The 108,286-nt window shown below is 43.8% G+C and overlaps 6 protein-coding genes and 1 pseudogene across 8 annotated transcripts; 1 reads left to right on the top strand and 6 right to left on the bottom strand.

Moving 5' to 3' along the window:
* Positions 1-2,289: 2,289 nt before the first annotated feature.
* On the bottom strand, positions 2,290-17,005 carry serbp1b (SERPINE1 mRNA binding protein 1b). Its single transcript, XM_083659659.1, has 9 exons — positions 16,651-17,005; positions 15,407-15,593; positions 14,877-15,017; positions 12,102-12,170; positions 11,510-11,584; positions 6,973-7,150; positions 5,635-5,703; positions 4,403-4,663; positions 2,290-2,607 (listed from the first exon to the last, which is right to left on the bottom strand). Exons 1-9 carry the CDS (start codon positions 16,904-16,906, stop codon positions 2,548-2,550), a joined length of 1,296 nt encoding a protein of 431 aa, XP_083515785.1. The 5' UTR covers positions 16,907-17,005; the 3' UTR covers positions 2,290-2,547.
* Positions 17,006-20,752: 3,747 nt separating this feature from the next.
* LOC310796768 (3-keto-steroid reductase/17-beta-hydroxysteroid dehydrogenase 7-like) lies at positions 20,753-26,350 on the bottom strand (the record flags this gene model as incomplete). Its single annotated transcript, XM_083659004.1, has 9 exons — positions 26,013-26,350; positions 24,141-24,344; positions 23,582-23,674; positions 23,335-23,449; positions 22,712-22,906; positions 21,800-21,904; positions 21,622-21,678; positions 21,436-21,534; positions 20,753-20,863 (listed from the first exon to the last, which is right to left on the bottom strand). The coding sequence occupies exons 1-9, from the start codon at positions 26,045-26,047 to the stop codon at positions 20,753-20,755; spliced, it is 1,014 nt and encodes a 337-aa protein (XP_083515130.1). The 5' UTR covers positions 26,048-26,350.
* Positions 26,351-26,852: 502 nt separating this feature from the next.
* Positions 26,853-41,679, bottom strand: ddr2b (discoidin domain receptor tyrosine kinase 2b). 2 transcript variants are annotated; one of them, XM_083659591.1, is made up of 16 exons: positions 41,568-41,679; positions 38,517-38,619; positions 37,268-37,505; positions 36,394-36,541; positions 36,127-36,229; positions 35,341-35,524; positions 34,672-34,912; positions 34,072-34,137; positions 33,293-33,429; positions 32,574-32,784; positions 31,878-32,104; positions 30,648-30,775; positions 29,927-30,169; positions 29,007-29,241; positions 28,363-28,512; positions 26,853-27,588 (listed from the first exon to the last, which is right to left on the bottom strand). In XM_083659591.1, the coding sequence occupies exons 1-16, from the start codon at positions 41,650-41,652 to the stop codon at positions 27,454-27,456; spliced, it is 2,634 nt and encodes an 877-aa protein (XP_083515717.1). In that variant the 5' UTR covers positions 41,653-41,679; the 3' UTR covers positions 26,853-27,453. The 2 variants fall into 2 exon arrangements, with proteins under 2 accessions (XP_083515717.1, XP_083515718.1); XM_083659592.1 differs by having other exon boundaries at positions 31,878-32,101.
* An 8,743-nt stretch (positions 41,680-50,422) lies between these two features.
* On the bottom strand, positions 50,423-69,984 carry LOC310797114 (carboxyl-terminal PDZ ligand of neuronal nitric oxide synthase protein-like; the record flags this gene model as incomplete). Its single annotated transcript, XM_083659413.1, has 10 exons — positions 50,423-50,961; positions 54,442-54,610; positions 56,833-56,997; positions 59,617-59,738; positions 60,044-60,173; positions 62,533-62,641; positions 62,933-62,991; positions 63,081-63,173; positions 69,384-69,455; positions 69,880-69,984. The coding sequence occupies 10 exons, from the start codon at positions 69,982-69,984 to the stop codon at positions 50,423-50,425; spliced, it is 1,563 nt and encodes a 520-aa protein (XP_083515539.1).
* Positions 69,985-82,986: 13,002 nt separating this feature from the next.
* rgs5b (regulator of G protein signaling 5b) lies at positions 82,987-84,452 on the bottom strand. Its single transcript, XM_083658826.1, has 5 exons — positions 84,336-84,452; positions 84,094-84,186; positions 83,905-83,966; positions 83,633-83,796; positions 82,987-83,511 (listed from the first exon to the last, which is right to left on the bottom strand). Exons 1-5 carry the CDS (start codon positions 84,395-84,397, stop codon positions 83,335-83,337), a joined length of 558 nt encoding a protein of 185 aa, XP_083514952.1. The 5' UTR covers positions 84,398-84,452; the 3' UTR covers positions 82,987-83,334.
* Positions 84,453-90,022: 5,570 nt separating this feature from the next.
* On the top strand, positions 90,023-92,727 carry LOC310796767 (CD9 antigen-like; the record flags this gene model as incomplete). Its single annotated transcript, XM_083659003.1, has 2 exons — positions 90,023-90,742; positions 92,686-92,727. 2 exons carry the CDS (start codon positions 90,023-90,025, stop codon positions 92,725-92,727), a joined length of 762 nt encoding a protein of 253 aa, XP_083515129.1.
* A 4,550-nt stretch (positions 92,728-97,277) lies between these two features.
* LOC310797209 (glycerol-3-phosphate phosphatase pseudogene) lies at positions 97,278-98,198 on the bottom strand (annotated as a pseudogene). The gene has a single exon. The product of its transcript is annotated as a glycerol-3-phosphate phosphatase pseudogene (transcript).
* Between the last annotated feature and the right edge of the window lie 10,088 nt (positions 98,199-108,286).

Raw genomic sequence — 108,286 nt, 5'->3', positions numbered from 1 at the left:
CACATCTGAAACTATCCAAGACCAAAAGCTAACATCCAACTCGAAGACCTTTCAAAACCTTGCATTTAATTTAGGATGTTTTAATCACAGTCCAAACCCTTCTGGACCCAAGTTAATATCCCCACCCCAATCTAAATTGGATTCAGAGGGAAATGGAGTGGTTAAGGCCTCCCCATAGGGTTTCACAAAATGCAATAAAGAGTCCACAGCACATTTGTTTACACCTTTAAAATCACAGTATTGATTTCACACAACCCAACAGTCGTGGGCAGAATACATTAACACCTCTAAAGCAATTTATTAGAACAGGGATGTTTGCAGAGAAGTTTTACCGTCATGTGGCTCAAACAGTCCTACAAGAAAACTGCTCCGGCCGTCTGTATATCAGTGCATCACCAGCAAGTGTTTCCAGAGCACAGCATATAAAGCTTTCAATTCACTTGAGTCCCATCTAGTCACCTTCCCCCCCAATGAGAAATGCACCCATTTTATTAAAATAAAATGCTGGCTGGAAACGCACAAACAGGGGGCTAAAAGCACCATTAGCTTACATTACATTCTGTAGCTCTTGATTGGTCCACAATGACCGGCAACATTTCTTTCAGACAAATGATGCAGTGGTGCTGCTGTACACTGGAGAAGGGGAAAAAAGCAAATATGATTACAATAGGGAATAAAAACATAAAAACAATCTGCAGAGTACTGGTGCTGATAAAAAAAAAAAAGCCCAAGTGCTTCTGAGATCTAAAAGACATTACCAATACTCTAAGTGCAAGATATGTCCGTGGTCTACCTATCATCATTCTCGCCTAGATTGAAACAATCACTTCTTAAAATACAATGTGAACTACTTCAGGCAAGAACCTGCCGCCGTTCGAGAGAAGGGCAAATTCATAGCAGAGGAATACGTAAACTCTAAGTCACTACCTGTCAATTCATACATTCGCCCTCTCACACTTTGTTGCACTCACACACACGCAGACACACATACCCTTAACAAAATAAAAATACAATATTTGCTTAGTGGTCCTGAAGTTACTAGTAGTACAGTCTGTATGACCTAAGAGGACCAGCCTAAAGAGATATATTGGGCCCTGGGACACCCTGAAAGCACAGGTAGCACATCCGGATCAGGGGATACAAAGCATTACTAACCACTGGTCCACCGAAAAGAGGCAAGCTATCAAAAAGGGAAAGAGGCCTTTACTTTCACTGCACAACAAGCAGAAAAATACCAAGCTTTAGTTGGAAGAGCCCAGCAGATTATGTGCAATATTTGATGGAATCATAGCTTTGTCGATAAAAGCATGAGCTTTGGCACACTGTTAGAGCATGCCCTAAAGATGATTTTTGGCTATACGAGGGATCAGCGTGACGTCACAACAACAAATCACCGCAGAACACCCGGAACCCGCAGCAGTTAACTAGTATGAGTTGTGCCAAACAAACGTTAATATCTCAAAAACTATACATGACATCGCTTATATTTTGACATTCTGAGTGAGAGCAGACGTAGCTCAAGAGTTTTATGTATAATATATGCACGTCGTGTTAAAGTTGTGTGAACTGTCGCAGTTTTGAAATTTTACACCACACTGCTGGGGCTAGAGTGAGCACTCAAAAGGCTCGCTCCATAGGGTTCCATTGCCGTTTCCACCCGGAAACGCGGTTTGCTTACAAAAATGCTGCTCGGCTGATCTTGTTGTTGATGTCAGAATACATCCGTGTGTTCTAAACGGAATAAAGATATTGTTGTAAAAAAAAAAAAAAATGCAGCTGCCATTTGGGGGGGGGGGGGGGGGGTCACCTATGCGATGTCCCTATAGCCAAAAATCATCTTTAGGGCATGCTCTGACAGCGTGTCAAACCTCATGCTTTTATCATAAAAGCCACAATTCGTTGACATATCTGGTGGACTACAAGTCCCTTTGCCTGGCTACCCGTCCTGAATTTGTGCCTCGCAAAAGAAGGGTAGTCAGGAGAAGAGTCGCGACACTTCAGATCCATGTTCAACCATACTTCACATACATCACTGTGTATTACTGGGGGGGAAATATGACCCCATAATACTGAGTTGAAGTCATGATGAGGAGAGTGAACACAAAAGCTTCGGGAGGGGGGGGGGGGACGTGCACACTTCAACCTAACCTGCGGAAATGCATATATTCAAGCAGCACAAAAAATATCAATGAAGTATGCATAACCTCAAACAAGAAAAAGAAAAAGGAAAACAAAAACTGTATGAAAACATCCCTGCTTTCACGTCCCTAAATACAAAACTTCTACCAATAATTTGCTTCAGTGTAACAAGGTCCTTTTCCGCCTTTTTTTTTTTGTTGTCTTTTGTTCTCCTTTAAAACGGGTAAAATGTCAGTCCTCTGGTGGTGCGAGATGGGATGACAGTCTTTTTTCCTCATTGAAATCTTTCTTCTTCTTTTTTTTTTATGGGTTTTCTTATATACTTGAAGATGTGGTAAGCATGCAAGCCTCGTAGAGGAGGGGCCCGGAAGGGCTGACGGGTGGGCTGGTGGAGGAGGAGGAGCAGCCTCAGGCCAGAGCCGGGAAGGCCTCAGGATCATCCACGTTGGGCACGGACACTCCGCTGGGCGGCTGAGAAGCACACGGGGGGAAAAAGGACAAACGTTCTCATATTCAACTTCAAGTAGAGACACAAAGAGCCAGAGAGGTGTGTTTTGGTAGAACTCTAGTAGAGCGGCACATAAATGATCATTACGATTAATCTATTGATTCTTGTTTTGGTTAATCACTTAAGCCCCTTTTAGATTGGCCCCCAAAACCCACAAATATCCACAAACTACAAGCTTTTCTCTTCAGTCTAAAAAGGTACAATTGAACGGTACTTCCAATTGGAAAGTGTCAATGGCCTATTTTTAGCATCCAACACACGTGCATTAAAAAAAAATCTGATTACCCTGGTTAAATAAAGGATAAATAAAATAAAAATATAAGTGCGCTTTTTGGTCTAAAAGTGCTATTAGTCTAACAACGTACAAAATAATGATAAATGAACATCACAAGTTACCAGAGCCCCAAATGACGTCTTAAAATTGCTTACTTAGACTATTTTTACTTGATACTACAACTAGCCTAATAAATCCATTATTAAAAGTATAATAAATACTTTTTTAGTCAACAGACTAATTATTTAACCAACTAATTGTTTCAGAACTACACATTAGACATCAGAGACTATGCTGGATGGTGAAGAAAGCAGTTTGGAGCCTCCTTAAAGGAGAATTTCGTTTTTTTTTAACCTGGACCCCTCTCCTCACATTAATTATGATCTGACGACTCACCCAGCGATCTCTGCAGCGTTTCTGGCCGTCCTAGCGTTGTTTTGAGATCAATAGCGTCCAAGCCAGTCCTAAAATGGAGCTCGGAGGGGGCCAAGTGGCAGCCTGTCTTTCCTGCATCTAAATAGCCAGTGTTATTCCCGCTTTCGCCACATATCGTCATAATCTCATCCCTCAACAAGCACCAGACTGATATTTCCTCCCGGGCTGTTCCCTGGAGTCTCCCAGGGATCAAATTACCTCATTCGTGATCTCGGTCACCAAGTCTCGTCAAGTCCCGCGATACTTTCCTGCAGGCTGGCCAGTGTATCGTTCCAATTTTAGTATAGCCTACTAAATTGGAACGATACAGAGAAGACTGGCGTGCACGATACACTGGCCAGCCTGCAGGAAAGTATCGCGGGACTTGACGAGACTTGGTGACCGAGATCACGAATGAGGTAATTTGATCCCTGGGAGACTCCAGGGAACAGCCTGGGAGGAAATATCAGTCTGGTGCTTGTTGAGGGATGAGATGATGACGATATGTGGCGAAAACGGGAATAAAACTGGCTATTTAGATGCAGGGAAGACAGGCTGCCACTTGGCCCCCTCGGAGCTCCATTTTAGGACTGGCTTGGACGCTATTGATCTCAAAACAACGCTAGGACGGCCAGAAACGCTGCGGAGATCGCTGGGTGAGTCGTCAGATCATAATTAATGTGAGGAGAGGCGTCCAGGTTAAAAAAAAACGAAATTCTCCTTTAATAGCCCCCTGGCTACCAGTCCAATGGACAATCAAAGACCACACAACTCAGCAGCAGCATCACTAGAGAAAAGCACCTCAGTGACATATCTTCAGTCTGTGTGAAACCTTTGTGTGAAAGCCTACAGCAGCACGTAGCCACTGGTCAGTCAGCACAGGGCTTTAGTGGTCCACACAGCTGCTTTTCTGGGTCAGTGGCTTTGGGCTTATGGCCACGCACCGCTTTTGTGCTCAATCAACGACATCAACATTCTTTCGTGGTTTTCCTTCAACTCCATCTTTTGTGAGGGACCTCTGCTAAACCGTTGGCGTCGGCAGTGACGACAGCTTTCATTGTCGTTACCTTTTCGGAGCGTCCTCCTCCTCCTCCTCCTCCTCCTCCTCCTCCTCCTCCTCCTCCGCCTCCTCCGCCTCCTGCTCCTCCCCCGCCGCCACGTGGTGGCCTGCTGCCTCCCCCGCCGCCACCGCGCCCTCCCCTGCCTCCGCGAGCTCCGCCGCGCCCGCGCCCGGGCCGGCCCAGGTCTCCGAAGTTGATCTCCAGCTGAGAGGTGATGTCGTTGGCCGGCTTGCGGAAGTGGTGGTCTCCGGCGTCCTCAGCGGTGCCCTGACGACAAGCATGTTAGATGTTAACTGCACTCCCATTTCCACCCAGAAGGAAAAAAGGTACACACTATTCTCAGTTATATTACGATGTGTTAAAAGCGCCCACCATTATGTAGTAAATCAGTGGTTCCCAACCTTAGGGTCGTGACCCTAAAGGTCCTTACACACCGAGCACGTTTTTTTCGTGCGATTAATTCGCACGTCAATAATATTTTCCGAACCTATATCAGTCAATGCAACCGTGCATACCAACGGCGAAGTTTCGCTGAGCGTTATTGCGGTGTTTATGTTTTCGAACCGCGGTCGATTTTTCAGAAATTCGCTTCCAACGTGTACACATCTGTGGCTGTGATTGACAGGTGGGTCAAAACTCGCATCGCAATTTTGTGCCGTATATTCGCATCGCTCTTGATGTGTAAGGACCTTAAGTGGGGTCGCCTGGAATTCAAATAGGGTCGCCTGCAATTTCTTTTTTTTTTTTTTTACACCAGAACCAATTTAATATATATATACTGCAAAGGCTTCCATCAATGGACCATAGCCTCAATCAACATTGTGAGTGACTCTTATTTTTCTTTATTTTTTTTTTAGATGGAAATCTTTGAGATTATAACTTTAAATCAGGATTCTGAGAATAAAGTCAGAATTCTGAGATTAAAGCCAGAATTCTGATTTACTGTCAGAATTTTGGGGAAATAGAGTTTTGAGATTAAAGTCAGAATTCTCCGATTAAAGTCAGAATTCTGCGGGGGAAAAGATGCATACTATGTGACATCACTGATGATGTCACTGATGACATTATCAATGGTGTACCGGAATTTGAATACCGCGGGTCCCTAGATTTTTGCCACGTCAAAATAGGGTCACGAGCCAAAAAAGGTTGGGAACCCCTAAATGCTTTCAAAACAGACCACGAACACAGATTGTCGTTAGTGGGACTGTGTGGCTAAAGATGAATGTAAGAACAGGCACCTTCGGGTACAGAGTGGTGGGTGGTTCTGCTTCCGTCTCTGCGGCGTCGATCAAAGCACCAACAGGCCTCTGAAAGTGAAAGAGACCAAAAGAAATGTGAGCAGTCATGTCAAGGTGGCTTATGTGTGCCTAGCAGCACTAAATGAAGGCATGCTCCACAGAGGCACTGTGGCAACACAGAACATCTAAGCTGCTCGTTTCAATTTCAACACCTCAATTAAGAACAAAAAAAAAAACATGGCCAGCTCTCTATGCTGTCAACTTCTGAACCGAGCTTCTTCATAGTACATGAATGAAACAAACTTGAACCCAAGAGAAATTAAAATCATTTTAGAACAATTTCCAGACTCTCTTTTGATCTAAAGTTGCAGAGAAACGACAACCTGCATCAGACTCCGTATATTAGCTTCCAATGTGAAACATGTATGGAAGAACTTGCGGATGTTCTTTAACTCTAACTTTTGACACAGGTTAAAAGGCTTGTGTTCTGCAGCTGAGAAGCATTACAAAAAGTACTACTATTACACTCAGCTGACTCAGAGGGAGTCATTCATGTATTTATTCCCTCTTGCTTAGATTACTGCAACTCTCTTGACTCCTGTCCAACCCAAAATTCTATCTCATGCTAAGTTGCTGCAATCGGAAATCTTGTGTTGTTATCCAAGTCCCAGGCCGTTTGTTTGGACTCGCATTACTACTTTACCAGGGGGGTATAATCCATCAAGGCGGATAAAGGAAAAGCCTGCCTTATCAAACTGGACTGTGTAGTGGAACGGGTTGAGCCTTAAGTGAGAGTTTCTTAGGGGACATTCACACCAAAAGCGTTTTTTTTTCAGTCAGAACGCTATGAAAATCATGTTGAGAGCGCTTCCATTGTGCACAAAACACAGCGCACGGAGCGTGTTTTGCGCTCTGTTTGTTTTCCCCTGTAGTTGCGTGCAGTACAGATCAGAACACAACGATCACATGGACGGTAGCCAGCTAGTTTTGTCTGTTGGATGTTGTTCACTGTCAACACGAAAGCCAGATTATTGCCAATTCTGGCAGCAGCCGAGGTTGAAAATCCCTCGGGAGGAGAGAAGGTAGGAGGAGTGAAAAAGACGATCAGGGCACTTTTCCTCTAATGTTAAACTTTTTTCAGCTTTAAAACGCCCACAGCGCTCCTCCAAAAACAACAGACACCACCAGCGCTGAAACGCCAGGTGCGTTCATTAAAAGAGGAGCACGTCTAGCGCGTCCTTACATAGAGAATGAATTGCAGAAAGACGCTGGCAGCTCCAAAACGCTTTTGGTGTGAATGTCCCCTTAAGTGAGAGTTTCTTACATGACAATACTTACATCTTCACTCTTGGACTTGTGCAGCACGTATCCTTTCTTCCACTGGCTGTCGGCTCCCTCGTTGGGCTTACGGATGTTGAACTCCACCTTGGCGCGTTCCTTGTCCTGCATGGCCTTCCACTCATCCAAGGTCATCTCTTTGGGGCCCTCTTCCTTCACTTCTTCAACCTCATTCTCCCTGCAAAGCCCAAGCAGAACACAATGTCAGAAATGAATGACACCATGTGGAGGAGCAGTGGTGGCCCTCATGCCTGGGACACAGCAGAAACGTCTCCGACGCAGCGCGTCACAGAAGCGTCGACCAGGAGCCTGGCCGTTCACACCAGAAGCGCTCCGTTTCGCTCCGCAGCGGTCACAACTTGTACTGACTTCATGCCTGGCTGCACACGGCTGCTCGCGTCCCGCGCCAAAAAATAGACCAGGCGCCGAAACTCTCGCTGCAGGATGAGAGACGGACGCGACGGTGTTAATAAAGACGCCGAAATTAAATTGCTTCCACGACGTGACGCTTCCGCATCGGAGACGCTTCTGGTGTGTGCGACAGGTTAGTTTCACATCGTCCATCGGCGATGCCCGGCAGCCATCGACCACTACATTGCAACATTGTGACGGCACCACATCGTGTGCAATCGCTATTCACATGCTTTTTCCCTCTCTCTCTCCACGGTGCAGTCGAGGGCAGGTCACGTATGGGTCATGCACCGTCAAGTAAGTAACTTGAAGGCGTGGCTTCGTGAGATGGCCTTCGGTTTCGCTGAGGGGCGGTGCTCGGACCTTCGGGCCAATCACGGTTGCTTAAAACACATTGGTGGCTGTCAACGGAAATGGAACTGACAGCCATACATGCCCTTTGGGGGCAACAGAGAAGTGCAAATGGCTCTCCGGTGTCTAGCTGAAGTGGTGATGGCACAGAGTAAACACCAACAAGCTGCAGAGAAGATATAGTATGTTTTACTGGCAAACCTCACTCTGGAACAAACATCACTCTGGAACAAACCTCACTCTGGAACAAACATCACTCTGGAACAAACATCACTCTGGAACAACCTCACTCTGGAACAAACCTCACTCTGGAACAAACATCACTCTGGAACAAACATCACTCTGGAACAACCTCACTCTGGAACAAACCTCACTCTGGAACAACCTCACTCTGGAACAAACCTCACTCTGGAACAAACATCACTCTGGAACAAACATCACTCCGGAACAAACATCACTCTGGAACAACCTCACTCTGGAACAAACATCACTCTGGAACAAACATCACTCTGGAACAACCTCACTCTGGAACAAACATCACTCTGGAACAAACATCACTCTGGAACAACCTCACTCTGGAACAAACCTCACTCTGGAACAACATCACTCTGGAACAAACATCACTCTGGAACAACCTCACTCTGGAACAAACATCACTCTGGAATAGAGCTGTCACGATTCCTCGAGTACCTCGAATAACTCGAATAATTAAATTGATCGAGGCCAAAATGATTCGCCTCGACACGCATCTGAGTAATAGAAGAGAGTGGGTAAAATAGAAATTCCGACGGAACCTTAAGGCAACACGCGAGAGCGCGTTACGTCAGTACATCACTCTACCTGAAAACATCAACAAACGGGTCCACCCGAAAATGTGGCTACACTTTCCCAAGATAGACTCAGACAACACTGGTTGCAACATTTGTGATGTGAATTGCAAAGCTGGCGAGGGAAACACCTCAAACTTGAGGAAGCATGGTCAAACACAAGATATATTTACAGTAGCTAAATGCTGAAGACTGTAACGTATTACTAGATAGGCTGAGGGTGAATGAAGCAGGCAGCGCACCGCAGGTAACGTTAGCAGCACCTCCTCAGCTGTAACGTTGAGAGAGGCATCGACTACAACATCAGGTAACGTTATTTAATTAGCTAGCGTTAGCTGGATAAGTTGTTTCACTGCCGTTGTAGTTGTTAGATAACGGGGCTTTTCACTGTCTTCACAACGACTGCAAAACAGAGATCGTTAACGTTAGCGTTAACGCTAACGTTACTGCAGTAATTGTCAAGGGTTTAACAGAACGTATTTCCTCAGCCTGTATAGTAGCTATCAACATGAAATAAAAAGCATTTGACAGCTTAAACCCGTGGCTTTTTATTTGGAAGGGTTACATTTGCCGTAATCTTTATTAACATTTCTTAAAATGCATTAGAATCTTTTTATTTTTATTTTTTTGGGTTAAAGATCTTTTTTTTTTAATTAACATTAGAGCAAATATAATACGAAAAGCCAAAGGGTTAAGCTCTCAAATGCTTTTTATTTTATGTTTCTATGTACTACAGAGCCTGAGATATGAAGGCTTTAGTGAATACCGACCGCTCTCTCTGAGAAGTTTGGACCGTTTTCTGTGAGAAATACAAAGCTCAACCTATTAACGTTAGCGGCTAATTTAACAGCGTTTTGTGTGTGTGTGTGTGTGTGTGTGTGTGATCACACTAGCCTGTTGGTGTGTGAGAGAGTGAGTGTGTGTGAGAGAGAAAGAGTGTGTGTGTCATGCAGCTGTAAGGTAAATGAAGGATGTAAACTAGCTAGTAAGCCATTCATTCATATTATTTAACGGTTGCTGTACACTGGAAGAACTCAAACGTCAGGTTGAAAAGATGAATGGTGCCACTGCCAGTTCTATGCAATTTAAAAATAAAAATGTTGTTTTTTCTAAGAAAGAAACTAATGTAGTTGTTTATTTGAAGAGATTTATCTTATTTTTTGGTGTATATTTACGATAAGCCTTTGAAAACACAAAAAAGGGTTCTTATCCGATTACTCGATTAATCGATGGATTATTCGGTAGAATACTCGATTACTAAAAGAATCGATAGTTGCAGCTCTACTCTGGAACAAACATCACTCTGGAACAAACATCACTCTGGAACAACCTCACTCTGGAACAAACATCACTCTGGAACAAACATCACTCTGGAACAACCTCACTCTGGAACAAACATCACTCTGGAACAAACATCACTCTGGAACAAACATCACTCTGGAACAAACATCACTCTGTAACAACCTCACTCTGGAACAAACCTCACTCTGGAACAAACCTCACTCTGGAACAAACCTCACTCTGGAACAACCTCACTCTGGAACAACCTCACTCTGGAACAAACATCACTCTGGAACAACCTCACTCTGGAACAAACATCACTCTGGAACAACCTCACTCTGGAACAACCTCACTCTGGAACAAACATCACTCTGGAACAAACATCACTCTGGAACAAACATCACTCTGGAACAAACATCACTCTGGAACAAACATCACTCTGGAACAACCTCACTCTGGAACAACCTCACTCTGGAACAAACATCACTCTGGAACAAACATCACTCTGGAACAAACATCACTCTGGAACAACCTCACTCTGGAACAAACATCACTCTGGAACAAACATCACTCTGGATGAACAACCTCACTCTGGAACAAACATCACTCTGGAACAAACATCACTCTGGAACAACCTCACTCTGGAACAAACATCACTCTGGAACAACCTCACTCTGGAACAAACATCACTCTGGAACAAACATCACTCTGGAACAAACATCACTCTGGAACAACCTCACTCTGGAACAACCTCACTCTGGAACAACCTCACTCTGGAACAAACCTCACTCTGGAACAAACATCACTCTGGAACAAACATCACTCTGGAACCAAAGTGAATGCAGTCGGGGCAGACGGGCACCAAGCGAGATCGATCGATTGATTCACCTGACGACGTCAATTTAGCGAAGGCAAAAAGTGCTTGTATGATATGAGAAGGTGAATCAAAATGCTATATAAAGCCTATATAAAGCCAAATAGGAGCCTTAACAGCCTTGGAGGAGTGAGTGCAGGAGAGCCTGGCTGGGGAGAGCCAGGTGTGGGAGAGAGGTGAAAGTATGGTTGCATTATAAATCTGTAGAATCAAGCTGCGCACACACCTCTCCACTGTGGTGACAGTTATTCGTATTACCACTTTTGTTTTCTTTTCTTTTTGCTGTGTTGCGTTTTCATCAAAGCAATGTTGCAGAGATATTGGGTCAAAGCAGACTAATTGTCAGCAAATGCATAGAGGAGTGTGCAGACCAATTAAACATCTCTGCTACAAAGTCGGGCCCTTAATGACAACACGGGAATAAAGATCGACTATAGAGGCTATAAAGAATAGACTACTAGAGGAATAAATGCATTTGAAGATGTTTACTTAGGAACCAGTTATTTTATAACATCAGATTTTTATGGGTTTGGATGGCTTCCCTAATTTGTTCGCGAAGGGAAAAAATCAATCATCGAGGCGGCTCCAATGTGCGCTGACACTTTTCAGATACTCGCCAAACTTTCTCAGCAAAACCAAGAGGAAAACGTCACAGTGGCTCAAACAGTTCCAGACGATGCAAACGGAGCAAATAACCTGCTGCTGAAACTTCTGTCCAGGTGAAGTTTCCTAATGCTGAGTATGTAAACAGCAGCTGAAAGAGGAGCAGCTCTGACAGGAAAAGAGCACTCACTTGTTCTCAGAGTCGGCGGGCGGGTGCTCCTCTCCTTCTGGAGTCGCCTCAGGAGCAGCAGGCGGTTCAGCCTCACTGGGAACAAAGACACACAACTAGATTTTCAACAGCACTTATATAGACCCTTTCACGGTGGACGTCACAGGGTTTGTTGCGCACGCATCGTGGTATGCAAACCTCTGCGGAACTCAAGCCGAAACCAGAGAGATCCCCGGAATAAAGGGAAAATACGTCTTGTGCCGTATGCGTATAGACGCTGGACATTCCCACTAGGAATATGACGATGTCCGGCACTGCAACTTTGGCGATGTTTGGATCCTAGACCCGTCCTGACAGTGACTACAGGTCAAGAAACCTCAGCCGACAGCATTGGTGCAGGTTTCAACATATCAGCGGGATTGACTTATTTGGCCAGTGATTTAGGCCCTAAATAGGGGAGGGGAAAAGACAAAGTTGCACCACTTGCTGTCTATCAGCCAGTTCAATTGTCATGTTAAATGCATATTAGCCATTGGATACAACTGAAAAATCCTATTTCCGCCAGCTACATGGTGCTTGCATTTATGGAGCATGTATCAGTCTGAAGACTCACCTCACTTCCTCCTTCACATTGCCCCAGTTGTGCGAGCCACTGCCACTGCGCTTCTCCTCATTCTTCTGACTGAAATGGAAAGAGAGAGAAACACAACACATCACAACACATGTCAACAGAGAAACACAACACATCACAACACATGTCAACAGAGAAACACAACACATCACATGTCAACAGAGAAACACAACACATCACATGTCAACAGAGAAACACAACACATCACATGTCAACAGAGAAACACAACACAACACACAAACAACACATCACAACACGTCAACAGAGAAACACAACACATCACAACACATGTCAACAGAGAAACACAACACAACACAACACACAACACAACACATGTCAACAGAGAAACACAACACAACACAACACACAACACATCACAACACATGTCAACAGAGAAACAACACATCACAACACATGTCAACAGAGAAACACAACACATGTCAACAGAGAAACAACACATCACAACACATGTCAACAGAGAAACACAACACATGTCAACAGAGAAACACAACACATCACAACACATGTCAACAGAGAAACACAACACATGTCAACAGAGAAACACAACACATCATGCCACATGTCAACAGAGAAACAACACATCACAACACATGTCAACAGAGAAACAACACATCACAACACATGTCAACAGAGAAACACAACACATGTCAACAGAGAAACAACACATCATACCACATGTCAACAGAGAAACAACACATCATACCACATGTCAACAGAGAAACACAACACATCACAACACATGTCAACAGAGAAACACAACACATGTCAACAGAGAAACACAACACATGTCAACAGAGAAACACAACACATGTCAACAGAGAAACACAACACATGTCAACAGAGAAACAACACATCATACCACATGTCAACAGAGAAACAACACATCATACCACATGTCAACAGAGAAACAACACATCACAACACATGTCAACAGAGAAACAACACATCATACCACATGTCAACAGAGAAACAACACATCACAACACATGTCAACAGAGAAACACAACACATGTCAACAGAGAAACACAACACATCATGCCACATGTCAACAGAGAAACACAACACATGTCAACAGAGAAACAACACATCATGCCACATGTCAACAGAGAAACACAACACATCACAACACATGTCAACAGAGAAACACAACACATGTCAACAGAGAAACAACACATCATGCCACATGTCAACAGAGAAACAACACATCACAACACATGTCAACAGAGAAACACAACACATGTCAACAGAGAAACACAACACATCACAACACATGTCAACAGAGAAACACAACACATCATGCCACATGTCAACAGAGAAACACAACACATGTCAACAGAGAAACACAACACATCATGCCACATGTCAACAGAGAAACACAACACATGTCAACAGAGAAACACAACACATGTCAACAGAGAAACAACACATCACAACACATGTCAACAGAGAAACAACACATCATGCCACATGTCAACAGAGAAACAACACATCATACCAGATGTCAACAGAGAAACACAACACATCATGCCACATGTCAACAGAGAAACACAACACATGTCAACAGAGAAACAACACATCACAACACATGTCAACAGAGAAACACAACACATGTCAACAGAGAAAAAACACATCATACCACATGTCAACAGAGAAACAACACATCACAACACATGTCAACAGAGAAACACAACACATGTCAACAGAGAAAAAACACATCATACCACATGTCAACAGAGAAACAACACATCACAACACATGTCAACAGAGAAACAACACATCATGCCACATGTCAACAGAGAAACAACACATCATGCCACATGTCAACAGTCAAGAATTGTTTTTTTAAGAAGAACAACACTTGCACCCAAGGTTCATGATATTATGCAGTCAAAACTAGAAATAGAGCCACGTTTAATCTGCAAGGTCATTCTGACTGATTCTAGAGATACTGTGTTGGCTTCAGCAGGAGCATGAGTGTGTTTTGGGGAATATCGCTACCTATTCTGCTTCAGAGCACAACTGTTAAAGCTCATTTAGCTGTTGAAACTGAGATGACCTTTTAGCTAGCTAATAAAAGAAATGGCCATTGATTAGCCCAACTTCTACCACCCAGGGTTGAGTCATTATTGTAATTCCACTTTCCCTCCAAAAAAATAAATGTGCGACTACTTTCACATCCTGTTGCCAAAATGCCAACGGAAGTGATTTGTCAGTCATGCTTTAGGGTGTTTCCCATTTTCACATCTGAGCTTTCAGTCCGGTTCAATCCCACTCTCCTTTGGGCAGGTGTGAACACAGTAATCGCACTATGGTGTGGACCAACACAACCGCACGAGAACATTTAGAGGAGGCGGTCTCGGTTCCGGTCCCAAACGAACGCTAGAGCGGTTCGTTTGTGGTGGGAACGTGATCCGACCTTGATCCGACCCAACGACCGCAGTATAGTACTACTAGTATTACAACTACAGCAGTATCGTCTTTTCAAGATGTTTCCTTGAGGTGCATTGGGCATTCTGCTGGTACAGTTTAGCTTGGTATATTGTCCAGATAATTAGATCATTATGAGCAAGTGCCTAGGAAGCCCCTAAAGTCGTGAAAGGTGAAAGAGCTCAGGGAAGCATGCCTTGATGATAACACTCATACTCTAGTGCTTGGGTGGATTGTAGCTTCGGGACGTAGCCGTTCCTATTCACAGATCAACTGGTCTGCTACGGACCCAGTTCAGGACTGACTCACGTTTTGTCGTTGCCGCTGTGTCTGTCAAAGTCTCGTTTCCCGCGGGAGTCAAAGCCGTCTCCTCGGCCCATGCCCCGCCCCCTTCCACCACGCCCACCCCGGCCGCCACCACGCCCTCTCGGGGGCCTGTCTCCAGAAGGCCTGCCGGACAGAAACAAGACACACTCACTTAGTACAAAGCACATAAACATAACCTTATCGGCACGATGATCAGCAGTTACTTCTCTATTCAAGTGCACAGTGAGTGACAGACATGTCTGTTTCTCAGTGTGGTCTTGATGTCAGAGATAGTAACGTGAATGCCAAGGAGAGCAGTTTTAGCTTTCCAACACTGGCGGGTTACAGCTGGCTGAGCTGCAATGTTAAAGTAAGTGGGCTGAGGTCACATAAGAAAATCGATGTTTGAAAGCAACACTAATTCCAGCGTACGCCCCAAAACTGATGCTATGATCACACAGCACAGCCTTGGGCTTATCAGTACACTTAAACATGAACCCTAAAGATAAACCGTATTCATCACATCCGCTCACTTGTCTACGGAGAACTCGCCACCTCCCTCGGGCTTGTCCTCGGTGGGCTTGTCGAAGCGGCGCTCGCGAGGAGGTCTCCGGTCCGGCCTCCTGTCTCTGTCCCCGGGCCGCCCCTCGCCCTGCCCGCCCTGATGCTGGGAGCCAGGCTGGCCCTGCTGGTCTGGCCTTCGACCCACCCGCCTGATACCTGCCATCACACACACACACACACACACACACACACAAAAACTATTGAGATGAATCCAGAACATTAATTTCATCAATCATGAATGCTGTTTTGAATTCTCGACACCTGCAGAGTAACATGAGCTGTTCCGCTGGTTTGCGAAGAATAGGCTTACACAGGCCAATTAGTCAACTCCATTGGAGTGTGTTCAATCCACAACATAGTCATCTGTGCATGTTACATTTTCAACTGCTTATTTTCTTTACACCATAAACAACACACACAGAATTATGCTCAATTTCAAGTGCAGGAGCTATTAAGCTAGTGATGTTATCAAAAATGTATCCGTCTTGGCCTGCTGCTACTAACGGTTCTCTCCCCTGTCAGAAGCTCGAAAACACAACAACAACACCACCAAGCATGCAGCACGGAGCTACATTACAACATCGTTACTGGCTAGTAACACACACTGGGCCCCTCTGTTGTCACAACTCGGCTCGGCTATTGATGACTTCAGCTCGTCCTTACACGAGAAAGAACATTAAATGTGGAACATGTAATTTCACACGACTAGACAACATCCATCCAATCAATGGATCCGCTGTTTCGTTTTCACGCCGCGCACACGTAAATATATCCTCTCTTCTCATATTTGGTTTTAAAGATACAAGCAACCTGCGCCGCAGCAAGTGCATTGATGGGGCATCATCTACCAGGCAGGCAGGCAGGCAGGCAGCGACCCAACGTTAACACAGCATCCTGGCTGATGCTAGTGGAAAGTATTTCTGCGACACAGGCTAGCCTGTGCACAGGGCAGGCAGTACTTTGTTATGAGCATTGTAGCTATCCTCTCGGACCAAGACATCACGTCTCATCTGTGCAAGGAGCACGAAGTGTCTGTCCTCTAAAAATGACAGGACAGCTAGGGTCCGTGTTGACCTCATGCTGGGCTTCGCAGAGACCTGCAGGCATCAGGCTAGCAGCAGCAGAGCTAGCAAAGGAGCTGCACATGACAGTTCACCACAAAAAAAATAAAAAATAAAGACGCAGCTCACATAAGAGAGCATAGATAGATCACCTTCTTTCTTCAAGGGGACTGGAGGCTGGGACTCCTCCTTCTTGTCCAGGAGCGGGTTCTTTCTGTCCTTCTGTGACTCTTTCTTCGGCTGCTTGGCGGCTTGAGCTGCGGACTTGCTGGAGCCAGAGGCGGCCCCCTCCTTCTTCTTGTTTTCCGCGGCTTTCAGTATCTCGAACGGATCGGATTCATCGTCCAATAACTGGTCGAACCGGTTGGTCACGACGCAGCCGAAGCCTTCTTGCAGGTGTCCGGGCATGATGGCGCCCCTTCAACGGGATTCACCTCCGATTCTACGAGGCTTGATGCGAACGACTCGCTGGATGCTGCCACAAGATGGCTGGGAGAGCTACCCCTTCTCTTCTCTCCTCTTCTCTTCCGGCGTGAGGCAGGCGAGCTGCAGCATCCGGGACATTCTGCAGCGCGCACCATCTGAACACGCTGTCAGCAATGTTGTTATTTACATTTTAAAAGCGTGTTTTCATGTGCTCCTAGAATAGGCTAACGCTACTCCACTTTCTCATTTAGACATCAGATGGGAGGCATGTTGTAATTGTGTTCAATAAAGGCGACGAGTTGAAGTATTAAATAGCTATGTAGTATTATATCTGTGTAATAACACACACACGCGCACACACACACACACACACACGCACACACACACACACACACACACACACACACACACACACACACACCCTGTATGTATGTACGGTATGTATGTATGTATGTATGTATGTATGTATGTATGCATGCATCGTAAACTCCCCATCATTTGATTACATTGACAAATTGTTGTGACAGGTGTATACACACACACACAGGGCCGTAGCTAGCTATGAGCACGGGGAGGTCCGGACCTCCCCTAATATTTCAGCCTGCCAAAAAAAAAAAAAAAAATTTTTTTTTTTTTTTGCAGGCCAGGCCAGGCCACTCACTGAACAGCAGGCCAGGCGCCGCCTACTGGTTTACTAGTGGTTTTATTACTTTATTCAGGTTTAAAGTGGGTGCATCTCATTGTAAAATTGGACTTGGCCCAAATTGGGCTTCAAACGGCCCAAATCAGGCTTCAAACGGCCCAAATCTGGCTTTAAACGACCCAAATAGGGCTTCAAACGGCCCAAATCTGGCTTCAAACGGCCCAAATTGGGCTTCAAACGGCCCAAATTGAGCTTCAAACGCTGAATAATGACATCACAACAGTATAATCCTAATGTTGATTTAAAATGATATATTACTCTAAATATGGCTTAAAAAGGGGGGAAAAAAACCTCAATTTTTTTTCGGCGGCGCCCTAACGGGCGCCGCCGAATCCGCCTCCCCTTGCTGGACCTCCCCTATTTCGGAACCCTGGCTACGGCCCTGCACACACACACACACACACACACACACACACACACACACACACACACTCGCACTCGCACTCGCACACGCACACGCACACACACACACACAGTGTGTGTGTGTGTGTGTGTGTGTGTGTGTGTGTGTGTGTGTGTGTGTGTGTGTGTGTGTGTATAGTGTAAATGGGGTGTTGGTGTTGTGGTTAGTGGATGCAGTGGAAGCGGGAGAGCACAGGTTCGAGTCCCGCCTCCACCCCTGGGCAAGCCCTCAACATGGGTCACATGAGTACACTGTGTGTGCAGCTGTGATCCTAAGCTGATCCTACAGAAATGCATATCTAGAAGATTAAGTGGGATTTGTCAAGTTTATAAAAAGCAGTGGGCGGGGCAGGCTGAGAAACAGCTGGTGGTAACATATCTGCTACATGTCAGTCTGCCTTCTGCAGTACTCCAACACACCATAAAGGAAGCTTTACAGCTGTCATCACACTCCTGTAGGATTGAGCTTTTTTTAATTAGTTATTCAAGTCTTTCACAGTTAAAAGTAAGCAAATAAGTTGCAAATCAGTATGACAGCCGTTGTAAGCCGTCTGCCACAAACCATATGACTCATGTGACAAGCAATTTAGCGAGCATATCCCTTCCCTGATGTTGTCCTGCAGCAGTTTTGAAATTTGAGCAACAGAGGCTATCAGTAACATAAAGCTTATAAGTGCATAAGGGATCTTGACACAAGGCAGTGTTGTGTTGCAGTACGGTATGCTATTTTGAACAACACCCTCCTCAATCAGTTGAAACCGGATTCATTTGTACACTTTGTTTTGTCCCGACAGCCTATTACAAACCTTGATAGTCATTTCATTTATTTAAACTATAGCTATTCATCTCAGCTAATTGTGCATCATGATTGATGGATTATGGTGAGCAGAAAGCTGCAGATGAAGTGTTGGTGCTGGGGTCGGAGGAGGAGGTGCAAGGCCTCAGGAAGCCACAGCATAAACAAACTGCTCGTTAAGCTTGGTAAGGTTACCCTGTCTGGCGTGAGGGAAACATGATATCACTATCAGGTTAGGCCACAGCAGGCGGCACTATCTGTATTACACCAGAAAAACGACAACAGACGAGAGCAACTGCTACTTTTTCAGATCTCAAGCATTTGTTGAACCCTAATGAGAGTGTGAAGAGACCGCTGCTTTTGATTCAATGATGAAAAATGTAGCATGTCCGCCCATGTGACAGTGTTATAATGTATATGAGGGATCAGCGTGACATCACAACCACCCAGAAATGCGGAACCCCGCAGCAGTTAACTTAGTATGAGTTGTGCCAAACAAACGTTAATATACATCACATTGCTTATATTTTGACATTCTGAGTGAGAGCAGAAGTAGCTCAAGAGTCTGATGTATAATATATGCATGTCGTGTTAAAGTTGTGTGAACTGTCGCAGTTTATAAAATGAAGTGAATTTTGTAAACAGCACAGCCGGCTAGAGGACATGTTGCGAGACACTCAAGGCTGGCTCCATATAGGGACCCATTATAAATTTCCCCGTTTCCACCCAGTGATCCACAGCTGATCCCTTGTATTCCCTTGATTAATTACATTTTATTGGCCATTGGTTTGCAAACTAGGGCAAGCAAGCAAAACATTTAAAAACAGCTTGTGAAAGTTAAAACATCAAATGAGCTATAATTGACACAGCAAACAAAGAGAGCAGTACAGTAGACTCCTCTCCCCTTACCTCTATACACACGTCAGTTATAGGGCTGTGACGATAACCGCATCACCACAATACTGCAGTCATTACCGTCATCACCGCAGTTATTATATTATTATTTACGTTTTATTATAAAATTGTATTATATTCATTACAGTCACACTGCCAATAAGTTCAGTAGGCTATAGCCAGTCTTAAGACTGACTGCCACTTTGAACCCCCCCCCCCCCCCCCCCTTCTCTTTTTGGCAACTGTCATGATATTTAACTAGTGCTTAATGAAATACACTGTACCTTATTTAACATCTCTGTGAATTAACTTTGTAAGCCAGAATACTAGACAATACTCTGTAAAGACTTAACACATTGATTATGGGCTTTTGATATAAACATTAACTATCAACATTTCAGACAACTTGCCACATTTACCATTACATACAGAATTTCAAAATAAGTTTATTGAAAAAACAACAACAATATTCAATTAAATGTGTTCAATGCAGTTTGAAATTTCTCCAAAAACATTACATATTCCTGCTATTATTATTATTATTATTGATATTATTATTATTGTCTGCCACTTCACCATTTTGCTGTTGTGCCGTTTAAACTTTAAAGGTGAGGGGGAAAATCTTCCAGAAAAAAATCAGAATAGTTGTGTACACCTAGTCCTGAACTGCTGAGTGGGATGTCACAAGCCAGCAGTATCAGTGGTCCCGGTAGCATTGACAGAAAAACTGAAAATCTTTGGATTTGTGGAGAAGCTGTTGAACCAGCTGACTGACCCAGATTTAACTAAAGTGATACAAAATGGAAATTAACAGTGAAATGGTGAAGACATTTGCCATTGAGGTTCATATTCTATATGACTCACAAATATTATATATTCATATATTTATATAATAATAATAACTATTATAATAATAATAATAATAATAATAATAATAATAATTATAACATGTGTTGCATTTCCAGAGAGCAACACTTTTCCTACATCACACTGAAATTAGGCCACACCTCTACTCAGTGTAATTGAGATACTGTTAATGGACTTCCATGTCGGCATTTTCCTCGCTCAGTTTCTGTCTAATTACTTTCTCAAGTTCAACCAGTTTCACAAAAAGGACCTCAGACATTCCATCTTCAACGTCCATCTGAAACATTAACACAAAGACACACGAGATCTAAATGAATTGCATCTTTTGGAGACGTCGGCAGTATTACGTCTGTAGTAGCCAGTGTTGGACAAGTTACTGAGGAAATGTAACTAGTTACTTGTTACTCCTTTAAAACATAATACAAATACTTATTACTTGGTATCAAAAGGAATTATTTATTATACTTGTTACATTACTATATTTTTGCTACCCCCGTCCTCCGAAAAAGTGACGTACAACCTGTTTAGCCAGCTCCTTTTAGAACTGAATCCACTTTATTTGAACAATTAATCTTACAGGAGGAGTCAACAATCAGCCAAACTGCATACTTTTTATATACACATTCTGGCAACGCAGTAGTCTCGCATAGCCAGACCTATCTCCTGCGATGGAGAAAGTAATGCAGTAACTTGGAAGTTACTTGAATTATGGTAACTGTAATATAATTACTTTTTGGAAATTGTAATCCCTACATTACTAGTTACTGGGGAAAGTAACACAATTACCGTAACGCGTTACTTTACTGCCCAACAGTGGTGGTAGCACATGCCTACTACAGTCACACTTACCTGTTGAGGCTGTGTGTAGTTCGTTCCCAGGCCCGATGTTAAACTATGATACTTTGCTCTTGGGTCCAGGGACTCTGGCTTTTGAAGAAACAGCCAGTGCTGTGAAAGCCAAAAGCACAATGTGACATTCATAGAAAATGAGTTGTTTATGATAAGCAGTTTAACAAAGACACACTACATACATACCAAGGCCTCGGCTCCATTGTACGGTGTTAGCGTGTACGTGTTGGTGAAGATCCTAATCTGTTTCAGCACAACAAGAATCATAATATAAGAACATGAGATTGTTCATACTGTACCTCCTATCAAGTCAGAAACAGAACATTCGTGTTTTGTGAGAGATGGAGGAGAAAAGACAACTCACAAGCCACATCATAGGCATCATGAGGGTCCAGAAGAAGGAGGGTAGGATGCCATAGGTAAGATTGGTCATCACCAGTCCTGGGCATATCACAGAGGAGGACAGGCCCTGCCAATCAGAGGGGGGGGGGGGGGACCCACAACAAATGGTTTTAACCAACCAGTTTTATTTATCAGATTTCTGGGTAAGCCTACAAAAATAAGTCATCCCTGCAGTACTCTATTGTATTCATGTGTGACGATGTTAGTACTAGCTCGCTACTGTATGATTACAGCATAGGAGACAACTGTAGCACTTGTCATAAGTATACATTAGTGAGGCTTTGCGAAAAACACAGCACATCAAGGTATTTTTACAGTGTATCACTGTAACTAGCATTCACCAGTGCACAACACGAGCAAGAGCTTGACAGTGGTAAACTGTGGAGGACGTAACATCCAGAGGCGCAGCTTGTGAACAGGCAATGCAGGCAATTGCTTGGGGCCCCCGATGGCTGAGAAACTTTACTCTACACAGCAGTGACCGCAACTCCCTCCCCATAAACAACCAATGGACATTTGCAATGACATTGAAACCTCCCTAAAGAGGCCCCATGTCATTCCCGTCATACTCGTATGATTCATGTACCGTACATTCTCTTGAATTGAAAGTGAAACATACATTCAAGAGAATGTATGTGAATCATGCATCTTTGACGGCAATGATTCACAGTCATTCACTTTTACTTTAAATTCAAGAGAACACATGTGAATCCTTCCTGTCAAACTTGCATGATTCATGTACTTTCTCTTGAATTGAAAGTGAAAGAACGCTGGTTGGAAGGGGCCCCTTGGAATCTTTGCCTAGGACCCCAACAGACTCTAGAATCACCACTGGTAACATGACACACACACACACACACACACACACACACACCTGGCTGTTCTTGTGTCTGTTGAGCGCAAGGCTGAGCAGGTCCGAAGCGTACTTGGAGGAGCTGTACGGCTCTGAGCCGTGTCTGTGCTGGATGTCATCCAGGCTGAAGGCAGAGCGCCGGGCGTTGCTGGAGGACGTCCACACCACCCTGGAGCTGTGGTCCGCCTGACACAGGAGAGGCTCCAGCTCCCTGATCTACACCACACACAGCACAGATGTTAGCTAGGGCCATAGAAAAACAATAGTGCCCCAGGAGTGAGTCCTAAAACCAGGAAGTTAGCATCGCCTGGTTCCCTCGTCTGGTCTGTGGTTAACAAACGCTTATGAAACCGGGACCTTTGTGTTCAGCAATCACATCATCTTCACAAATGAACACCACTTTTATGATTTTGAAGCATTTTCTGAGAATCACGTATTTGGCGATCGCATTTATGCTTCAAAAAACTGAAAAGTGGTGTTGATTCTTGAAGATGATCTTGCTGAACACAAAGGTCGAAGAGTATGGTAATCGGGTTGTTAAAGGTGTTGTATGCATACTACCGGTATGTTTCTATATACTATATGTCACATTATGGCATTTGAAGTCACAATTTGGGTTTCTAATTCATTGCATGTGTGCTTACTAGAAGGAAGTGACCAAATAGGTTCGTGGCAAAGACCTCCTGCATGCCATCTGAGTTGAGGCGGTCCTGTTGCGTTAGGAGACCCTCCCCTGTTGCAAACATGTTGATGACGTGGCTGCAGAGAGAGGATAACATCAGTACATCCGAGTGTGAGAAAAATGTTGTCACTGGTATAAAACCATTTGGCTTTAGGCTTATTTCACTTTGGGGATTCAAGACAACATAAAAAGTAACTGAGCAAGTTTACCTAGAAAATAGACCTTTGAAAAAAGCTTTGATGTCCACTTGTGGATTGGGCATAATTCCTGCATTGAGGTACAAATAGTCAAGTCTGCTGTACCTGTGGAAAAACACAAATGCACATTAAGGATAATAATTATCATAAGGATAAGGCTAATAATTATCATAATTCAATATTATCGTCCATTGTTTTTCATTGGAGTCATATTGTGATGATATGGTGATTTTGGGATATTAGGACACACAATTATGCTGTCTAAATTGAGAACAAGCCAATTTTACTCACTTTACTTGACAAAATGAAGTATGAAACATTTTTAAGTAATATTATTTGAATATTTCGATTTTGTTTGACATCACACCTAACATTACCATTCAGTTTAAGTGGATTTAACAAGATTTTGCATACGTGAGCCATAACGTGATCGATACCCAGGGGGAAAAAACTTTGTGATTATCGTGGTATTGATTTCAACCATATCGCCAGTCCTATTCATACTTTATATTTCAGGGCAGATGAAACCAGAATGAGGCCAGTGAGTGACACCCCCCCAACCCACACGTACCTGGCCTTGAGCACCTGAGCGGCGGCGAGCACTGATTGGGCGGAGCCGACGTCGAGGTGCAGCAGGTCCACCTGGGCGTCGGGGTGAGAGGTGAGCAGGACGGAGCGGGCGGCCTCAGCACGCTGCATGTTCCTGCAGGCCAGACACACACGCAGCGGGCCGCCCTCACTGAGCAGCCTCTCACACAGCGCCAGGCCAATGCCACTGTGGACCACAGAGACACACTATTTAATGGTACTTGTATGGGTAAGGGCAGTAGAGGTACCAAAAGTGGAGGAGTTTAGATACTTGGGGTCAACCGTGCAGAGTAGTGGGGACTGTGGCAAGGAGGTAAAGAAGAGAGTGCAGAGGCGGGGTGGTGCGGGTGGAGAAGGATGACTGGGGTGATCTGTGACAGAAGGGTACCAGCGAGAGTGAAGGGAAAGGTCTACAGCAGGGTAGTGAGACCAGCCATGCTGTACGGTCTAGAGACGGTGGCACTGACAAACAGGCAGGTGGCAGAGCTGGAGGTGGCAGAGATGAAGATGTTACGCTTCTCTCTGGGAGTGACGAGGCTGGACAAGATAAAGAATGATTACATCCGAGGAACCGCCCATGTTGAGCAGTTTGGACAGAAAGTGAGAGAGGCAAGACTGAGATGGTATGGACATGTGCGGAGGAGGGAGGTGGGGTACATTGGGAGGAGGATGCTGGAGATGGAGCTGCCAGGAAAGAGGAGGAGGGGAAGGCCCAAGAGGAGGTTCATGGACGCAGTGAAAGAGGACATGCAGGCAGTGGGCGTGACGGAGGATGATGCAGAGGACAGAAACCGATGGAAACAGATGATCCGCTGTGGCGACCCCGGACGGGAATAGCCGAAAGAAGAAGAAGAAGAAGAAGAAGTATGGGTAAGGGTAAGATATCCAATAGAGCAGTGGTTCACAACCATTTTCATATCAAGGACTGCTTATTTAGTCCACATTATGGCCACAGACCCCCATTTGATGAGAGTGTGTCTGGACCCAAATCTGAGAACATGTTTTTATTGTGACATGATTTCCTCCGGAATTCTAGGGAAATAACACTGCAACTATGATCAAATAATTCTTCTACATTCATGTTAATTTCTTGTAAATGAAATAATTGATCAATTTGCTGGGGACCCCCTGTAACCCCCTCAAGGACCCCTGGTGGTCCCCAGACCCCACGTTGAGAACCACTGCATTATAAACAACCTGATCCCTCCTATTGTATCTGTTATTAAGCTAAATATGTTAAAGAGGAATTCCACAAAGTGTGAATGTGGATGTAGAAAGTATAGCCTACTACATCTGTATATTTACTATAAAAAAACATGAAAAAGAATGAATGAATAAATAAATAAATAAATAAATAAATAAATAAATAAATAAATAAACAAACAAACAAACAAATAGGTTATATGTAAGATTTTTTTAAAGAGACAATCCCAATGGTTAAGGGCCAGCGTGCTCTCATATAGCCAGGTTGAAGTAGTCACACTATAGGCTACCTGCAATCTATCCCATGGCTGTAGGAGGGGATCGAACCCGGGTATTATCATTCAGGAATTTTCGAGTCGAACACGCTAACCAGTCTGCTAAGGAGACTGTCCCGTAAGCACTGACTGAACTGATTTGAATGGCTTTGAATGACAGTCCAGTTTGAAAGAATCAGGACATCATGTCCGCTTAGTTATTATAAGCATCAAACAGCAGTTAATTCTTAGTCAGGAAGGATTCTCCTTCAGCGAAGCTACAACAGACAGGTCAGGTGTTACACGATGTTTATAAACGAGCTGATGGAGTCACATTTGCAACAATATCAGCGAGTGTCCATTGATCGTTCTGTTAGCGCGAGTGAAAATGAACTTACCTGTTCGCACCGGTCACGACCACAACTTTCTCCATGAGTGAGTGCCTGTAGTTTACAGCAGGTTCAGGTGAAACAGGCGAGGTGATCAATATGATCAGACTTCCAGCAGTTATCTGACAGACACTACACTGCTGTAGCAGCAGTAGCAAATAGCAATGTATGGACAGGTAGGTAGACCTATCGGGACCTATCGGTCAGTGCGGCATGCGAGTGTGGCGAGCCTGAACAGACTGCCGAGCACATATAATCACCGGCCTCTTCGATTTAGGACCGGAGACGAGGGCGTGGCTGCACGACATGGAGTTGGCCATCTGATGATACACGAAAGAAGACAGGTAGGCTACAGCCTCATGGTCCGATTGAGAGAAACGGAGAGCACCAGCCTATTATGCACAAAGCAGTACGTGGTGTGATTGGATGTCACCAGACTGCTGGCCAATCAGCTTCAACTACGGAGAGCAAAGGGACCCAAGCTTGATAAAAAAGCGCAATGCTTGAAAATGTCGCAAAGGTAAGTCCTCTTTATGTGGCAACTGGCAAGAGTGCATTTTATGGACTGAACTGATAACAGACCAAAATAGTCATAGCCTACATTCTGTTATTTATGGATGGAATCATAGTAAAAATAATAAATGATGATTCCCCTTTTTGCTGGAGACCCCCTGGAACCCCCTAAAGGACCCCTGGGGGTCCCCGGACGGCACTTTGAGAACCACAAAAACCAAAGACTTACTCACACACTTAATTAATATTAATTGTTCTTTTTATACAGGAAGTTTAGAGCTTGACAACTACACAAATTTTAATTCTTTAATAAACGTCAACAATGTAGCCTACAGTCATTCACCTACAGTATTAATCAAACTGTAGCCTACACAAAAGGACACATTTTCAAATCATAAAGTGAACTGGTACAGAGTAAGACAGTTGCTTCCTCCTGAAGGCAACCATCAACATGTCTTTATTTTCCTATAAAATAATATAAAAAAACAAACAAACAAACAAACAAACAAAAAACAGCAACAGTGATGACAATATTAACAGATCTACATTCACTTTCTAATAAATATGCAATAGAATTTCGTAGAACTATAGAAATATAGAAGGGTGGAGATGTGATCGGCAAATATTTACAAATGTGACTGACAACACAAGGATAGGTTGGGGAAATCTAAAAGATAGAAACAAACAAAACTTAAAGTAAATTGGATCATGTGAATAGTGTTCATCTGCATATCATATATTAGTGATTTATTAGTATCTACAACATCAGGCCTTGTTCAGCTATATGCCTTGTCCTCCTATAATATTTACAGTACAGCACTAGGAAATGGAAATGATTCTCTGAAACGGTTTGTGACTCAGTTCCAAATTACTCCAGACTGTGAAGTGAACACACATGTCATGGATGTGTCAGAGAGGAGCCGTATGAGCCCATGTGCTAAGCCTGGCTCTCCATCAGCTGAGTGTGTATTTCCTGGAAGCTGGGCCTCTGCTTGGCATTCCTCCTCCAGCAGCTCAGCATCAGGTCACTGTAGACCGCTTCAGGACAGCAGGGGGGCTTTGGCAGGTACACCTGGGAGCACAAAGGGAAGTGTTGGCTTGAGGGTAAACTATAACTTGATGCTGCCAGATGGGGGCGGTATTGTTTTGTGGGTTAGGGTAAGAGTGAGGGTGAGGTTAGGTAAACTAAGCTGAACCAAGGAGTGGTTTTAAAGGTAGCATTCTGTGTTTCACAAAAATGAAGACCACATTTGACTATAAACTGTCACAAATAGGATGTGCCATAAAGAGATTATACAGTCAATCTCCTGCCAAATCTGACCCAGTGTCACACAATGTAGTGTCTCCCCACACTCAAATATTATGTTGCATCACTGTGCTCCGCATACTACATAAATGAGTCTGTGCCACGCTGCTGTTTTGAGGGCCGGTCTAGGGGTCAAAATGTTATTAATTGACAGGTCATAGCACCAATGAAAGTGGTTCATTTTCAAAAGCCAACAGAGTCAGGTTGGGTGGGCGCCCCTCATCGCTAAAGTCGTTACCGATTGGTGCCGCCAGCATTTCGGGGGAACCAATCACTGGCCAGGATTCCGATACCAGTTTGGAGCTAGAAGTGTCCCAGACCCAGAGAGAGATCTGCAGCATGCAGTAATGTCGTGTATCAGCGTAAGAACTCTCATGGGTCTGGCGCAATGGTCTTGTTAGTTTACGGTTATTATACTAACATCTTGAATGAGGTAATAATGAATTATTGATGTAAAAAAAATGAAATGCAACATGTATCACAATTAACAATGATGTAAATGATTATATTAATATTAGGTGGAGCACTTGTGGTCCTCACCTGCTTGCCCTGGTCCCTGAAGAACTCGCCGGTGTTCTCGATGACCTGCTCGTCAGACAGCTGGGAGTACGGCTGCTCCTTACACAGAGTCACAATCTCCCACAGAGTCACGCCGAACGCCCACACATCACTGGCCATGGTGAACTTGCCCTGGGAGAGGAGACACATTATATTATAACATCACTGGCCATGGTGAACTTGCCAGCCCTGGGACTGCTGGGAGAGGTGACACGTTATATCCAATCGCTAGCATTGACTTCAATTGGTTGCTGGGATGTACTAGTTTAGTGGGATTACAGTAGGCTATAACTACTATAGCCTACTATAGCTACAATATCATCAAGTCAAGTAAGTTACAATTAGTACACAGTATAGTGCTACAATTAGTACATGGTCGTCAAGTACATAGTATTATGAATGCACAATTGCAGCATTTAATCTCTTACCTACTCATTTCTTTATACATTTACTGGGTAGGTTACATTAAGTAGACAATAAAAGATGTCTTCTTATATACAGTATGAATGATGTGATTGAACCACGACAAACCAGAGCTATTTGACTGTCAATGGAAAAATCAGATGGCCTAAATGGGCTACTTTACATTTCCATCCACATTAGTCCCCATTCCTAAGAGCCCTCACCAGCAGGATGCTCTCCCAGGACATCCAGCGAATGGGCAGGACGGCTCGGCCCTGGATCCGGTAGTAGTCGCCCCGATACAGGTTCCGACTCATGCCGAAATCAGCGATCTTTATGGTGAAGTTCTTACCCACCAGGCAGTTACGGGTGGCCAGATCACGGTGGACAAAGTTGAGAGAGGACAAGTACTTCATACCAGATGCAATCTGTACCGCCATGCCAATCAGTTTACTGTAGCTAAGAGAACACAAGAGAAAGAGAGAACAGGTTCTTTAAGCTTTAAACATTACATAGTTGTAGTGTTATCAGTGTTGGTAATTGTTTGGGTAACTAATGTAAGGGATTACAATTTCTATTATATTGCAGTTACTAATCTAAGTAACTTCAAGTTACTGCATTACTTTCTCCAGCACTAGCACAGTGCTAAAACGAAGTCTGGAGAATTAGGTCTGGCTATGTGACTACTGTGTTGCCAGAACACATTTGTTTGTTTGTTTGTTTGTTTGTTTGTTTGTTTGTCCTAGGTAGTCAAATAAATAACTAAATAAAAAAGTATGCAGTTTGGTTGATTGTTGACTCCTCCTGCAAGGTTAATTATTTTTCCAATAAAGTGGATTCAGTCCTAAATGGAACTGGTTAACAGGTTGTACGTCACTGTACGGAAGGGGGGGGGGGGGTAGCTAAAGTAATATAGTAAATTAACGAGTAATGTAACTAATTAATTTTGAAACCAAGTAATAAGTGAAGTAATCTTATTATGTTTTAAAGGAGTAATCAATAAGTAACTAATTACACTTCCTGAGTAACTTTCCCAACATTATATAGTTGGCTCAATAACATTTCCAATGTATTATACCCTGAAAATCATTAAAAGTACAGAATTTAATGTCATGATATATAGACAGCTCCAGTGTTGGCCTACCTGACCATAGCCATGTTGTTGAACTTCTTGTCTAGTTTCCCCTCTTTTCCCTCCTTCTCTTTCTTGTCTTCCTCAGCCCCCTCCTTCAGCCGCAGGCCACAGAGGAACTGGTTGAGGTCTCCGTTCTCCATGTACTCAGTGATCATGCACAGAGGGTCCGTGTCCACACACACCGCCAGCAGACGCACGATGTTGGGGTCCCTCAGACGAGACATGATCCGGATCTCCTTCAGGAAATCATTCCTGTAGCACAGCAGGGATGGCAATAATTGTGAGTCATGATTGATTGATTGATTGCCTGCTTGCCTGAGTGAATAATTAAATGAATCATACAACCAGATGGAGATTAGTTAACATATCTGTGCTAGGGATGCCACCTGTAAATAAATAATAAATTATATATATATATATATATATATATATATATATATATATATATATATATATATATATATATATATATATATATATATATATATATATATATATAATAATAAATCCTTAAGAAAATATATTTTTGGATCCACTTGTTAGAGATGACAGCTTACACACAAATATGCCACCCATAATCCATTCTAACACACACACAATATACAGTTGAACACAATAACACACACACACACACACACACACACACACACACACACACACACACACACACACACACACACACACACACACACACAGGAATTATTGAGGTCACCAATTGTTAGTACGGTACCTTGCATTCTTGTTGGCATCTTCCCGCAGTGTTTTGACAGCCACAAGCAAAGGTGACTCACTGCTCCCTTCTATAGACAGATCCTCATCCAGAAAGTCCTGCATGCCCTCCGCCTCACACAGGTGCACCTGTGTTTAAACAAGACACTGACTCAGTCCATCATCCACTTGGTAGCACTTATAACCATCTATTGTATTTAGCTTCGTATAATGCTACCCATTAATTACTCATTGCACTTCACACACTCATGTCAGTAGTTTTAGAGCGCGACCGAATCGACCGATACTTTTGGGGCAGATGCCGATACCGATATTAAGGAGTAAAAAAATTCCGATCGTATTATATCGCTCAATATTCTTTATACAGTGTGTTCTTTTTACAGTGTATATATACATTTACGTACATAAATATATATATATATATATATATATATATATATATATATATATCATGAGAGGCCAGTTGGCAGGATTTAACAAACTTTATTTAGCAATCGGCATGCATGGCAAATACTTTGGCGCATGACTCCATTGGACGGTGGCGCTCCTCTTGAGGCGAGAGGAGGGCATCTGCATAGGCTAGGATAGGGGATCCCCACGCCGTGGGGGATCCTACAGGAGTCAAGACTCGTTGGTGGCGGACTGGGGAGGTGGGTGGGGCAAAACAACGCTTCAGAGGACAGCTTCAGGGGAGATGGACTGCCGTGAAGCCAGCTGCTGCTATGATCGGCCAGAGAGAGAGAGGTGACGTAGAACCCTTGCTATATATACTAGAATGAACTGATGTCATATCTGACGTCATGGCAGGCGTCATACTTGGACTTGACTGACAACAACATAGCTGACGTCATACTTGAACTTGACTGACATCGCGGGGTGATCAGGTTATGCACGTGTGGCCTGTGGATCAAATATACATAAAATGCTGCCTATATAACTTAAAAAAATATATATATCAGCGCATATCATAACATATGCCGATACCAGTTTACTTTCTGTGATAGGCCAATACCGGCCAATAATATTGGTCGACCGATACATCGGTCGGGCTCCAGCTCTACCACACAGTGAAATACATCATCCACCATTCAGACTGAGAGTATAAAGCCACATTAACACAACATTGGAAAAGAAAGAATAACCCCTTATTCGAAATAAGTTTTGTATTTCAGATTTTAAAACCCCAGAACAAAAAACACCAATTGAAGCGATGCCACAAAGTTAAGTTTACCTCTCCAAACTGGCCCTCTCCCAGTTTCTCCTTGAAGGTGAGCTTGTGTCTGGGGAACTCTCTCATGGCCGAGTCTCTCCCAGCAAACAGGTTCATATTGATGGCTGTGATGGAGTACGTGTTGCTGCCTGAAGACTCCTGCAGGCTGATGATGTCTGCCTCCGCGTAGTGGGGAGCGCCCTCCGAACCACTGGCCGCGACGGGTCTGGAGGAGCTGCTGGGCCCTGCTGTGGACACACACACACGCACGCACACACACACACACACACACACACACACACACACACACACACACACACACACACTGCAGCAGCTGTAGCCAACCTCCAAGATATCATGGCATTATGTATGCACCGATGGTGAAATTCTGGGCCGATACGGAGAGCCTACCGATGTTTAAAATAACAATTTGGCCAACAGGCGATACTGATTATTTCTTTCAATTTAAACTTTTGTCTTTTGTGACAGGGAAACAAAAAAAATCTTGATTATAAAAAAACACATTTCTAAAACAACTTTTAATAGAACCTTTAATATTAACCTAACCTAAGTAACCTAACAGGTAAACATTGTCCACTGTCATTGGTGAATGTCATCTTATTTGCCGATAGGCCGATGGCAGTCAACAAGACGAATAAATCAGATCAATCAGCGATAAATCAGCATCCCTAATTATGGAAGGCTTTGCCAGCTCACCGAGGCTTTCGGTGGACTGGGCGAACTCGGGCAGTTTCCGGATGAGGCGGGACGGCTCCTGGTAGTCGGAGCAGAGGGGGAAGATCCTCTCGTAGGTGGAGTTGGAGTTGGAGCCGCCCTCGCTGGACAGAGAGGAGTGCAGGGAGGAGAAGGCCTGCGTCTGGACCGCAAGACGGGCGCTTAGTTCGTCGTCCAGTATGCGACGGGACGCCTAGAAGAAGGACATGAGTTACAGACAGCTGCTGTTAACTGTTATGTGTCAAGTCACGTTTATTTGTATAGCCCTAATTCACAAACATGTCTCAGGGGGCTTTACAGAGAATGTGTACGGTCTAGCTAAGTCTAGCTAAGCACTATCAATAAACAGGATTGAACAATCTTATATTAGAGACAGAGAGCGAGAGAGAGAAGGGAAGGGGAGAGAGAGAAGGGAGAGAATGGGGGAGAAGGGAGAGAGCGAGAAGAGAGAGAGAACAGAACAGAACAGAACAGAACAATAATGTGTCTGTAATAATACTGTGGTGCTTTGGATGCTCTTAATGTAACTTGTTTCACTTTTCTAGAAGGATGAAATAATTGGCAAATTAACAAAGTCACCACTGATATTGTAAAGAACCCCTGATTACCAGAAAACAAAATAGTCTTCTTTGTAGTTATAATATCCACACTAAAGATCTTTTTTTTTATACTAAATACAAAGTCAAAAAACCCTCTCACACCTTTTCAAGCATCTTTTGCCAGACCTGCCTCCACAGGATGATGACAATAATAGCCATTAGGATAGCAATGATAGCCACCAAGCAGCCAATCAGGATCCTGGTGTTGCTGTCATCCAATTTGTGTGTAGGGTCATCCCCTAACGAGTCAGGTGAGAGACAGGGCATCAGATGGTTTTGAGTTAATGAATAATAGCCATCATACTTCAGGTCATAATTATAACACAGTATCATTACACTCCCATTGCGTAATCCCCTTCATGTTTCACTGCAGCAAAGACACCTCAAATGCATCATCATCATAATCAGTAATGCTCCATACTGACAGCAGGGGGCACTGTTTAATTAGAAAAGCAGTTTAGGTTAAACTCAGTTGACCCACCTTTTATTTGTGGAATAGAGATTACACCCACCCTTTTTAGGCAGAAATCAGTCTGTGAAGTTCACAGTATTCATCATAGTAAGAGGTATTAAACAAATGTAAGCTATATGAGGGTAGGGTCTTTTAAGGAAAATGTTTCTATGAATGTATAATAATAATAATAATAATAATAATAATAATAATTATTATTATTATTATTATTATTATTATTATTATTAGCATTATTAGCATTACTGCTGCTGTAATGCTAGAATTTCCCTCTGTGGTAAAGTAGTCTGCCTCTCTCCTCTCTCTCTCTCTCTCTCTATGTACTGTATGCATCTATCTATAATTATTATTACCAGTCCTTAATTTTTTTAAAATAAAGGTTTAGGTTTGTGTTTGTGTTTGCGTTGCTGACCTGGTAGTGCGTTTGTAGGGTGTCCACGTTTGCGAGGGGTCAGAGATGTGTTGTACACCGCTGAGCCTGGCAGTGAAAAAGAAAGAGAGAAGACGGGTGTGGATAAATCAGTGACTTCTCAGGATGTAGACTCAGACAAAAGGGAGCGATTCGCCCAGTCAGCTCTAAAGTAACCATGTGCTTCATGCAGCACTGCTTGGGGAAAGTCAATGAAAACATCAACAGCTAAAAATTTCCATGTGTGGGAGAGCCTTCTGTCTCAGTCACTGTCTGGAAAATCAGATGAGAGAGATTATGGGTTCTCCTGAGGCTGGAGGAACTTTAAGGAGAACTTCACCGAAAAACAATGCTGATTCATTTTGCACATGATCTCAAAACTGTAAACCGTTTTGCAGGCATTCATTTACTTTGAGTTATTGAGAGTTGATTTGAGTTAAGTTATGGACCAGTATATGTCATTTGTGTATGAATGACATCACTGGTCCACAAATGTGCAAAATAAATCAGCATTGTTTTTCAGTGAAGTTCTCCTTGAAAGGTTCTTATGAGGCACTGACTGGAGATCTGGAGGACAACACACAGACATGTAGTCAAATGTACCTGACTGGAAGGCCACCTCACTGAACAGCATCCAAACGTCATTGAAGTAGAAGCGACATCTGATGGCGCTGGCTGTGCGGTCCCCAAGGGGCACGGTGACAAAACGGGCGCTTTGGCTCACACGGTCAGCGGAGAGCCTGAAGGACACCGGGTCGGCCTCCCAGTCTGGTCCAGACCGGAAGTAACAGGCGGCCTGTCTGAATATCTTCACCCTCCGACTGAACATGTTACTGCAGTGGACCTGTAGGGGGGAGGGGGTATATAACATGATGCATGATGGCAGATCGCAAATAGTGAAATACCTCTACCCAGGCTGGTGCAAAATGGAATCTATTGTATCTATATAGTATTTGTGGAACTCAAATTTTTGTGACTGTGTCCATTCTTTAGTATAAGGTGCAATCCTTTCAATGTTTGATTTTGAAGTAATCCAAAAGTAATCCAAAAGTATTTGGATTACATTACAATTGTTTTGGAATCCAAGGGATTATGTTACTTATAACTTGTTGCAAAGAAATGTCATGTAATTTGTAATCAGTAACTGACTACATTTCAAAGTAATCTGACCCAACTCTGATGATGGCTCAGCAGTTTGAACAATCCTCTTCCAGTATGAAGCTGTTAATGGAAGATTCCCAACTCTCCCCCTGCCTTGACCTCTGCTCTGACCTTCATGGTGGTGAAGTTTCGGACGTGGTCAAACTCAAAGGCCATCTCCACGTAACCCTTGGGGAAGCTCTTGTTGGTCCAGCCCACATAATCGTATCCCGGCCACATGCCATAGATGTTGCTGTGGAGGAAATCATCCAGACCCCAGGTGCCATCTGTCAGCTGGCCTAGACCCTTGGTCAGCCTAGTGGATGGACGGATAGATGGATGGAAATAATTAGATAATAATTTTGATTATGTAGGCTACTTCATTGAGAAGTGTACACATTTGTAAATTGATGACATACTAATTCAGCTCAAACAAAAACTTTTATGGCATAATTTACATTCATCCATGGTGGTAGGACTGGGTAATACCGATATTGTATTGATAGGAGGCTATCTCTAGTCTTAGATTTTGGATATCGTAATATCATGATATGGCGTAAATGTCTTTTCCTGGTTTTAAAGGCTGCATTACAGTAAAGTGGTGTACTTTAGTTTGAATTTACCAGAGTTCTATTATTTGCCTTTACCCACTTATCCATGTTACTGATGATTATCAAAAATTGAATTGTGTATATACTTTGTGAAAGCACCAAAAGCCATCCCTACAATATTGTCGCAACATCGATATTGAGGTATTTGGTCAGAAATATCATATTTGATTTTGTTCATATCGCCCAGCCCTATCATGTTGTTGATCAACTTCACTGCACTCACACAAAGTAATTAAAACAATAGAACAGCGATGAAAGTTAGTGCTGCTTGTGGCCTACTTTATAGAAGTCGTGGTAAAACTCAGACCTTTCAGCCGAGGCTCCGTCATACACAGAGTCATTAAGGTAAACGTCCAGGCCTCTGTAGACCATTTGCAGCCCATCTGGAATGCTGTAAGACATCAGGCCATCTGAAACGGGGTCAAAGGTCAAAGATTGCACTCAATGTCCAGATTGCATGTCTTCATTAACAAAATCACAAAACATGTTAAAAGCATGAATGAATTCACACAAAACAAAGATCCCGTTACAAAATGACTAAAGTTGCAGTGTTAGTTACAAAGCTACGACTAACCCAGCCATTCACAGCCGTAGAGCTCCACTCTCATGCACACGATCATGGAATGGTCCGTCACAGGCATAAAGCGGACAAAGCGAGCGATTATGGGCGGCTCCAGATCCTTCAACACCACATCATAGGCATTCCTGTTCCCCTCGATGACCTGGCATGAGAGGAAGATGACAACAGCCAGACTGTGTAAATATACATATAGCTTTAATGCAGGGAGGGGATCAGGGTTGCGGAGTGAAACATTTTTCTTTTCTTAAAGGTAGCCATTTTTAAACATCAATAATGTCATTCTCAAATGAATTGTGAAATTTTGGCATAAATGAGATCGTGGTTGAGATGATTGGTAGCCTCTGTCTCAGTGGTATTATCAGTATTATCAGTGCCAGTGTTTCTCGAAATTAGGACCACATTTCCCGTAAACTGTTGCGTAACGTGTTGTTGCAAAGAGGATGTTGCTGCTCGTCGCTCCTCCCCCTTCCTGGCGTCCATCGGCCTTTTACTCGTCCCAGCATCTGTCATTACGACAAACTCTGAAAGCTTGAGTTCTGTTTGCACTGCAGAGCAGCGGCCTTCTCGCTGTGTTGTGGTCTAAAGCAATCCAGCAGATTTCCCACAAAACCCAGTGGCACACGAGGTAGCCTCAAACGCAGTACTGTGGAGGCCAGCAGAGGCTACCAATATTCTTGGTGATGGATCTTGTTCAATTATGCTAATGTCTCAAAATGAATATGGTCATTATTTATTGATGTTAAAGTGGTCCATGTCGCACCTTTAAATGCCTTATTTGTAGTTATGCTGTAGAGATACAAGATGAGCCAATGACCACCTAATGTGCTTTACATGCACTAATATGCGGTTATTATGTTGACCCGCTCACCTGCCTACCCTTCCTGTCATGCCAGCCCACCCAGCTGCTGCCGTCGCGGCTGTACTTGATCCTGTATCGCTGAGCAAACTCATTGCCCATTCCGTCGGCGTGGCGCCCCTGGGTGCCCACCAGGGTGATGAAGTGCAGCGAGCGCAGGTCCACCTGCAGGTACTCTTTGAGGCCGTCCGGCTCTGACATGATGTCAGGGCACCAAGCCCCGTCCCCGTCCACGTTATCAAAGTCCAGTCTGGGGAGAGGGAGAAGACGAGAGGAGACGAGTGAGTGAAAGAAGGGAAGAGAATGGGGGGGGGGGGAGAGGTAGAGAAGGGGGATGGGTTTAAAGAGGAAGGGATGGAAAGGAAGGACAGAGAGTAGAACAATGTTTTTATAGGATGAAGAGATGTACTCACAGAAAAAAGCTATATGCATACAAGCTAAAACAAACAAGGACAGTGAGTTGACAAGAGGTACATTGAAACAAATGAACGGCTATTTACAATATTTACAATAATAATTGTGATATAATGGACACTTTACATCACACACGTATTATTATAAATATTGTAAATAGCAGTTAATTTGTTTCAATGTACCTCTGTCAACTCACTGTCCTTGTTTGTTTTAGCTTGTATGCATACCTTTTTCTTCTGTCTGAGTAGGCCTACATTGAGAGCAACGTAAACTGGAGTCAAATTCCTTGTATGTCTACATACTTAGCCAATAAAACTGATTCTGATTTTTCTAGTGGGGAAAATTGGCATTGCAGCGCCTCAATAAAAGACACTATAGACATGAGACATAAAACATAAACACTGCACGCACATGACTGAGATGGAGCACAAAGAGAAGGGCAGAGAAGGGAGAGGGGATAAGAAAGGAGGTGACAGTTAATTTATCTACTCACTAATAAATTGGAATTTCTTTAAAGTTATAATCTGCAACCTTTTAATATAAATAGTTTCTTTCCTGGGAAAAAAGCATTTGCCACACATACTATAACAGGGAGGGATGTGTTTTACTTGCGGATTGCTGTTTTAACAAGCATCATAAACAAACCATTGACTTACAAGGCGCAACAGTCCATAACCACATTCACCGAGTACAGGAATGAAGCGTGCAGATATTTTAACATGCATATTGATGTTGCTCCAACTATAATGCAATGAAATAACTTTTTGAAATGATGAAGATCAAGAAGCCATAGACATTTGCATGAAGTGATCGGACGAACAGGCCTTTAAAACTACACATACCGTACCTGCCAAAACGTGCAGCCGTGGACTCGGACCACTGACTGGAGGCGGAGATGTCCTCATCCTGAATCTGCCCACCGGTCATACCAAGAGGATAGCGACACATTTCTACAAACACAGGTACAATAATATACACTCATCACCTCAAAATCACAAAGATATAGTTGTGGACATGATATCAAGTCTGGTTAATTTGTGTAGGCTATGTTGTGTGTATGAAATGAAATGCAGCTTACCTTTGTGCATTACAGCACTGATTCTCAACCTGTTTCATTAAGGACCCCTAATTTAGTCCATATTAAGACCACGGACCTCCGGGCGTCTGGGTAGTGTAGCGGTAGATTCGCTGCCTACCAACAAACGGGTCGCAGGTTCGCGCCCCTGTGTTAGCTCCGGCTTGGTCGGGCGTCCATACAGGCACGATTGACTGTGTCTGCGGGTGGGAAGTCGGATGGGGGTATGTGTGCTGGTCGCTGCACTAGCGCCTCCTCTGGTCGTTCGGGGCTCCTGGTCGGGGCGGACGGGAACTGGTTGGAATAGCATGATCCTCCCATGTGCTACATCCTGCCGGTGAAGCTCCCCGCTGTCAGGTGAAAAGAAGCGGCTGGCAACTGCGCATGTGTCGGGGGAAGCATGGAACTCTCCCCAGATCGGCAGAGGATGGAGCAGCGACCGGGACAGCAGGGGGAAATTGACCAAGTACAATTGGGGAGAAAATGGGGGGGAGACCATAAAAAAACAGAAGAAGAAAAAGGCCACGGACCTCCATTTGATAAGATTTTGGCTCTTTGACCCAAATCGGAGAATATTCTTTTCTACTGATGACTATCTGTATTCAATTGTAGGTAGAGAACAGTGAAACTATGATCATAACAGTCATTCTTCTACCCTCTATAATTGTGTTAACTTCTTTGCTGGGGACCCCACTGGAACCTCCTCAAGGACCCCTGGTAGTACCTGGACCCCCGTTGAGAACCACTGCATTACAACAGGACTATATAGGACACACTATCTTTGTGTATGTGAGTGTGATACCTGTATGGTCCCACGTGCATGATGCACACACGTGTGGCTGTATGAGTGGAGGTATTTTGGGTGTTTGCAGCAGGACACGAGGAGCCGAGTGTTAAGTGGACAGCTCTTCCCTTCCCCCAGTCCCCTTCCTGCCGCCCTGCGAGGCCTCTGAGCTCAAACAGAGGCGTCACTGTGTAGGTGCCAGTCTAAGCAGAATGAGACGGGAGTGGCCTCAGAGCTTGCCTACTCTTTCGTTTTCGTCCCCATCTTTCATCGTTTTCGGGCCAGAACCAAAACGAGAGGACATTGCGGAACTTTTTTCAAAGTGCGGCGCCTGTTGGACACTAACTCCGAGTCGTCGTTTGGGCTTGAAAAATACAAAATAAAATAAAATAAATAGATCAATGTAAACTTTGAAAACAATAGAAGTCGTGATTTTAATGTGATTCAAGGACCAAACTGCTACTCACTGCATCTACCAGCGTGCCATTGTTTATTCTCACCTTCCCTACCTGATAATTAAAGGAACACTCCGCCCATTTTCAACCAGCTTTGTATCAAATCAACTCTCAATAACTGTCAAACTATTCATCATTCATCTAGTTTGACAGTTATTGAGAGTTGATTTGAGTTAATGAGTTATTAATTTGAGTTAGTGTGGACCAGTGATGTCACTGGTCCACACTTTAACACTCAATAACTGTCAAATTAAATGACAGACTTCAAAACAGTTGACAGTTTTCTGATATACTACTGATGTTCTAATGATACAAAGCTGGTTGAAAATGGGCAGAGTGTTCCTTTAAGTTCAGTCTGTTTCCCATTCACCTTCCTACACACTATGAGCGAGAGAGCAGCAGAACAAATAAGCTATTTACTTTTTGCTCACTCTGCCTCTAGCTGCGTTTCCCTCATCACTGCTCTCCTCTACACCTACAACTTGACAAACTTTTTCTGTGTGTTTTTTAATGCCCCCCGCCTGTGAAAGGTCTGCCTGTTCTGGGGATATTTGCTGTCTGACCATTAGGTAAACCACACACACACACACACACACACACACACACACACACACACACACACACACACACACACACACACACACACACACACACACACACACAAAGCCCCCCCCCCCACACACACACACACACAAAGCCCACCCACCTGAAGCTGCTTTCCATCACGATCATGTCAACATTCCTGCATATCCCTCGGGAATATAGAAACGTTATTTTAAGCTTATCTGCCGTATATCCGCACTGACCGGCTCATACCTCTCGCTTTGATCATACACTTATGAAAGTAAACTCACTGTATCATTGAGCGACTGATTGGCTTGCACAGTAAGCAGAGTGGCCTGGCGCTTCGGGGGAGCGTGCCAGAATCAAATTGTCATTGGTTGCAGGCCCGGCAACAGCCAATAATGTCCTGTCCTAAGGTGAGATATTGAACCTGGTCCTGCTTACTCAAGCCACTCTGGGTAAGAGTCGGGGGGTCGGAAAAAAAAATCGATTCACGTAAGAATCGATTCTTACATGAATCGATCCTGAATCAATTCATAACTTTCAAAAATTGATTTTTTTTTTTTGGTAAATGTAAGAGCATTTTTTTGTTGTTGTATTACTTTAACTTTTTTTTCTTGTAGTCACTAAGAATTGTGCAAGTTTAGCATGAATAAATGTTACCTTTTGTCTTAGGTATGCCTTTGTGTGTACTGTTTACATTATGGAAATCAGTTGATAATTATAATTTTTTTCAAATATAAAAACTACATAATCTTATACACTACACTGTATTCTGCTTTCATGCTATAATTTGCTACACCACCTTTCTTAGAAAGTGGACTGGAATAGATCCTGAAATCCCCCGATGTACTGAATCGAGAATTGATTTTGAATCGGGAATCGTTTTTGAATCGAGAATCGATTTTGGATCGAATCGTGACCCGCAGGAATTGAAATCGAATCAAATCTTGAGGTACCCAAACATTCGCACCCCTAGGTAAGAGCGTTAGCTTAATGTCAAAAGATATAAATATATACCTGGGTTGACTTGAGATCGCACTGTGGCAGCCAGCAGGACAAACAGGACATGGTGTCTGATCTGTTGAACCTCCATCACCTTCATCTCATCTCATCTCAAGGAGCTGCACACCTGAGCATCAAGGTCACATTAGTTGATCAGTGGTTAGTGGTACAGCCGACCTTCATACTCATCATCATATTCATATCAATCAACAAAGTCCTGCTCCAGTCCCAAGTCAGTCTCAAGTCTTGAGGTACGTTAAGTCAAGTCCCAAGTCTAAATGTAGATTACCAAGTCACGTCCAGTCCATGCCATTAATGTGAAGTCTCAAGTCTAAATGTAAATCATCACATCACAACAAATCAAGAGTCCAGTATCAATTTAATATCTTAAAGAAAATGAAATATCTAGCACTTCTCAATGCAAGAAGAGCATAATGAATTTGATTTCAACTTCAATCTGGTCAAGTCTGGTGGAAATCATTCACACAACACAAGATCTTTTGTCAAGACTTTACAAACTTTTCAAACAAATTCAACGTGAAGTCCTACAGTAAGTCACCGGAACCCAAGTCAAGTCTCAAGCAATTAAAACTATGACTCGAGTCCAAGTCATGTGACTCAAGTCCCCACCTCTGATTCATATACTGTACATTCATAGTCATATGAATGTACAGTCATAGAAACTCACAGTATGCTATCAGCTATCGAACATAATTTAAGTTTTTCAATTTAACATCAACATTTCTTTCGTTATATTATCTGATATATGATTTTTGGTTGTCAGTAATGGTTCTGTATGGTGCTGAACTGGTCTTAAAGCCCTGTTGAGATCGGCAGTGGTAAACTCACACACACAGTCCTCCTTGTAACCTTGTCGGAGTGACTCCTGCTCTCCCACCACAGTACCTGCAGTATGAGCTGTGGTTTTATTTACCTTGTAAAATGCCTGTAAAGGTCTGAGTGAATGATGCCTGTAGCACACTCGGCTTTGCTCTGCACAACTTACACTACTGTTCAGCTCCTGTACCTACAGTCATTCATCTGGTCAGTTCACCAAAAATGTGAGTTGGGGGAGAAAGGTCCTGACAGTGTGTTTCTGTGTTAGTGTTGTCCCACAAAAACCTGCCTCTGGGGGTTTTGTGTGGTCCTGCCTTCCTCAAAATAAATCTGCAAAATTACAGTACTATATACATTTTGTCTTTCAAACATGAAGGTAATATTACAAGAAATTAAAAAAGATGGCCATATGTAGAATTTAATGCATCACGAGAATCAAGAAATAACATATCCGGATTACGGTACTTTTCATTACTGTAGAGATAATCATCAAATGTTTTTCCTTTTAAAAACATCAACATGATGATCAGCGACCCTAATAATTTGGGTTAAATAACGTTTTCTCTATGTTTGTTAAATAAATTACTCATACAAGGGGAATAATAACAAAGCAAGAATATGTCACTTTTAATTACGGTATGTCTATATTCCATGCCGTCTAACTTATTTCAACCTGTATGATATTTCATGTGATATGATGTTATATAATAGCGTTGAACTGACAAAGTTTCCACATTAGGCTCAGGATTATCAGTCACAGATGAGAACAATAAGACTTACTTTCACAAGTTCTCTCCTCTTTATTGGAAACCATCGGGCGCGGGGAATATTCCACATCTACTGTGAGTTGATGCATTCAGCATTGAGAGTCACTGACCTCTTCCTAGGAAGGTCCTTCTGGGAAAGAGAGAGAGGGAGAGAGAGAGAGAGAGAGAGAGAGAGAGAGAGAGAGAGAGAGAGAGAGAGAGAGAGAGAGAGGAAACGGAGGCTGATGTAAGAGTCTTCTGGCTAGAGGAGAGAAAGTAAGAAAAAAGAGAGAGAGAAAATAACACGCTTTGGGATTTTGAGGTGAGGCCAAAAGCCCAGAATTCCACCTGATCCACATAAGGTTTCAATTATGGCCCAGAGGGGCAGCTGAGAGCAGCAGTCTCTGGCGGCTACCAGGGGCTACTGAAAAAAAGACCGGAGTTTACATTCCTGCTGAGGAAAACCTGCTAATTACTGGATGATGTTTTATAGAAACTATGGAACTATGACAGGATGTGGGCACCATGGCTGGGCATGAAAGGAAATTGTATGGGCACAGTAGCCAGCAGAAATTTGTTTTGACAATAATAGGAAGTTGAGAGACTACTGCATGAATCAGAATGGTCTGGGTATGGAAAACTATAAGGTACTGTAGGTAGGTACAGTAGGTATGCATGTATGTATGTATGTATGTATGTATGTGTGTATGTATGTATGTATGTACTGAGCATTTAAATCAGGCAAACCAACAGCTCAACTGGCAGTATAAGAAAGACCACTTATTGCCATGAAATATACAATTAGAATCAATGCATTGCGATAAAAAAAAGTCAAAATAATTACTATTATCGCTGATATGGCGCAGGAGAATAATTCCATTCATTCTTCCTACAGAAGCAATACTGTACGTCACCTCTATGCTGAGGTCAATTAGCCTTTACCAGTGAGATTTTTTGTTTTTTTATATTTTTTTTTTATCTTTTATTTTATTTTATTTTATTGAGCATCACAGCCATCCATGTCATCCATCGATGGATAATGGATGGATGACTGTATCCAGCCAAAGGCGTCTTGGCAGTTATCTGCGTTCCACCTGCAGCCTCTCATTTGAATGATGTAGTGTGCATTTTGAAAGTGTTGCGCAATTACACACACCTCAACCAGTGTACCTTGATATTGCGCAATCAGCATCAGGCTCCTGCTAAATCCTGTAGGTACACAAACATCTGTGTTTTTGTGCACATAAGGAGACACCGACATGGCAGGAAGATGAGACTGCTGGGACTGGCCCGGTTTAAATGTGCAAAATATAAATAAATAAATAAATAATTTGTCCATGTGTGTTATTGTATGTGTTGGACTTGCAAAATGACTTAAAGTTGTTATTGTCCATTTACTTCTGAAGGGAATGGGAGAGGGGAGGAGTTGGTAGTGTAGCAGCCAGTCGGGTTTGTGCAGTGGGCTGGATTAGACAAATTATTACAATTATTGTAGTGCGAAAAATTATTGCTGTTATTAAAAAAATGTGAATGACAATCTGTTGAATTGTGACATGGCAAACAATCAAATCACATACTGTATACAGTACCTTTATGTATCTTTTTTCCTGGCAGCTCCATTGTGGCTTTAACCCTTGGCCATCTAAATTGCATAAACATTATTAATCTGCTGTTTCCCCCAGTAACATTTGGATGGTCTTTTGTTTGATATTTCCTTTTATACTGCATTTATGTTACACCTCATTATAGATGGTTGACCCTTGCAGAATTATTTGTATTTTCAACAATATACACTTAAAGGGATAGTTCGGATTTTTTAAATGTGGGGTTGTATGAGGTACTTGCCGACAGTCAGTCTACTACATGCAGTAGAATGCAGCCGGCGCGGTCCCAGTTTGGAGAAATGGAGACTGGCCACATCAGGCAAGTACAGCTGGCTGTCGGTCTTTTTGGGTTCGGCACGGCTTTTTGGACCCATGAAGACGTCTAGTGTACGCATAAACTGCCAAAACTCAGTCGCCTTTCACATCTCGATCTCATCCAGGCTACAATAGAGAAGATTGCCTTTTTCAGCTGAAGGAGCCTGTTGCACCAGATCTGGAGAAGTTTCTTCATCATCACTCCCAGACAGGCCTGGTGCATATAATCTATGGAGGAAGCAGCTTCTCACCATGTCTACTGACAGGTCAGAGGAGTGATTTAACCTTTATTTAACCAGATAAAAAGCATTGAGATAGAAATCTCTTTTACAATGCTGACTTGGCCAAGAAGGCAGTAAAAATCACACGTCAAGGCATGACAAAGACAATATTTACAACATGGAAATTAAAACGGAATAAAAAAGAAAATCATGCACAAAAGCATATTACAGAAGACATAGCATTCTGCTACACATTTAGACAGGAGCAGCTAACGGCGAGGACCTCTGTGATCTTATGTTTGAAACTAGGCAAAGAAATAGCCTAATAAAAAAAATCAAGGCCATCCATTAATTTTCAAAATTGTTAGGCCTCATTTTATTTTTCTCAAATCCGCAAAGCTTTCAAAGATCTACAGAATATTAAAGAAAAAGAATGCAAGCAACTTTCAACTTATACTGCAAAACAGCCTTGATTTGTTCGAAGGGAGTTGATTGGATCTCTTATTCTGTGATCGTGCGGCACTGCGGCTGTCTCCTCTTAGTAATACAGTTGGCTATGTTAGGGGCAGCAGAAGTAAATCTGCATCAACTATTCTTCAGGAAGAGAGGCATGAAATGATCCATGACTCATAAGAAATGTTCTTATAAGCCTCAGATTCTCATGGATACACTCATCTGTTGTTTTAAGGAAGGTGACATCTGGGCGTGCGTCAACATCATCCATGTAAACTTGAATTGATATTTGACTAGTGACTAATGTATGGGAAGGCAGGAGCAGTTAGCGGTTATAAAAAGATAAAAAGAAACCAGGGTAAACATTTACATCATACAGTCAAGCGACTGTTTTATCAGATTCTATCAATTCATTTTACTTTACTGGATTTATAGAGAAACATACTGGCACACACAGTATTCAAGGAGGAGTGAAGCTAGAGTCTGTTTTCCTCCATAATCAAGTCAATGAAAGCAGAGGCAGTCTCAGAGGGCGCCCACTATCTGTGTCAGACGACCTGGTGTCGTGCCTGGAGCCGGAGGCGGGTGGCTAATGGCTATTGGCCCTTTTCACAGCGACCGTTTCGAGGTGGTAAAGCGGGAAGTAAAGCAGGTGTAACCAATAACATTAATGAGGGCCCCTGGCACTGGAACAGCTAAATGGAATGGAATATCATAAATGGTATTGGTTCCACCTGCTTTACCGCCTCAAACCGGTTGCTGTGAAAAGGGTCTATTGCCTGGTTATCTGTGGCCTTACAGCATCAAGTTACCGCTGACCACACACTGAGCCTAATGATGGCAGCACAGCGCTGTCATCCCTCTAACTACAACACACACACACACACACACACACACACACACACACACACACACACACACACACACACACACACACACACACACACACACACACACACACACACACACCAATTTGTAAACCAGTTATAAATACCAACGAGGACAACATTTTGAAAAGGTCAGCCTGTGCCACTGCCTGGAAACGGGTGGAAGAACTGCTGCCTATTGTTTACGATAGCGACATTCAGTTTTAATCATCGATGATGACGATTCCATTTCAACAACTGCTTTTCAACAACGATGTTTCATTCAGCACGACTGCGAGAAGCTGCAGCGGACACAACACGACGACACAGCATTTAAAAAAGGGACATTTAATTCCACACGGAGAAACACTGAACTAAGTGCACTTCCAATTTCAGCACACTTCACAAGAACAGAACAGAACAGGCATCACCTTGAGAAGGAAAGTCAAAGACGGACACAGATAGATGGAGGCAGCAGACAGTCAGTGCAGGAGAGGAGCAAGAAAGAGAAGGTGGGAGCTTGATAAAAAGGCCAAAAAGAGGGAAAGACAGAGTGAGGTAAAAAGGAGGGAAAAGATAAGGAGAGAGAGAGAGGGAGAGGGGCGAGGAAGCCACTTATCGATTTTGGACAGAGTTCAAAGCCATCTTAGCCATGTCCCCAATACAGTGATTCAAAGAGTTGGCCCGCGGTCAGGTCTCGGTGGAGCTGCTGGCACAGCTGGCCATTAGAATATGAAGGAAGCAGCACTGACACACTACAGCGGTAACCTTCCTCTGCACTGGCACTGCAGGACTTTCCAAACAATTCCTCTTAAGGGTGGAGGAGCAACGGTGGAGCAGCTGCATCCCACTGCAGCAGCACCACAGCATCATTAACATGTCTATGAGTATACATATATATATATATTTTGGATCGACTTTGTTCTCCGCAATTGTACTCCGCCTGCTGTCCCGGGCGTTGCTCCAATCTCTCTGCTGATCTGGGGAGAGCTGTAGTGTAGAATAGCACATGCTTCCTCCGATACATGTGCAGTCGCCAGCTGCTTCTTTCCACCTACTGTAAGCCAGGTGTTTCACTGGCAGGACGAACGCTATTCCCCCCCAGTTCTCCTCCCCTCCAAACAGGTGCCCTGACTGAACAGAGGAGGCACTAGTGTAGCCAACCAAGATTCATACGTATGTATGATGGTACCTCGCCAGCTTCCCACCCGCAGACACGGCCAATTGTGACACGGCCAATTGTGTCTGTAAGAACGGCTGACCAAGCTGGAAGTGGCGCTGCCGGGAATTGAACCCAGGTCTCGGCGGCGGTGGTAGGCGCGTGCTTTTACCTCGACACTACCCAGGCGCCCCCTAATGGCTACATTTGTAAGGGGCAGAGACAAGCTAAAAGCAGCCCCTGCACACAGTATGATATTCTATTCTGAAACACAGCATTGCCCATAAGAGAATGTTCTTTCATGATGGCTATAACACAGGATGGAGAATCGTCTGACTAAAATACATGCGTCATAGTTTATGCTTTGCTTATGTTCAGTTGGTTCAAACCAAACTATTTACATTGTGTTGGACATAAAAAAAGGGCAAGATAATAACATGCTAATTTTTAAACCCATTTATAATTACAGATTAAGTGTCAACAAGCACAGCAAAGTTTTCATTTCCAAGCGTCTGAGGAAGGGCCGGTGTGTGCCCGAAACGTCACGCTGTGTTGCAAATAAAAATAACCTAAACGGGAGCTCCTCGGTGTGCGGATTGTTTCTTTTTTCACTGCAAGTTTTCATTTCCACACTCAAAATGTACAATGAGCATAACGATTTGGCAAATGATTCCCCTCACAGTCCTTCATTATAAAATGACAAAGACGAGTGTCCATGTTGAATCAGTACAGACACAGACACAGTGGAACAAGCCCAGCAAGTGGGAGTGGCACCAAGTCAACTCTGAGAAAACAGAGAAAACCAAACTACAACAATCATCGACACACACACATAGTGTATAACGCACAACAGATTCAGCTGAGATGCAGACAGGAGAGATTTTCAGAGGGGGCAGAGCTGAGTGAGAAACACCAGTCTTCATACTGTCTGGCAGTCTGTGGTTTGTTTGAGCTAGATTTTGCCTCGTGCAGCTAAACTTTAGCGGCATTATGCAAAATCTATATGTGAAAATAGTCATAATATACTGTATAAGAGGAAGAGAAACAAAGAGATGCCATCGATTTGTCCCGTTTGTTCAAATTCATTTCTGGAGTCAAGTACGGTCACTGTCCGAAAGTGCACAGAAAGTGACAAAATGAACCTTAAGGGTGGAATACAAACTGCCTGCTAAACAGAAAGTGCCTCCAAACCACCAGAAGAAGAAATCTAGGTCCAAGGTGTGGGGTTTCGTGATGTCACAATACATGATTTCTGGGTAAAGATGAAGTCCTTCAAACTTTCATCTTCCCCTGTCACTTGGAGTCGCCAAAGTGCAAAGTTGCCTCGTGCAGCTTAAAAAAATGAAATTGTATATTTACTTCCTGGATTTGATGCATTTCCTGTTGAAGCAGCATGTTGGGGCAGGACACAATAGGTTGAGTCGATGTCTCGTCATAGACGCTGGGGTAGCTGGCTGGGGGCGTGGTCAGGGTGGGGTAAATCCTCTCGTTCTCCACATTCAGCATAGTTAGCATTTAGCTGCTATCCCAGCCCAGGCAGACAGCATCGGGGATTCAACCACTGCAGTAAACGCACATCTGAACAGACATCTATGTACTCTAGAATCCCCAATCCTGAAGTGTAGAGCCACAGCACCGTCCTTTGGTGAGTCAGCCCATTGAGAAATATGGGGGGTTTTAACCCACTCGTAGTAACATTTTGTGGGCGTTCCCACACAGACCGACTGTATCTATGGTGAAATGGGCTGGGTTCAGTGGTATAATTATTCACAGGCGTGGTCATGGCATAAGATCTACACAACCAATCAGTTTCCCCCTCTCTCATCCCCTTTAATAGAATTTGCGTCATGAGAGCGTGCTGGTATTCTCCGTGCGTAATTGGACATCAGCTCATTATAGACATCTACCAATAAGACTTTTAAAAAACATCTAGAAAGTCAGTTGCAGCTTTTAATTGTACAAACGGGTGACTAACGTTTCGACATTATTGTCATCAGTCAAAATCACACACACAGCCTTGTTTATTTAGCTAGGGTCAGAATCATCAGCAGTTTATCGATTTGTTTATTTATTTATTTGAAGAGTTAATTTGCAAAAACGGGTATCTCTGTGTGTATTTCTCATCCTTTTATATTATATATTGATGTATTTATATTGTAATTATTATTATTGTAATTATTATGTATTATTATATACTTTTATTATTTTACCATTTTAGAGTAGTACTCTTCATTATTTATTTATTTATATACAGTACTTACTTTATTTATTTATTTCTGATATAGGCTTGACTGACATAACATGCAGCGCATTGCCCAAGACAGAGAGAGAGAGAGAGAGAGGGAGAGAGAGGGAGCGAGATGGCAAACTACCATTGCGCGGGTGTAAATTGCAGTAAGAGATCTTCAGAGCTAGTCTAAACGCAATTATATGCGCTCCTCATCCGTACGATGGGAGTGCACAAGGATTTTCCTTTGCTATCTTCCCAGCAGCGGGCACATGGCCTGAAATTGCCAGGTGTGCAGGTGGACGATAGGAAAGAGAGCCAGCGCAGACGCAGAGGCTACCGCAAATGTCTTCTGCGCCGGTGTACGCTAGGACACACTGTCTTTTCCAGGAAGCAAAAATAACGGGACTTCATTTCATAGGGACTTTAATGGCATCACTCACTACACAGCCATCTCATCCCCTAAGCTGTCCGCTGGGCTCTCTGCATTCAGCACGTTTAAGAGACGAGCACCCCCCTCGCTCCCCCCGCCCTCACCCTGTCCCCAGCTGTCCCGGTCATCGCTCTCATCTGTGTTCGATTCATACTCTGACCCGATCCCCGACTCCCTGAACCGGAGCAGCTCCAGCGCGCCCAGGATCTGCTCCCCCAGCAGCGAGCTCTCGTCCTGGCCTCCGTCGCTGGCCGTCTCCCCGGGGTCCTGGCCCCGCTCCTGGCAGTCCGGCCCCGGCCGGGATGGGAAGCGGAAGCACTCCAGCCGAACGCTGCTGCCGCCGAGCCCCAGGGGGCTGCTGTCAGTGCCCACGGTCCCAGGAGAGCAGGGTCCTCCGGGGAGGCCGGACATCCAGGCGCCGTCACTCATCTGGGCCTGGAGCTGAGCTGGCAGGGGGGCTGAGGGTGACGAGGGGGTGAGGGTGTTACGGGGCACGCTGGGGGGCTTGGCACGGAAGGTGATCTCCAGAAGACTGTCCTGGGAGCCCACTGCAATATATATATATATATATAAATTATATATATATATATATATACAGTATATGAGAGATGTATAGGAAGACAAAAGAAACAAAGACATAAAGGACAGAGAAGATTAGCAGTTACTGTATAGAGCACATACTGTATAGATATAGGGATATAAGCAGAGGGGGCGGCCCTATACTGCCCTACAAATCATAACCGCAGTAACTACGCCAACACTGAAACTGAGAAAAATGGCTTTAAAGTTTTTTGACTGTCCAGCCAAATTAGATATAGGTTGAAAAGTGACAATGCGCTTATTAAATATGTATACGTTAAAGTATTTTTTGGGCGCAAAACAATTATCAATTACTTGACCTATGACCCCAGAAATGCAGATACTGCACTCTGTCTGTGTATTACCTTAAACAGATGTGTAGGTAGTACAAGGGAAAAGCGCAGTAACTACAATCTAATGTGCTTCTCCTGTCTTGTTTTTCATGAGACAATTGTAATCGGTTTTGATTTCGATACCACATCATATGTGTATTTAATTGTTTTCTTGTTTACATGTTTAAAACATTTAAATGGATGAGTAACAGATAAATTCAGGGAATCCTGAAGTCAGTTGATGTAATCTTCACCACTGGTGTTGCTTTTTGGTCATCATTCTGACACAATTAATTAATGAGCACAGTTGTTTTATTATCTTAATTTAGAACAGGTTTTCTCACATTCTTTACAAATCAGATTAGCTTTTCAGATTGATAATTCATACAAGAGCATATACAGTATATTACATAGCATATTACAACTATTTTGAATAAAATGAACTGCTGATCATTTATGCAGCAATTAAAAAGATTGTCCTGATGAGCTAGGTAGTGATACCAAACAATTATCACTATATACAGCCAGATTAACACTTCCCAGTGGAGAACACAATTCCCTTCTTTAGTGGATGATCTCTTATGGATTATTAACTAGGAATACAGCATTTACGATTTTAAAGACACTGAAGACTAATTCATTAACAATTTGGACAGCTGTCAGTGCGCTCTCATATTGGGAATTGACTGGATTAACTAAACAGATTGTGCCATTATGAGTGATTGATATGTTGGGCTTTGTTATGGAAAGAGCGGGAAAATTGCAGTAACTACAAAATCCAACCAAAAACCAGTGTGAACTGCAGTAACTACACCTCAAAGTGTAGTTACTGCGTTTATCTCTGTTTAAGTCCAGCTGAAGCTCTGTGAAAGCAAATCAAACTGCAGTAAGTGTAGTTACTGCAGTTTTGTCTGGTTTTTGGTTGGATTTCGTAGTTACTGCAACTTTTATACTGTGTTTTTTCAAATATAGAGCAAGACTGAACTTAGAAAATTTGTCACATGATAAAACAGATATCTAAAAGTTCAATTTCAATAATAACTCAATTTTGACCAAAATTGTAGTTACTGCGGTTTTGATTTGGAGGGCAGTATAGAGCTCAACAGTCATGTGACAGTTCTGTGACATCACGGTTCCGGAACAGTATTTCCCCGTTCATATTCTGCAATGAGATTTTGATTATTAACTATAATGTCGTAACCATGGTAGACTTACCATGGCGAGCTAATTGTGAAATTATGATATACGTTCTGTAGAAGCCACAAATGTGTATGATATCATCCTTGTTTATTCTTAAAAAAAAAATTATTCGAGTTCATGGAGAAGTACTACACTAACCACAATTCGACAATGTAATATTGAGATATTTGATTGGTGGAGCTTGCTGTATGGTCGTCTGTGATTGGTGGCCTGCACTCATTTCTCTCTCTGGCTGTTATGTCTGTGGCTAGGCTACTACAAACATAGGTCACAGCTTGCTGAATAAAAGGGCTAAAACCGCCACTGAGTGACTGAAACTATATTGTGTCAACCATTACGAGTCCCGCTGAACTATCCATCTGGTCATGAAAAGAGGGGGGGAACACACAATAGTGAATTGCAGAAACAGCAATCAGATAAACTGGTGTTCTCTCTTCTCCAAGTTTGTTGTCAGCAACGGTCTGGCTGTGTCTTGCTTGTTTGCCAGCTACTTCCAGGGCTGTTTTGTTTGTTTGTTTGGTTGTTGCTCCACCCCTCTGCTGATCTGGGGAGAGTTGTAGATTAGCACATGCTTCCTCCGATACATGTGCAGTCGCCAGCTGCTTCTTTTCACCTGACAGAGAGGAGTTTAACCGGCAGGGTGTAGCGCGTGGGAGGACCACACTATCCCCCCAGTTCCCTTCCCCCCCGAACAGGCGCTCCAACCGACCAGAGGAGGCACTAACTAGTGCAGCGAGATACGGCCATTGTGTCTCTATGGATGCCTGACCAAGCCAGAGGCAACACAGGGCACGAACCATTGACTCTGCACTACCCAGACGCCCCACAGGGTGTGTTCTGTGACTTTTTTTGCCTGACAAAAGTGAGAGTAAAATATAACTATTTATTACGTTTGTTAAACGTCAACGGGCAACAGTGTTTATAGACTGCAGCTCGGGTTGGTCGGTACCATCTGGGGGGATTCATTGTCATAGTGATTTTTGGCAAGGTAGAGCTAGAAAATTATGTGATAGCATTGCAGCAGTGCTAAATGTGTGTTATCACTCAAAATAACTCTATGCAAAACACACTTTTCAAACCTATTAGTTGAGGGATATGAGGCTAGGTTTGTGCACATCAAGTCTAAAAGCTCAGAATTTAGCCCAGATGTAGCCCAGGGCATGCTCTAATGATTTAGCGAGAGCACCCGAGCTGGTGACCCCCCGTTCACCATGGCAGCCAGATCCAATATGGCCACCGCCCGAAAAAGCTTTGGGCTATAAGGTTTGAACCAGATGAGTTAGAAATGCTATCTAGGTGTCTATAAAATGTTTTTCTTTTGGCCATTAGAAACACGTTGGAAATGCTTATCTTTACGATTGAATGTGTCTGGACCATGGTCTGGACCCCTATTTTGCACATTTCCAAGATGATGGCTAGCTACCTGAAAATGAGTTTTACTACAACATTTGACTCGTTTGGCAAACTAACTTGGTGTCTCTGTTCTATGCTTTTTGAGCATTAGACTAACTAATGCAAGATGGAAAGCAATGGCTTGACATTGAAAGAAGATGACATTATAAAAGGAACAGGATGACATCTCTGCTGACCGGTAATCAGGCTTTGACGATTCATGCCCACATGGCAGCACATTACCACCGGCGGCTACATGCAGTGAAGGGAGACAGGAGAGCAGCACCGAAGCCTCAGAGGTCGATCACGGGATTAATTAATAATATGCAAAAATCGGATAAGGAAGAGAGCGATGGAGAGAGAGGGAAGACACGGATAAGACAAGAAAGTGATAGAGAAAGAGAGGAAGGGATGATTACAGGGAAAAATGTGTCTGAAATAAGTACAGGAGTATGATCTAAAAGATTCAAGGCAGGTGGAGAAAACACAAAACAACAGAGAAGACAAAAGTAGATTTGTGCTCACTTGAGGTTAGCGTCCCCGCGGCTTTGAGCTCCAGCTCCTGGATCTGTTTGACCAGCAGGGAGATGTGCTGCAGCAGGTCCGTGTTCTGCTGCAGCAGCCTCTGCACTCTGGCCTGGGCCTCGCTCCGCCCACACACCTCCACCGACAGCTGCTCCTGGAGCACACGCACCTGGGCAGGGAACACACACACAAACACACACATGGCATGCTGCTTTAACATCTAATGACTGACATCATCGGTGATATATCACTATAGTAGTAGACTCGCACTGGCCAGCCGTAGATATAGTAGATATCTACAGTACGTCTCGTGCACGACTGTTGAAAAGTGGTTTAGGACTGCCCCCTAAGGCCAAAACAAAATGTGTGACAGACATGACCAAACAAACAAAAACTCGTGGGGTGGCACATTTTGAACGATGCACCAATGCACGCAGACAGACGGAATAGTGCCATGATACTATTGGATTGTATAACAGAGTTTTATTCAGGGCCAGGATCAGGATAAACAGAATCAGGTAACAGATAAACTTGCAAACAAGAGTAATTGACTAGACATAAACTGAGTGTTGCTGGTACTACAGGAAGTTACTACAGTTTGTGAACGACACGTGGGCACACACTGACATCACTGATGACATCATCACTGATGACATCACTGATGAAATCACTCACTGATAACATCATCACCGATGACGTCACAATAGCTCGAGTGACATCACTGATGACATCACTCACCGATGACATCACAATTGCTCAAGTGACATCACTATATGACTGCTTGCCGCACTGGGGCGGGGAGAGAGGAGACGTGATTATTCGAGCGTTTGGTAACTCATACAAACAGGTAGAATGGAACTTGCAGCATTGGTGGCTTTGTGCTCCTGGATAACTCCTGCATTGGCGGGAGCCATTGATACATCAGCAGCAGATGACAAGGCTTTTCATTATGATTATGACTCTTTGAGAATCGGTGGCCTGATCTTTGCAGGGGTGCTGTTCTTCATGGGCATCGCCCTCATGGTCGGCCATAAGTGTTCAAAACGGTACAAAGTCCACAAAGAAGCCAAGGCCCAGAGGCAGTGTTCGAATTTAGCCAGCGGCAACGGCAAAAATGCCCCCAAGAACTCTCAGAATGCCCCTAAAAACCATTATCCAGGGGCAAAAATTGCCCCAATATTTTGATTGAAGGCTTTGAAGGCGGAGCGGAGCCTCAGTGGATGCTGCAGACTCTGAAGGCGGAGTCTCAGTGGATGTTGCAGACTCGGAAGGCGGAGCCTCAGTAGATGTTGTAGACTCTGAAGGCGGAGCCTCAGTGGATGTTGCAGACTCTGAAGGCGGAGCCTCAGTGGATGTTGCAGACTCTGAAGGCGGAGCCTCAGTGGATGTTGCAGACTCTGAAGGCGGGGGCTCAGTGGATGTTGCAGACTCTGAAGGCGGAGCCTCAGTGGATGTGGCAGACTCTGAAGGCGGAGCCTCAGTGGATGTGGCAGACTCTGAAGGCGGAGCCTCAGTGGATGTGGCAGACTCTGAAGGCGGGGCATCAGTGGATGTTGCAGACTTTGAAGGCGGAGCCTCAGTGGATGTTGCAGACTTTGAAGGCAGAGCCTCAGTGGATGTTGCAGACTTTGAGGGCGGAGTCTCAGTGGATGCTGCAGACTCTGAAGGCGGAGTCTCAGTGGATGCTGCAGACTCTGAAGGCAGGGCCAAAGGGGATGCAGCAGACAACACAGGGTCAGCAGCACAAGTGTTCATGTCTTTAAGACTAGGCACAGATTCCAGAAGCCACGGATTGGAAAATCAAGCACGGATCACCAGAGAAAAGGATGCGTTCTTCTGCTCGATACTGGAGTCTCTTGGCGGTAGGCAGACTGCTACATGCATGTTCGGCCAGTTCATACCATCATCTGCATATGAGGTGACTGGGGCTGGGCCGGAGGACAGACGGACAGGCTAGCAGGGGAAAGGGACTGAAACCCACCAGAGCATTCTTTCCCTGGTGGACAGGCAGACAGGGGCTGAATCCTGCCAGAGCTTTTAACGCGTGTGTGAACGAACACATGCAGCTGATGACATCACTCACTGATGACATCATCACTATAGAGCTCAACAGTCACGTGACATCATGATGTAGCATCATCAGTGATTTATGACATCATTGGTGATATATGACATCAGTAGTGACCTGGGCCATCAGGGTGAGCTGTCTAGATCTGTATGACATCATCGCGACCTGGCCACTCGGCCCCGAGTGGCCACATATGACATCCTGACGTCCTGGCCACTTTCTTTCTTTCTTTCTGGGGGACATACGGGCAGAAGGCCCTCTTACAGACGCCTCGGCCCCTAATGGGCACGGCGTAAAAAAAGAGAAATCTGTGCCTGCAGTACCTGTGCTGAGGCCGCCTGCGCCTGCTGCTCCTGCTGCTCCAGTTGTCTCTGAAAGAGCTGGACCTGGTGGTCTGCAGAGCAGGGGGGCTCTACCGCCAACCGTCCCACCGTCACAGAGGCACCGAGAATGGGGGAGTTCAGCAAGAGGGATGGGTTGTTGGATATCTAGGGCGGAGGTGACAGCAAATCAGTAGCTACAACTACTAGAAGTAGCTTAAAAGTAATCATAATATCTTCGCTAATTGATATGACATAATTGTGATTCAGCCTATACCCAGTTATTGAAAGCTTTTATATTTGCTGCTAGTCTGACAGGTCTTTCCATAGAACAATGCTCTGGTGCATACAGGAAGTGTGTCTCAAAGGAAACATCCACATGGCTTGGGCCAGTCCTGTGTGCCTACAAGATTGATGCCACTTTTTTTACAATCTTATTTTCATCAACTGTCTACAGACAGGATTTGATTTCTCCCTGTATGTAACAATTGTACATTTTGTGATAAAAGCATATCATTTGGTGGGTAAATAAAGGTTAAATAAAAAAAAAAATTGGTACACTTATAGACTGTTTCAACTTGACAACATAAATTGGCCCTCTACTTACTTCCTGTTGCAGTGTTATACAGTTATATAACAGCTGACAGGAAATAAACGTAGTCCAAACTGTTCCTTAGCAACAGAATTCCGGTGAACCGTCTATGGCCAAAGGCATTCCAAAAAGAATTGGATATGGAGCCACCATGATTATATATATATTATTTTTATTTTTTATTTTTTTGGGGGGGGGATGTTTTTTTTTGCGACCACAGACCTGCAGCCTATGGAAATTGTAACTGCAATAAAGTTGTGTAGACTAGTCTGATGATCTTGTCAAATGATACATTTCTTATGACGAGGGATTCAAAATTGGAACTTTAGAATTGCTCAGAAGCTTAATTCTATCTCACAAGTCAAGAGGTTAGCTTTTGGCAGTTATTTCAATAACTTATTTTTTGTCTCGAATTGGGAGATAGAAGGGAAGCTGATCCATAAACCAGCATCATGGCGGGGGAACGCCACATGAGCCAGTTAGTAACATCAGCCACACTGTACATGCTTAGTATTGCATACATACAAATCCCAAGTGCATTGTAAAATGCAAGGAACCATCACTCAATCTAGTTTCATAGACAGGACAGCTACAGGCAGGATGAGAGGGCATTTTAATGCAGACCCGATCGATGGAGCGTATAAATAGGTCTATAGATGGAAGCGTATAAATAGGTCTATAGATGGAAGCGTATAAATAGGTCTATAGATGGAAGCGTATAAATAGGTCTATAGATGGAAGCGGACAGGCTGCCATCAGATGCTTCATCTTTACTCATGGCTCGTGTGATTATGCCTGAGTGCTGTGGGGCAGAGAGTAAAGGACAGGGCTTGTATCTGTCATATCCAAGACAGGAGATCAATTGGCTTGTCATTAGTACTGTTTGCCGACTGTGAAGGGCAGATCATTCATCTGACCTTCAAGCTGTCAACATGTGAGAGGGAGAAATTGTACTTGACTGCCAGTGGGATTTCTGCATGTAAAATACATTAGATTGAATGGGAGAAATACAGTAAACATACTAGTATGAGAATATACCAGTCACAGTGTTTTTCATTCTTAAGGCTTATGTTTAAAATACTTGAAATGTGTTTCTTAGGCAAATATAAATAGTGAAGTATTAATTTCTTGCCACAGCCTTTCCCTCAAGACAAAGGACGGCTTCAAGAATCTAAAATATAAAAACGTTTTGATTTGTTCAACACTTCATTTGGTCACTGCATCCATTTGTGTGATTTAATCGTTTTGATGTCTTTTATCTAAAATGTATGAAAATAGTAAAAACAAAGAAAAACGTGTTGTGTCCAAACCTATGACTGACTGGTAGTGTAAATAAAACAATCTGCCCGTTTTCTTCTCCTCTGGCGACTGTCTAATTCGATTGAATATCCATGAACTGAAAGCGAGCAACTCTTCTTCTAATAAAGCCGACGGTACCAGAGAGACTCCATCGAGAAAGAGAACCTTGCTGTGTTTTCATCAATAAACCATATGATCCCATCAATATTGAACAGGCCCCATGGAATACTCCTCCTCCCCACACGGCCCTTAAACAAGCAGTCTCCCGCTGTGGCCCTCAGTGGCGTCTATGAGGCCAGACTTTCATCATGCGTCTCTGTGAGCCACCAGACTGGTTTATTTATAGCAATTTTTTTCTGGAATATTTCAATACACGTGGTCTAAAACTTTAGGAAATGTGAGGAAATATAGTGTAGATGGCAAAAGACGGGCATTGAAGCTGCTCTCAGTTGTTGCTACTGTATAGGTAATATGTAGGTAATGTAGCCTAGCATTTTGCACCGGGAAACATTTTTATTAATCTTATAAATTATTTGTGCGATGTCTGTGTGCAACAGGGCGTCGGCTATTGCATTATTCAACGTGCGTTGTATACTGTACACTGAAAAAAGAAGAGGAAAAGCACCGTCAAGCTACAGTAAAACCCAGGCTGTTTATCTTGTGTGACATTTTGGAGATAGGCTATAAGGTTTTCACCCTGACAGCAGCGATAAGTTACACTGCACAGTGTAACGTATAGACTTATAGGGCTAGCTTAATTTCCCTGGTGTTTCTAACACCTTCCTAAAGGAGAGAAGCACAGGGCAGGAGAGTGGAGCTTTGTAGGAGGAGTGAGTGACACTGCGGTGAGCCAAGAGTGTATCGATCGACGAGTGGACTATACATACACACACTACCTTCCCATCGTCACCGAGGCCCTCGTCCCTTTTGCCCCTCTCCGCCGGGTCCGACGAGGACACGCTCTCCTCGGTCGTGGCCTCAAGGTCGGTCTCCTCCGACAACGCCAATCTCTTGTTAGCTGCGGAGAGAGAGAGAGAGAGAGACAGATCGGAGATTTACACGCAACTCTCGTCACCTTGAGGCTTATGGACTGAGGGAGGCAGGCAGGCGAGAACAGAGCTGGCACAAGCCCACACACAAGCTCTTTGATCGATGGCTCGCGTGGCGTGACACAGATTTGCCGCAGCGCCGTGGCAAGCTGCTCCAAACCATAATAGCACCGTTTCGTTTGGGAGACGTGCACCCGTGTCACTGTGCGTCCTGGCAGGTGTTCATGGTGTGTGTGCGCGTGTGTGCGTGTGTGCGCGCGCGCACGCGAGTCACCTGGTGCGGCCTCGGACTCCTCTGTGTTCCCCTCCCCGTCCTCCTGGTCGTCGGGTCTCTGCTGCAGGGTCAGCTGGTGACACACGTCGAACGCCTGGCCCACTGTCCGCACGATCCGCATCGCCTGAGACTAGCAGAGAGAGAGAGAGAGAGAGAGAGAGAGAGAGGGAGGGAGGGAGAGAGAGAGCAGGGCGGTTTGAGGAGAACAGCAGGTGCACAGTAAAGGAGGATCATAAACCGTTCAAAAAATATCAACGGATTCATTAATTGATACAGTTGATCTGAAAATAGGTGAGTAAACCCTCTGCTTCATTTCGAAGAGGTGGATAGACTGCGTTTACTTGCATTTACCCCCCCCCCCCCCCCGCTCCCACTATGCCCCTGACCGTGACGTCACCCATTGGTTTGAAGCCCAAGTGTGGCCGTCGCCATCTTGGCTCTCACAGAGCTCACGCGAGACCACGCGAGACCCGGGGTTTCCGCACAGAGTCGCAGCTCCGCCTGCTATTGGTCCGTGATCGGCGAGCTGCGCGATCACTGGACGGGCGACCTGTCAATCACACCTAAAACATAGTCCTTTTAATAGTCTATTTGACTCTAAACAGGTGAGTTATATAAAAATTCACCCCCGTACAGTTGTCATGAAAGGTGAAATTAGCTAAATTGACTCGCTTTTGGAGCCAGCCTCAAGGGGCCATCTGAGGAACTACAGCTTTTAGTATCACTTCCACGGCCTCATCTGTCCAAGCCTGAGCTTGCAAAAAAATGAAGGGAAAGCAGCAGGGAAGGAGGAGGAGTGCCGGATAGAGGGAGTGTGTGTTTGTGTGTGTGTGTGTGTGTGTGTGTGTGTGTGTGTGTGTGTGTGTGTGTGTGTGTGTGTGTGTGTGTGTGTGTGTGTGTGTGTGTGTGTGTGTGTGTGTGTGTGTCTGTGTGCCTGTGCGTGTGTGTGCGTGTAACATATGAAAGACAGAAGATGAAAAATGGAGTCAGAGAAATGGGAAGGCCCTGGAGGATGTAGGCAGAGAGGAGGGGAGACAGGAGGAGGAAAGGAGTGAACACTGAACAGGAGGGCAGGCAGGTAGAGAGCAAATGGAAGCGAGTACATATTGATAGCACAGTATTTCAGCTGCTTGGCCTTGCCCATCTACTCTACATAGATGCTGCTGTCATCATGATGGATTGGGCTATTTCAGAGGCGGCCAACTTTGATGGTATATGAGCGTGGGGTGGGGGGGGGATCTGGTGGGGGCGAATGTGTGTGTGTGTGTCTTTACAATATCCTGCATGTGTTAAGCTGATTAATTAAGACAATACTAAAAATTCATTTTAAGATCTCAAAAGACACATTTAGATGCATTGTAATGTATTTGTGCTATTGTTTGATTTGGGATAGCTAGCTCTGGGTTGAACATACAGTGTGAACATGGAGGCAAAAAGGATTGATTTGGCCTATATGAGATGCATGACTTACCATCCATGTTACATTTCAAGGTTTATTTTTTTCACAACGAGCCAGTTTAGTGTCAGCATCATGAATCTACTTGAACTAAACCGTATCCACCATGTCCTTGACCAATCACACAGAGGTGAATTGCTTTGCTTCCTGTATAGACTCGCCGCAGAAGGCTGTTAAAATAATATATTTGGTGCTGTCCGACTCATTACTCTCTCTGACAGTCATTACGTTGGTGAAAGCCGGCCAAGCTTAAAACAGCCTTGTGCGACAACGGTTCATTGCGGAATAGGGAAAAAATAGCACAGATATAATCGACATGATATTACAACGTCGTCAATGCGCAAAATAGAGCAATATATTTAATTTAGCCGATGAAAGAATGTAAAATCTGTGTGAGTTGAACTGTAAGCTCTCCCTGCTGTCCTGATTCAACGCAGTGCGCGAGGCCACGCTGGAGATGCATTGAGTTGACATCTCAGCCCTCCACCAGGCTATGGTGACAATAAATCCAATGATGTGTATCAGCTGGTCCATCTCCGCCTACTCAGCCACATGTTTGGTCTGGAATCCCAAGATAAGGCTCTCCGGCCTGGGGGAGGCACCGCGTCCCGCGTCCCGGGCAGTGTGGTGGGTGGCGGTAGCATTAGTGAAAATGTCAGCCAGCAAGGGTTTAAACCCCCCCCCCCCCTCTTCATTTCTGCAGAATGATTAGTATTCAGCCTCACTGTGTCTGGTATCCATGGTGAAGGGATGGGAGTGAAACCTCACTGGTGCACTGTCTTTGTTACGGCAGAAAACTGCCTCTGCTTTGAGATGGAGATAATGTGGGAGACGAACATTCATTTTCACAAGCATTTCACCATAAAGCGCATGAGCAGTGTCTTTCAAGGCCAACAACAGTTGATATGACAACGGGTGTCACATCAAGCTATGTGCTGAATGTACTGCACGGAGCTGTACATGACATGCATGAATGACTGCTTAATATGGGTTTGTGTGGTTGGTGCATCTTCACTGGGATGTCAGCCTATACCTTCCTCTTGGACTTGAACACATTGCAGCGGAAACTGTTGCTCTGTCCGTCTCTCGCGATGTAGCTGAAGATCTTCAAGTCTTGGGCGTCATGTGAGACATAGAAGATCCTGAGGAGACAAGACAACATCAGATCAGGTCATGGGGGTCAATGAGGTTTTACAGAGCTGCTTGTTTGGCTATTGTCTTACAATTATATTGCTTTAATATTATCCATGTCACAAACAAATGTTCGATACATGTGCAGTTGCCAGCCGCTGCTTTTCACCTGACAGCGAGGACTTTCACCGGCAGGATGTAGCATGTGGGAGGATCACGCTATTCCGCCCAGTTCCCCTCCCCCCTACCTCTACACAACCCAGACTATTTCACTATTTGAGTTAAAGAGGTAGAGGCCCTACCTGTAGATGGGGTCCTGTGTCACCAAGACTGTACTGTCGTCCCAGGACCACTCTTTTCTCTGTCACAGTGGAAAAACACACGTGAAAAGACACAGCCTTTGAAAGCACACGGTGTCAAATCAAACATTAGATTTCGCAGGAAACTGACCTTTTTCTTTTTACGCAAAATCACCCGGACGCAATCAGTAGACACGACGATGTTGACTTTCTTCTTCTTCACATTCTTCAATTTGAATTCATACTGCAGGAAGGGAGAGGCATATGCAAATGAAATTCAAATCCAAATTATTCATTTAGGTTTCAAATGTTTTTTCTTGAAGCCCACTTGATCAATAAACCGTCAGCACCACTGAGACAGGGCTCTTTAAGAGAAGACAAATAGTCTATTTTTGACTGTCTTCTTCGGGGGGTGAAATCAGAGATTGAGTAAAGAGGAAGTGGTCCAAAGGCAGAATAAACGTGTCAGTTTGTGCCTCTGGGCGCTCTTTAAGTTTTCAAAGGCAGAGTTCCCAGACGTGTGTGGGACACGCTGAGTTCCCAGAGGGAGGCAGACATGTGGGACACTCTCATCCCTGATTAATGCTACAGGCCGCACCCTCTGCCTCCCATGCAGGCTCACACTCCAAATATCAGGACCAAGACATCTGAGAACAACCCGGATTGACCTGGAAGAAACACGCCAATGCCTTGCTTTGGGAGTGCAACGTCGGATGCTTAAGAGATCAGATGGACTTGTGTGGAATCAGGACAACTCGCCACTCTTTCAACAGCGAAGCCAGTTGTCAGCCCATATAGACCCTTTTTCACAGGGGCCATTTTGTGTCGAAAAGGCAGCAGGGTAAACACAGGTGCAAGCGAAACACTAATGAGGGTTTCCATCTTCCATGATTGGAAGTTGGAAACCCTCATTAGTGTTTCGCTTGCACCTGTGTTTATCCTGCCTTTTCGACAGACGCTCGGATATTCTCTCTGCAGCCTGGTCGTCAGAATAAAATGTTGTAATTGTATGTTTCTGCAATCCATGGATACGTAGAATGTCAACATTTCTGAACCAAAAATAGGTTGCATATCAACATTTCTAGATACGTGTATATCAACGTTATAGAGTCTGCTATTGAAAGCGCACGGTGGCCAGTAAGGGCGTTGCGGTCAAGGGAGGGAGGGAGGGAGTAAACACTTTCATACCGGAGAGTGGTGTTCGCGTCCCAATGTGATCAAAGTCTACATTTCAGCCGTAAGTCACACTTACAATTGTTTTGTTATTTAAGCCTAAAACCATAATCTTAACCAAGCTGTTTTAATTGCCTAAACATAAAGTTGTTTCATTTGCATTGAACGTTGGAAAGGTCGTGAGGTTTTCAAATGAACTGCTGTTTTGTTTCAATTTTGCCTTGAGAGATTGTACATATCCCTTGTTTGAAGACACGTAACAGCAGTTTAGGGCTTTTCACACTACATGCTCTTAGCCCGGGGCTATCTAAGCCCCGGACTAAGAGTAGGGCTAAGATAGCCCCAGGCTAACTTAGCCCCGTTTCACACTGGCAACTTTTAGCCCTGCGTTTAGATGGAAAGTCGGGTAACCCTGCTCCAGAGCAGGGCCAGCTGAAGTCGGGGTTAGCCCATTTGTAGTGGGCCAGGATTGTGCAAGTGTGAAAACTTTCTTAGCCCTGGGCTAACAGCTCTCTTAGCCCTGGGCTAACAGCTCTCTTAGCCCAAGAGACTGACTTAACCCTGGCTAAGTGTCGTGTGAAAAGCCCTTTTGAAACCCCAACTTATTTCCTGTCAGCTATTGTATTAGCAAACACTGCAACAGGAAGTAAGCTGGGGGCAATTTAGAAAGTTGAAGTTGTCAAGTTCAAACCGTCTATTCATGTTTAAGTTGTCAAGTTAAAACCGTCTATTCATGTTTAAGTTGTCAAGTTAAAACCGTCTATTCATGCAACTGCTTTGCTCTCTGCCGTCATTCCTGTCAGTGTGAAAATACTAACATCATCCTCCTGTCAGTTTTTTTCTCAGCTGTCTTCCCGCTGTTTTCCTGACATCTCAGAATGGAGGAGATAATTCTCGCTAACAACAGAACCAGGCAAATTGCATCTGTCCATGTTCTCCCCAATCGATCCGGGGGGCTTCCTCTCTGTAGCCTCTGATCTGTATGACAGCCGAGGGGAGACGCAGCTCACTAGAGGTGCAAAGGTACAGCGCTTGTCTGATGTTCTCATCCAGTCCATCTATCTTCTAGTTTTCTCCACACACTAGTACTGACTGCAGCAGCCTGGAGAGCGGCCACTCGGGTGAAGGACACAACTACCGTATGTATTAGGCTCCGTCGGGGCATCTGTGTGTCTGTGTCTGTGTGAGTGCAAATGAATTCACACAAACTTGTTTGTATGTTGTGTAAATGTGTATCCTTGTGTATCTAACGCCACCTCCATGCAAACAGGGAAGACAAGGCCATCATCCATCTCCATCCACTCCTGGCAGAGGGCAATGGAGTGGAACATGGGGAGGTGTGTCAGCCACATTTCCATATACAGCAACCACGCAAACTCAGACCAACACTGGCCCCCGAGCAGAATAATACAGAATTCTTATTTCATGCCTATTTAACTTGGACTGTAAAATCATAATTAATGCCTACTTAACACTATTTGTGTGTATATATCTATCTATTATTATTATTATATATAAATTTGGCAATGTGGACTCTGTCGGTTTGTTTCAAGAATTTTGTCTGGCCACAGCTATGCTGTTTTACGTGCAATCGGGTTGAAACTTTCAGAGGGTGTCATGAGCACCCGTGAATTAGGGCAGATTAATTGCCCTAATTGCCCTAAGGCTGAGGCTATAGTTCACTAAGTTCAGTGATGACATCACTCACATCACTGATGAGTGATGATGATGACGATGATGATGTAATCAGTGATGTCACTTGAGCAATTGTGATGTCATCAGTGATGTCACTCGAGCATAAATGAAGACTACCCACGTCTCCGGGCACCACTACACCACTGGCGATAAGACAGTAGCCAGCACATCTTCGGCAAGTGCTTCATCGGCTCACGCAACCAGTTTGACACGGTTTACACGGGATTTCACCTCATCTCGAGTGATCCGCGAGCGTGTGGAGGCTCTGAGTTTGTGTTTGTCCTGAACACCTCCTTGCCCTACCTTATGTTGGCTGTATGTGCAGAGAGCTTACCCACACCCAGCTGGGTGCTGCAGCTCTACATCATTGTCTTTCTCATTATGAGTTCCACGTTCCTGTTGGGGATTGCCAGAAACGAGGCTCACGGCATAGGGGATGATTGGGATCATGTCCTTCTTTTTTTAACCTTTTTTTTGGTATGTATTTTGTATTATATAACATTTTAATTTCCGAGATAAACGAGATTCCTATAGATTCATGCCCGAAATCATCATCATCATACGTGAGCAGACGTGAAATGTGTCAGTGTCAACACTGAATGAATGATTGAGTTATGCTGATAGGCCTCCTCAGTGTTGGTGTGTTGCAGGTCCCAAGCGTGAGACCCTGCATACAGAAAGGATTCTGTTAAAACAGATGAAAGAAGAGGCGGCTGTAGCTCAGGAGGTAGAGTGGGTCATCCACTAATCGCTTTGGATAAAACAGGTCGGTGGTTCGATTCCCGGCTCCTCCAGTCTGCATGTCAAAGTGTCCTTGGGCAAGACACTGAACCCCAAATTGCTCCCGTTGGTGTGCCAGCACCCTGCGTGGTAACCTGCCGCCATCGGTGTGTGAACGGGTGAATGTACCTTCTGACTGTAAAGCGCTTTGGATAAAAGCGCTATATAAATGCAGGCCATTTACCATTTACCAAGAGGACACGGCAACGTTAGTCGTTTACCCATGCTTTTCTCGCCGCAGAATTTATTAAAGTTTCAAAGTACCCTTTGTCCTGTTTTTTCATTGTGTCTCAATGTCTCAATATGTGTTCTTTTGGTAAAGTATCACATTTTCACATTCATCTATTCCAAAAAGCATCAAAAACATAAATTACATACTTCAAATACACTATCAGTATCAAAAATGAACTCAAAATGACATTCTCAATGTCTTATAATATATTCTGAATTACATTCAGTAAATGGCTTTACTTGGTATTATAATACCTTTAACACTGGTCACAACCATCAGTTTTATTGGACTATGTAGACTACACTACATTTACTTTTAGCCACACTACTGTGTAAATAAAAGAGCAGACTATTCCACCAGGACTGCATGCAGAATTAATAACCAAAGTAAATATATGAGGTAGCAGGTAAACAAATGAATCAACAAGGGTTCATACAAATCAACATTATCTACTGTCTATCTTCTACTTATATACAGTTGGCAATGTAGACTCTGTTTCTCTGTCTGTCTGTCTATTTGTTTCAAGAATTTTGTCCGGCCACAGCTATGCCGTTTTACGTGCGATCGGGCTGAAACTTTCAGGGGGTGTAAAGCCATCAGTGATGTCATACATAGGTATTGTGACATCATTGTGACATCACTGATGATGTCATCAGTGACACACACACACACACACACACACACACACACACACACACACACAAACGAGAGAGACTGAGGGAGAGGGAGAGAGAGAGACTGAGGGAGAGAGAGAGAGGGGGAGAGAGACTGAGGGAGATAGGGAGAGAGACTGAGGGAGAGAGAGAGGGAGACATTGTGCACGCGCCAATAGGGCAGGTGAGAACACGCAGCAGCCGAGCTGCGGGCCAGCTGCAGGACGGGCGATAGCGAGGCCGCGCAGCTACAGTATATTGGACTGTACTTGCAATGTTGTGATTTTGTCTTCTAGATATTTTTCCTATTTTCCTTTTCTTTCTGAACATTGATATGACCGCTATGCTGCATGCATACTTATATACAAAGACAATTCTTTGTATGTAATCTTGCATATTGTGGCAATAAGAGTGATTCTGAATACAGGATGTGTCAGCACACGCCGAGCCTCTAGTCTCGTGACTCCTCTCTGTGCAGCTGTACGTTCACCTTTAACTTGAATTGGAGTGCCTAAGTCACGCCCACTTCCAGGTGGCCCATGGGACACACTGTCTGCTAGCTTGTGCGCAAGAAAATGCTTCCATGACCCCCGGCACTTACAATCCATTGTAATGCAGTGTAAGACAAATTGCATGGCAACAACAACTGGAACCAATTTTTTCCTCAATTCGCTACAAATTGTTTATTTTCTGTACAGGGAATTTAAAGAGACAGCGTCGCTCTAAGCCAGTGGTTCTCAAATGGGGGTCCGTGGCACTTTGCCAGGGGGTCTGCGAAAGGTTTTCATGAAAATAAAAATAAAAACTTTTTTTGTAAGCTTCATAGTTCAACGAAAACATTGTATGCTTTAAATCTAAAATGTTTCAAGTCTTACATTCTAATCTAACAAACCATTTAAAAGTCAAGCATGTTACCATGGAAACAATTAAGCTTAGCCCAAAATCACAAATCAGAATGAGGGGGTCCCTGGTATATTTTCTATCTTGTAAGGGGTCCTGGGCTGAAAAACATTTGAGAACCTCTGCTCTAAGCCACTGGCCAAAGCCAAAAGTCCATTATACCGCACTGCAGGGCTGGCCCATGCCTTTATGGAGCCCTAAGCAGAATTTGATTTGGGGGGCCCCACCGCCTTGGTGCTGCCAATACTATTGACTATTATCTATGCTTGACCTATACTGTAAATCTATCGCCCACCTGTAATGGTCAAGTGCTCTTGTAAGCAGGCAGGGGCCCCAAGCAAGTGCTCAGTTTACTTATGCCTATAGGGCCACCAGCCCTGCTGTACACGAGGGATGAAGAAGTGGTTTCTGGGTGTGGTCGGAGATCTGGCTGACCTATATGTCTGGCACACTGCTGTTTGGCTAGATTGGATATAACAGCTGAGACAGCAGTTAAATCCTCTCTTTGGTGCACTTCTCTGTAATATCTAATGACAGCAAGGCAAGACAACAGCGTCAAGAGTTTTTTTTTTTAGTTTTAGGGCATCTAATATAAAGCTTCGTTATGTTTCTCTCCGACTGCAGCCATGGAAACAGAGATGTCCTATGAACCTTACAATGATTAAAATGACTCTGACTCAGCCTGCCGAACCCTCTGTAAAAGGAGGATGCTGAGGTGAGTGAGCATCCTTAAAGAAAACAAGCGAGACATGAAATGCATAGAGGGGAGAGAGAGGCAGAGGGAGAGAGAGAGAGAGAGACAGAGGGAGAGACAGAGAGACACACACACAGAAGCAGAGAGACTGAGGGAGAGAGAGAGAGAGAGAGAGAGAGAGAGAGAGATATGACAAACATCATTATAAGCATGCACACCATACATTTCCCATTCATATGGGCTGGGCCAATGCCAATGTCTGTTTAAGAACATTCATCCCAGGTGCATCTGGTTCAGAGAAGTCACTGATTTAAGGGTCTTTCTTACTCTTATTCTCCTCATTGCAGCAACGATCTCCATTCGGCTGCCCGGACGACCCACTTCCAAACTGCCAATGTACTGCCAAATTTAAGAGAAAAAATGACTTTAGATTTGCAAATTGAGCGAACGAATGCGAGCAGACTTATTTGCATTGACACCCTTCAAATATATATATTTTTAAGTCGGTAGGGTATTCCCTTTTCAAATGTATGGTAGGATTGTTCTGAAGGTTGTCCAAAATTGCAGAATGGGGGGGGGGGGGGGGGGTGATAAATCCCATAGGTCAATATAAACTCACTATTGAGTAGCCTACCACAGTCACACTGTAAAAGGAATGGCATAACATTAGCCACAATGATTTTTCCTCAGGTGAAATGCATGAAGGAACGATATGCAGTCTGCCCTATCAAATATAGGCTATTCCGTATATTATAAGCCGCTGGGCTGCCAGCCTAGATCATCCCTGATGAAAGTAGCTCTATTTGTTGCAGAGGGTCCCTACCTTTGCCTCGAAGCAGACCCCATGCTGAAACACATCCTCGTTGTGCATGGGGATCCTCAAATCAAGCGCATCATCCACTAAATTATACTTCGTTACCCCTGGCATCGCTTAAAAGACAAATTAGCTGTTCCGACACTTGTTTTACGACAGCGCTAGAGAGACCTGCACACAAATGACGTGCATGCATCTCTTCTCTCCCCCCAGCGGCGCTGCTCTGCTCGTGCTGCTCCCACACGCACGCGCGTACGCACACACACGCCACACGCACGCGCGTACGCACACGCGCGCGCACGCACGCACGCACGCACACACACACACACACACACACACACACACACACACACACACACACACACACACACACACACACACACACACACACACACACACACACACACACACACACACACACACACACACAGTTTGGAGGGGGGAGGTGTCTCTGGAGGTCATCTGGGTTGAGCCTCCAGTCGCGACAGATTGATTGGTTAATGACTTCAATTAATGCGGCTGATCGTTGAGCGGGTCCCGAGCTCCCCTTCCTTTCCCTTCACTGATACACCAGGCACCGCACCGCTGCTGCCTCCGCCGGGGTCCTGACGCACGGATTTCAAGACAAGGTTGATGATAGTTTCTGTTCAAGCGTCATGGCGTTAATCTCGTCACTGTTTTGCGCGTATTAAGGCATTAAAGCGGGGGTAGCTGAGGCTAACGGGGGGAGACAGGTCCTTTTGGAAACCTACACACTATTAGCAGCATGCTACAGTTGGAGTAACCTCGCGTCACCAGGCTCTTACTGGAGTGTGGGATAAAGGTTGTATGACATCTAGTGGCGCCACAAGGGAATGAGACAAACAAATCCTCAGGGTTTTCAAACTGGGGGTCCGGGAAGCCCTGTGGGACTCTTGGAGGGTACCAGGTGTCCCCCAGAAAAATAAGGATAATAGTTTCATTCCACTGTTAAATTTTTTATAAAAGTATATTTATATTATTATTATTATTATTATTATTATTATTATTATTATTATTATTATTATTATTATCATCATCATCATCATCATCATCATCATCATTGTATTCTGAACAGAGTTCACTCTACTCCATTGATAAAAAAAAAACAAGGAATTGGGAATCCCTGCAATTAGCTGGTACGTAACAACTCATTTGATTGCAGACAAACCACTTTAATATGTCAGCAATGAAGACTATTTTTCTAGCAGGGATCTGTGTCTGGTGTCAGGTGATTAAATTATCTTTGCAGTGCCGACGATGACAGTTTCTACCATGGATCTAGGTTTCTACCAACAGCTGTAGGATACTTTATTCTCCTATCACAGCCTACTTTCAACAAGTCAACTGAGATGAAAACTGTCCCAAGCTGATTTCATAATAGGCCTAGCTATCAATCAAGATACGTTAGGATTTGGTGCATAGGCGTAGATTTGGGGGTAGGGACAGGGATATCGGAGAATAGTGGATGCATTTCCGTCAATAGTAAGAGAAGGGTGGATTGTTTACTCCAATTTTATTATGCATTATATTTTTTACTTGCTCTGCATTTTAAGAAGCACGGCTGATATGTTTATTGTCACATATTTGTTGTGACTGGCTATAGTGACAGGAAAATGGAGCCTACCTCTAGCTGCTTGGAATTCCATTTAGTGCAAGTCATTCTGACTGCAAATTAGAATGACATGTTTCATAGTTGCATAGATTCATAATTGCCCATCAGGTTCAGGATTCAGTCATACATACCTACATACATTTCTTATGTAAACTTGTATTTGTTATTTGAATCTTAATAAGGCACAGTATGTCAGCCCAGGGTTTGATCCAGAGTGTGTCACCCTGTGTGTAGTCTCAACGCCAGCCCCATGAGAGTTCTTACGCTGATACACTACGTTACTGCATGATGCTGCAGATCTCTCTCTGGGTCTGGGACACTTTCCCTCAGAGGGCTGGTTATCGGAGGGAACCGTTCACTTGGCCAGTCATATGCCAGTGATGGCTTCAGTCCTCTCCAATCAGTAACGACTTTGCGATCAGACAACACGGGAGGCGCAGCCCATTTTTCGAACCGCTCTCTCATCGGTGCTACGGCCTGTCACTCATTCAATTTCAACCCGCCTTCAAAACCAGCAGTGGCTGTTAACTCGCACAGACTCACTTATGTAGTATGCAGAGATTCAACCTAATATTTGAGTCTGGGGAGAGACTACCCTGTGTGAAACCTCCACCCTTGATTTGATGTATTTGTGTTATTCATGAGGCACTGCTGTTTCCTCTTCTAGGTGGTGGGTGGTGGTGGCAGTCCCATGTCAATCACACTTCCCCTCTGCATCCAGCAGATGGCAGTAGAGCTCTTTGCATTGTACGAGATGTGAGGACCAGATGCAGTCAGATCTTCACTTGACATAACAGGTGAATCTCATTATATTTCCCATCAGCTCCCCCTCTCCCCGTAGGCCTACAGATACTCAACTAAACGCAAACTTAAATTGATGAAATCTTCAACTTCAGCAGCATTTTATTGACAAAAAGTTAACACAATTAGATAATGTAGAAGAATGACTGTTTTGATCACATTTTCACTCTTATCCCTCTACTTAAAAATCATATCTAATAACAAAAATATTCTCAGATTTGTGTCCCGAGAGACCACATCTCATCAAATAAATGAGGGGTCTTTGATATGAAAAGGTTTGAGAATCACTGCTCTAGTTTGTGTTCATCACACAGACCAAATCAGCTGAAGCTGATCAATACATGTGACTCAAGGCATGCTTGTCGTCATGGATCAATGTGACTTATATGCCTACAGGTGAGTGGAAGTGAATGGGGATACAGTATGTCAGACGCAGAAGTTATCTTCAGGCTCACTGTCAGGTAAATCGCTCATTCGACGTTGTGAGTGCGTAACAAAGGTCATCTTTAGCTTCAGCCTCCCACACGCCACGTGACGACAAAACTGCTGTTTATTTGCAGTAAGTAACAGCACGCAGGGTGTGCACGTGCATGCACACACACACACACACACAGACACACACACACAATTTTTCTCTCATTCATTTAATCCATGTTTTATTAGATAGTGAACAAATTACAAATTTAGCTTACGTGTTTCTAGTTTCTTTCGTGCATTTTATATCCGTTTACAGAAGAAACCAGCATGTTAATGATCTATGCATAGTAACCAAATTTGAGAAACCCCCCCACAGGAGTCCATCTCTAGCAGGGCAAATACCCTTCTGAGGTCAAAGCTCAACTGGTCAATATTCACCTGAGTCAGGTTAAAATCCCGTTTGTTGCATATTTTTAATCACCAGATAAAGCGAGTATGACTCACCATGGTAATTGTCATAAACATCTATTTTGCTTGCTTTCTTTGTGCTTTGCTGCCACAGCATAAAACCCAGAATTCACTTTGTTTGTGTAAGAGCTGATGATGCCACACGGCAAACACAAATCAAGTGTTGTGTCAATATTATCTGTGTGAGCGCGCACGAGAACTGACACGAGATCAGCTGCGGTGAGGCGCTCAGCACTTTAATAGGTCAATAAATACACCGCCTGCTGTGTTCACATCGACCCATATAGAAGGTTGACCTTCCCACAAACCAATTACCTTGTCACTGTTGATGCCACACTGTTATTGCCTCCAGTTGCCATTATTTCTCGCTTAGTCCTGCGGTAGGGGGGGACGGGGGACGGGGGATATCCGGGGGGAGGGGGTGGGGATATCCACACTATTTCTGTGCTCAATTTTCTGAGATAAGAGGCATGACTTCTTCTTATGTAGGTTAACTCAGAAGATCTGGAGTTGACGCTTGATTCAAATCAAATTCGTAAAGAAGCTACAAGAAAGCAGTGTGCTGTAATCTTCCCAGCCTTGATGGCCATCTTCTGTGGCTCGTCGCTGTTCTTCCCAGAATTCCATGTTCTCGCACTGACTGACCTCTGATCTCCGGAACTTCCTCAATGCTGCAACTTCTGCACGTGGGCCTGTTGGGTCAGTGAGAAAACTGATTTTGTATCAAAAGAAAATAGGCTATTGGGGAGGGGGGGGGGGTGGAGGGTGAGGTGACACATGAGTGGGGTGGGGAGGCAGGAGAGACATTTCCCATCCTAAGCTGATCACTGTCTGTCACCTCCCCCTGCTGGCCATGACGTCTTCTACGGCTTCTCCCCACATCATTATTCTCTATTATTGAGCAATGGGGACTAACGAGGCATATGCCTTGAGGATGTGCGACAGGTGATCGTGCTGAAAACGTGACACTGCTGAGTGCTGAGCACAGAAACGGGGACAGTTGTCATGTCACATGTGCCTCTGCCTTGCTAGCCTGGGTAAACCCATCCCCCACGTGACCTGCTCTCAGACCTGCTCTCAGTCACTAGTGACTGGGAACTGAGAGAGCAGGTCACGTGGGGGCTGGGTTTACCCAGGCTACTGCCTTGCAGCTCATGTCACATGTGACATGGGTTATAGTCATGGATTTTTTTTCTTTTTTGTGTGGGGCTATCTTGGGTTCCTATTTGATGCCCTAGATCTATTTGCTGCGTAATTGTAGAGTGGGGCACTAGTGTCAAACAAACATTAATATCTCAAAAACTATACATTACATTGATTATATTTTGACATTGTGAGCGAGAGCAGAAGTAGCTGAAGGATTTGATGCATACTGTAATATATGTATGTTAAAGTTGTGTCAACTGTCACAGTTTTAAAATGTGTGAGTTTAGTGAAAAGTGCATTATTTAAACTCAGCTAGAGTGAATTATGACATCATGCACTCTAGGCCAGCTCCATAGACTCCCATTATAAAGGTACAAGAAAAAAAAGCTTAAAACTTAAACTGCAATTTCTCAAAAAGTACAAAAGGGATACCAGGCTATCTAAAAGCTGAAACAAAGTGATAAAGTACTAAAAGTGGTGACCCGTTTACAATTTGAATGAAGTTTGTAGTACAAAGTATGAAAGAGTAGTTGGAGTTCAAAGAGGGCATGGTTTGAACTGTCCTTCCATAGACCAAATCAGCGGGATGTTTACATTTACTTCCGGGTACCCCTGAGGTCCACACATTATAATGGCGGTGGACGGCACAAACTGACGTGTTGAAGACAAAAACAGACAAAGAAGACAAAAATGGTTCGTCCGTGTTGTGTTGTTGTTTAATATCATTCATAACAACACTTTCACTAACGTTAGTGGATACCAGACTAGCTAATTTACCTGTTGGACCAGACCAGAGTAGACTTGACGCTAAATTAAATTAACGTGGCGTCAGTAGCTCTGTTTGTAACGTTAACGTAACCTCGCGTCACCAGGCTCTTCTACGTTAACGAGTCTGCAAAACAGCGAGTTTGACAGACAAACAAATGTTATTAGCTAGCTAACACTACATAAAACAAACACAGAAGAAAGGCTAGATACGTCGGACAAGCATGTTTACCAACCGTTTAACCATTTAAATTGAAAGTAGTCGGCCGAAAACAACGAGAGGGTTTGACAGCATTTATTTGACAACACGCACATTTAAACCTGCCGCCTTCCCCAAGTGGTACCCGGAAGTAAATTTGTTTACATGGTGACGTCACGGTGATTTGGTCTATAGACTTAAACAGGTACTTCAAAGTTGTGTGTTGCATTCAGGCCTCAAGATGGCCACCACAACAAAAACATTCTGTGACAGGAAGTGGACCCATGTGACATCAGCTGTAACTGGCATCTATCCAGAAGTGAGTGTGCACGTGACGTGCACATTCATTGACATTAATTGGTCCATTAATATGCATGTTGGCAGCAGTTTGGATAATGTTTGCTACTTTGTGCGTACTTCCTGAAAGCTTTGCTGGACTTTCCTTCTCCTATATCTTCTCATTGAAATGATTTGGTCAAGAGGGAACGTGTTGAACTCTGATCCTATTAACTGTATTATTACTGAAAAAAGATTAAATGGTATCCGGTCAATGTTTGGACTTTGTCCAACGCGATATCATTTGACTCTAGCTTTTAAGGGTCACGCTTTTAAGATTTAACAATAAAGTCAACCGTATAATCCCTTCTAGCTGAAACTGAAACTAAAAGTAAAATAGATTGAGTTCAGTCAACCAAATAGACAAATAGTCAATCTGTGGCGAGAATAGACAGTACTTATTAGTGCACCAACAGAAATAATTTACTCACCTTTCAAGACATGTTTGCCGTAAATGTCTCCCTGTTAGAATGATTGTGGGAAAGGCGTTTTACCCAGAAACTCTGCTCCTGTATCTCACAATGTGTCGTGAGCAGAGAGGCAGCTTGTGGGCTGGATGCCCAGCCAAGGAGGAGCTCTCACACTGAAGCTCCAGCAGAAGGTTCCCACAACCAGAAGAGATGAGGGACATCTGGTTCGGTCACATTAACATCAGGCTCTCATGCAAACGCTCACATCAACTCTGCTGTTTGGACCGCAAAACAAGACAAAAACACACAGTTTGTAATGTGATGTCATACGATTAACGGAATGTATGCGTTATAAATTCAATTTTCAAGTATAATTTGTTTACTTTAGCATTATTATCATCATAGGTCAAATATTAATTAATATCTTGTTTTCTTTATCCACTTATTCCTGCTCAGGGGGCTCGAGCGTATCCCAGCATGCATTGGGCAGAAGGCAGGGAGACACCCACTCCATCACAGGGCTAACACAGGTAGACAATAACACACACACACACACACACACACACACACACACACACACACACACACACACACACACACACACACACACACACACACACACACACACACACACACACACACACACACACACACACACTCACATTCATATCTACAGTGTGGGCAATTTAGAGTTTAGAGTTGCGTAGTGCATGGGAAACATGGGAAAACATAGGAAAACATGAAATCTCCACACAGAAAACGTCCAGGGCTGGAAATCAAACCCGGGTCCTTCTAGCTGTGAGGCTAGTGTCCAAATGGATAGGGATTCCCTCCAGGTCATTTGTGTAAGAACTTGCAAACACGTGTTTGCCAACGTTAAAGCACCTCCCTGAGGTGAGTCATCATCATCATTGACACGCGGCTCCACGCCCCCACTGCAATCTGTATGCCATGAAATGAATGATTGCTCTCTGAATAATTACGCGCAGATGTTCAAACAACATGCTTGCTATTCTCACTCCAATGTTTTTAAAAACACCTATAACCAGGCTGTAAAAAGACCTGAAGGAGTTTTATTTGTGGCAATTGCTTAATTTTCAAACCAGGGAATGAAAATGAACGAGATCACTATGTAATCTAACGTTTGAGAGTGTTTTGTGAACGTTTAGGATGAGGCCGCCCGGCTGCGCTCGGTGCGTTCCCTGGGTAACCTGGTAACCATGACCGCAGCTCTCTGTTTTCACAGCACTCTCAAGTTCAAGCACTATTTGGCGAAGCTATTAATCACCACTCATACAGAGATGTATTAGAAATGAGTGCACTGGCTCTTTTATACCGGTGAAGTACTACCCACACAGGCAGGACCACAGGACCACATTTTAACAGGCTTGTAACTCTTTTGTTCCTAATTGCGTTTCCACATTTGACATTTAAAGCCTTAAACCGATCCATGCTTTGGATGCACTCACCAGAAAAACGCTTTGTTCGGTCTCTCCCCCTCATACCGGCTCATCCACTTGTGGGGGACGAGGCTCAATTTGTTGGACAGTGAAGTTCTGTCATATACAGTAGTAGTCAACTGGAAGATATCTCATTTTGGAGCACACCCTTCTTGTCCTTTTAGTTCTGATCTTTAAGATTGTGTTTGTGATTGTGTTTTTCATAGTCTGGATTTTCCTTAAAATCGTCCAAGATTTCTATTTGATTAAGTTTTGCGTTCCTAAGATCAAGGAAAACGCAGTCTTCTCTCTTTTCTTTCAGTCTTGTGATTGGCTGCCAAACTTAGCTCAAGTCTCCAACGGTTTATCAGATTTATAGCTTGGCTTGGCAGGAGGTTTCTTTTTCTTCCGCCAATATTCTGCAGAATGTCCAGAGGAGATCCTGTCATGAAGAGGAGAGTAAGTGTGGATTCCGGGATACTAGCTTTAATTATATTTCTTTGATGAATTTCCCATTAAGTATGACCGGAATGATTTCGGAAAGTGTCATGAAACTGATTTTTTCTTAGTGTTGACTCCTTAAATCTATCATGATAGGCTACTTGTGTAACCGTTTCCCCAGAAAGTGATACTGACCTTTCTGTTTCTGTCATTGGTTTGATTGATCCATGGGTTGTTAGTCTAATAGCTTTTTTCTTTGTTTTGGTTTTTAACCTTTTATTTATACAGGGGGAGGGAGTCTCACTGAGAGCAATGCTGCCTTCTTCATGAGTGCCCTGTTCACATTCACACACACATTCATACCTGGGTGCTGACCAGTACAGTACAACCACAGTCAGCTCCACTGTGTTAAGAGCCTTGCTTGAGGGCACCTCAGTGGTGGTAACGAGGGAGGGGCACGCGCTGCTTTTCACTTTCCAAACCACATTTATCCGGCTGGTCCAGGGATTGAACCAACAACCTTCCAGTCACAAGCTCACTTCTCTCCGTTAGGCCACCACTGCCCAAATTAAATTACCGGTAGTTGATTTATTGGTAACACTTTACAATACTGTAACACAAAAAATGGCTAGTTATTGAGGAACTAGTCAGGAACTAACCATTAGTTCATGAATAGTTAATGATTAGTTCATGAATAGTTAATAGGTAGTTCCTTAATGGTAGTTACTTAATAACTGACCATTAGTTACCATGTTAACGAACCAGTAAGTAATGATTACTTCCTTAAAAAATATATATATATTACTTTTTTATTTCGCTAGTTCATGAGTAGTTAATGGGTAGTTCCTTAATGACCCTTAATGGTAGTTCCTTAAAGATCCTTAATGGTAGTTACTTAAGAACTGACCATTAGTTACCATGTTAACAAACCAGTAAGTAATGATTACTTGCCTAATTTTTTTCCGCTAGTTCATGAGTAGTTAATGGGTAGTTACTTAAGAACAGACTATTAGTTACCATAGTTGTTACTAGGGAATTGATCATTAGTTCATGATTACTTCACTATTAGTTACCATATTTGTCAGTGGCCAATGGTCAGTTCTTAAGTAACTACCATTAAGGAACTACCTATTAACTATTCATGAACTAATCATGAACTAATGATTCGTTCCTGACTCGTTCCTCAGTAACTACCCAATTTTTGTGTCACAGTATTGTAAAGTGTTACCGATTTATTCCCTTGAGAACTTGATTGGCTATTCCGTATAAATCCGCTCCTCACAGGGAACACGGAAATACTCCTGAATAAGACAATTCACTTTATTCCAGTGAAAGAGTGTTACAACATTGAGGCTAATCTGTGATGTGGAAACAATGCTCAGCTCCTGAGAGAGTAGACTGGCTAAGGTTAGGAATAGAAGTCCAGTGAATGTGGGTAGACAGGGATCAGCTGTGTCAGAGGGTTGGTTTCAGCAGGAAATGCAGCCTCAAAGATGATATTGGCTCGGGAGAGATAGGCGGATATTAATGACATTTCACACTATTATTCATATTGACGGCCTTAAAAAAATACTTGCTTTATCCATCCTTCATTACTCCTTACTGAGTAATGAAAATGTGTCTTTTTAAATATTCCAAAGGCAAAAAAATAACCACCCACCCAACAATATATGAATGTCAAGTACGTATAGTAAGGAAACCGCCTCACACCCTTTCTTTTAGAGTATGGGTTCTTATGTATCTAGACATTGTATATCTGGAACTGTCTACGGCCCGGGTTCATGGGGCTAAAGAGCTCACTTTAGAAATGTGGAGTAGTTTTTCACAAAACCTTAAAGATCTCCTGAAGTAAGTCACCTATCTACTATGCATAGAGTTTACAAATTCCCAAGGGGTGGGTGGGTATTTTCAATTTATTTGGTTTGTTTTTGTTTTATTTTAATTTATCTTAATTTATTTCTGTATTGCTGTTTGTCTTGGCTGTTTTTGTCCTTTGTTCTGTGGTGTATGTTTTTGTTTTATCGTGCATTATCTTTCTTTCTTTAAATATGTCGTTATTGAATGTATGTAGCATTATGTCTTGATAGACATTACGGATTATTGTTTCATTATTGTTTCATGCTGCTATATCTTCAATAAAAAATTTGATCACAAAAAAAAAGTACGTATAGTAAGGAGTTGGGCCACCGTCTTCCTTCATGAACAGCTTCAGTCTTTGGATGCTGTCATGCTGCATCCTGAAGTGTCTGCAGAGATACCAGACCTTTCTTCAAGAAGGAACGCCTCCAGTTCTCAGAAGGATGAAGGTGGAGGAAATTGATTTCCAGTAAAGGATCAATGATGTTCAGATGTGGTGATTAGGAGGTCCCTCTCCGCCTCAGGTGATGCTGCTTTTTCCAAATGTACAGTAAACCCACCCAGATGGAGGAAAAAGGATTAAAGGCAACTGTATTGCTTTTGCCATGACTCAGGCTCCAGATGTTCTGCTCTTGACACAAAGTCATGAATGCATCTTTGTGCGTTGGCCTTGGATTCAAGATGTTTCATAAATACCAGCTTTGTGAAACGAACCACTTACACTTTTTGTTGAGTGTCACAGAAATGTTGACCTTGGGGTCACCTGGAATTCAAATTGGGCTGCCTGGAAAAACAAAGAAACAAACAAAAAACAACCGAAGAGGGTTCGAGCTACATGTGAGCAGCTCGGGGGCACGGTGGTGCAGTGGTACAGTTAGTGCTGTCGCCTCACAACTAGAAGATCCTGGGCTTGATTCCCGCCTGGCACGGGGGGACACCCTCACGTGGGGGGTGAGGGTGTCCCCCATGTCTTCAGTACTACTACCTACTGCCCAGGTGGGCTATCTTATCAAATGGGCCTTTCTGTGTGGAGTTTGCATGTTCTCCCTTTGCTCCCCGGGGGTTCCTCCATACAACAGTATGACCCGACTAGAAAGAAGATCGTCATCTGACCAGTGACGACAAGTCTGGGTCCCCGGGCGCTGTACACAAGAAAGCTGCCCACTGCTCCTGGCCTGCCACCAGATGAAGCACAATTAAAGAAAGATAAGATTAGAGTGATGTCACTCAAGCAATTGTGATGTCATCAGTGACCGATGTCATCAGTCACTGATGTCATCAGTGATGATGTCATAAGTGATATCACTCAAGCAATTGTGATGTCATCAGTGATCACTGTGACCTAAAAACATCACTGTAGTGTCCCCCGTGGGCGGATTTCTCTCTCATTTTCATGCACCAGATTAATTCCCGACCCCTGAAAAGTGTTTTTGCCAATTTTAGAGGCGATCAGAGCACCAGTGCGCCTTGAAACTCCAGCCAAACAAATAGACAGCTCTCCAATTATAGTAGTAAGGCAAGATGGAGAGATAACAGGTGAGAGTGAAAGCTATGACCATGTATAATGCACTATATTCTCTCCTTGGGCTAACTTCTTGACTCATTTTGCTGGGGACTCCCCTGGGACCGCTTCCTCAAGCTGACGTTCGGGTATGTCTGTCTAGCTGCCGCCGACAACGTCCCAAGTCGAGGCTGACGAAGCATGATTTTCCTTCTCCTTCTCGCTCTCCAACCCCCCCCCTCCCACACACACACACACACACGCACACACTTTGTTGCCATAGTGATCGTCCCCTTGAGGATCATTAAAGCTGATTCTATAGCAGCATGGATCTTGAATCATCTGGCTGCTTTACAGTCTATGTGTGCTTACTTACCATATACATCTTTATTGTTTAATTGCTTATTTGCTTATTAATTTATTTAAAACGTAAACAAAAATGCAAATTACAAGCTCATGTCAATAGAATACAGAGGCTACACAAATCAATGATCCACCCACATGCCACTCCAACTGCATTCAAGTCTCCACTTGCCCGTATCTCAAATAATTGTGATAATGTGTAAGCTTGTATCTGATATCAATAATCTGGTCCCACATGCACATCTGCCTGAAGAGAATTCTAGACCAATACTTTTTCCACATCAAGGACCCCTAAACGGACACAAATTAGACCACAGACCCTCATTTGATAAGATTTTGTCTCAGGATCCCCCCATCTGAGAAGATTTTTGCTTTTAGACGTTTTATTACAGAAAGTGTATGAAACCCATGACCAAAATAGTCATACATTCTGTTATTGTGTTACTATGGATGGAATTATAGTGAACATAAATGATTCCCCTTTTTGCTGGGGACCCCCTGAACCCCCTCAGAGAGTCCCCGGACCCCACTTTGAGAACCACGGTTCTAGACACAACATGTTTCATAGTTCATCCTTGTACTTTACTGTGTGTGTGTGTGTCTGTCTGTGTGTGTGTGTGTGTGTGTGTGTGTGAGAGAGAGAGAGAGAGAGAGAGAGAGAGAGCAAGACAGAGAGAGCAAATAATCACCCCCTTCATAAGTGTGTGAGTGACATTAATGACTTCACCTCCGCCTCTTGAGGAGGGAAGTGTTTGAACAGGAACAGCACGTTGTTGCTACAGTGGGGGAGCGTAGGAGGAGAGTGGGGGTGGTGCTGGCATGAGTCACAGACTGTGATTGGCTACCAGCGAGTAAACAAACCTGCCTGTGGAGGTACCCAGTCTGCGGCTGCCGTCTCCATAGAGACCAGCCCTCGCACTCTGTGGCTTTTCAGCAAATGCTCCACGCTCCGGTGGCCCGTTTGGTATATGTATACACACACACACACACACACACACACACACACACACACACACACACACACACACACCACACACACACACTCACACTCACACACACACACGTGCCTGCGCTAGTCTATAGCTTCCATACTGTAATGCCTATGAGAAGGAGTCATCTAGTTGCCTACTTGTGTACTGGAAGTGGAACTAATTACTAACTCTAAAGGTGTGTATGACAAGACCTTTTCTTTCCTCTGACCTCAGTCCCACATCATCTGAACAAGGAACTTTCAGTGGAAGGAATGAAACAGAATTTTTTTTTCCCTTATGGAAATAGTTAGTCTTTTATTATTTTCTTCAGGTAGAAAAATCAAACTTTTTCTTCAAGGAGTTGCACAGCAAACATTCACATAATAAAGTTAATTTTCAAATAAATAAATAAAATAAATAGACATTACAGTGATGATACAGAACAGAACTGACAGCTTTTCTCCAGCTGTGAGCTGTGAGTCCTTTGTCTTCGCAGGCGTCTCTTTCACAGTCTCTGCTTCCACAGTTTCGCCTCCCTCAGCTTTGAGGTGAAGCTTCAAGTGTCTTAGGACTTCCAGCGCTGGCCCCAATCTGCGGAGCCTCCACTCTCAAAAGGTCTGTTCCACAACCCGGCTAAGGAACTCCTCAGACCCGAGGCTAACCCTTCGCTGTGCGTTGATACGCTCGCCTCCCTTTGAGGTCTTCAGAAAGGCTCTTTTAGCCCGACTTGGCCTTTCTGCTGAGCTCCAGGTACACGGAGGACTTGAGGAAGCGGGGATAGCAGTCCTTCTCCATCAAGGCGTAGATCTTGGCCTGGGCCAGGTCGAAGCATGAATGGCTGGGCTGCTCGATGTTCGCCTTCATGGCTGCTTTGGTCACATGGTCAAGGTTCACCTGGGAGGACAGAAGAGGTGGAATGATTATTATGACAGAGCATATTGACTTTGCGCAGTGTAGCGTATTCAGTCGTCTATTATGGTTTTTGCTATGTCTACTTTAGTCGTTTGATATTTACCTCTCGTGGCGCGTCGCTGCAGATGAACTCGTCATAGATTTTCTTGGCCTTGGTTTTCAGTTTTGAGGTCTTCGTCGTCCTGTAGTCTTCACAAGCCAAGTAGAAAGCAATGTTTTCCTCACTGAACTCCGACTTCAGGAACGCTCTAAATAAGCACAGTCCACCTGGAGAGAGGAGAGAGAATGTGTTGATTAGCAACTGGTAGTTAACTCTTCAACATCTGCAATGATCAAAACACTTTCATACAGTGTGAGTGAAAAGATTCTACTCACTTTGGCTGGACAGCAGTTTCTCAAACGACTCCTTCCATTGTGAAGGCTCGTCTACATTTAACCTGCAACGAAACATATAATTAGTGATGTAAATACTAATTCATCCATATATTAAAAAAAAAAAACTCAGCTTGATAGAATATCAGTTCACTGATAGTTGGAAATAGAGAATTTGACTGAATGTCTTACCTCATTTTCTCAGGTTTCTTCGAGTGTCCAGTGATGCTGTGATCTGACTTCTGGTGGAGTAAACTTCCAAACAGAGCTTTGAGCTCCTTTGCCCTGTAAAGATAAAGAGAGAGAGAAGATGTTACACGTGAGATTGGTAAGTTATACATCTCTAAATTCTCATTACAGCAATGTTGTGTCTAACAGCACACAGTCAAATGACTTTTCATCCTGAGACAAACATGAGAGAAAGGCGAGCTCACCTCTCCAGGCAGGTGGTCGGCAGTGAGTCGAGCCCTTGATCGAGCATATGAATCAAGCACATGGTGGTGGCAGCTCAGATGTTTTCCTGCTTGCTGACGGGTATTTCCAAAGATCACAGGAGCTGTTTTGTAGTTATGTGCTGTGCTGTGCTGTGCTGTGCTGTGCCGTGGAGCCCTTCTCTGCTGCAGATGAGCTGGCTCTTAGCTGGTCTCTGTCGGCTGTGTGAGAGGACTGACTTTTTATATGCCAGTCCACTCCGTGACATCACGCCTCTCAGCCAATGGGACGAGAGCTGGGGGAGGATGAGGATTCTCCGCAACTCTTATTTTCCTCCACACCACTTCCTCACCACTGACCACCGGCACATGTGACACAGTGACTGGATTCCTTAGGGACTCCTTGAGTGTCTGAGTTCATTGTGAATTCTATGTGTGATCGGCCTACTACAAAAATCAGAGTATTCATTCTGTGTATGTGTGTTTCTTATATACTACAGGAGGACCACATGTCATTTCAGTAGGACAGAGAAGTTAGGACTTTGGTTTTGTGTCAAGGAATTGCATCCCCCCCCCCCCCCCCCCAAAAAAAAAAGAAAAGAAAAAGAAATAAAAAATTCAGAAATGATCTACTCTCTCCCAACCCAGTCACCAGAATAAAATGTTGCCATTTTACGTGTCTGCAAACCTGCAATCTCAACATAAATTTGAAACAAAATGGCGGTAAATTTGGAAACCTGGCCGCTCGGCCCGGAATAACACAGTGCGGAGCCCCTGGGGTTGAGCACAATTGAAATGCCCCCCTCCTTCCACTTTACACATAAAAAAAGTTCAATTTAATGTGGCCCAATGCCATCGTGTATGGATCCCCCAGCCCAGCTTGCTGCCTTTCCGCCCGTTCTTCGCCCTTAAAAAAATAACCCATTATCAATGACTCCATGGGTAAATAAACATGCCCTGGAAACTCCACGCAGCCGAAATGCTCTTAGTTAAGAGATGGGCTACCGTTTGGAAAGTATGAAATGGGGCCCGTGCTTTCCAACGTTAACAACTTTGGTTGTTTAGGCAAGTAACCAGACTTAACAAAACGACGTAACAAAAACGTTAAATGTGAAATGTAGACTTTGAATACGCCACGCACGGCTCTCTGGTATAAAAGGCAAGGGTACGGCAACCATTTTAGGGCATCCTCCTACCTCTATTGGCTATCATTCCTCAGACTAAGCGTTGTCAGCTCTTGTGTATCACACTTACACTGCATCACGTGTGCGAAAACGTTGTCATTCCTCCTGCAACGTGCCTCACTTATCACTCAAACTAGTATTTCCGTTCCCGTGAGGAGTGATGACTGATAGCTAGCTTGAGTGATAAGTGAGGCACGTTGCAGGAGGAATGACAACGTTATTGCTTACGTTATGTAACGCTTACGTTACGTTAACGTTTTGGTGTGAGACACGAGGAGTGATGACTGACAGCTAGTTTGAGTGATAACTGAAGCACGTTGCTGGAGGCATGACGGTGTTTTGGTGTGAGGACTGAAGGCGTTTCAGAGCACACGTGAAGCAGTGTAACTGTGATACACAAGAGCTGACAACGCTTAGTCTGAGGAATGATAGCCAATACTCTGAGGTAGGAGGATGCCCTAACATGGTTGCCGTACAAGTGTCTCCGCCCTCCGCCCTCCATCCCCCAACCACAACACCATTTCAATAACAAACTCTATAACATTGATATACTCATATATCTAGAAACGTAATATGCAACGTTTGGTTCAGAAACGTTGGTATTCTACATATGGATTCGTACAATGTCAACATTTTATTCTGGTGACCTCGTGTCATTTTAGTTCATAGGAAGTTCAGAATACAAAACACACAGCAAGTTAGTCCAAAGCTTCATCTCAGCCTTCTCTCAAAGGGTTGAAATTAACAGAGCCATCTCTTTATAACTGCAAATAGGGAAAGAAAAAAGAGCATGAAATGTCAATGAAATGTAGTCATATCATATAGACGGTTTTCACCAGCTGCAACCCCACAGCACTTCCTTTTTCTCAGCTTCTTCTTTGGTGTTTTATGGCAGTTGGCATCCTTAAATGTTGCATTACCGCCACCTGAATTGTATCAGCTTCACAGTGCTAACTATTTACAGTGTCCACTTTCTCAGCTGTTCAGGGGAAAACACTGACGTACTTCTATTTCCATTTTTGCTATACGTTTAAATAAGATAGACCTACCTACTTGTATGCGTGCAATAACGTACTGATACTATCAGTCTGATAGTCAGTTTACTCGGTAACATGTAGCTTTTATTCGCCTCTCAGGCTAGCTCTGGACCAGACAACAACGCTTCCTGTGTGCACGTCTTTCCGACAGGGGTGGTTGTTATGGCAACTATCAACAACAAGACAGACATAAAGACCGAAATAGGCTACGTTGTTACTGTGTGTGTCGGAGACACGGCCTAACGTTAACATTTAATATGAGCCGAATATTAGTCTGCGCTCAGCTATGTATACAGGAAGTAAACCGGATATTCAGGTGGGTTGTGACCATTTGTTATTGTTGTCAAGTTAAAACCGTCTATACAAACGCACTAAAAGTCCAATATTTACCTAGCTAATTATCTCCATACAGTATACTGTATGTGTGAGTGTGTGTGTATATAATAATACTATATATATATATATATATATATATATATATATATATATATATATATATATATATATATATATATATATATATATATATATATATATATATATATATATATATGTATGTATGTACTCCTATATATATACAGTATAGGAGTGAATGTAATCAACGAAGGTCCTATAAATGTAGTAATGCAATCATGCATGCGTTTGCGTGTCTTTGTTTCAAGGGGGAAAAGGAAAAGCTCACACATTCCCTGTCTGGAAGATCATTCTGGCTAATCTATTTCTGGTCAGGGTACGGCCCTCACAGTGAAAGTATATCTGTGTGCCTATGTATGGCCTTCATTGTCGAGACACCTACTGTATTGTGTGTTGAATCCGGAGAGTCTAATTTTAGATAGGTGAGAGGAAACGCAAGTTTAGGGTAACCGGACGAAAAGGCCGAGCGCTTATTGGAAGCGTGTGAGCCAGTTTCCTCTTCCTCTCCCTCCCTCGGTCAGACATAGCTGGGTGTCAACAGCAGGTCACTTTGCTCCACAATAATGAGCTGGTCCTCCGCTCCTTCAGACACTATGGCTGTCAATGCTGAGTCATATCGGCCTAAGGATGTTTTCAGCTCCATGTAAGAACTAATGTGCCCTGGTCTATGCATTATAAGCTCAAACAAGACACGGAGGGAAAGAAAGCGCTGTGGTCGAAAAGGTTTGCGCTTGTTATGCCCCCGCTGGCGACAGCCGTGGCTGGAGGCCTTAATTTTCAGGTTGTCCGTCCGTCCCATTCTCCTTAACGCAATATCTCAGGAACGGCTTGTGGGAATTTCTTCAAATTTGGCACAAACGTCCACGTGGACTCAACGATGAACCGATTACAATTTGGTGGGCAAAGGTCAAAGGTCAAGATCACTGAGACCTCACAAAAGACATTTTTGGCCATAACTCAAGAAGTTATACACTAATTTATGACACATTTTCACACAAATGTCTCATAGGATAAAATGAAGCGATGACCAAAAGTTCAAGGGTCAACTTCACAGTGACATCATAATGTTTTGCTTGCCACTGCTGAGAAAATGATTTTGGGTCATTCTACAAAAACGGTGGAACTGCTGTCACTTTTGCAGGCATCAAAATCCTTTACAGTAAGTTGACCTAATCACATGATTGATTTGGACCCCAAGATGCTTGTATGAGTCCATCCTCTTCACTTCCTCTCCCTGGATGACAACCAGGACAGGGGGCGTGGCCTCCTGTTCCTCTGGTAGTCCACCACAAGCTCATTGGTTTTGCTGATATTGAGCTTCAGGTGATTGTTGTTGTACCGTGTGACAAAGCTCCCTACGAGTCCTCTGTAGGCTACTCTGTAAAAATAGTCTCTGAGTGAAGATGTTTCTCACTGGAAAGTATTCACTGGACTATTACTTCCATTTTGCAAAAAAAAAACATCTTAAATTCCTTCGAAGTCTTGATTACAAACTGCAACTTGACTTGTTGGTGGAGCATACAACCAACCGCAAGGTTATTTTTACTTTATTGTCTGTCTTTTTATGGGAAGATTATGTAATATTTGTTCGAGCATATATAGGCACAGATAATACAGGAAAATTTAATTAAAGATAAAGTACAGTCGCTTTGTGCTTTAATTGTTAAATACACAATAACATGCATCCCATTATCACAAGTAGGTTGAAGTTTAGACATTTTCACTGCAGGGTCAGTGTTTTTCAGGGTCAGTGTTTTTCAGGACATCGTGGCTCAGACATGTCCCAGCTTCTCTGCACCAATGGAGGCTTCTTTTTTGGAGACACTTGACATGATGTAAACATGTTTTCATTGTCTGTTGTTCATCATCTAGTATCTTACTCAAGCAGTGGCAAACAGGATCCAGATCTAGGCTATTTCACGCAACCACAACATGCGATTCTCATCCGTGCTCTGTTGTTGCGGTTTATTGATGTAATGTTTCGGTCATTTGAGAGAGGCCACAGCATTTCTCCATTTTTGTCCCCGATATATGTGCTGTGCGCTTGTTTATGTTATATCATGAGAAAAGCCTTGTTATATATATATATATATATATATATATATTATTTTTTTATCTAACAGCATAATAGGATCCTGTTGTCATTGTGTTTGTTGTAATCATTGCGCTATTGTGTCCATTGACAGAGGCGGCATGAGTGTATTATGAGCTATCATCATTGATTAGGTTAAAATCTGGGTTAGTCAGTGAAGCATGTTGTAACATACTGTAGAGCTACAAAGCTCCTATTACCACACACACACACACACACACACACACACACACACACACACACACACACACACACACACACACACACACACACACACACAATCCTACCTACTAAACCGTTCAGGTTTAGCAGGTAACCTGAAGATTACAACCACGACTGGCTTTTCTCTTATTAGAAATCTTGTGCTCGATTCCTAGGGTGGAGACTCTGGAGGCCAATTTTAACTAAAAAGAACCAAAATTGTGACAGACAGACAGACAGACAGACAGACAGACAGATACCGCCCACCCACCTACAGTAGGCGCCATCGTGCAAATGTGCGGCATCGGCTCATATTACATCGCAGTTGCTCCAGTGACATCACTGATGACATCACAACTGCCTGAGTGAGTGACATCACTGATGACATCATAATCGTGACTGACACCACCACTGTAATAAGTAATTGTTGTGCATGACTTTCCTCTAAAGGCATGACTAATTGAAAATATATAATTACCAGCCAGCTGGCTGCCGGCCTACATCTGGCTCTGTTTCAAGGTCAGAAGCTGACTGACTGACAACCCTCAAAATGCTCAAGTGACATCGCTGATGACATCACTCACTGATGACATGACTGATGACATCACAAGTGCTTGAGTGACATCACTCAGGAGGCTTATTAACTCACAACCCTTGAGGACAAATGCTGTTTGTGGTCGTCAAGAGGAGGGAATGTTAGATCAAGAACATCAAAAGGGACTTTGCCAGTGGCTTTTCCTGCGTGCGTGCAACAAAACAAACATGGCAGGGGACAGATGTGGCCTCGTGTGCAGTAAATGCATCCTCATCATGTTGAACATGATCTTTTCGGTGGTGGGCGTGGCCTTTTTGGTACTCGGCTTGAGTCTGAGGTTCAGCAATGACACAAGAGGCATCTTTGAGGACGTCCACTCAAGTGCATTTGTTACCGGTGTGACAGTGTTGATTACTCTTGGTTCAGTGATGCTGATTATGGTTGCCTTCGGGGACTATGGTGCCTGCAATGAGAACAGATGTGCTCTGAAAGTGTTCTCCGTCCTTCTGGCCCTTCTGGCCGGTGCTGAAATCGCAGTTGAAATACTCGCCTATAGCAGGAGCCATGAGATGGGGCTGCACCTTACAGAGTTCTACGCTAGCATGAATGCTCTGTATGTAAACACCAGAGACCCAGTCATTGGCCTCACACTCACGTTCGTCCACAACATGCTCCACTGCTGTGGTGTGACGGGGGTGCCCTTGGTGGACATTGCTCAACAGACGTGCCCCAAACCAGACACGATCTGGGAGCGCGCCATCATGCCTAACTGCCCTGGAGTCATTGCAAATGTGTTTGAGAGAAAGGCATTTCTAGTGATGTGCATCTTCTTTGGAACTGGAGTTCTTCTGATAACTTCCGTGGAGTTCGCCTTTCTCCTCATAAAACAGATCAAGCGATGTGAAGTAGCGAAATATGGATGGATAAAAGAAATCCAGGAGGAGATGGTAATGCTACATAAAGGATGCTAACTGCTATAAAACACTACCACAGATCAAGCGATGCCAGCAAGTGATCCCTGCATACTATGTGTACTACAGTGTACTGTTTGGCCCTGCACTCCTCTGCCCCATCAACAAAGACCAGACCATCGCTGGAGTTCAGGCTAAGCCAGTATCAACATGTTTACAGATCTTTGTCTGTGGCCAAAATGCTGATCGAACATTTTATTTTCAACCCAGAAGTGTTTAAAAAAAGTTATATACGAGCACTCATGCGTTCGATTTCTAGGGTGGAGACTGGAGACAATGCGCCACGGGCGTAACATGTTGTGGAGATTATGACATCACTGATGATGTCACTGATATCACGATTTGCATCACAAATCACGGATGATGTCACGATTTAACACCTGCCACCCATCTTAGGCAATTTATGATGATGCGCACTGTCGTTGGGTTGGGTATTGGTGGGAGGGTGGGTCGCGAACCCCAGCCTAAAGTCTTTGGGGGTCGCTGCTGAAGAAGTTTGGGAACCACTGGACTAGATCATTGTACTAATTTAAAGTTTGCTGTTGAAGAAATAAATGTTCCAAAACATTAATACATGAAAATGACGTCATCAGTGGCCGGCCGGCAGCCAGCTAGCTGCCTGGCTATATTTTTGCGAGGCAGCCAGATGACATCATCACTGATGTCATAAGTAACACACATGGTCCCGGCTTATAGCGAATTTGCGCTTGTTTATGTTATATGAAAGCGTGGTTATCTAACAGCATAATAGGATCCTGTTGTCATTGTGTTTGTTGCAAACATTGCTCTATTGTGTCCATTGACAGAGGCGGCATGAGTGTATATGAGCTATCATCATAGGTTAAAATCTGGGTTAGTTACAAAGCTCCTATTACCACACACACACACACACACACACACACACACACACACACACACACACACACACACACACACAACCATTCACATTATACTGTATACATGCATTATATTCTTCGGGAAGGCACAAAGAAGTCCCACAGTGTGTTATCACTCAAATTGGTCACATTAGCAACAATTAGGTCACCACAAAACTGGGTTAATAGTTTACCATGTAACTGACGTCTATCTATTCTCTGCTTGTGAATTTAAATCTAGCACAGCCTTGCGATTCATCTCTGTATCTTGTTTTGGCCCAGAAATGTCTATCACATTGCTTCTTTGATATTTTTCTTTTTATTCCAATTTTACTAGATTTTTGCATTTCATCCTCCATTAAAGATCTTTTTTAAAAATATATATTCAGTGTCATATAGGTTCATGTTAAAAAAATTTTTTTAATTATTTTGTGCTTCCGGCTGGTTAGATTCAAGTTTGATTTCTCCAATGTATATAATAGTCAAATTTCTTCGTAGTCCAAGTTTTTTCTTCACTGGAGGTGTTTTGCTGTACATGTTTTGACTTTGACTTTTATTTTGTAATTGTTCGCTTTATAGTTTTGGGCTATACGCTGTGCAAGATGAGAACGGGCACGAAGGGCGACTAGTTCTCTGGAGAGATATACAGAGGTCTTTCTAAGGTCAATCATGTTTTGACTCCTGTCTGTCTGCTTAGACATATTTAGGTCTCCATAAATAAAAACTGCACTCAGCCAACTGCAGCTCTCTGGGTCTTCGGTCAACGTGATGTTTGTTGTTGTTGTTCGCTCTTTATCTCCAGCACAAACAAGACTAAATGTTCCACTATAAAGTAAAGTAAAGGTAAGATGTGAGCATTCAGGGACAGATTCTACAGGACTAATGTACCTCCATCATGAATAACAGGCGGGCAGTACGGTGGCTCAGTGATTAGCACTGTTGCCTCACAGCAAGAAGGTCCAGGGTTCGAGCCCCGGTCCATCCCAGCTTCTTTCTGTGTGGAGTTTGCATGTTCTCCCCGATGTTCGTGTGGGTTTCCTCCAGGTGCTCTGGTTTCCTCCCACCGTCAAAGACATGCAGGGTTAATACTCCTGTCAGTGCCCCTGACCAAGGCACTGGCAGTCGAACTGGAGTTGGTCCCCCGGGCGCTGCACTTTAGCTGCCCACTGCTCCTAGTTCTAGGAAAGTTCCTAGTAGAGGATGGGTCAAATGCAGGCACGGGGACAATAAAGGCTAACTTAACTTAACAGTATCGCAAAGGCTCTTTAGCCACACTAGTTTGCTGACTAAATATATCCTAGTTCCGTCAGATGATGAACTGCATCCTTATTTAAGTTCAGAATCCTGTTGATTAAATTATTTCAGCAGTGACAGGTTTTTTACTTCGCAACCTGGCTTAAGTTGGCTGAGCTTACACAATTCCTGGTAATTAAAAGAAAGATGATCGTGTTTTGCAAGTTTAGAATATTTCTAGATTCTAGATATTTGAATGCTCTGCGGACAGATACCACATCCTGTCCCCCTGGGATTTTCATCGATGATCAAAGCCTGCGGTTTCCGGCAGACTCTATCACAGTCGAGTCAAGTGCGGGAAGTAAACTCCCGCGTGGAAATCCTAGTCTGTCAATTCCCCAGACACTACCTTCCAAAAAAAGATATCCAAGACTGTTTCCGCCTCTTTCTACACATCCTCTCCCTTCCCCTCCCCCTCCTCTCCTCTGGGCCCTCCTCCTCTGCTGAAGCACATCCGTTCAGATCTTGTGTTTTGACTTCAGTGTCTCATTCAAAGTCAACACTGAGAGCAGCATTCACTTTGTGGGCACTTATAGAGAGGCAAAGTGACCGCCTACTTCCTGCTTCAGCACTGTACCAGAGATTTTCATCCGCCATTTATTTTCCCATAGACATTTCGTAAAATGCTTATAAAAACAGTTTTACTTGTGTAAACCAAATGGTTCAGATATATTTAGAAACAGGAGAGACCACATAACATTTCACTCGAACCAAAACGTTAAAAAAAATTGCGGATTCAAAATAAATAAAATTTCGATGTCGTTTTTTTGTTGTTGGTCTGAGTGAAATGTTCTGTGGTCTCTCCCGATTCTAAATATAGCTGAACCGTTTGGTTTGATAAAGTACAACTATTTTTATAAGCATTTTATGAAATGTCTATGGGAAAATAAAATGGCGGATAAAAATCTCTGGTACAGTGCTGAAGCAGGAAGTAGGCGGTCACTTTGGCTCTCTATTGGAGCTCCTCTAGCAGCGGACAGTTATCTTGTTGCATAGTGCAGCATGCAGGCAGATAAGGCTCGAGTGGCACCATATGGCAGCAGACTGAGGATCCAAGTCCTGCATATTCAGCCGGCCAATAGATACCTGTCTGACAGAGCAGGTGCAGGCTCACCTAATGCATCCCAACTAAGAAGCCCTGCCAACGGCTCTCAGCAGTAGTGCACATGCATGATATCTGTATGTTATCAAATGTCAGTGGGCCACTGAACAGTGGGAGACGCAGCGGCCAGGAGGGCAAATCAATGTTCACAATGTTCTACCAAGCCTGTCTCAGCTCCAGCTGAATAACATTTAGTGCACATGGGCTCAGTGTAATCCATGCAGTCAGGTGGTGAGAAAGAAGATACGGCCTCTGGATACACCCATCTGTCTCTGTAACGTCCTGTAGCTGCCAGACGATATTCTGACACCCTGGCTATTCCAAGTGCACGCATGACATGTCATTCACCCATATGGTTTGGGCTCCCATATTCGTAAAAAGAAACAAAGAAACAAAGAAACAAAGAAACAAAGAAACAAAGAAACAAAGAAACAAAAAGGTACAGGGAATGTTGACATAATTCGTACTTAATTGACTAATCAAAGTAACTTGTTCACCCACGGTCACATACCCGTTATCACACGGTGGATCTGATCAGACGTTTGGAGAGCACCACTTTCTTCTTGGAATAATATGATTCTATGGGGGCAGCCAGGAAAGATAGTGTGGTTTAATTTTTTCAAAGAACCCTCTGCAGGAGGCTAATAAGTACGAACTCGTTAGCATCTGAGCAGATATGCCTGCAGGGAGGCTATATAGCGACGCACCAGCAGGACACTGATATGCTCTGCTGTAATTGGGTACATTGCCAGAAATCCAGCTGTGATGCGGCTGCCTTGCGAGAAACTGGGATGAGCGGTGACAGAGGTTGAATGGGGTGCCGGTAAACAAGTCACAGATGTCACATCAACATGTCAGTGTGATGGAGGGCACAGTTCATTATGTCATTTCAACCCAATCGCCAGAATAAAATGCCGGCAATGGACGTTTCTGCAATCCACGGATAGATAGGCCTATGTACAATCTCAAGGTCATTTTGAAACGAAACGGCGGCCTTTCACGTTTCTAAAACATAGCATTTTACGTTTCTGCAAACCTACGATCTCGATGTAAATTTGAAACAAAACGGCGGTTAATTTGAAAACCTTGCTGGCAATTCCCAACGTTAAACATAAATAAAACAACTTGAACAACTTTGGTTCTGTTTAGGCAAGTAAAACGACTTGGTTAAGGTTATAGGAGTATGATTTGGTTTCGGCTGAAACAACAAAATATATCTGATTCAAGAAACACATGAGATGCTTTTTACAATAACAACGAGAGGGCCACTTAAATAACAAGTAAAATAAAATATTTTAAAATGTGTAAAATAATAAATTAGACCGGTAATGCAACGTATTAGTTGTGACAGCATCATTACTTTGAACGAGCAGCACCTACAGTAATGCTGCAGGATATGATTTTTTTTCTTCTTCTCAGTTGCCAGGAAACAAGTGACTTTGCACTGGTGTCTCTTTATGCAACTGATTGACTGTTGGTGACGTCTCCCTTTTCTCAGACCACAGTGACGGTGCTGCATGTTAGCTCTGCTCTCCAGAGGCTGATTTCACAAAGCTTCCCAGTACCAAGACACTTGGTCTTGTTGATGATAGTTATGGTGTAAAGTAAGTGCGTACAGTAAGTGAGTAGCTTAGAATGACATCGTTGCCAGCCTATTCCTTGACAGTCACATTATTATGTATCAGTAATAACTGGTGTGCTGTCTGCTTGGGTGGTTTTTAGTGAACACAAATATTGCCATATTCTAGTCATACACTGCCTTGAGATGACTTAATCCATTGATTACAGTATGATTTGATGGATTTGACATGCCAGCTTGACTGGAAGCTCAAAGTTGGGGTTTACTGGATGGGGTGGGTGGCGTGGGGTGGGCATGGTGTGTGTGTGGGGGCGGGAGGGTCCCGGGAGCTTCAGGACCCAGGGGGCACCTACTCATCTGGCTAATCTTGACTCAGGGTATTGAGTCGAGGGGCGACCATTTGCATGGATGCTGAAAGAAAGGCAATGGCAACATCTTCATGATCAAATAACCATAAGGTCACATGAGAGCTTCATTCAAGGTCAACATGCTTCATCATAGCTTCATCTTGTGCTTTATCATAGTTTTGTTTCAACAACAAATCTAGCTGTGTATTTACTGTAAAATGTAAATCAAACTAAGGAAGAACTGGACACAAATATAAGCACAAACAGCTAGTCCTGATCCTGGTACAATTACGGTTTAGTCTTTATTGCAGCCGACCCGGGTTCGAATCCGGCCCGTGGCCCTTTGCTGTATGGCCACCTCCTCTCTCGCTGTTTTCCTTTCTGTTCACTGTCCTAATAAAAAGGCAAAATGCCAAAAAATAGTAATAATCTTTAAAACGGTCCTAATCCTCACTGTCTGTCTCTTGTTCCTGTCTTCAGCAATATCCTCTGTAATCATATTTTCCTGGTAAGTAATAACATGTGGCTTACCAAGACTCCATGGTTTCCTTTCTAAAAGGTATAATATATTGTTGATATTTCTCCAAATGAAAGCAACGTGAGTGTCATTGTGCAGTTGAACAGCAATCAGAGTCTGAGTCTGCTGCATGAACTCTGCGGGGTCCAGCCGCTATGCCGATCACCCGCAGTGCCGACAGCCCGCAATGCCAACGTTAGGTTTAGGCGTGGGGGGTGGGAGAGGTTAGGTTTAGGGTTAGGGTCTGGGGGAGGTTGGGTTTAGGGTTAGGGTCTGGGGGGGGTTACGTTTAGGCGTGGGGGGTGGGAGAGGTTAGGTTTAGGGTTAGGGTCTGGGGGAGGTTAGGTTTAGGCGTGGGGGGTGGGAGAGGTTAGGTTTAGGGTTTGCGGGAGGTTAGGTTTAGGCATGGGGGGTGGGAGAGGTTAGGTTTAGGCGTGGGGGCTGGGAGAGGCAGCCGGTTCCCCGACACGCTGCACACCGCCTCGCTCAGCTGGTTCTGCTTGTGGGCTATCGGCATTGCGGACTGTCGACACTGCGGTCTGTCTGCACCAACTCTGCTGCATTCTGTCCAGCTGCATTATGACTCATCAGCTCCAGTAAACTTGATGAGTGTCGGATATTTATTTTTTGTGTATTTGAATGAACAAAGAGTCACTACTCTCTCAGCAGCAGTGCTGCTGGCCGATGAATTTGCGCTAATGCACAAGAATGTGTTTTGTTCGTCGTCAGCGCATGATAACTCCAGTGGAGACGGTGAGTGTTACTTTTTTCTATAGTCTGGATGCATTTGTCCCTGTCTTATCCCTGAAGCGCTGGCAGCAGGTCGGCGATGCTCTCCACGTAGTAATCAGGCACCATGCCCTGCCTGTCGGGGCAGCCACTCTCCAGGTGTGCCCGGGCGTCGCTCAGGGTGCTGACGCCCGTGAGTGTGAGCAGGGTCTTCAGGCCGCAGCGTGACCCCAGCAGGATGTCCGTGTCCAGCCGGTCTCCGACCATCAGACAGCGGCCGGGCTCCAGGCCGGAGCTCGAGGCCACCACCTCAAACATGAAGCGGTTTGGTTTCCCCACTGTCTGAGCCTGCCGCTGGGCTGCCGTCTCCACTGCCCGCAGCAGGCAGCCCGCATCTGGGACAGCCTTGCCTTCCTCCAGCGGCAGCCTGGTGTCTGGGTTTGTTCCCACAAATAGGCAGTCGGGCTGGGTCAGGTACTGCAGCGCTCGGTTCAGCTTCATATAGCTGAAGTGTTCGTCGAAGCCCACCAGCACCGCCTTGACCTGGGGGTCCAGGGGCACGTTGGCCCAGTCGAGCTGCCCCCCTGAGATGGGGTCCGGTCCCAGCCCGGTCGTCCGGAGGCCCACCTCCTCCAGCTCCTGCCCCAGTGCCGGGCTCCCGATCAGGTAGACCTTCCCCTGCAGGCCGCACACCTTCTGCAGGTACATGGCCGAGCAGTACGCCGTCCCAAACACCTCCTCCTCCATCACCTTGAAGCCCATGCGTGCCATTTTGTCTCCCAACATCTTTCTGGTCTTGGTGGAGTTGTTGGTGAGGAAGAAGACCTTCTTGCCATGGTCTTTGAGCAGGTTGATCACCTGGGCGGCCCCCGGTATGGCCTGCTCCCCACGCCAGATCACCCCATCACAGTCAAACAGGACGCTGTCCACGGCATCCAGCAGCTGACCAACAAGCAAGCCGCTCAGGTGCTCGCATTTACACCCAGCCATCCTGGTCAAAGTAACGTTAGTGTCTGCTTCAGAGTAACATGACTGCCTCAGATACTGTACAGTGATGATGTCATAATTGATGATAATGTCTCATCATTGATGATGTCACTCTTGACATGATGTCACTGTTGAGGGTACTGATGATGTCACAATGTTCCTTCCTATTGTATTATTATGACATCATCAGTACTGTCATAATAACTGATGACATCACAATTCTCAAGTGTATCGCTGTACTGCCCCCTACCTATTAGTATAAAAGGCAGCAAGGCATCATTGATGAGTGTCATCACTGATGATATCACAATTGCTCGTGACATCACTGATGACATCGCTCATGACAAAAGGTCTCAGCATAAAGGGAGGTGACATCATCAGAGATCACAGACCAAAACATTGATGATGTCATATTAGTCCTACGTCAAATAGATCATTAGTGATGTCATAAATACCACTATATTAAACTATAAGTAGGACCAGTAAACAGTGGACCAGAAGTGTGGTAGATGAGGGGGTTTGGAACATACCATGCCTTCCGCCCCTAGGCTGAAATCTCTATCTCGGAAGGGAGGGGAGTCTGGCAAGTGAGACTAGTACAGAGTTGACAACAACTACTTGCAAGCTATCTCAGCACCATAGCTAACCTGAAGTAACAAAGGGGATACTGTTGAAAATTAAAATGTTTGCTCATGATAAAGTTCAGCCAAATTCGTCTTGGAGCCCCCTAAAACAAACCTGAGGCACTTCGTTTGGAGGAGCTGCATGTCTGCTGCCTGCAACCAAATCATGGAACACAAGAAAAGGCTATCCTATGAAAGAAAGTATCCTACAGTGGTATATTGTACAGTGGTATACTGTACGTATTCACAGCCTGATAGGCTCAACAGTAGCTGGATGCAGTCTCCAAGAGTGTTCAGGAGTTCATATATAGAACAGGAGAGGTGGTGTAGACCCGACCATTAGAGAATCCTGCTCACATCACTGGCTGTGGATTAGATCAAGCAAATCAATCATCATCATACTGTAAGTGAAGAATATTATTGCTAGTTAGACCTCACCTTCTTTAGGAGCCCTTCAAGTTCAGTGAAAATAATGCAGGTCTGTAGGTGTAACTAGTGTCCTCTAGAGAGACAGTGGCATCAGCGGAGGACCAAAACGTGACTCATTAGCCAATGAACAGCCAGGAAAGGGTCTCGTGCTACTTTTGGATGCTAAAACAAAGCTGATAATGTACAATTTGATTCTTAAAAAAAAAACTTTCAAAGTACAACACAATTTTGCTACAACTCGACAGTGCTGCTTAATCCAGGACCTTCCTGGAACTCTTGAGAGTAAAAAACTGGTCCATTGGAGTGAATGGAGATGTCGCGACTCTTCTATATACACGGTTCTGGTTGTATCTAGATATATGATGGACCCCACCCCACACAACGTTTCACCTGCTGACTGATGGAGCTACAAAGCATTGTGCTCATTCTTATGGAGTCAAACAAAATGCCACTTCACTTTTCCTTCACCTTTTCAGAAGGTCAAGAAGGCCTATCCTGATGTACAGTAGGCTAATCTCATTGCTTTGCTTGCAAAAGAACGTTGCAAATCTTAAAAAAAAAAAGAGACCAGTTTCACATTGAGAGTGGAGGTGGTGGAAGAGGTGGCTCACTACAGTTTCACAATAGGCGATGATGCCATGCTTTATTCCTTGGAATGGAACCTTCTCATGGCCATTGAATGGCAGTGTGAAATGTCCACCCACATACAGTAGCAATGATGAGTGCTCAGACTACCTTGTGAGACTCTACTGCTGACTGTCTGGAGCTTTCCCGGTGACTCATTAGCACGGGTGAAGTGGCACACTTCCTGTTACGTTTATATTTCACAGTATAAAGATTAAAAGATAAAAAAAATCAAACATAGTAAACCAAACGAGAAAAGATGCACTGGAGGAAAATTGGGCTGATCTCAATGACAAATTATTTTTCTCAAGTAAAATATAAATGTAAAAACTTTAATTATTTCATCAAATGACAAAGCTCAAAGCACTAATAAATAGTATTGATCCTATGTACATCAAATCCATGTTCCAGCAACAACTGTCTAGTGTATACTAAAAAGAATCACATGGGATTCAAAATATAACTAGAAATTGAAGACTATAAAACCCAAAAAGATTCGGAATTTGACCTTAATGGAAAAAACAAATGTGACCTGGGTTGAAAGTCATGCTGGGATACTTCAAGGGAAACAGATTTATTGTTCTTTTATGTAGCTTTTATGGTAGTGATAAATGTCTCATTACACATAACAAAGCTTTTAAACATTGACAATGTTGCTTCTTCAGTGCTTTCCATCTTGTGTTTGAAAGTGTATGGGACAGTGTTGGTCAACAAACTTCCCATGTTACCACATTCCAGCGGATTCCCCTCGGGACCGACTGCAAGCCAGAGTCATATGAGCGTAGCACTCCCTATGGGTCGAATACCATACATCAGCGAGTGACATAATCTGACACAAGGGTGACAATGTTTTTACCAAAATAATGACTTATTCTTTTGGTATTTATTCTGAATAAGGATTTGACTAAATCACATCCGGTCAGCCTCCCTAATGAGCTCTGACACCCTTCTGAGGCAGATAGTTGGTTAAAGTTGGTCTAATGAAACCACTGTGGGACTATCTTCGTCCACTGAAGTAAGTTCTGATAAGTGCTGCCAAAAGATTCTATTATGGAAATAAAGCAAGCTTTAAAGCTACATGAGGCAAAAATGTTTATGCCGAAATACACTCATCTTGTCAGTCTAAATCACAGTGGGGATGAAATATAAAAATTGCCCCATAGAGACACTGCGGAGTGCGTCATCATTCAGAAACCACGCGCAAAACGGGGTAAAATAAAAACTCTCCCCCAATCCTGGCGTTCTCCTATGTCACGTGTTGCACACAAAGATCATACATACGGAAGATGAACACTCCAACTTACTGCCTTGACAGCTAGATCCACATTTTTCTTCTCGCCAATTCTCAATGGCTTCCTTGTTTTTGTTTTGTTTTTTACATTTGTTGTCTGCGCAGCCCCCCACACAACAGATTTTAGCTATGTTTAATACAAGGAAAATGACGTTGGTGTATGGAAGTGAATGGGGTGCTTTTCCCCTGTGATGGGCGTGGCCTATTTCATAGAGTGTCTCGGGCCCCTAATTAATAGCGTGGTAAAACCATCCTGATAACGTGATTTCACATCCTGTTTCAATCTACGTATCAGTCTGGACCATGGACTCCAGTCCGTCCACAGCAATTACAGTGGGTGGGAGTACTTACCTTGACAGACAACTCCCTCAGCCAATCAGCGTCAGATCCAGTCCAATCCAAATCCACTCGGAAGAACCGCGCGGCGGCGGGAGGGGGAAGGGGGGGGGGGGGATGTTGAAAATCCGCAGAGAAACTCGAGCTGGTTCATATACTCTTGTTCTGTTTAATTGTTATTGAGTCTATTTCTGCAATAACTGCACTTGCAGACTTGAGGCCAGGTGATCCACACAGCGAAACAGAATGTGAGTTCATGTGATCAGGATGGTTTACCAGGCTAAGTATTCATTGAGGTATTTTCCAAGAAGTAAAAGTAACAAGGTTCACTTTTGCATTATTATTGCACTACTGTATTGCGTTCAAATCCTGCTGGAAGGCCTAATCTAACGTAGTCTTTCCATGCTGCAAGCCATTTTCTGTGAATGGGGAGTATTACACACCATGCGGTTTGTCACACATGGTGGGCGGGTGTCAGGAATGTGCTCGACAGTGTTGGACAGCAGCACCAGGCATCATGGCCCACACAGGGTCTGTTCTGGGTGATAGCAGGAGAGATCCTCAGGCTGCTATGGCAGCTTGGCCACACTTAACAGCTGTGCCCTCTCCAAAGAACTCATGATTCTCTTCACCTGGTTGCGTTGGCTACCAGGCCCAAGTAACAAGGGTCACTCTGTAGTCTTATTGCTCACTCTTGTGTTCACCCAGGAGACTGTTGAGTCATGTGACATCCGCTTACAGTAGGCTACATAACTTGGATTTTTTTTGTCCACTAATTTTTGTTAGTAAACCCAGACAATGTCAGATGCATTGATCTACTAATGTGAACTTGTTAACTTAAAGGACATCAGGGACTCTATCTATCTATCTATCTATCTATCTATCTATCTATCTATCTATCTATCTATCTATCTATCTATCTATCTATCTATCTATCTATCTATCTATCTATCTATCTATTTATCTATCTATCTATCTGACTGTCTGTCTATCTATCTATCTATCTATCTATCTATCTATCTATCTATCTATCTATCTATCTATCTATCTATCTATCTATCTATCTATCTATCTATCCATCTATCCATCTCTCTCTCTCTATCTGTATCTCTATCTCTCTCTCTATCTCTCTCTATCTCTCTCTCTCTCTATCTATTTATGGTGTCTGTTAAGTTCATGTGTATGTTTGTGCATGTGTGATCATGCAGGCACAGGGTGTGTGTGTGGTATGTGTGTGTTTCTGTGCTTCAGTATTTTGCCAGCAGATGGAGGCAGAGTCACATCTTTTGGCGTGCACTCATTCAGGCTATAATGCAAATGAAATCCTGACAGTAGCACCTTGTATTCACGTGCCACTCTTCACTGGGCCTCCAGACGACAAGAAACATTCTGCTGCATCCAGGCTTCCAAGGTCCAACATGGAATGCAAATAGATTAGCAAAGGAAAGGATTCTGAGTTGTAATGATGTCAGACTCATGTAGCCTGGTAACCAGCCCCAATGAATCCTTTATGACAACTGTGATTCATATGGCGCTGGATACCAGGTGACTAGTACTAATGTGTGTGTGTGTGTGTGTGTGTGTGTGTGTGTGTGTGTGTGTGTGTGTGTTATCACACACATTATGACTTCAGAAGCAAATAACAATGAGTTCAAGGACAGATACATACTTAGCAGCATACATGATATAATAGAACTAGAAATAGTGGAGATTCTGGAGATGATGCGCCACAGGCGCACTTATGGAAATGTTTGTATGAGTACAGGATTACAGCAGCTCTTTATAGACTGTCTCTTGTTCCCTCCTCATCATCTTCAATAAGTAATTTCATGCTGCTGGCTCGCTTTCCCCTGGAGGAGACTGTGTAGAGCTGGCCATGAACAAACACTGGCTGAGGTAGGTAGATGCCAACTCAGTCATTTTCTTGCATTTACTTGACCTTTGTTGATGCTAACTGAGAAAGCCAATCTGATTGGGAACTGCCGTCTGACAAAGGTGAAGGGGAAGCTCATCATTTCTGAAAGTCTTTATTTGGTGCAGATCAACACACTCACTGACATTTCGACAGCACAGTGTCTTCTTCAGAGGTCGACAGCACAGTGTCTTCTTCAGAGGCTCTGTGAGACTCAGACTCTGAAGAAGACAGTGTGCTGCAGCACAGTGTCTTCTTCAGAGGCTCTGTGAGACTCAGACTCTGAAGAAGACAGTGTGCTGCAGCACAGTGTCTTCTTCAGAGGCTCTGAGAGACTCAAGACTCTGAAGAAGACAGTGTGCTGTCGAAATGTCAGCGAGTGTGTTGATCTGCACAGAATAAAGACTTTTTAAGATGACCTGTGTGCTCCAGTGCCCTCCTATTTGATGCTGCTGTATTCCTGACCTGTGAGCACCAGTCCTCATCCTCTGAATTGGTTTAGCACGTGAACTCTCTCAAGCTCAATTCTTTGCAAGAAGATCCTTTCACCTTGTTTGCCCCTACAGAAATCTCACATTCCACCACCTTGTCCATCATCTGCACCACCACCATCCGGGTGCCGTTCTTGAGAGTACGGTCAGGACCTGCTTGTAGGTTCCTAAGAAGCTCAGGGGCACGGTGGTGCAGTGGTAGCGTTGTTGTCGCCTCACAGCTAGAAGGTCCTGGGTTCGATTCCCACCTGGGACGCGGTGGCGCTGAGAGTGTGTCCCCCACCGTGTCTTCAGTGCCTACTGCCCAGGTGGGCGATCTATCTCGTCAAAAGGCCCTTTCTGTGTGGGGTTTGCATGTTCTCCCCATGCTCCAACTGGGGTTCCTCCATACAACTTTGGTATGGACCCCCACAAAGAATATGCAGAAGATCGTCATCTGATCTGTGATGACGTTTGAAAATGGTCCTCCTGGCCTGCCCACCGGAGGAAGGACAATGTTAAGAAAGATAAGATTAGGGTGATGTCACTCGAGCAATTGTGATGTCATCAGTGATGTCACTCGAGCAATTGTGATGTCATCAGTGATGTCACTCGAGCAATGACTGTTGACATTTGACAATCATGTCAATAGTGAATGATGACATCATCAGTGACATCATCAGTGTCGCTGGGAATGGATGTTGATTATGTCACAATGGCTCTGTGAGTGTGAAGGCCTAAAATCATATCGCTGTAGTGCTTCCCCCGTGGGAGTTTTTCTTTTTTTTGCACCAGATTCATTCCAGACTCCTGAAAAGTATTTTGGCAAATTGTGGAGGCGATCGGAGCAACTCCGGACAAACAGAAAAACTGTCAGCTCTCCAATTATAGTAGTAAGGATTGTGAGCATCTATAACTGCAAACTACCACATGCAAGATAAGCTCCCTTCAATAATAGCAATTCACATAAATCCATAATACAATTTCCTGGAGATATATGGAAGATAAATAGAACAGGCAACAATATGCTGTCTTGTTTTCCCAATCAATTTTCTTTCCCTGTGGAAATCCCTGCAATAATTTATACTATACGTTTTGTGTTGCATCCCCACATTATCTTGCATTTCCACTGAAGAGAAAAAATATTGTTTATAATACTTTCATCTATTTTCCACTGGGTACACGGATACATAAGCATATTTTTTTTTTCATAATATCATGTATGCTTGTTTCTATCTATCCCTAATCAAACCCAATCAGTGCAACAGTGTCCCAATCATTTGTGCTCTTTGTGTTTCAATCAAAGCAAAGGTGGCTAGTACTATACTAGCATGTGTGATTTTTAGATACAGTATATATTTCCCTAAAGTAGGTTTTATAAGTGCCTGGCCTGCCTTCTTCTATTAGTTATTTGACTGGAATCAGTGGGTGTGATTGAAGCCTAATTGGAATGGATGATGGCTATAAGCACCTGTCTGAGGATGAGAACCTGTCTTAAATCAGTATTCTCTCTTCCAATGAGAAGTGGAAATAGCGGCTGCAGCTATGGCAATAGTAATGTCTGTCCCCTGGTCTGTGAAATGGCTCAATCTCAGCAGCCCATCCATTGTTTGATTGTTATAAATCTTTTGGAATCACATTATCTTGACAAGGCCATTACCCATGATTGTAACCCTGCTACACAGAAATATAAAAAAAGTGGTATCCAAAACTTCTAACGCTACTCCTTACTAATAATAAGAATGAGAAGTGTCAGTGTGTCTGTGAGCAGAATTTTGTCCGGCCACAGTTATGCCGTTTTACGCGCGATCGGGCTGAAACTTTCAGGAAGTGTAAAGAGCACCCGTGTGGGTGACCTGATGGAGCCGGATTTTTTTTCATTAGGTAATTGCCCTAATTACCTAATGATGTGATGTCGTCAGTGATAATGTCATCAGTGATGATGTCGTCATCCTTCCTGGCTGAGGCTATAAGTTCAGTGATGATGTCATCAGTGATGATGTCATGTTCCAGACCAGGGGGGCCTAACTCCCAGAGGGGTCTACTCCCACGGGTCCACTATATACAAAAAAAGACGAAAACCAGTTCCCACAGGAACTATTATATCTTGGGCCTGGTGTTTGAGCCCCCTTTCCAGGGGCGAACTTGGTGCTTGAACTTAGTTCCAGAGTTCCTGACCCCTTTTCACTGTTGTCCTGGGCCAAAACAGGGCTAGTCCAGGAATCCAAGCCACAGTACCTAATTGGCTCTTCCAGATCCTCAAGGCCAAAGCTGTTAGCCCTGATAGTTATGAATCATCATCATCACATTATATATTTTTCAAATGTAACTGAGTGCAGCCATTCCTACATTAATATTATATGATTGGGCATTTAGAAACTATGGTATGTTAAATCTTGAATCTGCATGACTTACTTAACTCTGCATTAATTCTTAAATCTGCATTACTTTCAGCTAACCTGACGCTGAACTTGTGAACTCAATACCGCCCCATCTGGCGGAGTCAGGTTAACTTTCAGCTGCTATGTTTGGGGGGAAAAACTGTTGGCCTATAGAAAAAGTTGACTGATAAATGTTGGAAACAACTTTTTTAGCCTGATACCATATAGCCGACTAAAACCAACATTGGATTTATTTAGCTCTAAATACTGCAATTACTATCACTCACTTTCCAAGTTTGACACACACTAAAGGACCAATGTTAAAGGAACAAATGTTCAAGTTAAAAAAAGAAGAAGAAGAAAAAAGAACTGTCTTTGCCTATGCAGACAAGGCACGTTTTTTTTTACTCTGCCAAAAGTAGGCATTTAAATCACTGCCCAGCAATGACACAATGCCAATAGTGACTGCAGGTTTTCTCTGGATCTCTTTAATATAATGCAGACAGTCAGAAAGCCATGAATGAAAAATCTGTTTCTGAGACTACGCAGAAGTGCAATGGAGACAAGATACTACATATAAAAAGCCATAAACCTCAGTACTTTTATATCAATCGCAGATCTGTTCTGTTCAGTTGGGAGGCTGCAGCAGTCTGAATAGAGCGAGTGATTGTCCACAAAGGAGATATGTGCACAGATTACGTGTTAACAGTTTTCAGCTGTCAGTCAAGGCAGAAACCCAAGAAATGATTCTGCATGCATGTAAAAAAGAGCATTGCAATTACATGCGATAAGAAGAAAAGCGATCTCTCATTTAGCATTCAGTTTTGAACCAATTCACCACAGCACTTAAGCTAAAAGGGTCATTTCGTAATGGAGATAAAGGCCACTGAAGAGATTTCTCTACCTTTCAAAGATATTTCCAGCTATATTCTTTTCAACAAGCGCTCCGCTATTTGAATGACGATGCTCTTACTGAAAGAACATCACAGCAGTAACAAAGAAGTCTTTGTCCACAGGTAGCACTAAGAATAACCCTAATATAAAGTTTGTTAAAGGCATAGTTTGGGTTTTTTGATGTGGGCTTGTATGAGGTACTTGCCGACAGTCAGTGTACTACAGGCAGTAGTAGAGTGGAGAAATGGAGACCGGCCGCGTCAGGCAAGTATAGAGCTGTCTATCTGCTGAGTGTGAACGAGCAAAAACATGGAAAAAAAAACACAAAATGCCATACTGCTCACCTGGTGTGGTGTAATCCAAGTCTCCACAAGCCCTGAGATGCCAAGGTGACTTGAAAAGATGTCATTTACACCGTGTTTTGCGCTGAAATCTGCACTGCAGCCAGGGGCTGGAAGTAGTACTGTAGTGCTCATGAGCCATGGCTCGTGTCCTATTTTCTCCCCAATTGTTCTCGGCCAATTCTCCCTGCTGCCCCCGGTCATTGCTCCGCCCCCTCTGCCGATCTGGGGGTGAGTTGTAGCCTAGCACATGCTTCCTCCGATACATGTGCCAGCCACTTCTTTTCACCTGACAGTGAGGATTTTCACCGGCAGGACGTAGTGCGTGGGCGGATCATGCTGCTATTCCTCCCAGTTCCCTTCCCCCCCCCCCCCCAAACAAGTGCCCGGTTCGACCAGAGGAGGCGCTAGTGCAGCAACCAGGACTCATAGGCAGCTATACTTCCGGTTTAGGCATATGCACCAGAGCCATTCGAAGTGGGCGTGACTTTGGCTCTCTATACCTCACCGGCTTCCCACCTGCAGACACAGCCAACTGTGCCTGTAGGAACGTCTGACCAAGCCGGAAGTACTGCTGGGAATTGAACCCGGGTCTCGGCGGTGGTAGCCAGGCGAATGCTTTTCATCTCTAGCAGGAGTGCAACGGAGACAAGATATGATAAAATCCTTTACCTTTCAGTACTTGCAGTATATCAATCGCACATCTGTTGGGTTCAGTTGGGAGGCTGGTAGCAGTCTGAATAGAGTGAGTGATTGTCCACAAAGGAGATACAGTATATGCTCAGATCCT

The sequence above is a fragment of the Poromitra crassiceps genome, assembly GCF_964638095.1.
Source record: "Poromitra crassiceps genome assembly, chromosome: 23".
NCBI classification, from domain to species: domain Eukaryota; kingdom Metazoa; phylum Chordata; class Actinopteri; order Beryciformes; family Melamphaidae; genus Poromitra; species Poromitra crassiceps.
The sequence above is the reverse complement of the archived record's forward strand: the minus strand, read 5'-3'. Positions and strand labels throughout refer to the sequence as shown.

Excerpts from the sequence above, each read along its gene's own strand:
- serbp1b (XM_083659659.1), bottom strand. The coding sequence starts at position 16,906 with ATGCCCGGACACCTGCAAGAAGGCTTCGGCTGCGTCGTGACCAACCGG. Across the intron at positions 15,018-15,406 it reads GGCGAGTTCTCCGTAGACAA|GCCTTCTGGAGACAGGCCCC; the intron begins GTGAGCGGATGT and ends TCTGTCCGGCAG. Across the intron at positions 4,664-5,634 it reads CCACCACTCTGTACCCGAAG|GGCACCGCTGAGGACGCCGG; the intron begins GTGCCTGTTCTT and ends GCTTGTCGTCAG.
- ddr2b (XM_083659591.1), bottom strand. The coding sequence starts at position 41,652 with ATGAAGGTGATGGAGGTTCAACAGATCAGACACCATGTCCTGTTTGTC. Across the intron at positions 34,138-34,671 it reads TGAGGTGGCCTTCCAGTCAG|GCTCAGCGGTGTACAACACA; the intron begins GTACATTTGACT and ends TTTCACTGCCAG. Across the intron at positions 33,430-34,071 it reads CCCTACAAACGCACTACCAG|GGGATGACCCTACACACAAA; the intron begins GTCAGCAACGCA and ends CTGACTCGTTAG.
- rgs5b (XM_083658826.1), bottom strand. The coding sequence starts at position 84,397 with ATGTGCTTGATTCATATGCTCGATCAAGGGCTCGACTCACTGCCGACC. Across the intron at positions 83,797-83,904 it reads GAAACTGCTGTCCAGCCAAA|GTGGACTGTGCTTATTTAGA; the intron begins GTGAGTAGAATC and ends TCCTCTCTCCAG. Across the intron at positions 83,512-83,632 it reads GCAGCGACGCGCCACGAGAG|GTGAACCTTGACCATGTGAC; the intron begins GTAAATATCAAA and ends CTGTCCTCCCAG.